Here is a 109,280-nt window from a genome sequence, read left to right as displayed (position 1 = left end):
TTAACCTCCTGTCTCAGGACACCTCCACATTTTCATCTTTGCTTCTCTATGATTGAAGGAACAACACCCAAAGGCATGGAAATACATTGAGCATTTGTTCCTTGAACTTTCTGAAAGTGCTTTTAAAAAATAAATCCTACCATAAAGGACTATGTTGGTTCAAGAGAACCATTGGCTAAGATCTTATATCAGTGTTTCTCAACCTTGGGGACTTTAAGATGGGTGGACTTCAACTCCCAGAATTCCCCACCCATCTTAAAGTTCCCAAGGTTGAGAAACACTGTCTTACATGAATGAAAAGAGAGACAGAATCATACCATGACCGTTGTCCAAGAAATCGGTAATGAAGCGACCGCTACATGGCGACCACATCTCATCAGGATTCACCGGAGACATGACGGAGGCCATCATGTGACGGGAGTTGCTGTGACGGTTAAGCTCTTTGCAATGTTTGTCATCATCATGCAACATGTTGAAGACGTGACCTGCAAGTGGAGGAAGATAACCTTAGTTCCACTTCCTCCAGATCCCTTCTTGATAGGACCGTGGTGAAGATTCCCTAGTTCTACATTTGCCCTGCCTGGGCTGAATCTGCCAACCAATGTGAAGCTTGGGATATCAAATCTCAACCATTTTTCTTTTCTGTTCTTCAACTCAAGTTTCCAGTCCCTTTAGCGGACCTTCCCTGAGCCTTTTGAATGGGTTGACAAAGATGAAATGTGAATAAACCCAGGAACCAAACTCGGAATGTCCTGTAAATATACTGGACAGACGATAGAGCTGGAATCTTTGCCGAGCAGAAACGTGTATGTGGAAATATTTGAATTATTATCCAAGCGTTGATTATAGCAGACATTCAGTAGCCCGTGCGTGTTCTCTCTCTTTCTCTCTCTGTCATTATGTCAAATTTATCCTGATTTTCTAGAGTATTGCCCAGAAAAAGGCCAGACTGATTTAACTTAGTTTATTCAGATAGAGGTATCTGTTGGAAGGACCAGATCCGATCCCACTTACCCAGTTCGTGGGCTGCGGTGAAGGCCGACTGGAGCCCGTCGTCCTCGACAATGGAACAACTACGGGCTGGGTCACAGACTGTGCCAACATCTGCCATGCCCAGGGTACCACAGCTGGAGCGCCCGCAGAGGTCCTACCAAGCAAAGAGAGAAGCATATGTTGTAAAGATCGTTCTCCCACCCCTCCAGGGATGAGGCTCAGTTCCTGACATGGTACACTGGGTTAGCAGGCTTCCGGTCAGCTCAAGCAAAAAACTGCATTTCATGAAAAAGAGTGATGTGGGAAGCCAACATTCTTTTCAAGCCCCAGCCACGTAACTTCTATTTCCAAAGGTGCCTTCTAGCATCTACACGAGCTTCGTAGGAATTCTAAGAAATTGAAACTGGCGGGCAGAGCATTTGGAAGTGTCCATTTTTATTTTTAAAAAGGCAGATAAATTGGTAGAGAATATCCTAGAGCAGGGTTTCTCACCTTGAAGATGGGTGGACATCAACTCCCACAATTCCCCAGCCAGCATGCTGGGAGTTGACGTCCACATGTCTTAAGGTTGCCAGAATAGTGTCCTAGTGGGAGCTTCGGGAAGCCGCCTGCCAATTTCCTTCTAGGAAATCAACCTTTGGTATCTGGCCACACCCACTGCTGGACCATTTTGTGAAAGTGCACGCCAGATGCTCTTAAAGTCCCAAACGTTTCCACTGGCCCCGAAAGACTGGGGCCAGTTTTACCCAACGAAGGTGGGATGGGTGTCTTGGAACAGCCCCCTCACCTGTCTGGTGAAGAGAATGGCCGTGTCGAAATGCTCCGGGTCTTTGTCGCTGGCTTTGTTGAGGCCCTTCTGCCAAGTGCAGAAGTTGCGCAGGGTCTCGGCGGCGTTGGAGGTGACCCGCAGCCCGTCCTTGGCTTCCCCAATCACCACCAGCCTGGTCACCACCAAGTTGATGGGATTCTTGAGGCTCGGGTGGCGGAAGAACTTGGCGGCAGCCGCCATGATGGTCAGCAGGTATGGTTTGAGGCCCGCCCCGTGAAACCGCATCATCTCTTCATCAGCCACCACCAGGGTTTCCACGTAGCGTGGGATGGAAGCAAACCGCTGTGGGAAGAAAGAAGGGCACCAAAAGTTGAGCGAGGCAAACGTTGCACGAGCGTATCAGCCAGTCCCAAAACCCCAAACCAGGATCTGCATCAGAAATGTTGGAAACCACCCTTTTTATTTTATGGGAAGCCTCTTTTGCCTATGACGCTGTAAAGAAAAAAGTCTCCCGGAATATCTGATTAAGCTCAGATATTATTATTTCCTTTCGGGCTTGAACAGACCGGGAAGAAGGAAAACAGAAAGGGAAGGAAGACCCCAGCTTTGGGCATCAGTTCTTAAAGCGGAAAACGGTGCTCGCAGGAACCAGATTAAAACAGCCAAAGTGGCTCGTCCTGTTGAAGCTGGCTTTTCGTCATCGTTGATGGGGAACCCCTGCTCCCTAAATCCCCTGGCTGTAGCCTAGTGAAATGGCTGCTTTGGGGGGGGCCTTCTGAGAGAAGACCCTGTAGTCATGCTTCTGACAAGCAATATCTGAATGAAGTTGTAGATCCCATCTCGGTGGTCTTTGGTTTCTCACAAGTGGTGGAAAAGCCTAGGGCTGTCTGAGACAGGTGAGTCCCTGTAAGTCGGAATAGGGCCAGTGATAAACATTTGGATTTGGGGATGTTGTCGAAAAGAGGTTTTTGCTTCAGGAAGAGCTGTTTCAAGAACTGGGAGACTGGTGATTTGGTGCCTCTTCCAAACCAACAGCTCAATCCCCTCGGATTCATCTACCGCTGTCTGTTCAGCCTGAGTGAGCTGCTGGTTAGCAACTTCTCTGGCTCCCCACCCTGAACATCTCCGAGCATCGCGAGAGTTAAATCTCTGCGCTTCTATGCAGCTAGATTTGGCTGCGGGCCGGGCGACTTTTCTGAGCCAAGACAGGGCGCGGGGCAGTCATGGTTGCTGGCACAAAGCCCCGAGTCCTGAAGGCTTTGGTACAGCAGGAGAACAGGCACGGGTTATGCTAAGGAGAAGGCTGGGTCCCCTTCTGCATGGGGCTGAGATCCCCACGGCACCGTGAGCTCGGCCACGGCTGCCCGTATGGAGTATTTCAAGGGGAGCCGACTGAATGTGTGAATGCCCCTCAATTTACTGGGCTAAGCATCCATCAAAACAGTCCACCATCTGGACTTCACCTACAGCTTTTGACCCAAAGCCCTCTCCCCAAGCTTAAACGCGCAGCCATCCATTATGGTGCGTCCTGTACACCCCCTGAAAGGCTGTTTTCTTGCCGCCTGCCTTCCCGTGCCGGAGTGGGTTGACCAGGCGCAGGAGGAAAAACGGAGAGAGGCTTTAAAAATGAGCTTTAAAAATGAGCTGGAGTCGGGCGTCGTGAAAGACCTCATTCCACCCTTTTTCTCAGATTGCCTCTGGCCCCCTGGGAGGAGAGACATTCTTTCTTCTGAGAAGTTTGCAGAGCTCGCTCTGGCTTAAGACCCTCGCATAGCTGGGGTGAGGGCCAGAATAGTCAGATCCAGGGCGACTGCAACGCAGCATTTAAAAACAAGAGGCCAGCTGTTACTGCCTCCATGCAAAATGAGAACAGGGGAGTTGTCCGGCATGCTACAAGACAGGTACAGCTGAATCTGCCTTTCCCAGCCTGACGCTCGGGGTGTCGGTTTATCCAGAGGGTATACTGAACCCCAGAATGGAGCAAAGGCTTAAAGCAGCTGAGTTTTAGGATCTGGGATGGGATGAACTTGGATGAATTACACAGCTGAGATCACACGCCGGTCTCGAAAACTGGGGCCCCTTTTGTGACATCTTTATATTAACAGCAGCCTGAATCTGAGGACCTTGTCCTTCATCCTCCGCTCTCAGCAAGCCGGGCTCCAACTTCCTAGGAAATCCATTTCCCCAGTGCTTTTCTAGTCATCAGTGACTCTGCCGAGCTTGCTTTGGGAAGGGCCGTCTGCTGCCCTGGCCCACCGCCCTTCTGGAAGCTCAAATAGGTCTGGGGAACGAGCCCTCTGACTTGGCTGCTTTCATGAGACGCGAGTTTTGCTGTCTATCTTTACGTTCAGCTACCTGGCTGATACCTTTCCCCAGGATCACGCTGGAACAGCTGTTCCAATGTGGAGGAGCTAACTGGGCATGCCAGCTGAACAGCTGAGTTGGGAGGGCCGTTTGCCTTCTTGGGTAGTGATTCAGAGGCTTGCCCAATCCTCACTGATGAGATCTTGCCACCCAAGTAAGAGCGGAATAGGAAAGAGGGGTTGTGGATGATGGTTGGGAGTGTGGAAAACCTGCCCCCGGCAGGGCCTATCCTTCCTTATATCCCCCTATTCTATTTCAGATGTATCTCGAGGAGAATTCACGTCTGAGCAATTAATGTAGATTTAGAAAACGGGATTATGAGCGAGTGAGTGAATGAATGAGGTTTATTTCTGTTTCTGTATGAAAAAGAGAGAGAGGTCAAAGAACGTGAGCGCAAATCGCATTTGGCACAGATCACAGAGGGAGCCCTTATAGCTCAGGGCAAAAGATGGGAGAGAAGTTAAAGGCGAATAAAAGAGGCCAGTGGGATCCAGGCAGCTTTGAGGTTCTAAGGCAGGGTTCCTGAACCTCGGCAACTTTAAGATGGGTGAATTTCAACTCCCAGAATTTCAACTCCCAGAATTTCAGCTCCCAGAATTCCCCAGCCAGCATGGCTGGCTGGGGAATTCTGGGAGTTGAAGTCCACCCATCTTAAAGTTGCCGAGGTTCAGGAACCCTGTTACAAGGGATGTGAGAGATTGATGTATGGACCTGGTTAGTTCTTGGGTGGGGGAATGAGCAGGAGATCCCAAGGCAATGGGCTGGAGAAAGAAATTGGGGGGAACTTCCCCAAAGAATAGCCCATTCTTTGTCACTGCCCAGAGGTCTGTGTAATCACCGGGAGTGAAGTCAGACATATCTTTACCTTTTACACATAGAGTCCCCCCAAAAGTAGCTCATGGTGGAGGACATTAGGACTAAGCATATGGCTTGTAGCTACCCCACTTTCAATCTCTGTCCTTCCTTGCATTGCTGCTTTTCCCCTTCCCAGGCCTTTATGGAGAAAGAGGAATAGCGTCACTCTTCCTTTCAGCCATACTGTGGTTCAGTCCTTTTAAGCTCTGGCCATCATAGTTTCCCATCTTCCCCTTAAGCCATAGTATGCCTTTCTGAATCGGCAGCAAACTGTGATAGGGCACTGCTCCTGTTGGATTTGAGGGCTAATCCTGGCACCCGACATGGGCCACCAGGTCTGAAGCTCTGCAGAGGGAATGCACGGGCAAGCTAGGACGTGGAGGGAAGGAGGAGACAAGGGGGGACTTGGTGCCAAAGAAAACGGTCTCCTGTAAGAATGAGGACATGTTCCTTTCACTCAGAAGATTCAACCAAGAACCCAACACATGTGAGAAATCTTGAGCATTAAGATCGTCACCAGCCACCCCTTAGTGGATATGGTGGACTTATCTCCCTACCTTTGTTCTCCTGGGGGATGGATCCATCTTCTCCCAAACCTTTCCTTCTTCACTCAGTATGCTGTCCGGCGCCTGCGCGCCGACCCCGCACATCGGCCCGTCCCCTTTGTCCAACATCTTCCTTCTCACCACGTGGGCCCCGGCTCCTCCTGTCGCGTTTGGGGTTCCTCCTTTCGCAGGCTGGATGTGGTATTCGGTACCCCAGTATTGCAGCACCCCTATCAAAGAGATTCCGTCAAAATTGATTGCCACGATCGATTCTGGATCCGAGTTGATTGTCCCGGTGTAGTAGTTGCCACGTTCGGTCGGACTGTCCATCACTTGCCCTAGTCTGCCCAAGTATTGTACGGTCAAGCCCTCTGCGAAGAAGCTTGGATCCTTCTCTAAGTTGAGGATCAGTTCTTCTCCAAACATCTGGAGTCGGAACGAGAGATGTTGCTCTGAGTCAATGCTGTAATCGAGGGAGTTCTCATTCTCAAGCGTGCCAGCCGGGTCTTGACCCGCAGAAAACCAAGTGACATTCAGTTTCTCGGGATAAACTATTTCTTCATCATATCTGCTAAAAGAACCCCTTTGGGTGGCTGACAAAGCCACGTTAGAACAGGCGAACAGCAAGAGAAGAAACATGGGGGAAACTATTTTTAAAAAGTCAACTTCAGAGAAAAATGGGGGTACCTCCCTAAATAGTGATCTTAAGGGAGAAAAGTAGGGATAAAGCGAATCCCCTACAATCAGCACGAAAGAACGCACCGGATAATATCAGCAAGGTTGCCCAAGTGAGAAATACAAAAAAATATTCTCTCTGCTGTTTGCAGCGCTTCAGTTGATCCAACCTGGGGTTTGATCCCCAAGAGGAAGAATCAAATCAAGTGTGAAGACACTCTGCTTGCTATTTTAGTTGCCGAGTGGAAATAACTGAAAAACAGTCTTTTGCAGGATTTTTTCCCCTCCTTTTTTCCGCTGCCGAACGTTCTCTCCCACTCCTCCAGCTGACTTGATCTTCTTTGCCCCGAGCCGAAGATAAAACCTTCTCCACGACCGCGGGACACCGGTTGGCGTGCCGGGTTCTGGCTGGCTGCTCCTGCTCCTCTTCCAGATCTTAAAAAGCAATAGAAAAACGCCTATTGTCATCCACTGACTTTGCTTCCCTTTTAAAACGAAGGGGTTTAGAATGAAAAACCAGTGGGGAAAAAAAGAAGAAGAAGAAATTCGCTCCCAGATAGTTTTCTCTTGCTTTATGTTTTAATCCTCAGGAAGTTTCTGAGTTTGAGAGAATGCGTTGATGTATGCATGTCCATAGATATATATATATATTAATCTCCCCTCCTCCTGGACTGAATTTCCCTGCATTAGCCCCACCTCCTTTTTTTAGCAATGGTCTGATTGGTTGCAGGGGCTCGGTGAAAAATGCTGATGCAGAAAGACGTAAGGCTTTTGATGAATAAGAGATTAGGGGGTTCCCCCCCTTTTTTTTCTTTCCCTCTTCGTTTAAGAAGAAAAGATGCTGTTGAGAAATGGATTGGCTGAAAGCTGATTTAAGGATGGAAATTGCAGATGAGTTGGCAGAGGTCTGACACGCACTTTTTTGCAGGGAGGTGTGTGTGTGTGTGTGTGTGTGTGTGTGTGTCAATGGGGATTTTCCTTTTCGTCGATTTCCCGCAGTTTTCTCTGGTCGGACAGTTACTGCTCCCCCCACCCCAGAGAAAAGAAATCTTGGCTGCCATCAACATTTTATGGATTCCTTATTATCAAAGTGGGGGCAGCATTTTGGAATTCGAGTCATCCGCGAGCTGCATCTGCTCCGGCGGAGAATGCTAAACTCCCACGTTTCTAAAGTTGCTAGTCCACAGGGTTTCAACCTGAAAGCTTTCGAAACATTTGAGGTTCTAAAGTTGGGGTGGAGGGAGCAAGGATGTCCGGGAGTGCCATGGATACCTTGACGCCTGGATACCCACCAAGCTCCCTTCCTCCCTGCCAAAGTCTTAAGCCTAAGATGCTTTTCATTTAAAAACCGGTACCTGGGGAATTGCACCCTGCCAAGCAAAGCACCACCTTGAGCTCTGTTATTTACACAGGCCTCGTTAGAAAATAAAACAACCTGGGGTCGAGGGCAACCTGGGGATTTATTGGGGAAAAAAAAAAACTGATGGGAAGAAGCATCCATGGAGCCCACTGGTAGGCTAAGAATAACCATTGCTGTTAGGCAGTGTATTCGGGGTGCCAGATCTGGGCTGTTATACTCCGGATGGCCACCAGGGGCAGCCCAGAGATCTGGACAGTTTGGGCTCTTGACTGCCCTCTAGTGGCTCCCTTGACTTTTGCAGTCCCAATCCGGTAGCCCTCAGATTTATGGCTGACCACCCTTGCAGCCATCTCGTGGACTCTCCTAAGCCATCTCCTCTGTGCAGAAGGTGGAGAGCCGTGGCATCTGATGACTCCTAGGATCACTTTGCTAGCCACGGTTGGGGTGGCAATCTTCTCACTTCCAGCCGTTTTTCGATCGTTCCTCCTTGCTCGGTCGGTGGTTTTCTTTTCACCACCTGGAGATGTTGGAACACAGATGTTGGCCGTCTGGAAGACCTTCTAAGGCAGGGTTCCTCAACCTTGGCAACTTTAAGACAGGTGGACTAAGGCAGGGTTCCTCAACCTTGGCAACTTTAAGACAGGTGGACTAAGGCAGGGTTCCTCAACCTTGGCAACTTTAAGACAGGTGGACTAAGGCAGGGTTCCTCAACCTTGGCAACTTTAAGACAGGTGGACTTCAACTCCCAGAAATCCCCAGCCAGCAAGGCTGGCTGGGGAATTCTGGGAGTTGAAGTCCACACATCATAAAGTTGCCAAGGTTGAGGAACCCCGTTCTAAGGCATTGTCTTACGGTCTCCCTTTATGGGAGAAAATTCTCTGTTTCAGAGTTAGAACCCTTTATTTTCCAACAGCCCCTTCCTCTCGGGGGGCAGTTGGGGGCGGCCACTTGCTTTTGGTGGATGGGATCGGGGCCACCTCATTTTCCTATCTGACACCCCTTTTTCCTCTCCTAAAACAAAGGGAAGTTAGCACTACTCAGAGTCCCTAAAACTCGCAAAGAACCTTTGAAATCAAGACATCCCACTTGGAGGTCCGCCCAGGATCTGAAGCCATTGCAGATCCAGAGAGAACATCTGGTCCTGGCCCTTCCTAGTCCAAGGAGATGCGTTGTGCTTTTCATTTAAATTACAGTAATTTCTCCCGCCCGGGTATCTCTGTCTATCAATTTAGCCTAGGCCAAGTTTGTGAACGTCTTTTTTGCAGAACGGCGGGCCATTTCCCTTTTTGTGCCTGCGCCTCAGTGGTTCTGAGGGACGTGACTCCCAGGTGGCCTCGGGAAAATCGGCTCTCGTCATATGTGACTTGGACCCATCCCAGACGGTTCTGGTCACTTTGTGACGATGGGCGAGACGCGTCTCTCTCTTCTCCCTGAGGACCAGATGCGGAGTCTCTTTACTCAACCAACTTTTCCTTACCTTTCCCAGGACCAGGGTGGATCTACTGGGAACAGAGTGTCCGACTTTCTCACAGTCCCCTGGGCTGCCTCAGGGGAAGCTGGGAGTGCAGCCAAGCTGAGAGTGTATCCCAAAGCAATTGCTTCCAGAGGTTAAGGTCCTTGGAAAGATGAGGAAAACCAGGCTGTTCTCCAGAGAAGGCTGGGTCTCAAGCTTTGGCAGCTGGCCCCTGCAATTTATGCTTGCCTCATCCTTTAGTGGTATGCTGAGCCTTTCTTTCTTTCTTTCTTTCTTTCTTTCTTTCTTTCTTTCTTTCTTTCTTTCTTTCTTTCTTTCTTTCTTTCTTTCTTTCTTTTTCTTTTCCTTCCTTTCTTCCTTCCATCCCATCCCTCTCTTCTCCTCCTGCTCCTGCTCCTGCTCCTGCTCCTGCTCCTGCTCCTGCTCCTGCTCCTGCTCCTCCCTTCTGTCCATCCATCCATCCATCCATCCATCCATCCATCCCATCCATCCTTCTCCTTCTCCTTCTCCTTCTCCTTCTCCTTCTCCTTCTCCTTCTCCTTCTCCTTCTCCTTCTCCTTCTACTTCTCCGTCTCCTTCTCCTTCTCCTTCTCCTTCTCCTTTTCCGTCCTTCCTCTTTCCCGTCCTCCCTCCCTCCCTCCCTCCCTCCCTCCCTCCCTCCCTCCCTCCTTTTTTCATTTCTCTCTCTCTCTCTCTCTCCTTCCCTTCCTCTTCCTCTTTCTTCTGCCTTCCTTCCTTCCTGGCAAAACTCCATTTGTAACATTATTTCCATCTTTAAAGGAACAGAAAAAAGACTTAAGAATCGGAATGGTTTATCTGCCTCTGAATTCATTTAGATGACTTTAATTTTATTATTAAAAAGATGGGAGAAAGAGAAAATCATTGTCCACACTAGGGCTAGTTCCCATCAGGGTCAGCCGGCTTTTGGCTAACGACAGAGAACAGGAGGAGCTGTAATTGAGAGGGTCCCCAGATCCCTAACCCCACTGAAGAAGGGGAGGGGAGGTATGTGCGTCCCCCCCCCCATTTCTCATAATTATAAAATGAAGGTCATCCAATTGTATAGAATTGGGAAACTCAGTAGAAAATACGCACGCACGCACGCCCCGCCATGCAGAGGACCTCACCGCTACACAGTGTGATAGCAACGATGGGGTCAAATGGTATAGCGATAACAGAGAAAGTGAGCCATGGCCACGTAGATCCTTCGGTGTTTGGAAGAGATCTACTTTTGTGCGATGGAGGCTTTCCTCCACCACCATTCCGAGATTCCGGCAACCAAACGGCGGAAAGAGCAGCCCTGCGTTCGCGTGGCCACTGGCCTGGCGCCGTGAGGTTCGGCTGACGTTTCAGGAATGAGTCACATATATATTGTCACGTTCTGTATAAGGTTCCCCTCACAATGGACCCATGCGGTGCGATTCTTCCGCGTCCGCCCGTCTCCCTCCTCTCTCCTTTGTTTCTCTTTGTCCTCCGCTGACCCCCGGCTCTCCCACTGTCTCTGCTTCGGCTCTGGTTCCGACAGTCAGGGTTGGGAGTGCCTCCCTTCCAGTGCTGTCCAAAAAAAGACTTGGGGTTGGACGAGCTTTTGGCCAACTGAACTGGGCCTTTTGTACAACTCCAAGCGGCCCCTGTTGGAAGCCTCAGCATCCCTCCCCACAAAAACGATGCAAAGCATCTTCGTAATTTTCTCATAAACGTCCAGACCTGTACTCTCTTCTTTGTACATGCCTGCCCTGTCCTCCTTCCCCTTCCCCTCGTCCTCCTCCTCCTCCGTCATCTCCTTTTCCTTCATCTCCTTCTCTTCCTCCTTACATCTCTTTCTCCATCTCCTCCTCCTCCACCACCTCCTCCTCTTCTACCTTCCTACTCCTCTTCTTCTCTTCCTCCTCCTCCCTCTTCTCTGCTCCTTTATTTTTACCCCCCACCCGATCTTTTAATCTATAGGCTAATGATTTCGCACGTGTTTCCCTCGGCTCCTCTCTGCCACCCGCCACATCTGCTCTCACGGCCCAGAGGTTCTCATCTTCTCCTCCCACTGCTTTTTATTTTCTTATTTTGCTCCGCTGGACCTACAGGAGTGACGAGAGAGGTCTTGCTCCAGACCGGAGCCTGAAGCATCTCTTCGAGTAGCTCATGAGCAAAATGATTCCCGGTGGAGAACTGCAATCCTTTGGCACACAGGTTGCCAATGTCATTAAGGCAATCTGTGCCTCCGTCTTGTTTCTTGGAAATTCCTGGCCTTCCTGCCGGCCCTTTTTTTTCCAGTTGAATTATATCCACTTTTGCATCAGGCAAATGGAGACCACTGAAGGAAAAGGATTTAGGAATAGATTTTCTTCACGCTGTGCTTTCTGAACCAAGCGTTCCATCTCCTGATATAAGTGCCATCTGAAGCCAAGCCAAAGATCGGGGCAAGAAAGTGAGGCATGATTTTTTTAAAATAGCTCTAGATATTCAGAAGCAAAGTGGAAAACTAAGTCCTGGGAACCTTAAAGGCTTTCCCCCCGCCCCAAGTCTCCACTCTCCTCCAGCTAAGAATCCCAGACTGGAATGAAACTCAATAAATAATTTATAATAGTTCCTGCGGGCAGAGTTTTAACACCTAGCCTGACAAAACCTGGAAATGCCACCATGTTATCAACCTTCAGTTGGTGCAGTAAATGTTGCCTCTGGATCAGTGATACCTTACGTAAGGTTGCATACATTGGTTAATGTTTGCATCATGCCTCTTGCTTTAGACCATTGTTTCTCAACCTTGGCCACTTGAAGGTAGATGGACTTCAACTCCCAGAATTCCCCAGCCAGCCATGTTGAAGTCCACTCACCTTCAAGTGGCCAAGGTTGAGAAACACTGCTTTAGACCCTTGGCAAACTTTGTAGCTTTTTCAGCAGCCATAGGGACTAGAAACTTGGGGAAGTGTTCCCTCAAGGAAACAGATTACCCAAAGCTAAACCGTTCGACCTCAGGCGCAGATAGATAGAGTTTGGTTTCTTAATCCAACTTACTTCCAGAAGATGCTCCCTTAAACCAGGTTAGCATGTTTGTCTGTTCTGACCAGCGTTATGACTGGTTCCTCTAGACTAGGTTAAAACAGGCCCGTGTCGTTTATAATTCAGCCTCTTGGTGGACCCCAGCCATTGTCTTAGCATGTCACGCAATTGAACCGAACCATCATGTCGTGCCTTTACGTGGTTTATTTGTTAAGACAGAGAATGTTAGATGAACAGAGTCTGGTTGGGGGGCTTGTAACCTGGGTTTAGCCAGCCTGAACCCAGCCTCTAAGTTGCGACCCGTTCCTCCTAATCGGAGAGCTTGGGAGATTTTGCTCCGCAAAGAATACTTTCCCCTCCGAATCGGTCATCGTTTCTCTTTTGCTTGTGGTGGAACGGCGTCATTTGCACGTTTGTGAACACTCAGTGGCCTCATTGCAGCTTTGCCAGCCTAACATTCGGCTGGCCGCTGGCACATCACCCCCAATGTTCAAGTCAATGCCAGTCGGGCATTCTGGATCATGTCAATTCAGTTCTTTGACATCTTTCATTATGCTATGCTTGTTCTTTTTCATCCCCCCGCCTTTCTGTTTTTTTAATTTTATTTTGAGTTATTTATTTATCGGAAGCGCAACCCAGAGATCTTAACTTCGCGAATAGCTGTTCAGCACTGAGCTGAACTTTCTAGCTGTTGGGATACACCACCTCTCTACCTATATATTGACCTATATTTGGAACAGAAGCCGGGTCAAGGAAACCGGATCTGGAAGAATCATTTAGATTCTCCTTTCCTCTGGGCCTTGCAAGGGAAGGAGAGGGAGGCGTGGGGGCCTGATTATTCAGACAGCTGCGAAAGGAAATGTTTTCCATCCGTTCCAGAACAAGACCTCACTTCCGCCGGCTCCCCCCGCGTCGCTCTCCCCATTTTTAAGGAAGACACGATTCAGAGGTTTTGGAAAACCGAACTCCCACAGGGAAAACCCCGCATCAAAGTGGCGCGGCATTGCGCGCTGCTCGGTAGGCTGGTGATGGGAAAGTCCCACCCCATATGTGGATTTCTTCATTGCGTTCCCTGTTGACATTGGAAGAGGACCGCCTTGTTAGTCTATGGGAGTTTTAAAAAATCAGGAGGAGCCAGATAGCCCCTTTTCCGACTAATATTTTTCATTCAAAGGCATCACCTTTTGTGAGCTGTGTCTGATTTTCTTCCCTCTCTTTGTTTCCAGCCTGTCGTAACTCTGAGCAGTCCTGAGTGGTCATTATTTGGGAATCCCCATTCACTTCATCTCCTTTTGGTCGTTTTGTGTGTCTACAGACTTTTGGACCATGTCAGTTTCACCACGATCCACGCCCCTCAGGCAATGACAGATTCCCAGAAGTCCTAAATTCCATACAGATGGGAATTAAGATAATTTGTGGGAAGTGGGGCTTAGAGGAGGGGTTTGGGGGGGGTCAACTTTCCAGCAGCAACCTAAGACAGCGATTCCCAGCATCCGGTGTGTCACCCAACTGTAGGAAGCCAACCCATCTTTTTGGATACCCAAATAGGTGAAGCATTCTTGACGGAAAGGAAATTGACGAATTTGTAACAGCAGGAAATTTTTCCAACTCTTCCTGTCCCAGCTAAAGCTTTTCCTTTTTGTCCTGGGCCGATATGATCAAGTGGAAATGGCTTATCAGGGGTGAGGCAGGAAAGGACAGAGCAGAGGGTTTTTTTTTGGGGGGGACAAGAGTCACTGTTTTCTCTAAAGGGAGGGCAAGGGAATGTTTCTAATGCATTGCTGAGGGCCTCCACATTGCAGTGATGATGCCAAGGGTGCATGGGGGGGGAGTGCATTTGCGAGGGAAAAGCTCCTGTTTGCATGGGACTGGGGTTGATTTTATGCTTGGAAGATTGCAGAAACGTTGAGCCAGGAAATTGACCCTCATTCCTTAAAACTAAAAAGAGGGGGGAGCACGTTTGTTGGAATTGGGGTAGCGAAGGTTCAGAGCTGACGGGGCATTTGGGCTCTAGATACAACTGCATACATTGGGAATTGTTTGGCTGATCTCCCTTACTGACCCCCATCTCCCCAGTATCCAGTTTCCACTGTGTTTCCCCCTCCAGCCTCTTCCTCCATTCCATCCTGCGTCTTTCTCAGACCATTGCCTTTGCTAAAATTCCTCCTATTTTCAATTGCTAGCCTGCTTTCGCCTGCTCAAGCAACCATGTTCTTTTCACGTCCACCCTAACCTCTCAATTCCTTCTCAAAAGGATCAAGTGGTCATTTCCTCCCATAGGGGTTAGAATGGGTGTGAAGATTCTGTGACCTCACAGCAACTCAGCCAATGGGCGTGAAGGGACGTCCCAACAGACCAGCTGCCCGATATGTTTGGATTGTTTGAGTGTCAATCAAAAAGAACCTCAGTCCATCTTACAAACAGAACTTATCCGCCTATTCCATATCAAGGAATGAATAAAATTGGTGTATAACTATGTAAACTCTATTAATCCAAGTTGGTCAATACTTTTTCAGAGCTGAGGGCTGGTGATGATCATTTTTAAGAGGCTGATCTCTCAAAGGGTTGAAGAAATATTTCAAACTCTTCAAAAATCAGGTGGCTACAACCAGATTTCTAAGCAGCCATCGTAAAGGTTTTTCACCCAGGAAGCAATGAACAGCAAAACTCACTAAACAGTCCATTGGAAAAATACAATATATGGAAGATCTCTTATATATGTAAAGAAGTTACTTATACAGATTGATAATTTATTTGCAGTTTTGCAGAGTGGAAGAGGGAGAGCTCCTGTATGATTTTATTTATCCCTTTTAATGAATACTTTGCCTTTCTAATTGAAGGACGTTCCAGGCAGGTCAGAGTAGAAAAAAATGTTAAAGCCCAGTTTTATTATTATTTAAAATAAGGAAAACTGCAGAGGATGAAGCAGGAGGCAGCATGAAACAGGGTGAGAATGGAAAAAGAAAGGACCCAGGTCTTTATTAGGAATGGCAGAGCAGGTATAAGGCTTGGATAGCCTTGAGGCCATTGATAGTAACCCTCATCATCCATTAAGAACCTCTTTTCTCAATTCCTCCCCCTTCCTGGCTGCAGAAGACAAAATGAGTCCTGGTGGTAGCTTGGGCAAAGGACGTACTTAGAGGAGACATCACTCGGCATGCAAGATCACATCCGTGAAAAAAGCCATCTTTGGTGCCAGCCGGGGATCAGTTAGCAAGGGAGACAAAGGTTCTCTCAGTACATTGTTGGCAGCGCGAACCAAGCTCTCTGCCCCAACCGAACAAGGCCAGTTGTACATTTTAGCCTTGCTTCCACTTGATACGGCATTGAATTAAGTGTTGGGCCAGCTGCTCAGCCTGGCCAAAGTTTGCAGGATCCAGCATCCTTCAACATTGTCCATCCTTGCCGGGCAGCTGTGACTTTTGGATGCCACCATTTCCCCACCACGTTTCCCCCTTTCTTCGGTTAGACTCCCGGCCGGTGGGGAGAAGAGGCAGAGGCTGCTGATGCTAAGGAAAAAGAACCACAACAGCCGAAACACGTGGGTATGTTACTGGATTTGAGCCTGGGCTTACGCCCGGTTGTCCAACCTTCATGGCACCATCGACCCTAAGCAAAATGACAGCCATTTGGCCTTCAGTTTCCTCATGGCAAGAAGAACACTTGGATGGGTTTCCAGTCAAAGGAAACGAAAATAAAATAAAAGCATTTGGAGTTATACCAACAACCACTTTTTAACCATCTCCATCAAAGGCCCTTGGAAAAAATGAAACCAAGGAGACCATTTCAACTTCTCTCTCTTTTTTCCTTCTTCTCTCTTCTTTTTTGCATGAAAGTAGGTTAGATAAATATCTGCCAGGGATGCTTTGGTGCACAGAGTTGGGTTTTGTTTTTTTGTTTTTCGGTATGTGTGTGTCGAAAGCCAGTGGTGCAGATCTCCTTATTTGGTGCTTCAGGAAATCAGCCCAGCATCCAGAGTAGGCAAATTCACCCTGGCGGGAGCTGGAGAAATCACACATGAACCATCTGTTGCTTGGATGAGGTTATCATGACTGCACCTTTTCCTCTCAAAAAGGAAGCGAAGTAGAGTCACGACTGCCCTGCAAGCGACCACATACGTCTGTAGTTCTTTCCAGAACAGAACATGGGGAAGATCAAACAGAACATGCTAGTCATTCGGTTCTACTCATCTGGAACGTTGCGCAATGCAGTCGGAAGGCCCAGGGTGAAATCCGCTTCCCTGGAGGACGTCAACAAGGGGATTAGGACAAGAAGGCAGAACCGGAATGGGGCTCCACCAAGGAGATCTCCAGGGTTGGTTCCAAAGTCAACAGGCGCAGATGGTTGAGAGACCCAGAGGAAGACGCTGGCTGGCTGGCTGGCTGGCGAATTCTGGGAGTTGAAGTCCACACATCTTAAAGTTGCCAAGTTTGAAAAACACTAGTGTAGAAGAAGCAGAATCAAGATACAGCTAGCTGTCCACACTGGACAGCGTGAAAAACCCTTTTTTGCAGGAGAAGACCACATCCCTTTGAAGATCATGGGCAAGCTTTGCAAGTTAATGTTGGGGTGGGGCCAGAGCCAAAAGTTGTGAGGGGATAATTGGGCATGGAAACACACAATAATGCTGTGGAATTCCCCACTGCAAGAGCTTCTCCTCCTCCTTTTCCTTCTCCTTCTCCTTCTCGGAAGCGTTAGGGAGATCTGTGGCAGATTATTGACAGCTACTTACCATGAAAGCTGATGGACACTCCTTCTGTAGAAGTGGTGTACCTCCATATCTCATGCCAGGATCAAACAGTGGAGCAGGTCAAGGAAGCCATCAACTTTATGTCCTCCTTCAGTTCAACCCAGAGAAGCTTTCCCCACATTGGAACCCTCTAGACATCTTGACCATGCCAGGCAGGGAACGGTGGGAACTAAAGACCAGGCCATATCAGGAGGCATCCAATTTGGGAGAGACTGCTGTTGGAATCCCTTGAGGTGATCAGAGAAAGCAGTTTGAATACTCATCTTTTACAGTCCATCTTATGCGAGGCATTTGGGAGCTAAATGTTCTCCTTTCCACCAGCCCTACAATTGGGCACCTTAAGATACAATCGGTGGCTTACTCAGGAGTGAGAAAGGGTCACTGCCTGTTCTGCGAGGAATTCTCTTTGGGGTTGGGTGTGATTCTAGAGACGTTTGGGGCACAACAGTAGCATCTTCAGGACCCGCGTGCCAGCTCATTCTCGTGGCGATGGGGCGGGAGTGGAAGAGAACCCCAGTCACCACTGCCAAGATTTCCGTGGCTCTGTTCCTCATTTCATTCTGGGTGCAGATCTGCAGACGTGGCAGAGGTCCACCTTCTGCCCGAACAGCGGCATGAATTAATTAGCTGCAGGCGACCTGAAAAACGATGACTTCGCTAAATTGGGGTAGGCGAAAATTGGCCAATTCTTCCCGTCACCCCCCACCGCTGTACCCCTTGGTAAGCATAATATGTATGTTTCCACTCACGTGGAAGTGGGAGAGAGAACTAGGGTTTCTTCCCCCCCACCTTGTTTTTCTTTTCTTTCCATTTCACAAAGTCCAAAAATTCCTCGTTTGCAAAAGTCGAGGGCAGGAAATTATCCAGCCGGCGCTGCTTTTCCACTCCCTCCAAAGAACCAAAGGCACTCTGAAAGCAGGAATGGTTTCAGCAGGGCATTTGCTGAGGATGGCATTTAAGCCATCAGCTAGTCACTGTAGGCGAGCAGAGAATGCTTGTAGGGGAGTGGGAAAGTTGGCAGCCTTGTCCAAAAAGAAGGAGAAGGAGAAGGAGAAGGAGAAGGAGAAGGAGAAGGAGAAGGAGAAGGAAGGAAGGAAGGAAGGAAGGAAGGAAGGAAGGAAGGAAGGAAGGAAGGAAGGAAGGAGAGAGAGAGAGAGAGAGAGAGAGAGAGAGAGAGAGAGAGGAATATGTTTCCGGGACAGAGAGGTCGAATTTAAAAGCACTAATTGATAACCAGAGTTGCCAATTCAGTAATAATTACATTATTTAAATAGCAATGAAATACGTCTCTGGTTGGGGAAGCGTGTGTTCCCCCCTGATTTTGATGGATTGCCATTTTGAGAGAAGAGACCCTCAAAACACTGGAGTGGGAGCCCCAGAAAACTTCTTTTCTCCAATAGGGAGGGATAAATTATCACTGAACAGACACAGCAGGAAAACCAAAGGCTCTCGCGCTTAGCCCAGTTTGTAAATCAAGAGCAAATATAAGCCCAGCCTGCTAAACTTGTCTTGGTCCTCCAGATTGGGGTTTTTTCCCCCCTTTTTCCCTTCGTCTCATCTGATGTCGTTGGAAAAGGCTGAAAAACGGAATAGAGAAACGATCGCGTTTCCTTCAAACTAAAGGGATTCTGCGTATGCTCAAGGGCACGGGGAGCGCTGGGATAGCTGCTGCAAAACCCTGGCGGTTGCTAAATCCACTTCAAGAGAGGAAGCTAGAAGCCAGGAGTTTGAAATATGTTTGGCCCGCTCATCTCCTCTCTCCCTCTCTTCCCCTTCTCCCCTTCCTTCTAATCCACTGCGTTCCAAGACTTTCGATGTAATGTTTCCAGCCTTGGCAGCTGCGTGGCCTAAGAAGGAATGTGCATTTCTTTCCCCTCGATCGGTTCTACCCCAAACGGTTTCTCCACCTGCTTGATTAAAAGAAAGCTGTTTGTGGTTCTGGGGAGAAAAAATAGGGTTCTCTTAAGGGCCCCAGGCTTAAAACATGAAAGAGCCCATTTGCTGCTTCCAATTAACTGCCAAGTTCACCAGAACGATTTGGTCTTCTGCCCCAACATCCAGGGGTAATGTGAGAATAGGAAGGTGGGGTCCCATGGAGACCCCCTGAAGCATAATCCCTCTATTGCTCTGCTGGTCCCTTATCAGCTTTGTCCAGCGGTACAAGATTCAGTGGCCGAAGACCATCTTCCAAAAAGCTTGCCTTCAAAAACCCCAAAGTCAGTTTCGGGCATTCACACCTGTTGGTCCAGGCCTATCTTAGCTCCTCTCGAGTGGGGCTGTAGACCTCTTCCCCAAAGTCCTCTCTTCTTGGCATGGTTGCGTGCCATCCCTCCCTTTAAATTTTCTTAGCTCTGGACATTTGCACCCTCATGGGTCATAGCTGTAAATTCATTGCTCCAAACCCCCAAAATGCTTGAAATTCGACTCTCAACATCATCCCTTTTGTCACCATTTTGTCACACGTGATCTGGGGTGGAGAGGACCAGGGAGCTGTAAACTGTGACCTGCAGGTCATCATTTGCCAATCTCTGGCTTAAATGAATTTGTTCTAAAACAGAGGCTTTATCTTTGGGTAAATAATTGGGAGCAGAGACTTATCCGACAATAACCTCAGTCTGGAAAGACCCTCTCAAGAACCAACAAGCTCGCTTTGTTTAATGACAATGATCTGAGGCTTAATTTGGAAATGGCCATCTGGAGCTGGTTAAAGATAGGATTCCTGACATGTCTCAACAGAGCTTCTGAAACCCCCACGCGGATGGAGAAGGGAGCAGGCGACAGCCACAGAAACGCATGAAACGATGCTCGTTGGTGTGCTGCAATCAAGCAAAACACCTTTTCTGCCCCACATCTCGCTAAAGGGCAGGGGTTTGCCCCTCAGACACTTTGTTGGGACTTTGCTCAGTTCTGCAATCTTGAACGCGGCCACAGATTTTGGATTCATAATGTCAAACGTCATCCATCCTCAACGGGTTATGCACGTTCTTGGTTCCGCAACCTGAATGCATTATGGATTTCGTGGATCTGCAACCTGAGTCCCTAATGCAAAAAAAAAGAGCATTTCATGTTATTTTGGATTCTGTGAGCTCCCTGGGTTAAGATGGATGGATGGATGGATGGATGGATGGATGGATGGATGGGAGGGAGGGAGGGAGGGAGGAAGGAAGGAAGGAAGGAAGGAAGGAAGGAAGGAAGGAAGGAAGGAAGGAAGGAAGGGGTGGATGGATGGATGGATGGATGGATGGATGGATGGATGGATGGATGGATGGATGATGGATGGATTGACTGATTTTCATTCTTTGATTATGTTGTGATCTTCTACCATAATAAATCACACCCTAACTTGCACTAGAAAGCCAGTAGAGGAAGCACTAGAAGATCCACATTGGGCCTGGAGGATCCCTGGATCCCTTTGGGCCAGTTATTCTGAGAATCAGCTTGGAAGTGGGGTGACTGCATCCCGAACAAAGGGTGAGATGTAAGTCAAGATACACAAGAAGTAACAGCACGGTTTGTTCTAGATCTGTTTATTCATCCCAGTGACTAGCAAAAGTTTGGCTTCTGCCGTCTTTGGCAGCTCCGGCGTGAGGAGAGTCTGACCATGGCCGATACGGCAGTTATGCGAAAGCACGGATGATGCATTCAGCAGACAAGCATTTGCGCTCCGGGATGAGCGGGAGGGCTCTAATTGGCTTGTCGCGGCGGTTTGAACTGCAGCTTAAGCCATTGGTGTGTGGCCCTTGAAAGCTCCGCTTGCACAGTGGCTGCTCGATTCATCTTTTTTAATGTGACAGAAGGGGGAAATTGTGAAATAAGTGTGGAGCCATTATAATTGAATTTAAGTAAAATCTTCATTAACTTTTGTCCTCTCCTTCTCTCCCCCCCCCCCGCCTCCTTATTTCGGCTGGCCCAACCTATTTTTGGACAGCAGGCCACAGAATGAGACCAGACCGTGCAGCTTTCAGCCGATGGTGGGTAGGGTGGGAATGGGCACAGCCTTGATTTGAAGGTACAACGGGCAGCGAGGCGGCTTCTCCCCTGTGTGATATTTGAGAGGAGGAGAAAGAGAATCAAGTAGCAGTCTTTGTGAGAAGGAGGGGGGTCTGTTTGTCAGGCAGAAGCAACTCTTCTGCAGCCTGTTCTTGTCATTCGCTGGCTGATAACAGATGTTTTCTTTATCGCCTTGATTTATGGCCCTTCTTTCTGTCTCTTTCCCCCTCTCCCCCTCCTGCTTGTCCTCCGCTTTGGCAACATCAACGCAGATTAAGGACCCATAGGTCAGAGCTAGACGGGATGGTGACGTCTCCCGAGGCCCAGCCAAAAGCACTACATGAGAGATTCTCGGAAGCCGGTTGTAAAGCACAGAGCACAGCCCTGGGAAGAGAGGGAGGAACTAATAGGGGAAAGGAGGGGAACCCACTTTCTATTTGGGTGCTAGGTTATTTGCATCAGTCCCACACACATCAGCCTTTCCCACATCCTCCAGATCCAACGTTCTCACATCCTGATCCAACGTTATGCCCCCCGGTTCCCCAGGAAGAAACCCAGCATCCTTCAGCGTCTTTCTGACTCATTCAGTTTGTTCTTCCAGTTCTGAGTGACCATGAAATTGACCAGCCGTTCCCCAAAGATCTGAGCCAAGGAGTTACAGTGGGAATGGGTGGTGTGATGCCTCCTGGATGTTCAGCTAATTTCAGGTTCCAAAGACCTGCGAACAAAGGCAGGATCTCTCTGCACTCTAATTGTGTAAAATTGGAGTTGTGATACTTGGGGTTCTTGGGGTTCTCTGAGCTTGGTTGTTTTCCTGCAGACGTCATTACCAGGCTAGGTAACATCATCAGGGGTTGGGGGAGTGAAGTTGGCTGGTTATTTAGATATAACAGCTTGCCCTGCCAGTCTTGGTTGGGGTGTGGGTTCTTCCTTGCTAATTCCTTGATCAGTGGTTTCTTCTCTGATTGTTTCCTGCTTATCTTGGTGTTGGAATTATCAAGGAAGAGACCACACTTGAACCAAGATTGGCAGGGCAAACTATTATATCTAAACCAGCCAATTTCACTCCCCCATGCCCTGATGATGTTACCTAGCCTAGTAATGGAATGTCTGCAGGAAATCAACCAAGCTCAGAGAACCCCAAGAACCCAACAGTTCACCCTGAACTACATCTGTTCCCTACTTGTGGTACATGCTGGCTGGGGAATTCTGGGAGTTGAAGTCCACACCTCTTCAAGTTGCCCAGGTTGAGAAACACTGATATATGTGCTTGAATAATATTTACACTAGATAAGCGTATATAGAATTGTAGCTTATAATGCTATATTCTACTTTGCTTTTTTTTCTGTTGTATTTTTTTTCACCTTTTTTATGCACCTTTTATTTCACTTTTTTTCTTTCTTTGAGAACATATGCCTCTGCATGATCATTGTTTCTGTGTTTTATTTCTGCTCTTTTTCTGGCGATTATTTTAAAAGCAATAAAATATATATATATCCCTCCCAGCTCTGTGATTCCATCGCTAACCGACCTGCTCAGTTTAACCCCGTTCTCTGCAGGCCAGCATGTTCAGTTTCCTACCGCCGGTGCCTTCGATCCTGATTCAAAGTCAGAAAAAGAGAGAGCGAATGGAATTATTTTCTGCACGCTCTCCGGGCCACCCTCTGCTGGCCACCGTGCCCACTCTCAAGTCAATTTCGCAAGCCGATCTGATCAGAAAATTCACTTTTTTTTTCCTGGGCCATTTCGAATTGCTGGTAGAAAAGTCCCCTGCTTGAAACACAATGACTAGCAGCACCCAGAAACCACCGTCCCGTGAAAGATTTGTCATTAAAGCAGGCAGGGAGGAAGAAAGTCGATCAAAGAAAAATGACATGAGGAGGACAGGTTGGCGCGCATGTCTTGTCTTCCGCGAAACGGTTATCACCCACCTAGATCCACCCACGTCCTCCACAGAGACTTGTCTGAGACGGATTCAGTTATTTTGACTTGGCTTCCCACCGAAATAAGATATATGCGTTTTGCCAGTCCGCTTGGGAGAGAATAAGGCGTTCGCTTTGATGACACGGCTTAGCTAGTCCACCCTTCCCTGTTTATTTACTAAACCTTTTTTTAATCCCATTCCTTATCCTTTTTGGATGCCAGGACACTACGCGGTGAACAGCCACCATGTGAAAAGAATCATTTGAAAAATGCAGAAACCCTCCTAAAAAAAATAATAATAATAGCGTAAGTGAGAGTAAATTCCCCGGATCAATAGTGACATCAGCCACGCTCAAAAGAACAAGGGATCAAAACAGTTGTCCGGAGGTTTTCCTGGAATCATAAAAAAGGGAAGAAACAAGGGAAGAAAAGGGGGAAAAAATCAAAACACAAATAAATTGCGCCATCAAGCCGATGCAGGTCTAAAGGGAAATCCCTTTGTTCAGCTGCGATATGGCATGAACCAAAGGATGCTTTCACTAAGCTTGAGAAATTCAGATTTTCCATCTTGAGTCCATATGTATTTTAAGCATTTTATCCGGAGTGAGAGTAGAGATGGCCTGGAAAAAACAAAAAAAGCTTTATTGTTGCTCTTATGCAATTTTTCACAATGTCTGTAAGAAGACTGCTATTAATTAACTGGCGCGCCACTGCCTGGAAAGCACAGTTTGACATTGGTGCCCAATGTGGGAATTTTCCACATCCGGCTACTACAACTTAACACTTGCAATTATTACTGGAACTGAATTCAGTGAGTCCACCTTAACATCAGTGAGAGGTCACCGGATACCACTTTGCCAAAGCAGCTTCCTGTGGGAAGATCATGGTTTCTTGGCAGTTGTTTCTCTGTATCACCCATCCCCTAGACAAGATTTGGTTCCAAAAATGTGGACAATACCCCTCTCCCCCTCCACCCCCCAACTTTCCTACCCTACGTTCAGCTCCTGGAAGTTAGATGATTGCAGCAATGGCTGAAAATGATTGCAACCTAGGAAGCTCCCGGTTCATTTTTTCTCCGTGCTTTTTCATCTTTGCAATGACTAATGAAGTAGTATGGGATACCGTAGTCCTCTGCTGAAGACTGAGGATGCAGGAGAAAATAAATAGTCCAATTTGATGATGGCAGAAGAAGGATTGAAGAGCTGCATCTCCTAGTGACTGATCTCCAAGGATGACTGGTCTTGGTAGAACATCAATGCTGAAGTTCAGTGCCCAGCAAAGTGTGAACATTTTATTTCATTTCTTTCTCCTTTTCCATGCCTGTCTCCTTACCCCATTCCCATTTTAAGCTGGAGGGAAGTTATCGATGCGGATCAAAGCTCTTAAATTTCTTATCTTCCCAGTTTCATTTGCCCTCAAAAAAAAAAACTTTCAAAAACAGAGTGTCCTAAATCAAGAATTCTGTAGGATCTTCTTCATAATAATTGCAGCTTTCCCCATCTGGGGCTCTCTCCAGGTACCTATGATTACAGCTCTCATCACTTCCCACCAGGCTGACCATGGTGGCTGGGGACGATGGGGTTTCATTCCAAGCCAACTGAAGGCGGTTGCTTTGGGGAAAGCCTGAATTATAGGGTTGCTCTTAGCTGCAGAATCCACCCTTTGAACTTTCAAATTCTTGTGGACTCAAAACCCCATTTTTATTGTGGCTATGAATGATCTCCAAGACAGTTTTTCCATTGTTTGTTTTGGCAAGAGATCCAGTCAGCAGCCACTAAGGGAAAAGTGACAATGCTTCGAGCAAGCAGTTAAATGCTATTCGAATCACCTTTTAGTTTAGAAATATGGAACTTCCAGAAATTATTTATTTCCCCCAGCCCCACGGGTGTTTCTGCTCAGAACTAAACATCTTCAGGAGATGTTCTTCAGGTTCCAATTCTGGAAAAGATTTGCTGGGCCAGAAGATCATACGTACCCCTGGGATTGCAAATCGCTTTTGAGACCGTGACCATCTTAATTTCTCTGGCAAGGATTGGAATCAAGCAAGGATTGGAACCTGGTTCCAAAGAATGAATTCCAGGGGATTCCTGCTGCACACCGCACCCACCAGATTTTGTAGCACCTCGAGGCTTCAGAATAATACATTTGTTATAAACTCTCGAGATGTGGTTGTGTAATTTTCAGGCTCTTGCAAAGATCCCGGTTCTAGAATCATCAAAACTGACCTTAGGGGATCAGAGTTTCTTGACCGAAGCAGGAAGATGTGAAGCCTCCCAGTGACATCCAAACGTCACTGTCATTCTCCGATCAGGGTTTTTCTGCGTTGGGCTATTCTCACAAGATCTTTCTAGCATTAGGTAGACCAGCTGAGTCCTGAAGGTGCAATAAATTGGTTTTTCTTTTCTTTTTTTACTTCTTACAGCAGCCATGCAGATCCTTGCCATTCCGAGATGGGAAACACCAAAAAAAGTGTAGCGTAAACCCCCTCTCCATTGGGAAATAATACTTGGCCTAAGCCATTTGAGTCCCCCCCCCCTTCATTAATTACCATCCACCGTTCTAGGGTACTATTTCAGCATTTTGCAAAGCTGCGTGGCAGACAGAAATTCATCAGGAGCTGGCGGAGGTGGCCTTAGAAGAAAACGATTCACAAAAATAGGGCAGGAAGCCCAGTGCTTACCCCAGCCACCTCGCGCCACTCTACGGATGCCAAGTTGCACATTAGAGAAATCAGATTTTTTTTTTTCCCGAGATCATAGCGAAGCCGCAAATCTTGGCGCTGGCTTTGAAAGCCCTTGAAAATTTCTCAGAAACCCAGTTCCTGCCTCCTTGCAATTTTGCACTCCGGCGGTTGACAGCTGGCAGAGTTAGACGTTGACCCTCTTTGAAGCTCAGCCCATCCTTGGACCATACCTACTCGCGGACAGAGGCTGTCAGGCAAACGTTGCCGAATTGCAAGCCGCCTTCTGCCACTTGAAGGAGACCTTTCCAGATTGGCAGAAGGAATTCCAAATCTTTATTAGGGGCTGCTTCCAAGCCTAAAAGAAGACTGAGTGCAGAATTGAGTTTCTCGAAAACCTCAGTTTTTTTTAAAAAATAATAACTTTCCAGTCCTTATGGTTACTACAAAGTAGTGCTCTGAGCAACTCCTGGTCAGATCCTCATCTAGGTGAAGTTTCTCGCTGTCCAGAAGGACGAGTCGGATTGCCCCAAAGCGAGAACCTTCCCAGGCTGGATTTCACAAAGCAGCAACATGATGCCAACGGGGTGTGATGTGCCAGAATTGTTCAGCTGTTGGCACATCCTGCAGGGTTGTACATGAGTGGGCAGTGAGAAGCCAAACAGAGCCGTGAAGAGCAGTCCCAACTGGTAACACCCTTTGCAAAGAGGAACAAGAAGCTGCTTGGTTTATGACAAGTATAAACCCTGTTTTCCTAGCTTGAGCTTGTCCGCAAGACTTGAAGCCATTTTTTCCCCCAGCCTTACCTCTTTAGGCATGATGGGAACTGCAGTCCAACACATCTAGAGGAGACCAGATTTGGAGGACGTGGGGACGGCTGATCTGGCCCAAAGAACAACCTTGAGGACTTGGAGAACCCCCATAAACTCGTGACCCCCTTTCCTCTGGGCCTTATGAAGTGTCACATCCCATGGGATGAAAACCTCGGTTAGCCAGCCACTGTACAGGCTGGATCATCTACCTCTGGGGGAGCCCATCCCTTGTGGGGTTATGAGTCATTATTAGGGTTTCTTGACTGGAAAACAGCCTTCTCAGAAGTAGTCTGTAGCCCATGACCCCTAGATAAAAGGCCTAGCTGGAGGTCTGCTGATGTATGCAGACCTGGTGACTCAACCTTTCACCCAAACATACAGAACGTTCTTGTAAGCTTCCTTGGTGCCCTGGGGGAGGATGGGGAGGGTGTCTGTTGGCGGGACAGCTCAGTCATTAGATAGATCCTTCAAGGGGGGTCCACAGAGGGCCTTTTGTTCCGCTCAAAGGGGGCTGGATTCTGGCTCACCAACCTCCCCCATGAGTCAAAGGATTTGGGTGGCGATCAAACCCTCTAGAGCTCCTACAGAAAAGGAAAAAGTCCCATGGTGGGGAAGCCATCGGATTTCATTCAACGTTGGTATTGTCTTTGAATGGATGCCTTTGTAAATAAGGGGGGGGTGAGCTGGGGGGGCTGGCCCTAGAAAACGAGCAGACAAGGGTACGGAAAAGGCCCAAGAAGCTGAATTATGGAATGGGAGGAACCGGGGCAGATTCCGCATCTCGAAGCTCAAAGGATTTGAGCCGACCCTGAATTAGCTCCAGAGATTCCCCCATATACAAAGCGTGTGTGTGTGTGTGTGCGTGTTGTGGAATGCATGATCAGCTGGGAAAGAGGTGTGGGGGGGGTCAGGATTAGCCCCCGCTGCATGGGGCTGGCTTTGAAGGATGTGGTGGGGGTGAGTTATCTCTCCTGCATTTGCAGATTGACAGAATAGTTCTGCAAGCCAAGCCCTGGAGCCGCTGTCAGAAAAAAAATAGGGGGAAAGGAAGCGCGTTTTCTTCTTTCGCTGTGTCAGGGAATCTTGGTGCGCCTCCCAGCCCCGTCCCGTCCCACGCTGCTTTCTTGGCGGCGGAGCTGAAAGTGGAAAGGGTCAGAGAGGACGAGGGGAGCAGGCTGACTGACCGACCCACCAGAAGAATTCAACTTGATTTTGTTTTTTGCTGTTTCGGGAGGCGGGGGGCAAGCAGAGCTCCTGGGTGGATGGTTGATTCTCTGAGGTTCTTCCCTTGCAGGACCGTGTCCTGGGGGCCTTTACATCGGTGTTTCTGACTCCTGGTCAAGTCCTGGCAGTTTTCTTGGCAAGGTTTCAGAAGTGCTTTGCTCTGGCCTCCTCCTTCCTAGGGCAGAGAGAGCGTGACTGGGCCAAGCTGGCTTCGTGGCTAAGGTGGGACTAGAACCCACGGTCTCCTGGTTTCTAGCCTGGTGCCTTCACCACTATCCCAAACTGGCTCTCAAGGTGGCCTAGACGCTTCCTTCTTCCTCATCACCATGACCTTGTGAGGTGGACCAAGCTAAGAGAGAAGTGGCTAGCTCTTAAATCCCCCCGGCTGACAAGGGACCACAACTTGGGTCTTCTTGCTGCTCACCCAGCATCTTCACTACTACCCTCTCCTGCCTGTCTTCCATGTAGAACTGTGTTTCTCAACCTTGGCAGCTTGAAGATGGGTGGACTTCATCTCCCAGAATTCTCCAGCCACCCATGCTGGCTGGGGAATTCTGGGAGATGAAGCCCACCCATCTTCAAGCTGCCAAGGTTGAGAAACACTCATGTAGATCCCAGTCTAATTCTCTCAGCTGGTTTGATGTCCTACAAGTTCCCTTTGGGTCACTCACAACTGCTCCACAAAGCAGATGTGAAGCCAAGGGCAGGGTCATTCAAAATCCATCCATGCAAAATTCACCCACGTTCCTTCCACTTCCCACAACGAAGTATTTACGGATTGCAAAAAGCTGACACAGCTTGGGAAGAATTCCACCACCCCCAGCCCCAGCCCTGAACAGTTTTCTTCTGTTTTCCTTTCCTTTTTCTCTTCCTTCTTTTGGAAGTTTTGCTTTCGGCTGAATCGTGCCTTCACGGTCCATAATATTTTCAGACGGGGCTACGACAGGCTGTCGTCCAATTCTCTAGTGCCCTTCGTATTCCTTGGCTTAAACGTGACGTCTGCAAGTGACCTTCACATCGTGTGCTTGTCCGCCTCGACAGCCCAGCACACTCGGGTGACTGGACACCGAAGTAGAAGTCACTGGGGGGTTAACTGTGGTTATTAAAAACAAGATGGATGGGAGAATTTGAAAAGATTTGACTGAACCAAGCAGAGGGCACCTTTGGAAGGGCTCCCAGAAGTCATAAACCTGACGGGAGGGAAAAGATGGGTTATCTATATTCCCTAAGGTTCTTGGCATGACCAAGTTGAAGAGCCACGCGCTAATCTTTTAAGCTGGCAAAAAATGTTATTGGCTTGAAATGTATTGCCCTCACTGGCAGTCCCTCCTCGACCAATGGCATGGTGCCAACAGATGGGACTGTCCTTATTGACAGGGCACAGACAGGGATTGGTGGAATGGTACAACTGCTTTGTCGGTGTAATGAGAAGAAGGAATGACCTTGAAGAACAGGAGGAAGAGCTGCTACCAAGACTATAGTCAGATAAAATAAACCTGAGTCCAGGCCAGAACTGTAACCTGAGAAAGCGTCTCTGATAGGATCCTCCCTAGTTCTCACAGAGACAAAGGAGGGAGAGAGGGAGGGCATTCAGACTTGCAAGACTTTGTTACCATAGCTTTACAATAAAAGTAGTCCTGACCTACTATAATGGTATGTGGAAAAGACGTTGGGAGATGGGGCCAAGCAACACTGCCAAGAGAACGATAGATAAGAGACTGCCAGATAAGAGACAGCTTAGCCCTCAGCTGCATAAGGGGTGGAGAAAAAGACTCAGAAGGGACCTTCCCTAGTTTCTCAGGGTGTAAAGGAGATGCGGGGGGAGAATTGTACTTTCAGACTTGCAAGATTGTGTTCATGTAGCCTTACAATAAAGTAGAATTAGCTCATCTGGTCATGTTTCCTGTCTGGTCCACCTGGTAAGGTTCACACCTACATGGCATTGGTTTCCTAGTCTGATCTACCATGAAGGGCTGACAGTCTGGTTTGGGCTGGACAGGGTTTATTGCTACTCCAGAACTCCTGATGAATAGCTGGTGTCAGCTGCTAACTGGGCTCCGTTGAACCTGATCGTGTAAAACTAGAATCAATCGCCAGGCTCTGGATGTGGGTTTAGTGCTCTTCTAGGAGAATGCTAAACCTCTCTCCAAATGCAGTCTGGACAACAGCTCATGCATTAGGAGAATTGCACCATGAAACAGCAGAGAAAGAAATGGCCTCTGCCACTGGTCAGCCGTTTGGAGATCCAAGGGGGAGGCCTGCTTGAAAAAAATTGGAGTCTTCTGCGGCCCAAAGCAGAAAAGGTTTAACACTGGAAGAGCTAAGGAGGCCTTTAAGTATCTTCAGGAATGGATTGGTGATCCAAGGAGCCATCATCTTGCCATTCAAGAAGGAAAGGTTGCCAAGCTGTATTCATGCTGCGGTTGGTTGCAAGCCTGGAAAATCTTTTGACCTTTCTACGGGAATTTGGGCTGGTTAGATACAAGGGGGAAAGGCCCTCGGTCATTTCTACGGGAAGCTTGGTGTGTCCTCCAGCTCATAGAGGGAATTCAAATCCCATTTCAGTCATAATAAAACCATGATGGGCCATTACCAGTCCAGTTTGTCTGTGTGTCTTTGGCTCATCCCTCACAGAGACTTGTCAAGCTGTTTGAGCCTGAACCAGAGCGTTGATTTACCTTCACCCTTCTGCCCGTTAGCTAAGGGGGGGCGAAGTCGCCGGCCTAGAAACCCAGAGAACGGCCTGAGTAGTAGCAAGCAGGCTTTGGTGGGGGGGATGCTTAGGACCCCATCCTCAGGAGGGTCCAATCGCGTCCTCTCTTGGCTGAGCATCCCCGTGCTTTCAGATGCCGAGGGAACACACCGGAGATCCTGCACGAGAGACGCGCTCGGCCGGTCGAGCGTTGGATCCGCGGGGATTGCCCTGGACGTCCATGGTGTTTCCTCCAGACACCCAGGACCAACGCCATTCCTGGGGGAGAAGCTAAGCTGAGACAGAGCAAACTTCTCGCTAAACTGAAGCCACCAATCCAGATCCAGGGCCCTTGACTTTTCACCGTCCAGCAATTGGGGAAGGGGTGCCCGGCAATGCCTCGGGGCGTTCCCCAAGTCTCGAGCTCACTCGTTCATCCCGAGATTTCAGCCTCCCCGTGCTTTCTATCTTCCTGCACCCTTCACAATTCCCCTTTTGTCTCTCTCCCTTCCCTTTGGGGGTCAGGCTTCATTTCCTCCCTATTGTTTTATGCTCCACTTTTCTCCCGCGCCAGATGAATTCTCCGTCTCTTTCCCTCACTCTTTTGCTGACACGAGTTTTGGGCCCGCTTGACATCTGGAAGCCATCACGGCTGTAAATAGAGCCGAGTTCCAACTTTTCCACCAAAACCATGTTGTGGCAGGCAAAGGGCTGCCCCCCCCGCCCCGGTCTTTGAGAAGGGAGTCTGGCTTTTGTTGTTGTCTGTCCTCCCTCCCACCATCGTCTCAATTGTTCCTGCAGAAATCAGCAGAAAGAGGTGGAAAAAAAAAAAAAGAAATCTGAAATCTTGCAACCCGTTCTCCCGCCTCCCCCCAGCCCAGCTCACTTCGCAGTGATTTAAGTCCCGAGAGACCGTGCCAAAGGAAGACATCTGCTGTACGTCACCCACAGCAGCTGAGACCGCGGCGAGAGTGGGCCTATCTCTGGTTGATTGCTGGTAATAGCATGTCCTCCAACCATCTCAGCTCCTTGGATTGCAGGACGGACCCAGAGAGATTGCTAAACCCTCAGGGGACCCTCCAGCTGGGACGGGAGGACAGCTGGGCGAGATCCGAGACGTGGAGAGAGTGAAACGCCGAGCCGAGGGAGGCGAGCAGAAATGAAGGAGCTGTGGACGGGGCTGGGCTGACTCCTGGCTGGTCTTCCCTGGTCTTGGGAACGTGCACGTTTTTCTGGGCCAAGGGCCACTGCCTTCGAAGGCTGTGTGGGGAACCGCATTCCAGAAGCTAGCAAATGGAGGCAGAGTGAAAAGTAACCGTTGATTTCCTTCCCTTTAAATATAACTGAAGTAGAGCTAGGCAGATCGGTCCCTACTCGTTGGTTTTCCTTGCTTTTGATGCCCGCTGTGAAAACGTACATGCTGGTGAGAACTGTTGGCTGTTTCGGAGGCCCATAGTCAAGGTTTCCAAGCGGCCGGGGGTTCTGGGCTAGAAATGATGGAACAAATTAAGAGAAAAGACCAAAGTGATTTAATGCTATAAAGTTCAGGTGGATGTCTAGAGCCCCACTCAGATGAATAAGCAGTGGGAACAGCTCTGCCAAGAGAAGAGAGGAGAGGAGAGGAGAGGAGAGGAGAGGAGAGGAGAGGAGAGGAGAGGAGAGGAGAGGAAGGAAGGAAGGAAGGAAGGAAGGAAGGAAGGAAGGAAGGAAGGAAGGAAGGAAGGAAGGAAGGAAGGAAGGAAGGAAGGAAGGAAGGGTGAATCTATAAAGTCATTCAGTCCATAGTTTAACTGATCTGCATCCCTGCGCATGGTGGACTATCTGTTTATCAGGCTATACACTCTTGTAGGAAATCTGCTGAGATGAGCAGAAGCCACCTTCAACCAAAATGAGATGGAAGCTCCATTTTGCTTGACATTCTCCTACAATCTCCGTTGTCATCCCAACCAACCGGTTGGGAGTTTTCCAAGCCTGCTTTTAGGCACCAGAGAAAATCACACCTGCCTTTGGGTAAATCTTTTCGGGGTTCTCTCCGGTCATCTTCAGCCGTGTCTTGAAGCTACAGAGGGAATTTCGGTAGGTGGGACAGTCCCCACGGTGGACTTCCTCTTCTGGGACGCAGGTCTCTTCTGGCCTGGTTTCCCGCCATGTGCTTCTGCTGTTCATCCTGACCTTTGGGGGGGTGTTGGAGTCAAATCAGGAGCGCTGTCAGAGAAACATCTTGCGAGTCCATAGCTCGTTGACGTGCAGTGGGGAATTTGTAGCACAAGAGGGCAGCCACACGCTTTCTAGCCATCCTTTCTGAAAAACCCACAGAGGGATCTTTGGTGGTGGCGGGCGTCGTATGATACAAGAGGCAGGCCTGGGCTCACAGGCACACAGAAATACTCCAATGTGAGCTGCAGTCTATGTCCACCACCCTTGATTAGCCTATTTATTCGCTTTCGTTCTTTTCTTTTAATTCGGCCTTGCTCCCAGGAAGCTGGGCGCCCGATCCTTAGCCGCTGCCTGAACGGAACATGATTTTTTTCCCAGGCACAAATCTCACTACGTTTGGTTCGGCAAGCTTGAGATGAAAAGCAGGAATGTTACAGAAGTTCCCCCCAGTGCACTATTTTCAATGGAGAACCAAGATTATCCAGGGGGTCCATTAAGGTAGCAACCCACTAGCAAGCTTTGAAAGATCTCTGGAGGCATACCCTCCGGCGGTGTTTTTCAACCTTGGTGATTTGAAGATGTGTGGATGTCAGCTCCCAGAATCCCCTAGTCAGCAGGGGAATTCTGGGAGTTGAAGTCCACACATCTTCAAGTCGCCAAGGTTGGAAAACACAGCCCTAAGTCTTTGGGAAGCCATTGATGGTCCTGGGGAGTCAGCTAAATAGACGGTTCTAGCTTGAGGGTTACCAAGCATGAATAGAAGAGCCAGATTGTCAAGGAAAACCGATCTCAGGACAATTTGCCACCTGACTGTGTCTAAGGACAAACAGCATTTTTCCTTCCCGCCCCCACCCAATACAAGCTTATTGGATTGTACCTTCTGTTGACCTTGGGAATGATGGTGTCAGACCCAAGAAGTTAACTTGGGCGTCTTCCTGCCAGTTGGAGGATTAAAGCCATTCGCCTCAACACCAGAAGTGGTCTCGGCCAAGAAGATTATTCTTGAGTTAAAGGTTAAGCGCAAGGAAGATCTCCGGGCTTGAGGAGAAACGTGAGCGAGATCTTCCCGCTTGGAGAAGCCTGCACGGCAGCGGGAAGGCTCAGGAGAAGGGAGGTATCAACCCTGAGCAAGGGCACCAGAAAAGGAACGAACGGAGCAGAACCAGCTTGGGATGACAATCCAGACACTGCCCAAACCGGTGTGGCCTTTTTGATTTTTGGTTTCTATCACAAGGCGCCTTCAAGGGTGACGTTTTATTTTATGACTTGTGGGGCTCTGCATTTTCAGCGGTCCTGGGGCTGAAGTGTGGGGGCGACGCCTGTGGAGCGAACCCCCGAAAGAAGTCCAGCGTGAGCATCCAGAAGGTTAAAACCTCGCCTTTCCCTTTCTGTTTTGCGGCTAACGGGCAGGAAGGGGAGAACATGGTGTTTCCTTTGGGGAAGGGAACTTGTGTTCAAGATTGGCCCGGATAATCTGGACGCCAGCCTGTTCTCCACCCAGCACAACGTGGACGTTTGAAAAGAAATATGCTATTTGGAGCGGTGGAATGTGCAAAATGTGAGAATTGCTGCATAGGATCACATAAGCCTCCGAATTAGCCAGAAGGCGGCTCAGAGTTTCCAAAAACTTCAGCTGCAGGAGGACCTTTGGAGTGAAATACAGTCGGAATACCTTTGGGTATTAGGTGACTGATTTTCGTGGTTTCCTAATATATCATCACACCCCCCGGACGGAGAATTGAGGCTGAGGGTATTTTTCCATTTTCTCATGCTCATGAAATACAGAGACTGGAACGGAACGGGGTTCATTACGCCCAGATCAAAACTGCTGGGGCTACAGTTGATTGGCTCCGGAGTCAGATATACTGCCTCAGACCAGAGAGGCTTAATTCCTAACTTTTTCCAGCCAACCCTGATTGCTGAGATGGAGCTAAAATGTCAGTCTTAGCTGAAACTCTGAGCAGGGGTGAACATTGCTTCTCTCTGGAGCCATCTTTTTAAAAAATCGTTGGTTTTGTTCTTATTATTGTCTGCAAAGGCAGGGCTGATTATAATCCTTGGCCTGGTGGGCTACCCCATTTGGGGGAAGAGGGTAGGAGCATCAAACCTAGATGCATTTTTTGAACTCCCTCCCCTCCAAGGAAATCATGCTGTCAAATATTGGCGTTTTTCTGCCAGATTTCAACAGTGCAACCTGGGACCTCTGATTTGAAGGGGCCGCTGGGGGCTGCAGAAGAGATAAAAATGGCAGTTTGCTTTTCTCTTGGCAGGAACAGCCTAATGGGCCTCTGCCTCCCTTCTCTAGGGGTAGATGAGGTCCCAACGGAAACCTATTTCAAGCTACACCCGGTCCATCTGTAGACCAAGTTGAGGCTCAGCTCTAATCCTTGGAGATTTTAAGGATTAGTGACAAAATCAGTTAGAATCTACTGGCCATTATCAACTTAACACAAGAAGTTATTTGATGAGAAAGCTTAAAATATTAGGAGAATTGGACATCACTCGGTGTGGGCGACTCAAGATTTTTCACGTTCAGATTGCAGGGAAGACAAACCCATGGGCTCTGCGAGGAAGAAAGAAAAGAAAAGAAGAAAAGAGGGAGGGAGGGAGGAAGGGGGGAGGAGGAGGAGGAGGAGGAGGAGAAGAAGAAGAAGAAGAAGAAGAAGAAGAAGAAGAAGAAGAAGAAGAAGAAGAAGAAGAAGAAGAAGAAATGATGATGATGATGATGATGATGATGATGATGATGATGATGATGATGATGATGAAGAAGAATGAGATCAGATATATTGCCAAATATAATCTGGAATCTGCTTTGTGCAAAACAGATAAATCATTAATGTGATTCCTTCTTGTAATGTGAGTGGTGCCAACACTGTACCTTAATTTTTTCTCATGGAAAATGCCTGAAGGGGTTGGGGCCGGGCAGACAGAGTCAAGGTCCGTCAAAGTGTAGCAGGTCCCACCTTTCTCTCCCCATCCCCTGTAAACCCCTCTCCCCTTTTTCCAACGCCCCACCCCCCCACCCCCATGCTCCCCCCCAACGGCACCAGCTGGGATCCCAATTAGTTCAAGCCGATTGCCCAGGTGTTCACGGGGAAACCGTCCCCCCCGTCCCCCCTGCCCCCATCCCTTTTGCAAATCCACTTAGTGCAAAGCTGCTTTTTCAGTGAAAAAGCACGGTTGCACTTTGGGGCAAGGCAGCAAACTGACATCCAAACAGAAGCCCCTTTGGGATGCAGAAACGCAGGGCCTGCATTGCTGTTGCTCGTAGAGGAGTTCTGTAGATCGTACAAATGTCCAGGGCTGTTCAACGGTACATCGTGTTATGCTTTTCAGAAGCTTTGGACCAGAACGGCCAAAAGTGGGGCGGAACCCTTGGCTTGCTCCTCTCCTGATTTATTGTTTGAACTGCTGGCTGATATGACCTAAAGCCCGCAGCAAAATATGGCCCAGCCTGTCTGTCCCCTCTTGAAAATATGTTAAAATCTGGAGGGTGTCATGTATGATGAATTCAGGGCAGGCTTGGGTGGAAGCCAGGATGAAGAAAACATTTTTTTCGCAAGGGACTCGGTGGTTGCTTGGAGCAAAAAAAAAATAATAGTCATAAAAAAAAGATGACAGAGTCCTTTAGAAAAGTTGCAGACTGGGACTTCTGCCGACTTTGAGACAGGAAGGAAGGAAGGAAGGAAGGAAGGAAGGAAGGAAGGAAGGAAGGAAGGAAGGAAGGAAGGAAGGAAGGAAGGAAGGAAGGAAGGAAGGAAGGAAGGAGCAGAGGAAGGAGCAGAGGAAGGAAGGCAAGCAAAGAGGGAGGAAGGAAGGAAGGAAGGAAGGAGGAGGAGGAGGAGGAGGAGGAGGAGGAGGAGGAGGAGGCGGCTGAAATGACTTGGAGGGCTCTGTCCTCCCCACTAGGTAGACCGGACCAGGAAAATGACTCCACAGGAAGGCTAAAACTATTTTTATTGGCTATAATTACAGGATCCTGCAAGTCTGATTGTGTTGGAGCTCCTCCCCCTTCTTATACTCCTGTGAATTAGGGAGGGGTCTGCCTGATCCTCCTCCAAATGTTATCTGCTCACTCTGGACTTAAAATGCTTCAGCCGCTTTTGCCTAGAAAATGGATCCTGTATATTTCAATCAAGGTCATCTTCCTTACTCTCTACAGACCCTTAGAAAGGGGGGGGGGGTAAAAACCTGCCCCAGATTTGACATATAGGGAACAGACCTCAGCTTGAACATGGGAAAAGGTGAGGATTGGGGTCAACAGCTGTACAACTCGAGTGCTCTTATTTATTTATTTGTGGGTGGGTTGTTCACAGAAGAGAGGAAGATAAAGGGGCCATTTACAAGAAAAAAGTTTGATTTCTTTTCCTCTCCATTTTTCAAGGCTGTTTTTCCCGTCAGCTGAGCTCCTGAACGGAAAAAAAGGATACATGCATTGAATAAAGGAAGAAATCTCGCTTTAGGAACGAGTTCAAATTTTAAGGAAGGGTCAGCTGGACCCATCCGTGCACGGAAAAGGGGGAGAACCAAAAATGCATGAACTGGATGTGACAGGATTGCTTCCAGAGCATGAAAACCAAGGTTGAAACCACAGCGGGGGTAGCAGTGATCCCTGCATTAATTATTCCAGGGACCCTCCAAATCTGAGTCACCCCCCTGGCCCCCCAGGACCATGGAAGGTGATCTTCCGCAGCCAATCTTCCCATCGTTGAAGAAGCTGTTGGAGCCTCAACATCCTTCTTGAGCTGTTTAAAACTCTCCCGCAGGCCGATTAAGCCCCCATTAATCCGGCTGCTAACTCCCACCGTTTCAGGAAGAGCTTTGGATTTAGACTAGAAGCCTCTTTCAACCACTGTTTGTAATCAGAGACTGAGGCCGCCAAATGTCTCCATGCACGGGTTTCGGAGTTCTCCGCCGTTGTCCGAAACAAGAACTTTTTGAACAAGGTAAGCTATGTTGGCCTTCAAACAGCCTTGTGTGCACGGCTGGGTATTTTATTTTATTTGGATTTTAAATAACCCCTGCTAGACTGGGATCAGGGAAACAAACTCTGGTTCCCATTCACTGCTACAGACTTTGAGATGGGGGAAGTGATCTCTTAGGTTAACTTCACTTCTGCGGGGATAAAAAAGGCCATCGAAGGCAGGATATAATCAATTCCCCCCTTCCCTTCCCCCATCAATCGTTAGTCCAAAAGGAGGGGAAAAATTACATAGCCTGCAAATGTTGCTCACTTATTATTCTATTTTTTTCCCTGATTTTATTAGCACTGCTATCCTATTGTATTTTATCGTATCTTCTGGTTGTTATATTTACCAATTATATATATATATGTATGTATGTATTTTTATTTTATATATATGTATTTTTATTTTTATATGTATATGTATATGTATTTTTATTATATATATATATATATATATATATATATATATAAAAAAAATAAAAATACTTAGCATATTTACACACACAGACACACACACACACACACATATAATATAAAAATACATAACCTGCCTCTGTACTTTCACACCATCGTTTGGTTTTGGGGAAATCTTCATGGGAAGCAATATTGTCCATTTCTGCACACTGACAGCTGGTCACGGGTATCGAAATCTGACAGCTGGTAGGGCTGGATGGTTTGGAATTATGATTCAAATCCTTTGCGCGCTTGTATTCAAAAGTAAGTCTCACTGAATCCAGAGCTCCATTACTATCAGAAAGGTCAGAAGCTGGACTCATTCCACTTTACAGTTGTTTAATTTTTAATTTTTTTTAAAAAAATTAATTTTTAAAAATTTTTAATTTTTTTTTAAATTTAAAAATTTAATTTAATTTAATTTATTATTTATGTATTTATTTATTTTGCATCCGCCCTGTCTCTTATCCTGGTGAGCAGCTTCGTTTAACAGAAGTCCAGCGGACGGATCTTTTTCTTTTCTGAAATCAACCCATTCTGAAACGAGATCTTGCAACCCAGCCGGAGAGAAACGGCAGGGGAGGGTCAAAGAGCTGAGAGTCAGCCAGGTCCATCCGTTAGATCAGGACGTTGCAGGCAGTATTTGATCCAGGTATCTCAATCGACAGCCCGCCACGTCTTCGTCAAGATTCTCTGGGGAACGGTGTGAGCCGCACACTGAACGGGGGTATAGCGCTGCGCAAGGACTAGCGTTGCACAGCAATTCAGATCTGGGAACAACGGAAAGTTGGACACGTATTGGATGAGAAACCGAGAACGGAGTTGTGGTAAGCTAATAAAAGCCAGGTGGTGCAACAGGGACCCCCCTGAAGGTTAGATCTAGGGACAGCCTTCCCCCTTCTGGCTGGGAATGATGGGAGCTGTGGTCTGACACTTTGGTCGAATTACTCTGTGAGAAGGTCCTTATTTATTTATTTATTTATCTATTTATTTATTTATTTATTTGATTTCTCCCCCACCCATCTCCCCCCAGTGGGGGACTCTGGGTGACTCATACAAAACATTAAAACCATAAATACATATAAAGACATAAAACATCAAAATGTAAAAAACATTAAAACCATAAATACATATAAAGACATAAAACATCAAAATGTAAAAAACATTACTAAAAAAGAGGATAAGGAGGGTCCAAGAAGATGATGAAGGACCTGGGGCTGAAGGCAGCGGGCCTCTTTGGGGCTAGCCATCCCCACGCTTGAAGTATTCCCTCCCCACCCCAGGCCACGTGGCAGAGCCAGGTTTTCAAAGCCCTCTGGAAGGCCAGGAGTGAGGGGGCCAATCGCCCCTCCTGGGGCAGAATATTCCAGAGAGCGGGGGCTACCACCAAGAAGGCCTACCCTCCGGACCCCGCTGATTGGAGCTCTTTTACTGCAGGGGTCCAATACATGCCCTCCCTGTGTGATTGGGTGGGACGGGTCGAAGTCATGGGGGAAAGGCAACCTGTAGGGCTAAAGGCTGTGTAGGGCTTTAAAGGTGGTACCCAACACCTTGAATTGGACCTGGAAACAAACTGGCACCCAATGGAGCATGTGGAGCAACAGTGTTACACGGGCCCTTCTTGGGGCTCCAAAAATAGCCCACGCAGCCGCATTCTGGACCAGCTGTAGCTTCCAGATACTCTTCAAGGGTAACCCCATGTAGAGCGCATTACAGTAGTCTATCTGGGAGATAACAAGGGCACAAATGACTGTTCGCAGGGCATCCCGATCCAGGAAAGGGCGTAACTGATGCACAACTCGAAGTTGTGCAAAGGCCCTCCTTGCCACGGCTGCCACCTGCTCTTCTGAATCTATCAGAAGATGCATGACTTCCATAACCCTATTTTTTTTGCGGGGGGGGGGGGAATCCTGTATCTTTACACAGTGCCTCCTGGTGGTCACTGTCAGTACCAGCTGTTGAAGTTAATCCAGGAAAATAGGTGCGGGGGGTTGACCCCCCATTTCTTAACCTCGTGCAGAGGTCATTCCAGCAGAGAATTGAGGGCAAGGGCTGCAACGACTCTCACACCCATGCTACACCAGGGACAGTCATGTTTCTGCGGTATTCATTTATTTATTTATCATATTTATATAGCCGCCCATCTCACGCAAGGTGACTCTGGGCGGTGTACAACAATTAAAAAATAAATACATCAAAACAGTTACACATAAAAAAACCTGTAAAAACGCACAAAACAGGAGGGGATAAAATTAATACATAAGTCATAACTTGCCAATTGTCCATCTTCACGATTGTCCATTGATTTTTTAGGATTGTTTTTATGTTGCCTTTTAATGAATTTTGATCTTGTTGTAAACCGCCCAGAGTCCTTTCCCAAGAAGGCCAGTGACAAATTTGAGAAATAAATAATAGTAAATAAATAAAAATGTCATTCTTTATCCTCGTTGTCGCCAGCCTTCCTCTATGCTCCCTTCCTTTCCCTTTGGTGGTTTTGCAAATTCTCTCTCTTTTTTGGCATAATTTTATGAAACTTTTTTTAAAAAAAGAAGATAAAACGAATGCAAACGTGTATAAAGTGTGAAAAAGAGAAGGCAAAAAGAAATCAAAGAAAAAGCTAAAAATGCAAAGGAAAAGAAAAACAGATAGATACAAAGAAGTGGCTTCTGATCTTCTTTACAGCAGTTATAAGCACAATTATAAATTTACTTCCTACTCTGTGGTTACAACATAACTCTCTTCTTTCTGTAATCTAGTCCAGTGTTTCTCAATCTTAGCAACTTTAAGATAGGTGGACTTCAACTCCCAGAATTCCCCAGCCAGCATGGCTGGCTGGGGAATTCTGGGAGTTGAAGTCCACCTATCTTAATGTTGCCAAGGTTGAGAAACACTGCTCTAGTCTATCTAACCCTCAAAACCATAAATTCATTTTTTTTCTGTTTCACACACAAAAAGTCCATCAAGGGCTTCCAGTCAGCAATAAACCTAGATATTGTCATTGTTTTACATATTCTCATTATTGCAGACCACTTTCTTCTGCCTCACTTGAACCATTTTGGTTTTCTTTGGCCCTCTCTTCTTCCTCCTTGACCTCCAGCCTCATCATCCCCAGACATGGCCCTGCTTTCCCCATCCCAGGTGGCCCTGATCTGCGAAGCCCTGCAGGACAGCGGGGCCTTCGAGCACCTTGCCCGTTTCCTGTGGTCCCTGTCGCCATCCTTCACCCTTGGCCATCTTCAACGCTTGAGATGTCCTCACACCAGGGACCATGAGCTGGAGATGTTGCGCCACCCGCTTCCCTCGGCCCCTCGGGTGATGCCCCTTGGTACCCTGACGGGCTCCCAGCCCTCAGCATATTTAGGAGCAATCCATCTTGGAGAACATCTCCTTGAACGTCCATCAAAGGGATCTCCTGCCCAGAAAAATGGCTCTCATCCGCCAGGGAGTTCTGCCCCATATGGCCAACGGAAGGCCAACAGTGTCAAGGTACGTGGTCTTCGGATTAAGACGCCTTTGAGACCTTTTGAAAGGATGCTGAAAGATATCCAGGTTTGTTTTCCCCATCCCAGGGTTTCTCAACCTCAGCAGCTTGAAGAGGGGTGGACTTCAACTCCCAGAACGCTGGCTGGGGAATGCTGGGAGTTGAAGTCCACACCTCTTCAAGTTGCTGAGGTTGAGAAACATTGAACTAGAGTCCAGATACCATGGAACGACTATTGTACGGAGGGGCTGAGAATCCAAACTCAAGTTTCCTAAGTCAGCATCATGATCTCTCAAACCCAGCTAAGATTTAAACCAGCTAAATTTTCCTTCAGCTAGAGCTTGTGTTGTATTCTTTTATGCTAAAATTAATTAATTCCTTTAATTGCTATTAAGGTCACCTTAGAGATGAAACCAATTTGCCAGCATGACTGCCTGCCTGCCTGCCTGCCTTCCTCTCTCCCTCCCTCCCTCCCTCCCTCCCATCTATCCTTCCTTCCTTCCTTCCTTCCTTCCTTCCTTCCTTCCTTCCTTCCTTCCTTCCTTCCTTCCTTCCTTCCTTCCTTCCTTCCTTCCTTCCTTCCTTCCTTCCTTCCTTCTCTAGCAGAGTTTGGCAAAAGAACCCCATATTTGTTTCTTGGGTTAATGGGCATCTTCTCCCCAGAGATATTTCCTTTTTGTAGAAGAGAGTCATGTTGGCCAAAGAGCCTTGGAATCGGGTTAATGGGTTCGATCTTGGCTCAGGGAAAAAAGGCAGATTTTTTGTGTACTGCATTTCTCCCAGGGAACTTAGTTGCCACTATCCTCCCTCTCCCATTTCCCAGGCAGAAATTTAGAGAGGCATGCACAATTCTGTTATCAGACCCTACAACGATAAAACCACATTTCCAGAATCCCCGCAGTGTGGGTTTTTTGACCCGGCCTACCTCGAAGGGCTGATGCTTTGTCCATTATTCATTTATCCCAGGAAAGGGTCCAAAAGCTGCTGAGAGAGTGGTACCTACAAGAGCCCTATCCAAACCGTTGCCAGAAAAGACATCTTGCCCAAACAACAGGACTCACCCCCACCCAGGTGGGGAACTGGTTCAAAAACCGTCGGCAGAGAGACCGCGCGGCGTCTGCCAAGCACAGCCGCTTTCGGACGAGGGACGAGGCGGGAATGGGAGGATCGCTCCAACCTTGAATGACCTCTTTAATATATGTGTGCGTGTGTGTATGTATAAATTATATATTTATACAGACACACTTATATAAACTAAATATAAGAAACAAAGAAAAAGAGAAATACACAAAATTATCAAAGAAAAAAAAACTGAAAAAGAGGAAGCGAAAACATGCAAAACGTACATTGGCAGACCTAGATATATCAATAAATTGAAGCCATGCTTTGTTACAGTCATCCGTGGTTGATTGATATTCATCAATTCTGCAAACTCCTCCATAGTTGGAGCCGTGTGTTTGCTGAACAATAAATCAGTCTTTGGACGACGTGCTCATTTTCTCTGTCCAAAAGTCAATCCCCGTGTGATTCAGATCCAACCTTGAATGCTCAATTAAACGTACTTAAGCAGCACTTAAAAAAAAAACAACACAGTTGGAATAAATCCGTCTTCTGTGACTTTCACTGAGAGAATTTGCTAGGAATTGTTTAAAAGCTTTTATTTTATTTCCAGTTCTTCGGCTCTGCTTTGTTAGGTGGAAAAAGGAACTTTCTAGCCAGCTTAGATTCTATTTCATTGGGGATCTAAAAAATAACCCCCAGTCTGTTGGGGATCGGCAGCACCCCCAGACTGTGAACATCAGAGAGCCAGAAAGAACGAATAAATGAGAAATACTCACTGTGTACAACGTGTGCAATAGATGCACGGTGCTTCCGAACCCCGTTCAACGTTTTTAAGGAAAAAATCCATTGTGGCTTCATTCTTGATGACTTTTTGCATTCAACTCACCCTTTCCATTTTTGATGTTGGTGGAGACGCCTATTCCTTTCCCCCAAAAGCATTTCTCAAGATCAGCAAGAGTTCCCTGCCAGAAGAAAAGGGGTTTCTTGCCCTGACCATTTGCCCTTCTAGGCCTATGTGAAATTTCTGGGAAATTCTTTGCATTTGCCTTCGATCAGAGCAAGCAGCTCGTCAGACGCCAGGAAGAGCAATTCCGCCTAGCAGGCCGTTCCTCGGGGAATGTTATTCGCACAAAGGGACCAGGCTGGACTTGAAAAGATGAAAAGGCCACGAAGGAGCTAGGAAGTGTTAAATCAGCAATTTGCAATAAGAGCATCAGCCAGGAGATATATAAAGGAGGGGCTTAGCCGATCAGAAAAGTTAGAAATCGAGCTTAATTATAATTTCCGTTCTGATCCCGTCTCATCTGCTGCATTATGTCCAAGGGATTCTCTCAGAAATCTAATCCTTTGCTAAAGCTTTTAGCATCAACCTATAATGTGCATTTTGTCCATCACAAGCCAATCACCTTTTAGAGAGGGGAACAGCCTGCCCGTTGTTCTGAGGGTCTGAGTGTTAATTATTCTGCAATTTCCTCCCCCCCCCCCCCACTATGGCTGAAATGTAAATCGTAAGCCCCCTGGGGACCGAGACTTTTTAAAAAGATTAAATTTATGTTCCTCTGCATGCCTTTCAGCCTGAATTAATAGCACCCTCGCCACATGCGAGGCGGCACCCGGCTGACCGTGGCTGATGTGGCAAAAGCTAAGCAGGGCCAGGCTGGGTGGGTCCTTGGATGGGCGACACTGGGAAATCCCAGGGAGTTGAAAAACACCCTGGAGGAAGTTCAGCTATTATTGCGGAGGAATGAAGCTGCGCTTTTGTGAAAGGACCACCCTAACAAAGGCCAGCTTGGTCCCCGGCCGCCTCTGCCTCCCTGTCGCTTTGCAACCATCACCATGGCAACCCCGGGAAGAGGGAGAAAGGATGCTCGGAAGCCTGCGGGGAGACACAGGATCACAGACCCAGCTCCCTGGTGGCCACCATCTGAAGAAAAACTACTTATTTCCAAATAACTGAGCCCATCTGTTCATTGCAGGCCAGTGTCCTCCGGCTGTTGTGAAGCTGGGGAAGAAGCACGTGATGAAGCCCCGTTTTTTTCCCCCTCCTATTATAATTCGGGGGTAGAGCATCGTGCATTGTTTAGAAACCCATATTCTGCAGTGAGGATCCATCTTCCAATGGCATGAATGCTCCTTTCTTTTTCGTACTCCTCTGGGACAGCATCCCCGTGTCCCCCTCTCCGTCATTATGACCGTGTATTTTAAGGGTGGTTGAAGCACTTTGGTGGAGTGTAATATTTGTTGGACAATAGCGGGGGGGGGGGGGAGGGAATCAGATTGAGACAGCAACCAGGATCACAAATAATGGGGCAAAGTTAGCGACTTAGCGTTCATTAGATACAAAGGATAACTTTCTGATGGTGAGATCTGTTGAGCAATGCAATTAGTCTATTGATGGAGCTTGCATTCCCCATTTCTGGAGGTGTAACAGTGTGTGGGAAAGACCTTGGGAGACGGGGCAAAGAGACGCTGCCTAGGGAAGTCAGATAAGAGCGGGCATAGCCCTCAGCTGCATAATGGGTGGAGAAAGAGGCTCAGAAGAGACCTTCCCCAGTTTTCTCAAGCTGTAAAGGAGACAACGGGAGATTTGTACTTTCAGACTTGCAAGATTCTGTTAACGTAGCTTTAAATAAAGTAGAATTAGTTCATCCGGTTGTGTTTCCTGTCTGGTTGACCTAGTAAGGCTGGCATCAATCTTGCAAGTCTGAAAGGACAATTCTCCTGTCTCCTTTACAGCCTGAACTAAACATCGTGTTCACAAACCCCAGTGGCTTTCATGCAGTGTCAGAACCCACCCAGTGCAGTTCACCCAAACCATGGTTAAGCCCAACGGTGGCTTAGCCCAAAGGATGAACCTAGCCTCTTGCTTAAATGTAGGAGCAGAAGTGTTGTCTATAGGTTAAACGCTCGTGTTGCAAAGCAGGATTCAGGAGTCTGCTAGCCTCTTTTCCAACTCAATTTGTATTAAAAAGGCATTGGTTTTCGTGAATTGCAGCTGAGTTCATCAATGCAGGGAGTAGCTAAACTGAAGTAGGATTTAAACTGGGCTGAGACCAGGGAAAGGGTGATGGTCTCACAGATGCAGGTAAAACTTCGTTTCTCTTCCCCCCCCATCCAAATTTAAATCCGACACACGACTCCATTCATCTGATGAAGTTCAATAAATTTTTTGAGTCGGAAAGCCTGTTAGCCACCTAATTTTTTGCTACCCTAGATCAGCATTTCTCAACCTTGGCAACTTTGAGATGTCTGCTCTTCAACTCCCACAATTCTCCAGCCAGCCTCATAAAGGCCCCCAAAGTAACCCACCTCTTCAAAAAGAGTCACTTATCCAATGAGATGGGCAGCGTGTATCAATTGGAAAAACAAAATATGAAACAGCCGAGCAAGGGACTTGAAATCCTTTTATTTCAACCACGGCGGGCTCCGCGTCTCCATTTGCGTCCTTCCGCTTTTCTTTGGGCGTTTGGTCCCCGAGGCAGTCTTTTTGAAACGATGCCCGAGTAACTTGGCGCAGGGGGAAGGAGAGAGTTGAACATCTCTTTCCTTTTCCTTGTTGAGTTGAGCCCCCAACCCCGGACGTGCTAAGAAATCCAATAGTAATTTGCACGACACCCAAGCTGGGTGGCATGAAGATGCAGGACCCACGTGGAAATTTTATTCCCCCTCCACAAGCACCTAGAAGGCATGGAAGCGAAGTTGAACACTGCTTCTCTCAAATCAAGTCCACTTCCACATGGCTGATGGACCAGAGGGGAAACCGTCAAGGATTGAAGAATGGGGTGGCCAAGATTTGGAGGAAGTTCTGCCCTTTCAGGGCAGAAGAGGGAAGAATTCTCATTTTCACTTAATATGGAGCTATTTGCAATCTGCCAGCAGTTTTCATGGGGGAAGTGGGGTGGGGTGGCGTGTTCCTGAGGTCCCAAGGGGGCAGGAATATAGCCTTGCCGTCGATTCACACGACCCACTTCTAAACCAGTTCCCACAACTGGGGTGGTGACCTAATCAACCTCTTCGCTGGCTTCGCACACGACATTGGAGAGATGGAGTTGGGCCCGACGGCGAAAAACGACACTGTTTTGTGAAGGCAGCTTCTTGGTCACTGATCGAGGGGCACGTAGTGGGAACACATGCCCTGACATCTTGACTTTCACTCTCGAGGTTTGGCACGAGTGATGAATGTTAAACCCCTCTTAGCCCTTATCTGGAAAATCATGGCTCCCTGTTCTGGGGAGGGAATAAATATTAAATCTTCTCCCAACGTCCCAGAATGATGGGAATTGTATCTCTAGGCTCCCAGTGGCAACTCCCCCCCCCAACCTGACCCCTGAGCCCACCTTCATATAAAACCCCATTAAAATGCTAACATTTTGCTGCAAGTAATTCAGCCCAGCTCTGCCAACTATTAAACAAAAAACAAAACAAAAAAACTACATTGTCAAAATTTGGCAAAGTCAACCTGAATCCACGGGTCAAAGATCAAGAGGATGCTGACCCCTGACGTGGTGGGTGAACCTTACTTCAGCTAGCAGATAGGAAGTGGCAAGACTATGGGGCACGTACAGGTTGTCCTCGTTCTGTGACGGCCTCGTACAGCAACCATTCGCAGTTACAACGGTGACGAAAAAGTAATTTTGCGACCAGTCCTCGCATTGATGACCTTTGCGGGTCTATCCAGCAAAGGAAAGCTGAAGGAAGACCGTAAAATTGTGAACTTTAGCGACCAGTTCACTTAACGACCAAGTTGCCGGGCCCCGGTCAGTAAACGAAGCTTCGCTATCCTTCGTCAGCCCTTTTCGCTCCCTCCCTGCTCTGCTTGGCATCCATGCATCGAAGTTGGCAATGATCATCCTTCAGCTGCTGGCTTGATCCCGAAGCAACGGGCAATTGGACCCGTTCCCTGCCTCTCTCTGTCTTACGGTTCAGCTCACTGATCCTGTACGGAAATTGTGTGTGTTTTTTTTAAACTGGGTATTTATGCCAGCCCAAATAAGCAGGACCACTTTGAAAGCGCAGATCCTGATTTGGAAGTGCAAAAACTGCATTGGTGGGGAGGAAACCCATCTTGACTTTGTCCAATATCTTTCTTGTGAATGGTTTGGAGAAAGCTTGGGGATGGTCAGCAACACCCCCCCCAGTCGCTTGTCCCTGGCAGTACCTGGTATTCAAGGTAGATTGCTCCTTGCCAGGGAGGTTCAATCTATTCATCCTTGTTCCTAACCGCTACCTATGCACTTCGGCCTCTATGAACCCGTGTTACTGGGGAGAGAAGCGGGGCTGGCATTTGGGACAAATTTTAATTTTTGATTCCTGCCTGTGCCAGGGATCCCGACAATCCCGCTGTTAAGTGTTGGTTCTCCCACTCAAGCTTCGAGGCGTGTTCTCCCCACTTCGTGCCCCCAGAGGCCAAAAGCAGGTGAGGTTCAACCCCTCCTCAGCATCCACCTGAAGTTCCAACGTCGGGCCCAGAATCCAACTTTCTGAGCACAGGTTTCGTTCTCGTGACTGCGTCAGGGCGAGCAGTGCTAAATGAAAAGTGCAGATGCTGTAAATTGTCAGGACTCCTGAGGGCCGGCAATGAAGGATTCCCTCCCGTAATGTTCCATTAGGCTGAGCAACTAATCTTTCCTTCCCCAGTGAAATGCCATTTCCTTTCTTTTCATCTTCCTGAGTACTTATGGGAAACTCTCACATTCTCTGGGATTTCCTTCCTTCCTTCCTTCCTTCCTTCCTTCCTTCCTTCCTTCCTTCCTTCCTTCCTTCCTTCCTTCCTTCCTCCCTCCCTCCCTCCCTCCCTCCTTCTTTCTCATTCCTTCCTTCCTTCCCTCCTTCTTCTTTCTTTCTCCTTCCTTCCTTCCTCCCTCCCTCTTCTTTCTCTCTCCTTCCTTCCTTCCTTCCTTCCTTCCTTCCTTCCTTCCTTCCTTCCTTCCTTCCTTCCTTCCTTCCTTCCTTCCTTCCTTCCTCCCCTTCTTTCTCATTCCTTCCTTCCTTCCCTCCTTCCTTCCTTCCTTCCTTCCTTCCTTCCTCCATCCTCCTTCCTCCTTCCTCCTTCCTCTCTTCCTTCCTTCCTTCCTTCCTTCATTCCTTCCTTCCTTCCTTCCTTCCTTCCTTCCTTCCTTCCTTCCTCCCTCCCTCCCTCCCTCCCCCCTTCCTTCCTTCCTTCCTTCCTTCCTTCCTTCCTTCCTTCCTTCCTTCCTTCCTTCCTTCCTTCCTTCCTTCCTTCCTTCTCTAGCAGAGTTTAGCAAAAGAACCCCATATCCGATTTGTGGGTTAATGGGCATCTTCTCCCCCCTTTTTGAAGAAGAGAGTCATGTTGGCCAAAGAGCCTTGGAACTGGGTTAATGGGTTTGATCCTGGCTCAGGGAAGGAAGCCAGAGGCTTTTGTGCACTGCATTTCTCCCGGGGAACTTAGTGTCCACTATCCCCCCCCTTTCACAGTGGGGTTCCTAACCCCCTTCCCGCGAGCCCCGGCCTGTGCCCATTGCGCTCACAGCCCTCCCCTCCATGGACAATCAGCACGGGAAAGTACAAGGCATCCTGGTAGCACGGGGGACTCTCCAGGGGCTCCGTCTCGATACTGCTCCCCACATGGCTTCCGCTCAGGCTGCGGAGGACTCCCCCACACCGCCGTGCACCACTCAGGGAGAAGCGGCTGCAGCTGAACGGGAGGCGGGCATAGAGAGCCCGGGTGCCCCGGGAGGGCAGGGAGTTGCTACTGACAGTCCGGCGACAGCGCTGGCAGCTGCGGAGGTATGCCGCGCCCGCCACCGTGGTGGAGTCCATTAACACTGCCTCGGAGTAGCTGGGCACCAGCTGCTGGTTGGAGCGGATGTGCCATTCCAGCTCGGTCATGTCCACGGTGTTGACGCGCGAGATTCGCCGCCCGTAGCCCCCCGCGGCATCCAGGGGGCTGGGCCCATCGTCTGCCCCAAAGAGTTTCTCCACGTGGTAGTGGACGTTGGCCGTACGGTATTCGGACAGGACCCGCAGCGGCCAGGAGAGCAGGAGAAACGATGCCACCCAGAAGACACAGCGGCGCGTGTACCAGGGCGGACGCCCTGGGTCTGGGAACACCAGCATGTGCTCCTTGAAGTCCACGTTTTTGAGGTGCATCCCCTCGCGGGCCTCCATGTAGTCATCCAACCCCTCGTTCTCCCCGAAGAACCGGGCCCTCTGAGTCAGATAGGCCGCTTCGGCCTCCCCAGTGGCGAAGCTGAAGCACTTGGTGAAGCGGAGTTTGGTGACCGGGTAATCCGAGAGGCCTAGCAGCTCCTTGGAAACGTCTTTCACCCCGTGGCCCGAATAGTCGAATTCCGTCTCGGACACGTGGGTATTGACCCGCTCGTGGTAAACTTGGGTAGTGGTGTAGGCGTCCCCGTTGCGATAGCGGGTGACTTGCCGTGTCCGGCGGATGTAGTGGTAGCTGACGGCCTTCCACCAAATGCAGGGCGTGGCCTGCTGCATGCGCTGGACCTTGTCGTAGACACTCGCCGTGTCCACGCGGTACTGCATCTGCCCCTTGGCGAACCGGTGCCAGCATTCCACCAGGTAGACCACGTAGAGCATGCCCAAGAAGGCCAGGGGAATGTAGATGTACCCATTGGAGCACGGGCTATCATGGTACACCATCGAGGCCCCCCGGTAGGAGCTGTCGTAATTCAGCCGGGTGACCGTGGAGAGGCGGCACCAGGCCATGACGCCGAAGCAGCCGAACATGAGGAGGGTGAGGACGAGACATTTCCAGTGTGACTCGCGGCACAGCGAGCTGCTGAGAGACTGCTTCAGAGGACGTTGCTGACGGCCGAGGGAGAGAAAGGCGGGGAGAAGGGAGGAAAGGATAAGAATGCGTTTACAGAGCCGATCCTTCTCACAAAGACTCGAGACCCCCGACCCGGCAGCTGTCCTTCCACGTGCAGAGGCCCCTGCGGATTTCTAACACAACCACCGAGGAGACCAAAAACCGCAGGCCGAATTGAGCCGTGGAAAGGGCGCCAACGCCTTCTGTCTTTCCGTATCCTGGCATCACAACAGGCGGGGGCTGACTTAACAACCGGCTCGGCGTTGAAATGTCAGACACCCTGCAATCACTCCTTCAGACAGATCACACAACCCAAATTTGGGGCGTTGAGTCCAGACGGTCATGGGGCCAGTTAAGCTAGACGAAATAAGGCCCACATCCTGTTTCCAACAGAAGCCGACCTGCAGGACCAGGAAGGATACCGTTCTCTGGTCTGCTCCCCGGCATCATGGTAGACTGCCTCTGTATAGGGAGGTCCCATTTCTCCAGGACCACCACCAACATAACCTATCTAGCCATAGATCTACAAGCTTGGGCGAAAAGGTTAGGGAACCCTGTGTTCAACTATTCGTCTTGCCACGGGATGCTGGTGGGAGAGTCCAAGCGAATTCCAGCGGTTCCAGCTGGACCAACTTCTCGGTGGATTGGGCCCTCTGTGGTGGGAGGCAGCTAGGAGGGAGTTGCATCACTTTCCCACCCACCCCCCTCGGCCATCCCACTCCTTTCATCTCTCCACAGACCGTACAAAGGCAACGATTTCTGGGAAGCTGCCAAAAGCAAATGGCTTTTAAGATGATGTGTGGGGGGGTGGATTTTAAAGAAAGCTTCAGGGGTAAATCTCACACCCTCCTCCATTTGCCTTAATGCACTCGGGGAGCAAGGCAAGACGGCCACATCTTAGCCAGAGATGCTGGGCTCCCTTGATTCATTTAAGCTGTCTTCCCCCCCCCCCCACTTTGACCTACCCATTTCTTTCTTTCACCCCCCTTTGTCTATGGAAATCTAGACTTCCTCAACCTTGGCAACTTTAAGCTGGTCTGGACAGTCAACTCCCCTCCCCAAATGCCCCTCCCCTCCCCCTCCCCCAATCTTGTTCTTCAAAAGCCATGGGGAACTACCCAGCCAAGATGCCCTTTGTCCCAGAACTCACTTTTCCTTTCCCCAACCTTGCGTGGTGGGCCAGAAGGGCTAGACCACAGCTTCCATCATCCCTTGCCCCCAAGGCGAGCCAGGCTGGAGAAGGGTGCCTTAGGATGCAAGGGAGGGGGGGAGAAATGGTCCCTTTTCCCTGAGGCAGTTGTGGGGGGGGGGGAGACTCAGCATCTGCTTTTCCTGTAGGGAAATGCAGCCTTTTAACCATTCCACTTGCTAGACTTGGGGGAGGGGGGAGAAACCGAGGCAGCCAGAATGATTCCCACCCCCCTTTCGCCCACTCCCCCGGCCCCCAATCCTGCTGGCTTTGTTCCTCCGCCGCCACCAAGCCCGCCCAAGGCTCCGTCGCCGAGAGGGCTCGTCCGCCGCAAGAGCATCCGAGCGGGGAGGCGAAGGACGCGGCCGGGCTGTGGTGCAATGCAGAACTTCACGGGAGCCCCCCCCCCGCAAACCGGTCGCCAAACGCGCCACACGCGCGCCGCTCTCCTGCAGATCCCTCGCCCCTTCCCCAAAGCGCACCCCGCCCGCCCCTCCCGCCTCGGCTCCCCTCCCCTTCCCCAACCCTGGGAAACCCGAGAAAAGCGGGGCGCTTTTACGCATCGCGGGCACCCTCGGGCAAGCCGCTTCAAGGGACAAGCGTTTGCCATCTGGGTCCCATAAAGTCTTGCTGGGGGGGCGGGGAGGATGCAAGGGGGCCCGAAGGGGAGGGGCCCCCAAAGCAATCTCGGCCCCTGCTGCCCCCCCCCGCAACAACCCAGGTTTATTTTTAACCCCCGTGGAGCTATTAATAATGCACAAAGGGGCACGTGCTCCTGCAGCAAAATCACTCGCTGCTGGCCCCCGCCGCACGCCCCGCCTCCCCCGCTGGGAAAAGGGGGGGAGGCCGAAAAGCGGAGGCCCGATCCCCAGGGCTCAGACCCCGAACGCCGCCGCCGCCGCCCCCGCCAGCCCGGATTTTCGAGGCGCACCGTGGACAGGGGGCCTTGTCTGCAACCGGTGCGCTTAGGGCGCAGCGCAAAACCGGCTTGGATTTTTTTTTCCTCCTCGCAGTCTTTCTTTCTTTCTTTCTTTCTTTCTTTCTTTCTTTCTTTCTTTCTTTCTTTCTTTCTTTCTTTCTTTCTTTCTTTCTTTCTTTCTTTCTCCTTCCCGTGCCCCCCAGCTCCCCACCCCCAGGCGGGCTGGACTTACCTCTTCCCGCGGGGGCCCCCCCGCGGGGGTGAGGGTGGGCAGCTCCCCCGCGCCCGGCTGCTGCGCCCCGTCTTCTCCCCCCGCGCCAGGCATGGTTCCCGCGTGGCGCCGCCGAGCAGCCGGCCCGGCCGCATCTTAGGGGCGGGCGAGGGGCTGGGCTGCCCCGCGGCTCCAGGTGTGCCGCCCCCCGCGGTCCCCGCAGCGGGGCATGGAGACAGCCGCCGGCGCGCCCGCCCGCCCTGGCGCCCACCTGCCCGGCGGACGGCGGCTCGCCTCTCCGCCCCTGCACTTGTGCGGCGGCCCCGCCCTCCGTCGCGGGGCTGGAAAGCCGCCCGCACAAAGCCCGCCGCCTCCGCCCCGCGCCCGGGCCCGGCCGGCCGCCCCCGACGGCCCGCAGCCGCAAGGCGGGCGCCCGGCTGCTTCTGGCGCTTCGCGGCAGGCTCCGTCCTCCGGCCGCGTCCGCGATTCCCCGGCTCGCCCGCTCTCTCGCTCGCTTTCTTTCGGGCCTGATGACTCGGCAGCCGAAGGAAGGCTGGTCCCCACGTGTCCCTCCCCTTGCACGAAAGCGGCGCGCCCGCACGTCGGCATGCGAACCTGGGTCAAAGAGAATCTCCTTTCTGACCCCCGGCCTGTTATTTCTAAGGCACCGAACTACCCCTTGAAGGTTGGTGTTAGGCTTGCAGGCAGAGGCAGATCCGAGTGCCAGCAGAAACCCAGTTTATTTGGGGGCTTGTAGTGGTACCCTCGGGGTCAGTTGGAAAGCGGTACCATCAAACCAAGGGTTGATCAATACCTCTGAATTCTGGGGGTGCAAAAATGGCTGTCTCTTGTTCCAAAGCATTTCATGACATCTTCAGAGACTTGGAACAGCCAGCCCTTCTGCAGATTTGTACCCTCGGTCCGGTCCGTGATAGCCGCCAACCTGAAACAGCCAGACACAGCCTGGCCCTGCTAACCAGGATCCGACCCAAGTCTAGCTAAACCACCTTTCCAACAGACTCGACAAACCTGCAGTGCTCCAAGCCCTGCCGGGAGGGGGCAAGCAAACTGGATGCAGCCGTCGGTTCGATTTCCCACAATGCCTCTGAGAGCGTCAGGAGCCTTGTGGGTAATTAAAAATAGGTGCTTGATTTGACCAGCTCGGTTGCCTGAAAGAGGGGCAGAAAATGATTAAAAATAAAAGATTAAAGGAGTCCAAGGGGTCTTGCCCCGACACTGGATTGTCTTGATATAGTATTGTGCAAGACGCACACACACCCATGGGTTAATTCAATAGGCCAGTGTTTCTCAACCACAGGAACTTTAAGATGTGTGGATTTCAACTCCCAGAATTCCCCACCCAGCATCCTTTCACCTCTATTACCTATGGAATTCTAGACTTAGAGCAGTGTTTCTCAACCTTGGCAACTTTAAGACGTGTGGACTGCAGCTCTCAGAATTTCCCAGCATGCTGGCTGCGGAACTCCCAGAATTCCCCAGCATGCTGGCTGGGGAATTCTGGGAGTTGAAGTCCAGACATCTTAAAAGTGCCTGAGGTTGAGAAACCTTGCCATAGAGAATCTAGGTGTGTTCTACAAACACCACTGATGGAATATGGATAGAAGTCCTCCTGTTTTTCAGTTCAGGATCATCCTGCGTGGACCTTCAGAGGATCAGTTCAGCTCCTACTATCTCTGGGCACATCTTCCATGTCAGGGACACTTAAGCCCCCAAAAACAGCCTCATAGAGGAAATATGCTCTAAAAATGCTGGTGGCCCTCTTCTCTTTCAGACAACGATCAAAGAAACGGGATCTGAATGAGATGGGCAGTGACTAAATTTGAAGCATTAAATAAAATCAATCAATCAATCAATCTTTTTTTTTCAATTTGCATCTGGCAGCAGGATTGGTTCTGACCTGCCTTATCAATTTAAGCAAGGTGTTCTCTGCGGGCCTCGGACTTGTGTTAATACCCAAGGAAGATTTTTAGGCGACAGGATAGCGATGATCCACAATATCCTGGATGGGATCTTGATAGCGCCAAATTCCTCCTGGTTTGAGAATCGGATCTCCAGCATTGCTCAACAGATGGCAACGTCGAGTTGCAGAAGGGTCCTAAATCTTGGATAAGGTTTGGAAATTCATGTGAATTTAGGAGGATGAGAGCTGGGTTAGTCTATGATAGCAAAAAAATCAGGATTCTGGGAGCACCTTTTCCGACTACGAGGCGTTAAAAAATGTTAGTTGGAAAAGAATTGACTCTATCTAATGTTAATGTTGGTATAAAGCAGCATTTCTCAACCTTGGCAGCTTGAAGAGGGGTGGACTTCAACTTCCAGAATTCCCCAGGCAGCCAGGCTGGCTGGGGAATTCTGGGAGTTGAAGTCCACCCCTCTTCAAGCCACCAAGGCTGAGAAACGCTGGTATAAAGGCATGAACCTTTTACAAAGAAAGCACTATCTTTTCAATCCATAATACCTGCTATTAAATACTATTATATATCTATGTTTGTCCATGCATCCTCCAACCTGGTGCCCTCCAGCTGGCTTGGACAATCCCCATAATTCCCAGATAGCATGCCAAAGAGGATGATGGGACCTGTCATCCATCCAACCCCTTTGGAGGGTTTGTCTCAATTCGGGAAGCCAAGATTCTCAATTTCTGGAAGGCAGCAGAACTGTTGGACTACAGTTCCCATCATCCTCTAGCTGCCAAATAAACCCAGAAAAATGGATCTGTGCATACTGCACATTGAGTTAAAAGAGCCCTGTGGGGGTAGAAGGTGTTGGCCATTCACCTAGAAAGGACCTTTTGCATAGATAAAGCACAATGAATGTGGACCAGCCCTTGCCCTGAGATGCTACTTTTCTATCTGCAGGGAGGACATTGTTTTCCCCCAGGTGACTGGGGGGAAAAGCACATCACTCACCTGTTTGATATTTAAAACCCTATTTTTTAATTTTTTTATCATTATTCATCATCTCTCATCACTCCGATTGTAATTGATTTTAAAATGTTATCGCATTCATTGTCATCCTATGTCTCCACAGCACTTAATAAGAAGCAGAGGATCAATAGAAGTACTATTGCGACTTGGGGAATCCTAAACCGATGTCATTCTGAACCGATCTGGTGCAAACAAGGACGGAAATGTTAGAGATCCGGGGCCATAGAATGAACGATACCATTTTCAGCTCCGATAAATACCGGATTTATTTTCAATACTTTCCCCTGTGTAAAAGCAAACCAAACCCCTTCCTTTCAGGTAGGAAGTATAGAAATAGGGCAGACCAGAACTTGCCTCTTTGACAGCCCTAATGATGTATTTGCAAAGATATTCCTTTTAAAAAAACGTGGAGCGTATATATATATATATATATATTTTAAAGCCCTGCCATTCAAATCTCTACATTTTGCTCTAGCAAAGAGCAAAGCAGGGTTGAAGCTCCAGAACGGATTGCCTGAGATAGAAGAAGGCTGTAGGGATAAAGGTGGTTATTAATTAGCCCTCGGTGTTTAACCAGAGGAAAAAAAATGAAGTTGGTTTGCAGCCAAGGTGAATAATTCCATTTTGAAAACTCATCAGGCAAAAATAGTATTGGAAAAAAAATATACACACACACAGCCCTGATGATGGTTTCTGAAATGGGAAGTTTCCACATTCTGTGCAATGTTGGGCTGATCCTAGGAATAAGGCTTGGGGAAAGGTGTCCCACGAGATGTCTCGTTGAACTACAACTCCCAGCACCGCTCAGAGTCGGCCATGTTTCCCGGAGTTGTGCTTCAGCCAATCAGAACGAGGCTCCCCAGCCCTGGTAATAAAACCACGGCTAGCTAATTGAACAAAAACGCCTTTGCATCCTGAAGCGGACCTGCCGCCTTTTCCCACCTGGCGCCCTCCCGGAGAGGGTAGACTGCAACTCCCATCATCCCCTGCCCGCCTTGACCGACGGTCGGCGGTCACCCCATCCCCCTGGAGAACCCAGCCGCCCCTTCTCCCTCCTGCGCGTGCGTCGACGGCTTAGAACCCCAGCGAGAAGCTCCGCCCCTTTGGAACGGCCGCGGGGGGAAATGGATACATTGGCCACCAATCAGCGCCCAGGGCCTGCGAAATGACACCGCGGCAGCCAATGGGAGAGGGCGCCTCGCCTCGCCGGAGCCTTTGAGGACGTGGCTTAGAACCGCACTCTTCTTTTGATCTCTTCGCAACTTTGCTTTTTTTTTTTTTTTTTGGAAGCCCTGCGTTCTTTTTATTTTGCCGCGCGGGGCGAGTGGATCGCGCCTTTGCGGGGCGCGGAAGGGAAGCGGGGCGGGCAAGCTAGCGCGGGGCGCCATGGCTTATCCCCCTGGCTATGGGGGGCCAGGTAGGAGAAAAAGGCCGGGGGGGTGGAGGAGAAGGGGAAGGGGGAGCAGGCCGGGCCGCCTGCTCGGGGGCAAAGCGCCGGGGGCCGGGGGGGAGCGGGGAGCGGGGTTGGGGGGCTCTTGAGGGGCCCGCATGGACTCCCCCACCCCGCCCCCTTCCCGCCTGTTGCTTTTGGAGAGGAGCCTTGAAGAATCGAGGCCCGCCGTACCGCGGGAGCAGCGATCCTGTGGATCCCCTTGCTCGGGATCCACGCGATCTTCTCCCTCGGGCCTTTGAAATCGGGGTCTGCTGCGATTAGGGCTGCGCCCAGGTTGGGGTAAGGCGGCGGCCTACCTGGCCGGGCGCTTTTGACTTAAATCACGCGCAGACCGCGCAGGGCGGTCGGCCTCCTGCCTCTGAAACCCGAGGGCGGCGTTCACACGACCCGTGGAGCTTAGCTGGGGAATGGCCTCCGCTTTTGGAGCTGGCACCCAACGTTGGGCAGGGCGGTGGGTGATGTGGGCCTCCCATTCCCTCGTTCTTGGTGTTTTCAAAATACTGGGGTTTTTTTTCTGTCCTTGATTCGTGTTTTCTGCTTGCCTTTATAGTTTTCAGACGTGGCTGGGTATTGCTGGGGTGAGCGAGGCAGCTTCAGTAGGCCCCGCACACGAAAAAACTCACCCGGGTTACATCTAGCCCTTTTTAAAATAAATTATAACTGGGATACATCGAAACACTTTTTAAAATAAATTATAGATCCCATGAGTTGCAATATACCTTGCAACGGTATATTGAGCATCTTCCATGCCAACAGTCAGGATGGCACCGATCCGTTTTTAAGCATTTTGGCCACAGATACCTCCCCGTTTGATTGGGAAGTGTGTGCTGGGCTTATTCTTGACCAAATGCGCTGAACGGTTTTCAGATTAGCCACCAAAAATGCAGAAAAGGCTGCATCGAAGAGAAAGTGTGTCCTGTAGAAGCGAGGGCTGAATTATAAATACAGCGAGCCGATTTTCTTGGGGGGAAAATAAAGGATCAGCCTGAAAAGAGGGGCAAATCTGAAAGAGATTCCTCAGGATTAAGTTTTGCACGTATAATTTTGGTTTACCAAGGAAAATCAAGAGCAAAACCAGAAAAGATATATTAATTAAATTGAATAAATCAGAAGGACAGCTTTCTGAAATAAAGGAGGTAGGGTGCCTAAGTATAAACCGTAAAAATCCATTGCGTGGAAGGGGGGATGAGGACTTAAGGAATTCGTGTGCAAAAGGGGAAGACATGGGATCATCGGGGAAGGGGGATTATGGGAACCCAGAAAAGTGGAAAAGATCTGGGCGAGACCTTTGGGGTGAGCGTGCTCTGCTGCCTTCCAGATGGGGAGTACAAATCCCATCATCCTCCCCTGCTAGCTGAGGAGGATGGGGAGCCAAGTGGCCAAGGTTGAGAAACACTGATATAAATGTTGTAAAGCAGCTTTATAAGACTTTATATGAATGTATCTCTCTGCTACAGGACATTCTGGGCTGTACAGAATGCGAATCTTGGTTATATCCGACTGTTTGATGCCCTTGATGGCTGGTGGCTACTAGCTACACCGTTCCCCTCTCCTCATTCCTGCGACTTATTTTTTCCCCCGCTTACAGGCTCCAAACACAGGGCCAGGATGCCTCCTGTGCCACAAGCCACAGATGCCCCCCAGCTCTTCGACGACACCAGCTCGGGCTACGGGCCACCCCAGGCGGGCTACGCCACTCCAGGGATCGACATGAGTTTCAACCAGATTTTTGCGGACCCGGTGGCTAACGTCGCCGTGGCTTACGGTACCACCATTGCCTCCCAGGGAAAAGACATCGTCCATAAAGAGGTAAAGGAAAAGAGTGGGAATCCTGTTTTTTAAATTTCGGAAGGAGAGGCGTGATGACAGGGACCGTCCGTCCTTTAGGACAGTCCTTGCTTTCCGAAAGCGGTCTTTAAAATTGATTTATTTTTCCAACATTCCCGTTTGTCCTTTATCTCCGTCGGGTCCCTTTGAGCGTGCAAAGGGTCTTTCGCGTTCCGGTGAAAAGTTGAATTGCCTTTTTCAAATCAATCAACCTCTGCGGTTTGATTTGAGGTCCATTTCTTTGAAGACATGTTTTTGTCAAGTTTTTTTCTCGGGTTTGCTCTGGAGTTTCCCTTTGGAAAGACATGTTAGACCCGTCCACAATGAAAGATTTCTGTCCTGGCGACCCACTTTCAGATTTGCCCCTTTTTCAGGTCGGTCCTTGATTTTTTCCCAAAAAAATGGGGTCCCCATGGGCAGGATTGAAAAAGTAAATCTGATCTCCAGCTCTGTAAAAATTTACCAAGGAGAGAGCAATGGCTAGTAGCCACCAGCCATCAAAGCCCATTCACCCATCTCCTTAAGAGGACGAAATGCCCCTTGACAAATAATCTGGAAGCTTCACGCTGACCGGACACTAGAAAAAACGAAATTCCAAACTATTTGTGGCTAAGGATAATGGGACTTGGGATCCATCACACCTCCGGGGCACCTGGTTGGGAGAGAAGCTTTCTTGCAAAATATAAACCTGGTCATTCTGCTCCTTCTAGCTTCTTGCGTGGTTAGATGTGACGGGCTTCAGCTCCTGGGATTCCTAACCAGCATTATCTCGGTTTCCTCCCAGATTCACAGATTTGTTTCTATCAACAAGCTGAAATACTTCTTCGCGGTGGACACCACCTATGTGATGAAGAAATTAGCTGTGCTACTGTTTCCCTACGTGCATCAGGTAAAGGAAAGGAGAATTTGGCCGCCGTGATCTTGGTTTGAATCGTGACGGTGGTCTCAGCGTGGTCTTCGGTTTGGGAGACGTTGCACACTGTTTTTGTAAAGTAGCTTGTCTGTAGGAGGCACGCCGGGAGTTAAAGCAACCTGTGCATTTATTTATTTAGCTCATTTAAAATGGATATTTATATTTTTACGGTTTTTAACGTTTGGGTTTTCGTTGTGAGCCACTCAGAATCACCCTCTGGGGGAGATGGGTGGTGTATAAATTTAATCAATAAATGAATGCATTGCAGAGCGTCAGCCAGCAAATATTTATTTATTCCCTTAGCTCGGTTCACCTGGGGAATTCACTGCCACTGGAAAAAAAAAATCAGGATAGCAAGCTCGTTGAGGAATCTGTTGAGAGCTAGTCGAAGGTCAGAAGAAAGTTTCCTTTTAGAGCAGACACGGAGGCTCTATCTGCCGCTGCAGAGTTAAACTAGAAACCCTTAAATTGGGTAAAATAAAGACGACAAGCTGGAGTTACAATTTGGGGAGCTGATGGGAGGTGCTTTAGAAAAGTATTTCCAATCAGGATTTGGGGGCAAGGTGATGGGTCAGTCTCCATAAATGATTATAATTCTATTACAGAATTGGGAAGTTCAATATCATCGTGATGTCCCTCTTACGCCCCGCCAGGACGTCAACGCGCCCGATCTCTATATTCCCAGTGAGTCATCTTTGTTTTATTTTTTGGAAGAGTATTTTCAGGGCCAAGTTCCCAGCTCGGGAGCCCAAACTTAAACCCTGAATGATAGCTAGAATAGTTTCCCTCTCTGGCCTGCTCCCGGTCTATTCCATCGACTCAGATATTCTGCCAAACACTCAAGGGTTGCGTTCACACAACCCCAGCGCTCAGTCCGTGAACGATCTGGGAGCACATTCTGCAAAGCTTGTTGACATCTAATGTAGGCATGTTGTGTGAATCTAAGCCATTTAGGGTTAGGGTTCGGTGTATTCTTTGAAACCAGAATACCGTTGAGTGAGAATCACTTTTTGGTGGTTATGTTATGTTATTTCTTTGCCATTTTATATTTTATGATTATTATAAGTGTTATTATTTAGTAGATTTTTATTAGACTTCTGTATTATGTATTTTAAGGTATATGGTCTGTTGTTTTCTGACATTTTTGGATTCTCGTTTGGTTTTTTTTTATGTTGACCGCTGCGTTGTTTGAGTTGGGTGGCCTGAGCAATCTCAAAAATAAATACATAAAATGGATTAGGTTAGTCATCAGATTAAATCTGTGGGCACTCACCTGCCAAAAGATGGATTGCTAGTTCAGAGTTCCTGGGGGAAAAAAGGGTTTTTTTTGTTTTAAATCTCAACTCTTGTCATTTGATGGGACAAAAAGGGAGTTTGACCTGGATTTTTTTTTCATTACCCAAAGTTTTTGGGCACTCAGACTAATAGAGAGAACAAGCTTCTGTTGGATTAAAAAAAAATCACCATATTGTAGTTGTTCTGATTTTTTTAAAAAAAGCCTTTCCAACTCCAACATCTGGGGCTTTTTTTAAAAAGAAAATGATTTTCTCCTTCACAGGCATGGCCTTCATTACTTACATTTTGCTTGCTGGCATGGCGCTTGGGCTGCAGAAAAGGTGAGTAGGGGATCCCTCCTGCTCCCCAAATCTACTTCTTATGGAAAACAGTTGAAGTCATGCTTCGCCTTTTCTGGCGGTGCTCTTTGCCCCCTGCTCAGGTTTTCTCCTGAGGTCCTCGGGATGTGCGCCAGCACGGCCTTCGTGTGGATGGTGATCGAGGTGCTCGCCCTTCTGCTGGGTTTGTACCTTGCTACAGTCCAAAGCGATCTGGGCACGTTCGACCTTCTGGCATACTGTGGCTACAAATACGTTGGGTGAGTTGGCCAGGGCCTCTGCACTTACTGAATTAGACTACATTTCCCAGCAGCCCCAACCGATGACGAGGGAGGCTCGGAGAGAGGCAGCAAATCCTTGATTCAACAGACTGATTAAGAGAGAGGGTGTTCGGCTCCCCCAAAGTCCGTGAAATCCCAAAGTACATATTTGCAAAAGGGTGTTATGGTGCAAAGAACTTAAATGGCGTTTCTTGCCTATTGATGTGGGAATGAGAGATGCGTGTAAATGTAAGCCCCTGGCCTGGACCGCTACTGATGCAATGGACTTGTCCGTTATTTCAGAGGGATCTCCAGATCCATTTTGTCCGTTGCATCAGAAGTCCGCTAAATGAAGGACTTCGTTTACTGTGATTCGGCAACATTGAGAGGGCTGCTCGTTCTTCACTTCTGGGTGTCAACACGAATCCCTGTCCAATTTGGAACGAGGCGCTTGGGCTGTTAGTGAAGAAAAACATCCCCGTTCTTTGTTTCTGTTCTCCAGGATGATCCTCACTGTGGTCGGTGGCTTGATTTTTGGGGTCAACGGCTACTACATCACTCTGGCCTGGGCCTCCTGTTCTCTTATGTATTTCATGGTGAGTACTGCAGGGTTCAGGGAGGTGCAAATTGGCCAGCTGGGGCTCTTGAATTCCCAGGATTCCCTGGGGCAGAAAGGTCTGGAAAAACAGGCTAGATTTTCTAGGCTGGTGCTAGAGACCACAGATTCACCCACCATCCGTGTCCTGCCACCCTCCACCCATGCCAGCTGAGGTTTCCAGGACCTGAAATCCAGCCAGCGTAAAATACCTCAAGTTGCAGAACAGATTTTTTACTTTTCTTTTCCCCATTCCTTGGAGCATCCAGAACACCCATCATGGATGGAGAAGGCGCGTAGCTTCCTTTCCTCATTTCTTACTCTGGACCCAAAGGTCCGGCTTCATGCTGGCGAAGTCCCCAGCTGGGTCCTCTTTGACGTTTTCTAACCTCGTTCTCAAACCATCAGCATCTCGGGCTGAGAATCCCAGCGGCCAGTTACGGGCCGTTGGTCTGGTGGCCCCCACGGATCCCCTTCCTTGACTATTATATCGTTTTTTGTTCTAATTTGCAAATATCGGAGAGAGACCTCAGCTCTTCCAGTGGTGACCGTGCCAGCTGGGCATGATGGAAATGAGAATTCAAGATTCAGGCCGGCTAGGGAGGGTGGTCGTGGGGGGGAGATTGAGACAAGAAACGAGGGACCCATCTGAACGTGCTTCTGACGTGCCCTTCTCTTTCCTGCCCGTGCAGGTTCGCTCCTTACGGATGAAGATCCTCACTTCGGTGGTCCAAGAGGGACTGAACCGGACAAGCGGACGGGCCCAGATGTACGTCACCCTGGGCGCGGCTGCCTTCCAGCCCTTAATTTTATACTGGTTGACAGCCCAGTTGGTACATTAAACGGAGCAGGAGGAGACAAGACCAAGCTGGGACGTTGGGGCCCTCTCTCCTTTTTTGGTTCCCCCCCTTCACCAACCCCAGCTCTGTCTCTTCCTCCCCCCTCCCCAAAATAAGGCTTTGGGCTCCGCAAAGGAGGACAAGCAGGGTTCGATCCCCTTGAAGAATGAAGCGAAAGGCCGCGGGCCATTCACCCATGCAGCTTAATCCAGGAGCAGAGGAGAGAGGCCAAGGGTCCGAGCTCATTCAGACTCTTTAAGTTGTAGAGACAGTTCTGTGCAGAGTTTAACCGGTCCTCTGGGTGGGGTGGGGTGGGGTTTGGTCCTTTCTCAAGGAAAAATGGCTTTTCTGTTCCTGCTTCCTCCATTGGCAGTCTTCGTCCCCCGGGTCGGCAAGACCTTGCCCCTGGAACAAACTCCGTTTTGCCCTACATTGGTGGGAGTAGTGATTCTTCACAGTCCATGACCCTTCCTTGCCAAGGTCCAAGGATGGCTAGATGGGGAGGGGAAAAAAGATCTTTTAACATCTGAACTGTTAAGAGTTTGGCTCTGCCCTCCTGGGGGGGGGGGGGGAGGAACAGAACCTGTTTTCGATTTTGTACTGTTGCTTCCTTGGCGGATTTTTTTTCCTTGCACGCATGGTGAAACTTTATAAAACTCTGTGGTGGCCAGAACCAAGTTCTTGAATGTGTGTTTCTGGGTGTTTTGTTTTTAAGAAGTCTCCTGGGCATCTGCTGAATTTTCCCCACCGTAAGTAGGATTCCTGTTTTCCCAAAGTTGATAGCCAAGAGGGGTGTTTTGTCTGAGATGCAAATCTCAGGAGCAACTGGAGACCAACATCTTCCAGGCCAACATCTGCCTGTTTCAGAAGGAAAGTTAAATAGTCCTTCAGATGTTTGAGGACCACAGCTCTCATCAACCCCTCCCATGGAGCTGATGGGAACTGGAGTCCAAAAGAGGTAGGAAGACGAGACGGTTGGTCTCTGAATCCCTTGCTCGTTGGCAGCAGAGGGCAGTAGCTGTTACCGAGGAAAACCCTGGTTGAATTTGGAGGTCAAGACTTTGCTGTGTCTTTCTGATTTTCCTAAAGGGAAAAAAAGCCTTTTCTTCGCTGTTCTTAATTGCAAAAGAACCCCACCAACCCACAGGGTTACCTCCTGTTTTCAGGGAAAATGGTGCTGCCTGATCACCCCAGGGGGAGGAAAAAAAAGGTTGAAAAATCAGATTTCTTGTTTCTCGAGCTAGGTGAAACAGCAAAAACAGAGGGGATGTATGCTGGTGTCAGGTAACACAAAGAAAAACCTTACGTCTCTTGGAACTGGATTTGGGAAACGGCGTGTCTCAGCAGGTGCCCCCCCCATAATTTTCAATAGCCCTCCTTTTTTTTCCCTCCCAGTTCCAGATATAATCTTAACATCTGGTTCTTTGGAGCCAAGTCAGCGTTCCCAGCCTCGCGTCCTCCAAAGGAGCTGGAGATCGCAAATTGAGAGAAGGCTCCTTCAAGGAATGATTTTATTATTATTTTTTTCTTCCAGTGGGTTCCTCCCAGCGCCTCTTGGCTGGCACATCCGTGGCATAAGGGTGCTTTGTGTCTTTTCAAGGCCTCGATCCCATTCTTTGTGCCCGCGGATCTGGCTTAAAATATCCTTTGCTCAAAGAATAACCCGCTTACGGTCACGTTTGCAGCTCGATTGCTGGAAGAGACAAACGATCCGCCTTTTTTTGCAAAGAGGGTGCGCGTACCCCACGAATGCTGATTTGGGGGTATACACAACACACTTGCAATCGATTACTGTGGTTAGCGGACCTTGTTTTCTCAACTTGCGACCCGTGCCAAGTCTAAACCGACCGTGCCGTTGTTTAAAATGCGGCGCTGCGGCCGGATTCACACAGCGCACTTCACACAGTTGAAACTATGCAGGTTTCACCCAAGATGGAGCTAGGGAAGGGTCAGCCCCCTCCACTGCTCCCCCCAAAATAAAACGACCGAGGTGAAGTGCAAAGCCAAAATGTGTAGTTTAACCCAGAAAAATGGCTTAGTTCAGCAAACAGGTTCTGTGAACCCAGTTTGCAAGTTAAGCCTTGCCAGCCTTCATCTTTTCAACCGGGCTCATTTCAAGGGTTAAGCGTGTCCCGTTGCATCTGGAATTAGATGTTGCACAAAATTATTATTTTCGATGCATCCGTCACCCAGAGCATCACCCGCCCAGAGTCCCTTGGTTGAGATAAATTGAAATAACTAACTAAATAAGGATTCCCTTGATTTTTTTCCCCTGCATGCTGGAAAACACAGGTATTACCACCCGATTTGAACTGGGGCTCCCAGCCCTGCAACTCCCTTTCCAGAGATTGGAATGTGTGAAAGAGGCTGTCGATGGAAATTATTTCTACCTACCCGCTTTTCAGCTCAAGCCTTTTTCACCTGGCAGAGTTTTGAGCGTGGCAGCCTCGTTTTTCACTCCGGGAAGGTATATTTAAATATTTGCAAGCCTGCATCTTTTGCCTCTCTCTTTTTCAAACGGGAGCAGTTTCAAAGGGCCAGGGTGAGGATTTATACCTGATCCGCCACGCTGGGGAGGGCTAGCCGCGTTTCAGGTCTTTCTGCAAGAGCGAGGCTTTAGCCTCTGAAATGAGCGCCCGGCTTTGCGGAAGGGGACGATGGGAAAGGGTGTACAGAAATGCCTGTTTCTCCCTGGCCGTGCTTTGCCTCCAGATGACACCTTGCAAATGCAAGATGGTTGGAAAAAGGGGCCCATTTTTGCCTTAGATGCCCCTAACAAGCCACCTTCCCGTTACCCACTTCCAACTCCCTTGTATCTTTCGCGTCGGAAGCATCAGCTGCCCGAGGCGGAAATCCAGGCGCATTCAAATAATTTTAATTGTTCCAGTGGTGGATCTTCAGGGCCCGGGCACAGTGCAGGGCCCCGATTCCCCCAGCGGCCCCGGTGTGTTTGGGGTGTCCCTAATGCAGGCAGGGGGGCGCATGAGAGGAGGAAATGACTTGGGGCAAGGCTGAAAAAACGACACAAGACAAAAAACCCGAAGGCAACGAAAACTAGCCAAGAACTAGCTATGTTTAGGCTTGGGAACAGAAGGAGGGGTATGTGCGCGCATGAGGAGGGTTGCACGGCATCGCTGACAGCTTTTCAAAGCACATCAAGGCAGGGTGAGACAGCTCAGCGCTGCGGGGGCGGCCGATTGCCGGCAAGCCGTCTGTGTTCCTTCCGTCTCTGATGCAGACGCCGCTCTTCCTGCACTCTTCCTGCGTGTGCACACGCAACACTTTCGCCCACACGCACCTTCCTCCCCGTCTGCAGCGGCTGAGCCCCACGGCTCTGATTTGGGGGGGGGGAGGAAGAAAAAGCCGAGCCATCAGGTTCGGGGAAGGGCCCACCTTGCACGCCCCTCTTCTCCCCAAGGTGTGTTTCTGCCACCCTCTCTGGCTTGGAAGCGCAATGATGCTTCCTGGAGGCGCCTGGCAACTGCCTTTGCGCCTTTGTTCCTCCGGAAAAATGTTCTCCTGGCGGGATGAGGGCGGTTGGAAAGGCGTTTCTCTGCCGTGTTAACACGGGGAGGAAAGAAGGGAAGGGAGCGTGAAGGGGACGGTGCGCGATGCACCCGTCCCACCGATTGGGTTGCGGGGCTTGGAAAGATGGGGGGATTGCGCTGGCAATGGCAAAGCGCCGGTTCCTGGCGAGTTGTGAGCAGAGCCACGGGGGTGCCCCATCACTGCCGCCTTTTGGGGGGGTGGTTAGAGGCGTAGGAGACCTGGGGGGGAAAAAACCCCCATCAATTGTGCCAAGATTGCCCAGTGTGGCAGAAGGCGTCAAGAACCCCTCCATCCCAAGCTGGCATCCCCGGAGGAAAAACTCGGCCGCCTTCTCTTCGCTCACACAAGACAGCGGAACTCACGGTCACAGTCAAATCATAGTTTTTATTTCCAACAGAACTTTTTTTATACAGCGGCCCCCAGGAGGGGTAGAAATGGGGTCCGGCGGTCTTCCCCCCCCCCCCCGATCCAGAATTCCCTGCTCCGTTTGGGTTTCTTCCACCAGCTGCCCCGTGGCACGCTTGGCACTTGGCCTAACCCGCCACCACGCATGCAGAAGTGGGAGGGACGGAAAAGAAAAGCGGGGGGTCGGCTGGCGTGGCCGTGGATTGAAAAACCAATAAATCATAGGGCGGGCAACCTCCTTGCTGATTCGGGCTGTTTCGGTTTGCGAGGCCCTGCCGGGCACATCTCTCAGCGATGCTCCTCGGCACCGCGATGGGTGAAATTCAAATGGCTGTTAAAAACGTGGGTCAAATTCTGCTGTTTTCGTTGCCCGGGGAAGAGGGGCAGTTCAGCTGGGACCTTGAGATTCAAGGCTTCATTCCCAAGGGAAATCCTCTCTTTTTCCACCATTGGGTGGGATCACCTTCCTAACCGATGCTAGATTAGCCCAAATGGGTTAACTCTCTCGCCAGGTGGGCATTTCAGCCTCTCGGCAGCTCGAAATGGCATGTTGCAAAATGCCAGGCCGCCTTCATCTTAAATCCTAACAAAACTCCTGTTTTTAATTTTCCGGGCATGCCAACGGGGCGGCTGGCTTTGCCTTTAATTTTATTGTGTTAATGTAAAGAATCTGAAAAGCAGAAGAAAGTCACCAAGATGGGCGGCTGCAGGCACGGATGCCAAGCTGGATCGTTCCTCTGCTCCGCTTCCCATCGGCAACAAACATCTATTTTAAAAGGGTTTCGTATTCGCCGTGCATGCTCCCGAAAGGCTAAAACACAGGAATAAATCAATCAAAACCCAGGTAGGATGGTGACCCTGTGCTTGGGAGTTTGACTAAGAGAATTAAACCATTCTCCCTGGCTGGCAAAATCGGGCTTTTTGAAAAAGGCCGAGGAACCCGTTCGCTGCATCGGGAGAGCGGAGCCTCCACGGGACAGAGCAGTCTAGCAGGATTAAGGCTCTGCTTTTGAGACGGACAGCTGTTTTCGGAAACCTGGGGCTGGGGTCCGGAGGATTCCCCCAGCTAAGACCCTTTGGGGAAGCATCTTGAGGATTGCAGAAAATGGGAAAATGCCCCCCCCCTTAAGACAGAAGCCGGCTCTCCTGAACAGAAAAAGACGCTCGTAGTTTGAGCAAAACGGGATGAAAAGGGGAAGAATACGCGAAAAGGAAAAAGCTGGGGGGGGGGGATAGGCTGATCTATCACCATAGCAACAGATGCCCGTCTCAGCATCACTTTGCCATCCAGGAAGGCAAAAAGGATGGAAACAGCACGTTCTCCTCACCCCACCCCCAAACCCCATCGACCACAAAGCTTTTCCAGGGAGGAGAAAAAGAGGGGAGGAGGCCCCCCTTCCCAAAATCTCCCCCCCCCCGAGCAAATATCATTCTCCATAAAATGGCTGCCAATTTATCTTGATTTTCCTCGTGGCTGTTTTTCATTCTTTTTTTTTTTTTTGAGAAATGGATTTCCCCCCCCAAACTACCCAAAAAAAAAAAGGGGGGGTGAGGCAGGAATTAGTCCAACCCAGGGGCGAAGAGGGAGGGGGGAAAGGGGTCTCTCCCCATGTTCAATGGGAGGCAGGGATGACGCCCACCGTAAAGCTAGCCCGGTTTGCTTTCGCCCCCCCAGGCCCCTTCTGCACCCCAAATCCACTTGCAGGCTTCCCGAAAAGTTTAAGGGGGCCGCGATGGGAAGCGTCCAGCCGCGGGGAGGGTGCTGGCGTTTGTTCTCCAAATGCATAAACCGGGGACGTTTTCTGGAGCGCAGGAGGGGAAAGCAGAAACATGGCTTGAAGACGGTGCAACCTTCTGGCTTGATCAGCTCCAGGCGCGGGGGGGTCCATCTCGGCCTCTCGTTTCAGGCTCCGGGAGGAAGGGGATCCGGGTCCATCCCAGAGGAACCCAAGGGGACCGTCTGGAGGGTCCTGCCCCTTCGGTTGGCTCGATTAGAAACTCACCAGCGTATAAACCATACTGAAGGGCGAGAGGCAGAAAGGAGAAACGGGAAGGGGAGTGAAGACGAGGTGTCCCTGGTCCGGGTTTGCAAAAAGCAGTCGGGTTTGGAAAGCCGGGCTGCCTCCCAAATCCGGCTCCCCGGATCCATTCACCAAATTCATTCCAAGCCACCCAATCAATCAATCCATCCATCCATCTGGTCCGTCAATCAATTTCATTCAATCCATCGATCGATTCGATCAATCCATCCATCCATCCATCCATCCATCCATCCATCCATCCATCCATCCATCCATCCATCCAACCAAATCCATAAATCAACGCCATTCAGCCCAACCAATTCAATAATTCCATTCTCCATCAATTCAAAGCTCTAAATCGAATCAGTTAAAAGCAATTGCGGAATGGGGGAGCTGGAAGGGACTCCCGAGGATCGTCCGATCCAACTCTCCATCGTAGGTTGCCATGTCGCGCCCAACGCACGTTTTTCTCGACTGCCAACGGCCCTTTAATCCTTCAATTGCCCTCCGATTCACTCTTTCCTCATTGACCTGTCACGGTTGCATCGAACGGCTTCCCAATTAAAGGCCTAAGATCCGGAAGAAATTGTTTTCTCTGGCTGAGGAGTAAGCCCACAGCCGTGGTTTATTCAAGAGACCCCCAATTGATTTACTGGCGTATTTACGAGTCACAGCGGCTCCATTTACAGCCATTTGCCGAGCTAAGAGCAAACCAGCTAATTTACAGCTTAGCACGATACGTTTCTCTGCCTAGCAGGAGCTGCGGAAAAAGGCAGAAACGGTTCACTGCAACTTAATGTAAAATTCTCCCTTCTGCATTCCAAGCCAGGATTGGTGGCTGGTTTCTGGTTGGCTTGTTTGGGAGCAACAGACAAGGATCTTTGATTCAGACGCGAAGCACAGCAGGCACCCCGGCACAGCTAAAGGTAAGGACTTCCATAGGATGAAAACCTGATATGAAAGTTAATTTGGATTTGGCTCATATTTTTTTTCTTTTAGATTTTTTTATCCCGCCTTTAATATTTTTTTATAAATAACTCAAGGCAGCAAACAGACCTAATCCTCCTTCCTCCTCCTATTTTCCCCACAACAACAACTCTGTGAGGTGGGCTGGGCTGAGAGAGAGGGAATGGCCCAAAGTCACCCAACTGGCTTTCCTGCCTACGGCGGGAATTGAACTCGCCAGCTCCTGCTTTCTAGCCTGGGGCCTTCATCCTGCTTCGCTTCACTCTTTTGAACGTGCATTTGACCATATTTGTAGCAATGTCTGTAGCTACTTTGGGTACCGATGACAGAAAGGTGGGGTAAAATTAAACAACTGTGGAGGCCTGTAAAAGTCAGGACTCACCTGTACAGGTAATAGAAGAAAGACAACAGATAAAAAGCCAGTTTGCACCATGATTCTTTCTGGCAATAATTTAAGATGTCAGCATTCATGATGGAAACGGCATCGTACATCACTTCTGAACCATCTGCTGGGCGGTGAAAGTACCTGGGAGGAAGAAAGGCAGGCTGTTCATCAGAGCGAGAAAAAAAGAATAGGAGGCTTGGAAAAAGTCCAATTTGACCTCAAAACGATCAATTTTGAGGGTTCCGATTCAAAAGAAAGCCCAGGATTCTGGAGTGTGTTGCTCCATGTTGGAACAAAACAGCCCAGGCGTTATTGTGATGGAACCCCACCAACTCAACCTGACGTGATGGAACACAACCAACTCAACATTCAGACAGGGTCTTGCATCTGGTGGAACCACCAACTCATCAACAGGTGATGGAACCCAACTAACTCAACATTCAGACAGCATCTTTCTTGTGGTGGAACCTCACCAACTCAACATTTGGATAGTGTCTTTCGTGTGGTGGAATCCCACCCACTCAACCTTCAGATAGCATCTTTCACATGGTGGAACATCACCAACTCGACATTACATGATGGGACCCAATCAATTCAACATCACGCGAAGGAACCCCACCAACGCAACATTCAGACAGTGTCTTGCATCTGGTGGAACCCCACCAACTCAACATCAGGTGATGGAACCCAACTAACTCAACATTGGAACAGCATCTTTTACATGGCTTTCGTTTCCCTTCTCGCTCATTACCCTGTCATAAAGCCTGCTGCTTCCCTCTGATGATGGAGGCACTTGGGTCTGACCTTAACCTACTACTGGAGGTGGGGGGGGGATCCCTAGCTGGAGGCCTCCCCACCTGGGTTTTTTCCTCTCCCCTGGAACCCTCTTGAACAACCTGACAGCCCCATTTCCTGCAGGGAAAACCTGAAAACAAGACCCCAAAAACAGAGGGACAGCAGACAGGGGCTGCATTCCTGAGAATAGAGTCGAAGGCATGGATCACCCCATGCCCACCCCAAGATCACCCCAAATCTGGCAGAGGTTGAGTTCTCATTGGCTCTCCTCCATGTCCTGCCAAATCTCCAAGTGGCCCCCATTCCCAGGACAGTAACTTCAAACCGTCAGAACGTGACCAAAATAGCCTAGAATTTAACTCTCCTTCGAAGCTGGCCCCAACGCAGAATATAAATGACATCTTCTCAACATATTTATTTGCGGGTTCTTTTTTCGGGTTTTCTCTAGCTCCTACTCAAGAGGGCCAAAAAAAACCCCACCAAAAAACCCTGTTGATTTTTAGGCACGCTTTTTAAATTTATGATTAATTGGATTCCTGCGACTTTTTTTCTTTTAATAATGTCATCCAAGCTTCTGTTCCGCACCCAGAAATCTGATTCCAAAAAAGAATCAGAAGGATGTCCCATCTGTCCTTTTTTAGAAGCAAAGCTAGCTATTTTGATATATAGATGAATATATAGGCGTATTTACACCACTACGTAACATCTATTTTTTGCATACTGAAACAAACAAGCACGCTACGTTGTCTAACGACGTATAAACAACCAAATAACATCTGTTAAGAAACATTTCTGACTTTTGCTCATTTTCAATCAACGGGGGCTAGGCTACGGAAAAAAAGTTTCTGCTTCTGTGTCGGCCTTCCCGTTTTGTACTGTCTTCCCAGGCTCTCTTCTGCGACTGAGAGATTTCTTCTGCTACGCTCTTGAATAACGATGCGTTCCTGGGAGGATCTGGGGTTTGACCAAAACCAGCAAAAAGAAATAAATCAACCCCCCCCCCCACCGCCCCAAAAAAGAGTTTTGTCCTTAGCGAGATGCACGCCTAAAAATTTAGAGATTTCCTTTCCAAGCCCAGCTTTCACGCCCTGCCACTTTCTCAATCGGGGAGTGCAAGCGTGCAGCGGGATTTTGCTTAAACGCCTCTTGCGAAGAAGAGTTTATCATTTTTAATGCTTAGCTCAAATGGGTCAAGTCTTCCCCTGGGGCGCGAGAGGGCCCTAAGATATCAAAAGCACACTCTGGATGAGAAGACAGCGGGACAAGCCTTGTTCTTAATTTGGAAATTGGTTAAGCTAGGGCTAAAGCAGAGAATTGCCCAAAGCGATACAGGAAAGGTCTCTTCCGTGCAAGACGGGGTGGGTTATGGCCCAAAACTGGTCTGTTGATTTGGGGCACCAGGGCACGGAAGACCTCCATCCCTTGAGAGCAAGAAGAGGAAAAAAAAATACAGGAATGAAAAATGAAAATGTGGCGTCCTTGGTGCTCTCTGAGCTTGGTGGTTTGATTGGAGACGTTTCATGACCCGACTAGGTCACATCATCAGGGCTGGGGAGTGTGGGGTTTCCTCCCTGTTTGCAAGCTCCTGTATGCAAGCAGAGAGAAAACCCCACCCTCCCCAGCCCTGATGATGTGACCTAGTTGGATCATGAAACGTCTCCAATCAAACCACCAAGCTCAGAGAGCTCCAAGGACTCCCCAGTTCCACCCTGAGCTCCAGAGATTCTCTTCCATTGAAAAATGAAAATGCTAATCATCGGATGCCTTTCTGGGGTACTCCAAGATGCTGCCTCTCTTTATAACACAACTCCCTGTCTTTTTAAAGAAGCAGCTACATTCTAATACTGTGCGTACATGTGTACTAATTGTGTGTCCACACGTCTCTCTCTGGCCCACAAATGTATGATCCACACTCATACTGGCAAAAATATATACAGTGGTACCTCTACTTACAAACGCCCCTACTTACGAAATTTTCGAGATACAACCAGCTCCGGCCCCAAAAATTTACCTCTACTTACGAACTTGCCTCTACTTACGAACCGGATCCGCGGCCATTTTCCCTGCTGCCACGCGGTCGCGGCTTCCTGTGGGCGAGATCGCGGTAGCAAGGAGACGTTCGGTGAGGGTTGTGGTGTGTTTTGTGGCGTTTGGAAGGTTTTTGTGGCGTTTGGAAGGTTTTTGAGGTTTAAAAATAAAATGCATATGTTTCAGAACTGTTTAGCCGTATTTACATTGAACCTTATGGGGAAATTTGCCTCGGGGTGCGACCAAATTCGGAGGATGGAACGGATTAACTGTATTTACATTGAACCTTATGGGAAAATTTACCTCGACTTGAGACCAACTCGAGTTGCAACCAGAGTCACGGAACGGATTAAGTTCGTAACTAGAGGTACCACTGTATATCTTTGGCCCTACAAGAGGGCTAGAAACCATTTGAACAAACAGACCACGTGAGTTTTATTGGTCTTAATTCCACCCCCGACGCCATGGGAAGGAAAATGCTTCTTTAAAAGCAACAAGAAAAAAAAATATTTTGCATTTGCAACCGGGGCTGGTGAGTGGCAAACCGATTCTTGCCATTCATTCATTTCGTTTGTGGTTGTATGATGGAAAATGCCAACTAGAGCCAGGATAAGGGGTCGGGGGGGGGGTTCTCTTACCTCCACAAATGGTAAAACAACAGGGGAATATTCAGTCCCAACGTCACCCATTCAGCTGCGCAGAGAAACATCAGACAGAAAAGGCCGTGGATGGAGTATTCGGGGACCACGAGCTGTTGGAGAAGTTCAAATCCACCATCAGATCCAAGCAGATGACCTTTTTTCTCTATTTTCATGGTTTGCAACCGCTTAGAAGCCCAACAATGACAGAGCGATAACCAAACAATACAGCTTCTTTCTCCAGCACAGAATCCTTCTCCTAATAAATGGATTTATTCGATGCGCTCTTCTAACGATTCTCATCGGAACAACCCTGCCACCGTTATCCAAGGGACTTTGCAGAGAAGCCACGGATTTTTCTTTTCATTTTACGCTTACGGAATGAACAAGGCAACCTTTCATCTTAAAGAAAAAATTCAAAAACGCAGACTAAAAATGCAAACTAAGAACGAAGAGGAGAGAGAGAGAAAATCGACCTTATATTTCATACTGATCGATAGACGCTGGTTGACTCATGAATTCACGACTATCGTACGAAGAGTGCAGAATTTTATGGTAAGGGATCACAACATCTCTGCCCTAAACCTCGCGTTTATCGGACCTGAGATGGTGACGCTGTCAAATATCACTTGATCAGAAATCGCAAGTCAAATTAGCTAACATTTGGTTTCTAGCCCTGATCTGCTTTTGCAAGAATCAATCATAATGCAATCATAATGCACTATAATAATGCATTATAATAAAGCGAGGATGAGGATGATGAGATCAGCCATTTCGACATATAAGGAGGGGCAAATTAAGGGGTAAAATTTGGTTTTTCTTACACCAGGCGGAACTATGCATTACCCAACCCCTTTCGGGCAATTTTGTCCAAACCGAGCCACCGCGTCGAAGCAGGCATGTGAACCTTCCCCATTTCTGACCCCAAAGCGATAACCGGTTCGTTCATTCGTTTCAGTTTAATGTAGACTGACAGAAACAAGCTGCGATGGACTTGAAAGAGGAACAGACTTCACTTTGTAGCGTGTGCGAACGTATATTTATATATATATACACACAGCCACGCAAGAATAACCCTTGGCGGTGGCCGCCCCCATTACCCCAGGGGTTCACAGCTCATTCTAGCAAAACAGATCTTTGTTAGGAACAAGAGTGTTGTGACAGATTTTATTTATATATAACTGGTTCCATTTCATATCTAAATTTGAAATATAAATAAATAAATAAATATTGATGAGAGAGAGAGAAGGAGGAAGATAGATAGATGGATGGGTAGGTGGATGGATAGAGAGATACAGAAGATGATGGATGGATGGATGGATGGATGGATGGATGGATGGATGGATGGATTGTAGATAGAGGTAGAAGATAAAAGATGGATGGATAGACAGAGAAGACAAGAGGAGGAGGAGGAGGAGGAGGAGGAGGAGGACGGATAGAGAAGATGGATGGATGGATGGATGGATGGATGGATGGATGGATGGATGGATGGATTGTAGATAGAGGTAGAAGGTGGATGGATAGACATAGAAGACAGAAGAGAAGACAGACAGTCAGATGATAGATAGATAGATAGATAGATAGATAGATAGATAGAGATAGATAGATAGATAGATAGATAGATAGATAGATAGATAGATAGATAGATAGATAGATAGATAGATACTAAAAGCAACTGGTTTAATGGGTTTTAGTTCCTCCTTGGATTCACCCAAAATTCCAAACCTTCCACCAGCCTACCCCAACCCTCGTCCCTTGAGAGGCACTGGACCCCAATTCTCATTACTGTACCCTGCCGAGACTGATGGGAGCGGTAGTCCAACATATCCAGAAGGGAAGAAAAAGCTAGGACAAATATGAAAAGCTAGGACAAATAACCAGGCTCAAATGATCATATTTTGGACCCATTATGCAAAGACTTAGACCTCCAGAGAAGTCTGTAATGCTGGGAAGGGTAGAAGAAAAGAGAAGAAGAGGACGACCAGCAGCAAGGTGGAGGGACTCAGTTTACAGCAGCAATGGATGCACTCTTGGAAGACCTGGTTGGGGACAGATCTTCCTGGAGAAAAATTCATCTATGTGGTCACTAGGAGTTGACCCTAACTTGACGGCCCTTCTTCTCCTACTCCTGCTCCTGCTCCTCCTCCTCCCTAACTCATTCACATAGTTTTGGGTTCAGGGGGTCCAAATGACAATTCTTCCATTATGTCCCACCCACATTCCCCCTGGGTATTTTTTTCCCCTTGCCATGCTAAGACGAGAAAGACGAAATCGCTCCATGTTGGGGGACTTCATTTAATTTGCACTCACCCAACCACCAAAGCCAATTTTTCTCTTGGTCCCATCGCCTTTCTCGTCCTGAATCTGCCAACTCGTGCCCAGACAGCCAAGCACGGCCCTTGACTTGAACCAAGTTTCCTTCTCTGCTTCACAAGGGCTTACCCCAAGCCCTAGATTAAGCTACAATAAGAATGTGGGGTTCCCAACGGTCGGGTGAATCAGATCATCCGATTAAACCAAAATATGATTTATATGCTGGGCATTGCCCATCATGAGAATCCAGTGACTGTATTTTATTTATCCAAGATTTCGGAGTGTGAATGCAGTAAGAATCTGGTCTCCTTTTCTGCTTTTAATTCATCTTTTGACTCCCCTTCCCTCAACCCCTATCAAGCACTCCAGGACTCCTAACGTTGCCGTGACCTTGCATTATTTTACAGAAATCTTCAAGCAAGATCACTGGTCTAACTCTCCTGCATTTCTCCCTTCCTTCAACCCCCTTTGCTTCCCGATTCCCCGCTACAAAAGACCCATGGGGAGACTGCAACATGCCTTTTCGAGACGTCCCTTGGCATCCTAGCTACAGTAACCCTATTTTCTTGGAAAAAATAAAGGGCCGATCTGAAAACGGGGCAAATCGAAAGGTTCAGAACTCCAAAAAAACGTTTTTGCTCCGCAAAGGAAAATTCAAGAGCAAGAACAAAAAAACAGGAGAAGAGTTACTTGGCTCTACAAAGGAAAATTCAGGAGGGGAACCCAGAAAATAAAAAATTTAATTAAATCAATCAAGCGGTAGCTATAGGGAACCCTTTCTTGAAATGCACCAGGGAGAAAGGGATGGGCAAGGATTGTACGGGGGCAGAATTTGATTTATTTTTCTTTTTTCCTCTCTCATCTGATGCATCGCTACGGATGAACTGGAAATGCTCTTTCAACTCGCAGATGACCAGTGAATATTGAAATTTTTTTCCCTTCGTGTCTTAAATTAGCCTGAACCTCAGTGGAGAAGACACAGTGACAAGACACTTAATCCATCTTCCCCCAGGAGCGCCGCGGCGAAACTTACCAAGAAACCTGCGCTTATAATAAAGCAATCTTTAGAAAAGGAGAAGGTTAAATGAGGAGGAGAAGATTCTTAGAAAAAGAAAGGCTACTCACCTTTCGCAAAAGGCAACAGATGCGCTCGATATTTTTCAACCTTTCTCTCTGCGGGGAAATATAAAATATAATGAAACCATGGCTTACGGCAGGGAATAGGGACAATGGAGAGAGGAGGGAGGAGAGGGGTTGGGTGACTTTAATTGGGGGCTTGGAAAAGACTTTTTTCCCAGCTTTGCCAAGCCACTGAAAACGTCCTCCATCTATCCGGCTGTCCCCCAAGCTTGATGATTTTTTTATTCTTCAAGAGTAACTCCAACACATTGGAGGGTGCCCCAGGGAGAAGAGCTGGCCTCTGCAACCACAGAACGACATCTGGGTTATAACCGCTGGGAAATCTAGAGAACTGCCCCACCTTCGATCCCCGCCAAGCCCATTTTACAGATGCAGAAGACTGAGCCGAGCGATCTGTGCAAGAACAGGCATGGTAAGGTTTCTGTGCTGCAAATCGGGGGCCCGGAGTGCTTGGCTTCCGGACGGAGCTGAATTATCCCCTTATCTTGAGTTTGGATCTCCCCGCGTAATTTCTGTGCTCAGATGCAAACTTTCTCAAGGTTATTTTGAGACTGTACGTCTTGCAAAGATGGTGGAAAGGTGTGGCGAGAGCCTTAATTTTCCACCTGCACAGGCCGGCGCCTGCAAATTTACAGTGATCCGGGGCACCAACCTCAGCTGCGCTGTGCTTTCCGGCCCCGTCGGGACAGAAGAAAAATTGAGGTCAGACAGCACTATTTATACCTTCAGGATGAGATGGGCCAGCTGAGAGACATCTCACTTTCTTGGCAGAGTGCCAGTGACAATTTGGAGGCAATTGATCTTTGCAAAGATCTGGGACATTCCAGAATATAACCTACATTTTCCTCTCCTGCTCTGCAACGTGTCCCACGTTATCCTTGCAATGTTCTTGTTTTTCTCACAGGGGCTTCCTTGCCTGCTGGAAACTGTTTACGCAGGTCCTGCTTGAACAACCAACTGGATTCTTTTAAAAGGCCTCTGCCTTTTCCCAGAAACATAAGACGCCTTTCCATTTAAAAGCTCATGAAAACAGCTGCTTTTCTCCTGCATCAAACTCCCAGCCATCATACAGTTTATGGAAAATTGCAAAAAAAAAAAACCCAACGCATCAAATTTTTTATTTAGGCTGTAAGATGCACACATCCTCAGCCCATGGAGAAACAGAGGAATCGATGGATCAGCTATGGATAAACTTTGCTGAAGATGTTTCCTTACATGGTTTAAGCCTGGCCTCTACTTTGGATCTGGGGAAATAACCAAGCAAGGGACTTTAATGAAGGCTGAAGACCAATTAATGATTAATTTGGATGCTTGGAGAGAGGAGAACCTAAGACTCCATTCCCCAAACTCAAAATCTTTGAGCGACACCAGACTAAAATTCCCATGCTCCTCAGCTGCATGACAAGAAGTTGTGCTTAAAATACACGGAGAGCACTGAGAGCTACAGCTCTCTTAGCCTTTGTGGCAGCTTCCAGGCCCCTGGGATTCCAACTCCCAACATCCCCAGCCAGGGAAAGCAGCGCAGTCATCCAAGACAAAGGAGAGGAGCTCCAGCGACAAGACAGGGAGTATCATTTTTATGAGACCTTTCTGCTCTGCTGGGAAAAAAATTATTTTCTTCTCTCCCGTGACACCTTAACCATCTTTTAATAGAAAAGTTTTCCCCCCTATTTCATCCAAACCTCCCTCTCCCTCTTCTCCTCGGTTCTGGAAAAGACTTATTTTGCCAGACAAATCGAAAGGGATTTCATTAAAAAAAAAAATGCATTTGGTAGTAAAAAATGCCCCTCCAGGTAGTAAAAGATCAAGCTTTTTTCGGTCCCTAAGCTAAGCAGAACGTGCAAGATTTCAGAGCAATGAATAAAGCAGGAGGAGTTAAAACATCTTTTTCAGTGCACAAAACCAACGTTTGGCTATTTTTACGGCCTATATTCGTTCACCTACAGGAACTTTCCTGGAATTTGTTCTCCTCCCAATTCAGCAACCCGAAATCAGACTGGAAGAATAGAGTGGTCTAGTATGAACATCAAATGAGGGAGAGAGATTAATTTCCTCCTGTCCAAATCTTGCCCCATTACACACACACATGCCTAGACACACTTATTTACAACAGCCTCCCCCCGCTTGACAGCCCCTCCAAATTTCCATGCAATGGGGTTGGGGGGGATTACAAATCCTGCATGCACGCCATCTGAGCTGACATCAATTTTACTTCAATGGTATGAAATTAAATTTAAATGATATTCAACAATAGTTTGGTCTCAGCCACCCCTCCCTTGTCTGGGGGAGGGAGGTCTGAACAACCACCCCAAGTTGATTCATCTTGATCAAATGGAACAGACTTAAAACAAGTGGCGACGGTGCAGATTCAGCTAGGACCTTTTGCACCCTGTGGGCGCATGGTCCCTTCGCTCTTCGCCAGCGTCTTCTGTGCTGGGCCTTATCACGGGCGGGCGCTTGGTTAGTCCCTACTTTTAACTCGATTATCGTGGCCAGAAGGGAACAAAAACCTGGAAGGGAAGCAGGGAGGACGGGGAGAAGACAAACAAATGGAGACAGACACACCTCAGACACGATATGTTTAGACTTACTGCCCTGGCTGGATTGCCCTGGTCGATGGGGTTCTTAAAGTCTATGTGCAGTTCGTCAAAGGCGATTATCTAAACGAGGAAAGAGAAAGAAGAGAGACGGGTTGAGAAGCCGCCTTGGGGGAGAGCTGCCCCCGTCCGAGGGAACAAGCACCCAGCAGGCCGGGCCGTTGCAGCAGCCCCCGTTAGCCCTGAACGTCGTGAACCCCCGCGGATGTCCCGGAAGGAAAAAAAGGGCGGAGAAGATCAGGGTGCGGAATTTGCACCCGGACCGGCGTTCGCCCTAAAAAGGCACAGTCCGCACAGCAGACAGACGCGTCTCAGTTTTATCCACACCCTTAAACTGAGAAGGACAGGTATCGGATGTCGAAGTTGCCCCTGGAGCGGTCCTGTAGATGTTGCTGAACTACAACTTCCATCAGCCCCTGCCAGGAATGATGAAGGATGCTGGAGTTAGGGCCGGCCACACCTGGAGATCTGCAGATGCCTAGACTGAGTGCGAGCTCATGTACAAATAAAACAATTAATCTATGTGCCTGTGTATGTCTGTGTGTGTCTGTATATGTGTGTGTCTGTGTATATATATATGTGTGTCTGTGTACATGTGTGTTTATATATGTGTGTGTCTGTGTGCATGTATGTGTATATATGTGTGTGTACATATGTGTGTGTATGCATGTGTGTGTATGCATGTGTGTATATGTGTCTGTGTCTGTGTGCATGTACGTCTGTGCGTGTATATGTGTGTGTGCATATATGCATGTACGTCTGTGCGTGTATATGTGTGTGTGCATATATGCATGTATGTCTATGTGTGTGTGTGTGTATGTGTACATGTGTGCGTATATGTGTCTGTATGTGTGCATATATGCATGTATGTCTGTCCATGTATGTGTGTGTACATATGTGTGTATGTCTGCATGTGTGCATATATGCATGTCTATGCGTGTGTGTGTACATGTGTGTGTATGTGTGTCTGTATGTGTGCATATATGCATGTATGTCTGTGCGTGTATGTGTGTGTCTGTGTACATATGCCTGTGTGTATATGTGTGTCTGTGTATGTGTGCATATATGCATGTATGTCTGTGTGTGTATATATGCGTGTATATGTGTGTGTCTGTTTTAGCTTCCTAAGGATTAATTCCGTAATCGTGTATTGAACAATGGAATAATCTAATATTCTCCAATTCTTTTTTGGGGGGAAGGGTGCATTAGTCTGTAGGACTTTTTTTATTTTAAAAAAGCATGATAAACCTTCTCTTTGAAAAGATGATAACAATTCCCATTTATTCCCCATGCTGATTCATCTTTTTTTAAAAAAAAAACAGGGAAAAGGTTTTTAAAAGTTCGTAAAGAACAATATTGGAAGAGAACCTAATTCGCTTGTTCTCCTTGGCACGGGCCCGGTGCAAAAAACCAGCGTCCGGGCATCTCTTGTGGGTCGAGTCACTTCTTTCGAAGGAAAAGGTTATCTCAGAAAGATTTTATTCATTTTAAAAGGTAACACATCCGCACACACGCCTTTCCCTGGACTGCGTTCACGTGTAACTCTGAGCTAAGGTATTTTATCTCAGTGCTGAGTGAAACTTTAACAGCTCCTGTTGTACGTGCTGAAGAAAAGATTGCAGGAGGACTATGACTTAGCCACTAGATATCACCCTGGCTTTCAAAAAAAGTCAAATTCACGGGAAGGACAGCAGACCTACGGACAGCTACGGGGCATGACAATTCATGGAACCTCCATGCTCAAGAATAGTGTACCATTTCTAGACCAGCTCCTGGAAAGCAGATACATTAATACGCTCATGCGTGATTCGGATGGATTCTCAGTTTGATCTCGCAAGGACGGGGGTGGTCTTGGGATTGCTCCTCCAAGCTGGGGGTGGGGGGGTGGCCGTTACACAATAGATTTAATTTGGTTACTGAAGGAACCCATGTTCTGGATAGAGGCAGGACGCTAAAGCCTGAACGTGGCTCGATTCCCAAGAACGACGACAAAGCCTAACTAGGATTACTGTTCTCTAAGCCGCATGAATGCAGCTGCTGAGTTTTTCTGAAGGATTTTTAAATAAACCAGCATTCAGGGAGCAGGGCTGGGCGGAAGAAAGGGATGTGATTCCACTGTACCGTCAATCACAGGAATTTGACAAAACCGAGGTTAGGCTGGTGATCAGCGTCCTCTGCCCACCAGGGTCTTCCATCCTGGGGAATTTCCTGACCACCCTCCCCTCCTTGCTCTCTCCTGCTCTCTCTCTCTGTTCAACCCCTTTATATTGATTTATTCATTCAATTTAGAGGCTGCCCGACTTCCAACCCTGCTGGGCGGTTTGCTCTCGAAAGGCAAGAAACGTCAGAGCAAAGATATAGATCCTACACGTCCGGAACGACGTCCGTGCATCACAAACACGTCCTGGGGGCTCAACAATCGCCCCACCCCAAGGCTTGGGAGAACAGGCAAGGTTCAGAGGCTTTCTGAACGGCATTGGGGGAGCAGGGGGGCAGCCGTACAGACCCCCGGAGAACCGCCACAGAGAAAGCCACCTTTCTTAGGGGCCAATAAATGACTTTGTTTCATCGAAAGGACCAGGAAGTGCACCCACGTGGCCTGATCTTACTGGATGGGCCAAAATTATTGGAAATCAGCAGCCCTTCCAAGAACCTGATGCCGTGAACAGCTTTCTAGATCACAACCAACATCTTCCATTGCAAAAGGTATGATTTGGGGGTCACCTGGGCATTCTGGATTCCCCCCGCTTCTCCGGGGAGAAGGTGGCCAAATTCATTGGGCATATTCTTTCTTTTGCTGCCTTTCTCCTCCATTACCCCCCAGGTCATGCACGCACGCACACACGCATGCACACACACACAGGGCCGATCCTCAGCCCCATCTGCCATTTTCCACGGCGGCATCTTCTCGGGAACAAGGCGGCCCGCGAAATCCTGCCAAGTTGGGTGAGTCAAACAGGAGAGTTTCCCAGCGACATGTCTCTGGAGCAGAGAAGAGGCTTTATTTTATGGGGGGGGGGGAGGCTGTTGGAAGCCCGCGCGCCGCTGGCACCGTTGCCAGAACCACCCACGGCTCCCCTCTCCTCTGCTGGCGGAGAAGCTGAACCCTTGCTACCTCCCCGGCACGGCAAAAAACACCCTTTATTTCAAGGAAAGGGATGTTTCCCCTCCAGCCCATAATATGCGCTTCCCTTCCCACGCATCGTGAAGACGAGAGACTTGCGAGGGGCAAGCGAAGGGCGACGGGGATGATTCATGAGTCCGAGCCGCTCTCCTGGGAGGAAAGGAGACCACAGGGGGGTCTTTTTGCTCGGGGTGAAGGCAGGAAAAGGGCCGAGAAGGGAGGGTGTAAAACCACACCTGGGGGGCAGCCAAAAACGTGTTTCTCCTTCTTTCACAGAGCTAGGACTTTGGGTCGCTTGCTGAAGTGGAAGGTGGGGAAATCCAGAGGTGATCAAAGGAGGGACTTTCTAGCATGGGGTGGGGTGAAACTATGGAACTCCCTGCCTCTAGATGGAGGGGCGGAACAACCCCAAAACCCCACTCGATCACTGTCCGATCCAAAATACTGGACTAAGTGAGTCTCAGTCTGGTTAAACTAAGTTCTCCTTACGTTCTTCCCCGATTAGGGCTCAGCGACATCCGACAGGGCCTCGCAAGGGTCTTTGGAATCTTGAGTTTCAAGCAGCAAGCTTCTAGTCCTCATGAACCCGATTTTTTCCCCTTCTTCTTTAAATAAGGAAACCCACCCTTGCTGCTCTTCTCTGCAGTTTAACGGCCAACGTGTCTCCGTTCTGGCCCGCAGCTTTCACCTCCAAACGACCAGGGGCTAATTTCCTTTGGAAATCCATTCCCCGTTTTTTTGACCCAGTGACAGTCGAGGCAGAAATTGCATCCATTACCTGTCAAAACCATGCTGAGTGCCAAAGAAGCCTGGGAAAAGTGCCTAGCAACGCTGACACGCGCACTTCCGTGTACCCAGCCAGAGTGATTTCACACCACAGGCGTCCTTCTCCTGCCTGAATCCGCCTTCACTTTCTTTCTTCCTCCTTCCCCGTCTACCGAGGACCAAATTTTTGTCAAAAAATGATGATGGTGTTTTTTAAAAAATGAACTCCTTCTACAGGATGGTTCCCAAAGGTTCAGTGCAAAGGCTGCAATTAAAAAGGAACATGTGGGTGGCATGAAAATCAACCTCTCTGATCTGTACAGTGTGGCTTATCTACAAACAGAAAAATAGAAAAGATTCATCCATGGCCTGGTTCATGCCACCAGGTAAGTATTAACCCTGGTTTAAGGAGATACCAGGGTTGCACTCACATGAATATGCTATGCACCCCCCCAATGAAACAGATTCTGCCTTCAGATGATGATTAACTTCACCCACTTTGCTAAAACACTGGATGGACGTCTTCAACGCCCCGAATGCACGCTCCCCAACCTCGCTTCTTTCAAAGAGGAATTGCACACACACATTGCACGAACGCAGAGCATGCTCTGCATCCCCGCAGCTCTCAGTGTGCAAATTCCAGAACTTTCACCCTGGAAAGCTAAGCGAATTGGACACCCCTGAGCAGCGTCTTCACACTTCTGCAGGTGTGCCAATGCATGTAAGAACCGACGGGAGCCATCCATACAAGGTGCAGGGAAGAAAAATCGATATCGAGAAGGAGAGAGTTGGGACGCCAGTCAAGAGAATGATCGTGATTCCTCTGGAGCTGGAAGGGGAAGAATAAAGATATTTTTCTTGGATAATCCCCGTAAAAGAAAAAAAGTTGGCTTCATAGACATGATTTCTTTAATGCTTCTTTTTAAATAAGCCTCCCATTTTTCAATGACAGTTGCTTCCTTACAATGCAGTGGTTTCTATTTCATTTGACCACGATTTTAACGAAGACTTTTACGAGACGAAGCTGTTCGGGAAAGGGGAGGGCAGCCGAAACCCAGTTTAAATCTCAGCTAGGCTGCAAATCTCCTCCTCACCAGGTTGTGGTTAGAAAAACGTGGGGAATTTGCAGGAAAAGCAGGACTTCGCTCTGGGGGCAGTCGAATTAGCGGCCCCAATCTTTGGAGGCCCGTGTCCAGATGAGATAGTTCCTTTTTGCAAAAAGCACGCTCACCCTGCTGAAAACATCTGATCTTTTGCAGATCTTTGGGGGCACAGGATCTGGGCTCCCCAGAGGCAGTTGGAAAAGATGAGTTAGCCACGCAATCTTGGAAGGGAATCCCCAAGGATTTCTCTCTTAGATAAAGGTCCAGTGGATCGCCGCACAGGAATTGCCAAGGGGCAGGTGGTCATTTTGAGGACATTCTATTTTTCTTTTCCTTTTTTAAAGCTGTACAAAGTCGAGGAGAAGGAATGAAACATCTGGGCCCCCTTCGTATGACCGCTTTCCGACGACGGGCCCTCTCATTGCCTCTCTCCTTTCCGATTCGAGGGAAAAATATCAACAGCTCTGAGTTATCAAATCGAGTCTTGTTGCATCCAAAGTGGATTCAGGACTATGGATAGCTCCATTAAAGAGAAAAGAGGGGAACGTTGACGTAGGATCCAAGTATTTGAAGGATAACCAAACGGGGGAACATCGTTCCAGATGCCTAAAGCCATCTGGGAGGGTTGCAATATCCGATCCTCACAAAATGCCCTTTCTAGAACCGTCTGCCAGAAACAAGGATTTCCAACAGGCCAACCATCTTTCTCTTCCCGCCCGGACGAGACGCTCCTGTTGCGATTTCGTGGATATATCTAAAATCATACATTCCTACATTTTTCAATCTCAGAACTGGGAGAGGGGCCATGGTCCAGCAAATTTTGAATTTGGAGCGCAGCCTAACCCGAAATTCGTTGGGAGAATTTCTTAGGGGAAGGATTGTAGCTTGCACGATGGAAGAAAAAAGACCGGGATGGACGTCTGCCAAGACGATGCCCACCCGCCCACCCCCAAATCCTGCTCCAACCTAGAACTTTCTAGGAGTTTGGACGTAAAAAGAGCCAGATTGTGCAAACATTCCAAGACCAGCCTATGGCGGTGTAAAAACACACCGTATGACTCACATTTTAAAGAACCGTGTAAATTATTCAGGGATTTTCAGAGCTGGCAAATTTCTATATTCCACTCTGGTTTGCTCCTTGGATGCCAAGATAGGATCCATTCCGGTATCAGGACAAACAATTCAGAAAAATTGTTTCTGCTCTGTCTTCAAAATGGCAGCTTCCATTGTCAGCCCTGATAGCCGTGAAACCCGGATTCTGCCAAGTTGTTTGAGCATTTTTGAAAAGGCTATTTTAAGCTTAAGACCCTCACTGTTTCCAGCGGGAACTAGTTCCCCGAGCCAATAAAATTAATATTGCCTCTTATCATCCCAAACTTTGGGGTCTGCAAACGTCGAACTTAGACAAGCACTGCATCAGCTCGATTTTTATGTTAGCATTTTATTTATTTTATTTTAGCATTTTATTTCATTTCAATTGATTGCCAGGTTTACAAGGTTTCAGGTCAGGTCTGAATTTGAAACAGCCTACCTAGAAGCAAAGATTTGTTACAAAGATGGGGTCTTTCCTGTCTCTTAACCTTAACAAAAATGTGGATTAATCTTGGAATCCAATCAGCAGGAATCCAATCTTATTTCTACATGGCTGTTACAGACATTCATCTCTTCTGTATTAAAAGTCAGAAAACTTCCATCCCAAGGATTAATCTGGGGGAAAACCCTGAATCTGTTATTCTGTTTCTTGCATTTCCAGGCTAGGTTTAAAAAAAAATAAAATAAAATGGTCACATTCGTTCAGGAAAGAAAATTCTGAAAATTGCCTCATCTATTAAGAGCTACCAAGGTCATGCAAAAAAATCAAAGTGTTTGAATTGACCAAATCCTTGATCAGGGAAATGTTCTCAGTTTCCACTTTACATCCTGGGGGAAGACCAACAATTCAGCCATTTAAAGTGATTTCATGGCAATTTTGCTGAATTTTTAGTCGTTTCTCCACGGTGCCCCTCAATGAGACGCAACCTGGAAATATTTCGCCCGAAAGAAATGGATGTAAGGAAACAGGACCCTCTTCCGTGGCAAAATTTGTTAATTTTAATTTTAAAGGGTAATTTTTTTAAAAAATTTTAAAGGGTCATTTTAAGGGGTACAAAAAATAAAAATAAAAAGTAGGTAACTCGGCCAGCGCTGGAAGGAATGGACACTTTTCAAACTCGAGTTCGTTTGCCGTTCTCTATCCTAGGTTTCTTTTCTTTTCTTTCAAATAGCTTTATTAGATTTTAAGAGAAGAAAAAGAAAAAGTAACCTTAAAGAGAGGGAGGAAAGGAGGGCAGAAAAACGAAAAAGAAGAGAGAGAACGAAGTCAGAAGTGCAGGAAGAAAGAAAGGAAAGGAAGGAAAAAATACAAAAAAAGAGTGATTCCGACTTTCCTCGCCCACAGATATAAGTATCAATTTACACTTAATTCTTACTCTAAGTTCCCAACAGAACTTTCATTATTTCTATGCTCTGCTGTTATTTCTAGGCAGCAAATCCAGGCAGCCTCATTTCATTTTATCCTAATTTCTTTTGGGCGCTTCTTTTCCACCCCGTCCCCTGAATCTCCCGGCTTTCGGTTAGCCGGCGGGCTGTAATTTTTCTCCAGCCTTTTTTTCTCTGCAAAATGCTTTGCTTTTACACACTTTGGCTCCGTTTTGGCTTCTGGGCCGTGCCACCCGCGAGCCGTGCCAGGGAAGGGGGGGCGGTGTTTGATTTTCACGCCAGCCGTTTCCCCCCCAGGTTTGGAAACGTGGCTGCTGGGATGATGCCAGCCATCCCCATATCCTGGGGGCTCACAGGGGGGCCTGAGAACGGGGCGGCCCCACGGAAAAGCGGGGGAAGAGCGCGAGAGATCTCACATCCAGCCGTGGAAGATGTTTTTATTCTCGTTTTCACCTTGATGGGAAAGGCCTGAAGGTACCGTCGGTTGCTAGGGCAACCACAGCTGTCAATTTTTTGGGGGGGGGACATGTTAAAATTGCACCCAGCAGACAAAGGGGGGTCTGGAATCCATTGAGAGTCTCTGTCTCCTCCATGGTAACCCACAAGTTATTTCTTCAATGCCTTTTCGCACAGCTGGCCCCCATGCAACCCTCATCCAGATGTGTTGGACCCCCCAGTCCAGCATCCTTAGCCAACGTGCCAGGCAGCCCCAGACTACATCTCCCATCGCTCGCTTCCAGCCAGGTCCTCTCTGCCAGTGGGATCTGCAACTTGCCACATCTGCAAGGACGGGTAAGAAATCCGTCCGGTCCAAAGGACAAACAAATGAAAACCAAGGGGCTAGTCCCTGGCGCCAGCCCAACCCAGCTTACTGAAAAACCAAGATTAAACAAGCTTTCCTTAGCCGAAATGAATCCGACCTTCTCTTTCCCTTCCGTTCTCCAGTGAGGGATGCCTTTAAAAAGCAAATACTGTAGCCCCTTGAAGAGAAAAAATAAAAGTTCCTTGATGGCTTTTCTTAGAACACGCGCTCCAATACCTCAGGTCAGGCATCTGGACCTCCCCGCTGCTGGTAGAGGGTATTTTGGATTATTAAATATCTCTTTTAATAGCCACTTCCAGCCGCAGTCAGCCGCTGTGAAGGGAGGCCTCCTCCATCAGAAGCAACATATAAATCTTAAAAAGGACAATTAATTCTTCAAAAGGTTAGGCGTAGAAACAGAAAACCGGGTGCCTCAAGCTTGTTGAGCCCGTCTCAAAGACCTAGCAGGCCTTACAAACTCCGGTGCTACTTTGGGGAAGGCTGGCTGCAAAGCTCAACGTGCTGCCCTTCCCTTCTCTTCATGAGGACTAGAAACCCAGGACCCGCTTTGTGCCTAGAGCAGGTGGCAAGACACTGCAGCGGGCCAAGGAGGAGGAGAAAACCTTCGTGACCTAAAACTGCACACCCATTTATGATTGCGCATGCATGGAGCGCTGTGGGCCGAGTCTCCTTGAGGTCATCTTCGTGCTGCAGCGTCTTAACCCCGGTCATGACAAATGCAGGGGTTAAACCTGGCTTGTTTTCTCGCCTATCGTATTTTGGAGCCCATGCACAGAGAGAAGACAGGCGAGGTCAAGAACGAGGCTCAGCCCCCCCCTCTGGCCCTGGTTTTCGGGGGCAAAAGTCAAAACCACCTTTCGCCCCGCAAGATTTAAGACCGAGAATGAGCGTGCTTGTCCTGGCTCTTGGCAAAACCTCGAGGCTCCCAGCTTTTGAGCCACGCGCTTCGCTTCGTGCCACGAACGCAGGGAGGCGCGTCGTGTGTGCCCGAGCCTCGCCACGGCCTTTTGCTTCTGGCCGCCGATCGGCACGCCACCCTCATCTGCTTTTGCAAATGAAAAAGAAACATTTTCAACCCTGGCTCGCTGGATGCCCTTCTCGCTAGCCCCAGGTAGGGAGCGTGAGAGAAAGCGGTTCAACCAGCTGCCCGCCTCGCCAAGCGTGCTGGGGGCCTCGTTCCAAGGGGCCCCTTGCAAAGGGGGCCCTGTGGGGTGGCCAAACGCGCTTCCTCTGCACGAAGGGAAGGGCCTGTCAGGAGGCTTAATTTATGGCCTCCTGAATAAAGCTCCAGCCTTTGCCTTCTCGTTCTGCAAAAGCAAACGGTCTGGCGTGCATCAGACGGGGGAATTAACCACCCGCATCTGGAGGGCAGAGAAACTACAACTCCCAAGAGCACCCCCGGAGCCACTGGCAAGGGACCCTGGGAGTGGTAGTTCCACAGCACCTGGAAATCCACAGGTCCCCCTCGGCTATTTCAATGGGGGGGCGTTTTGAAGCTACGGCCGTGCGTCCCCAAATCATCTCATCTACTGAGAAACAGGACATTGCACAAGGACCCGTCCACCTTGCAATGGAGGCACGCCTCGGATGTGTGTAAAGTTACCAAAAAAACAACTTTATAATTACCCTCCTGTCTCAAACTATTAAAAATAACTCTAGGATATTAAAACGATCAGATGTGCAGGGAATATATTCCCACATTCCAAAGGTTACCGAGGAGAGTCCTTCAAATGAAGACACTATGCATGAAACCTCGGATAATATTCCTGAATATTTGACACACAGTTAAGTCAGGGGGACCCAACCAGCTTACCAACAACCCTAAATCAAGGGCAGCATTTAATAGGATGGAAGTCTGCTTCAAAATCATTCCAGAGGTTGCCAAACAGGAGAAAGAGAAGAGAAACAGATGTTCTAATCCTACGTTGGGTTTCCCCCCCCCCCATTATTTTGGTCATACCTTGGATGTTTTAGCATCCCTGGATCTTTCTTCACCCAGCTGTGGGTCAAATCAAATCTGATGCCAACCCAATTCCATTTTTTTTTTTTAAGAAGTAGCAATTCCAAGCATCCTTGGATGGAATCCGGGCTTCCGGACTGCATTTCGCTCAGATCCTGGCACCGCCACCCAAACCGAATCGAGGAGCTGCGGCGAAGGAGTTAAAAGATGCCAGCATCCCATTTATTAGAAAGGGAGTATCTTTTGTAAACATATGTAGTTCCCATGGCAACCGGAGCCAGGTTCCTTGGTTACAGATGGAGGGGGAGGGAGGCAAGGCAAAATTGGGGGGGGGAGATGGCAGAAAATGGAGGAACAGAAGGAGATTTTTTTTTTTTAATTGTTTCCTGGGATTCCTGAGAACGTCACCAGAAGGAAAGAAGCAAGCGGGGGGGGGGGGAGAGGAAAAAAAACTCTGAAGCTTATCGACATCCTTGAAGGAGAAACAGCCCCCCCTTTCCTATGTTCTGAGATCAAAGCAGGAATTGCAAGAAAGTTGCAAGGGAGGGGGGCCAGGTGAGTCTTGCAGGAGAAAGGTGGTGACTTTTTCCAAATGGGGAGCCCCCCCCCGCAGCCCCCCTTCTAGGGGACTATTTTCTATAGCTGTATTGATGAGTCCACGTATCAAGAAACGTGAGCCCAAATCAGGTGTCTTCTCACCCCTTCCTTCCAGTAGCAATTGCTGCCCCCCTCCAAGAAAAAATCCTTCTCTCCAGGCCAGAAATAAAGACCGTGTTTGCACCCCCAGACCCAAAGGTCCCTCTGGTAGGACAGAACGCGTCTCCGCTTGACCCTTGGGTGGCTCTGAGGGCCCCCCCGGGATTTCTGCCTTCCCATATCGCTCAGCCCTCCCCCCTGCCAAAAGACCCCCCCCTCCCAACCGAGGCCAAAGGCTCACATGCCCAGAGCAGAGACAAGATGCCGGGAGCCAGAGCAGAAAGCCCACCCCCCGGCCGGGGACCCCGGACCCCTGCCTTCAGGGCCCCCCCCGCCCACGTCCAGGGCTGTCCTGGCCCTTCGGGGGAGGTCTGGCGCTGCTCCCCATCCTGGGGAAGCGCTGGCCAAGCTGCCCTCGGGCTGCTGGCGGACCCCGGACCCCTCCCCGTAAGCCCCCGGCCCCCTCCCCGCCCGGATCGAGGCTGGCAAGGCCCGCCGGCCCCCTCCCCATAAGCACCCCCTGGCTTCCCCTCCCGCATTTCATCTCCATCACTCCCCGGCCGGCCGGCCGGCCGGCCGGCGACCCCCAGGCGGCCCCCTTCGCCCCCCTCCCGCCCCGGCCCCAGGCGCCGGATCGCTGCCCCCCGCGGGACCCTGCCCCAGCCCCCCGGGGCCCATGGCGGGCCCCGCCGCTCACTCACATGCCAGATGACGAAGAAGATCAGCGAGGCGCAGAGGACCAGCGTGAGCATGTAGCAGAAGGCGGCGAAGGTGAAGGCCATGGCGGGGGGCGAGCAGGTGCGCGGCCGGCCGGCGGAGGGGCGGCGGGCGGGCGGGCAGCCCGGGCGACCTCCTCCTCTCCGCCCGCGGCTACTCGGCCATGGGCGGCGCCGGGCGGGGGCGCACAGCCGCGGCAGCTAGGAGCGCGGCGGGAGCAGCCGCGACGCCCCCCGCATCCTCCCGGCTCCGCCGCCGTCTGCCGCCGCCGGCCGCCGCGGAGAAGGGCGGGGGAGGAGCCGGGGGCGGGGCCTGGGCGGGGCCACGGCGGGGCGGGCCGCGCCGGCCAGGTGAGCCGGCGGGCGGGGCGGGGCGCGGCGAGGGAGGGGCGGGCGCTGGGCCGGCCGCTGGGGCTCCCAGGGCGCACGGGCCAGGAGGGGGCGTGGGGGCCCTGCTCTCCCGGACCCCCTTCCCATCCTTCCCCGTCGGGAGAAAGAGCTGGGGGCCCACTTGGGGACCCCCAGCAGAACTCAGCCAGCGATCTCCCAGGATCTGCGCCTTGGACTACAATCCCCATCGCCCCCAGCAGGCTCCAGGCGCCCCACACGTGCCTTGGATCCACAGCGCAGCTCCGCTGTGGGCTCCCGGGCTGTGAGCCAAGCCGCAACCGTGTTGCCCTGGGCTGGGGTTCGCCTGCGTGTGAGCGGCTCCCTTGGAGGACTCGCTTGAGCGGACTGCGAATCGTGGCTTAGCGCAGCTGGGTCTGCTTGGGAGAAGGCAGCTCCCAGAATCCCCGGGGAGCGTGGCTTAGAATTCTGGGAATGGAAGTCCAACGCCTGGGGGAGGCTGGTGGAAGTTGCGTGAAGGCAACCCCCAAGTTCTTCTCTCGGGGATGGCTAAATCTTTCATTTCGTGGCCCAGTTTGGGGACGGGGTGCTCCAAGGCGAGAATTAATTTCAATTTCTCAATTTCGTTCTAATTAGGATTCCTCACTGCTTCTTGGGGTCGGAAGCGCCCCCATCATCCTCAAACCCGAATTGAACGAAAGTGCAGCTTAAAAGTCGATACCCGCCCGTTTCAGCCTGCCGAAAAAGTCCAAATCTGCTTTTGCAGTGGAAGCCAAGAATTAGCCATCTTTTTTTTTAAAGCAGGGGGTCGCCAGGGACACCAACCCCAGCTCCCATCACTGCTCATGATGGCTGTGGCAGATGGAAGCGGGAGTCCGTCCACATCGGAGGCTATCGCGGGCTTCCCTCTGCTCTAAAGCTGGAGCTTTCACACGTTCGTTTAATGCGTACTCCGGTTCCCTGAAAATGTTGGTTTTTTAAAGGAAAAAAATGGACCTGATCACCAATAAAGGGTTTTTTTAAAAAAGATGGGTGAGATCAGTGAGTGGAAAAATAGGAAAAGACGACACTGGGCATTAAGACTGGGGGGAAGAACCCAACCATAATTCTCTTTTTTTGAGTGTTTTTGAGGATCCTGTTGTCCATTCGCATTCTTTAGTGTCTTCAAAAAAAAAAAAAAGGATGGGAATTTAAGGAAGTTTGTAGAAATGTCTTTATGTAAATATCAATTGTTTTTAAACGAGAAAGTGTGGATGCCAACGTAAATAAAGAGTTTAGGCGGCATAAGATTGGATTTATTTTTTTACTAGTTTTTTTGGAATGGATGAATGTGGGGTCTTGGGCTAGGTAGGGGTTGGACTAGATGAATGGACCAGTTTTATATTTCATACTTGTGTGAATCCAGTTCTGGCCCTGGGGAAACTCAGCCGGGGCGATGTAGCGGATGAACTAAGAGCGGAGAGACCCGGGTTGGGAAGTTTCTTGGTGACTTTGGGCCAGCCCAACCTACCTCACAGGGTTGTTGTGCGGGAAAAGCAGGAGGAGGGGGCCCTCTGTACAGAAAAACTGGGATAAAAATCTAATAAAGATTCTCCTTTCTCCCGGTGGGGTATCAACAGAACTTTGGTATGACGTTGCTGCGTTCACACAGCACACTAGCTTAAACTACGGCTAGCTATTTTTGGGGTTGCCCCCAAATTGCAGTTCTTGCTGTCTCCTAAATAATAAATCCACGGTTTCGGGCTGTGATGACTGAATGTGTAGTTTTCTGCTTTGGCACAAAACAGCGAACCACGAAGTCGCAAACCGGCTGAGCTAGAACTCCCCCAACCTAATCCTGGTTAAATCCAAGCTAGCTTGGCATGTTGTGCGAAGGCAGCTGCAAGATCTTCCAGAAGAAACCGGTTAAGGGAACGAAGCACCTCCAAAGCACGTTTCCAGTGGATCGAACCCACTGGGTTCCTTTAGAGAAGGGCCCCCAAACCTGCTTGCAAAACTCAAATGAACAGCCAAGTCGCTCAAAAAATTCAGTTTTCCAGCCACCTTGTGAGAAACTGGAGATTTACAGCCCAAACCTGCTTTGATTTGATTCAACCCCAAAGCTCACCAAAATCAGGGAGCGCTTTGCGGCTCCCACTACCTCGATTCGTCCAATTCTTCCCGCTACTCTGGGCGCCAGGTTGCAGACCCAGCGGAGCCCCGGGCATTTGTAGGGAAAGAGCGCCCTCTGCTGGCTGCGTTGCAGACATTTCTGCTCGGCGGAGCGGCGGAAAGGCTCCCTCTGCCGGCGGCGTCCGAGGCGTCCGAAAGGCTAGATGTGAATGGGCGAAAGGACGTTCTGCGGGACTTGCCAGATCCCCCCTCCACGGCCAGCCTGAATCAGCGGCGGGGACGTCGTCGGGATCCTTTTAAGGCAGCTTGGTCGCTTCTCTCTCCAGCTCCACCAGGGGGCAGTCTTCTCCTTCGCGTTTTTCCATGCACAATTTCCAGCTCCAGCCACCAGAGGGCAGGCGATGCCGCCTTTCCTTTCACCTCTCCAAGTGCAGTGGCCGATCTCAGCCGCTAGGGGGCGGTTTGTTTTCAACGGTCCAGCTCTTGCCTTTAATCCCTAGATATGCTTGGCCTGCCCTAGTGCAGCGGCCAGCCCAAGTCCTGGGGCGGGGAGGGGGGGGGAGAATCCATTTAAATATTTACCTTTTGCCTTTTTTCCCTGTCCAGGTACCACCCTGAACCACTAGAGGGCAGACTTTTTAGCATCCTACGGAGTCCCCTTTCCTCCTTCCTTGTTCAAGTGCAATTACGCCTTGAAGTCACCAGGGGGCGCTATCCATCACGTCCTGTTTAGTAGCTGGGCTCTTCGAATGCAATTGCTAAACCGAGCCACCAGGGGGCAGGAGCATCCCTTTCCCGGGGAAAGTTCAGTAGCAATTGCCAGCCTCATTTCTATTCGCTTTGGTTGCAGTTCCCACCCGAGCCACCAGATGGCAGTATGTCATCCTCCAGTAGCTTCTCGCGGGTGCAATGCCCACGTGGAGCCGCTAGAGGGCAGCATTTTTATTATCCTCAAATAGCCCTTCCTTCCCAGGGACGATGTGGAAGTGCCGTGCTACTTTCTGGTAGCAAAACATGAACTTTATTAAAAGGCATCTCTTTTTGTAAGCTGCCCTCGCTCCATCGGATGCCGCCTGCGGCCCACAAAAGCTTTCCAGAGAAAACTAGCCCTGTAAGTCATCCGAGGGCAGTTTTTACTTTGGAGATTTCTAGGGCGACGTGGAAGGAAAAATCCCGAACTCCAATTTCCGGTCCTTTTGAAAAGGATCTACGGAGAAAATCCTGCCTCTGATTTGCTCAACGGCCATTTCCCTTCCAAGTCGTGAAAGGAGCAATGCTCCCGAGCGGTGGGGCTTCGCGGCGTTTCATTACCGGTCGGCAAAATGGGTGCGTTTCTTTGACGGACCTCCCTGGCTTCTTCACGAGGAGACACGTCTTGCGAACTTTTTCGCAAAATGGTGGGGAAGCTTCTGTTCCCCCGGACAAATTCCCAAGAAATCGCCCACCCCATTCTCTGTGGGTGAATTTCCAAAGGCCGTCCGACTTCAGGCACAACGGGGAGCGAAGGAGGACGGGAAGAGCCGTCCATGCGCTTCAGTGAGATCTTTCCTGTGACACCCCGCTGGTTTCTCTCTCTCCCGGGGAAATAACTGGGAAAAATGGATGGTGGAAACAAACACGTGGAGTCTGACGCGAGAACGTCGGCTGTGCCCGGCTGCGTTGGACCCGCGGCTCAACCAGTCCAGCAGGCTGTTCTCCTAATGGCCAACCAGCTGCCCAAGGAAGCCCATCGGTCTCGCGGCAGATGGCCTTCAAGCAGCCGTCCGCGGCCATCAAGGCTAACTTCCAAAAGGTTAATTAATTACACGTCGTGTAAAGAACGAAATAGGAACCCTTTCCGCTCTCTCCTGGTTCGTTCAGGATTCAGTTCTCTGCTGGAGGCCGAGAGAGGTCCGATGCAGCCGACTCCCACGTTCGAAAGCCTCCAGGGTTTGTGAGCTAAGCCATCTTGTTCCCCGGAAGCCGAAGATGGCCTAGCTCGTCCCCGGGTGCCTTGTACAACTGGGTTTCCTGAGTAAGCCACGTTTGGTTTAAAGGGCTGGTGGTGGCCTCTGTTGTACTGCGGCAAGGAAATCAAAAGGATATGCACAAGCCTATCGTTCAACCATCTGCGCTACCGGGATGTCTCAATTTACTCTAGCAGAGTGTTTTTCATTCTTGGCCACTTGGAAGACACGTGGACTTTAACTCCCAGAATTCCCCAGGTGACTGGGGAATTCTGGGAGTTGAAGTCCACACGTCTTCAAGTGGCCACGGTTGAAAAACACTGTTCTAGTGGATTCTCGATCTTAGCTGAGTTAAACTTAGATGAACTAAACAAACCATAATGCAGTTGAGGCTAAAGGCGGCCTGTGAATGCAACCCCTGCTTCTCCCCGCCTCTCCATCCTTCGAAAGCAGGGCGAAAAAAACCACACCCAACCAAGCCTGGAAAACCCTCATTTTGCAGAGGCCGGTTATGTTTTATTCTCTTTTTTTCCCCCTCTTTTCTCTTTTCCTCTCATTTGCGTTTTGCCATTTCGCTTGTGGAAAACAAAACAAAAATGAACGAATAAAGAACCGACGAAACTTTCCACCCACAGCAGGGTCCCTGACGTTCCTTAAATAAAGCGGAGTCGGGCGAGGGAGGGGATGAGCGAGCGAGTGGGGACGAGACGGGCAACGGGGCCACCGGGATAGAAGAGAGGTTCCCCGGGGAGAAAACGACTTCCTGCTGCTAAAAGGGAAGGAGCCCAGTTTTGGCAGGAGCTGGGCCCAGCAGCATGGGGACAGGCAGCAGGGCTGTTTGGTCGTTAATATACAGAGGGGGGAAAGGGGGGATCCAGCAGGGCAGCGCTGCAGGATCGGGAAGGAAATAAGAGGAAAAGGGGAACCCGAGGGGTACGTGGGACCGTGACAAAACCGCTCACAAGCTCAGAGGAAGCCCAGCAGAGATACATTCATCAACTGTGGAATGCAGAAGCTGGGGAAGACCACCCCACCTCCCCCCCAAATCTCCCTTTCTCCCCATTTTGAGGAAGAGTGAAAGAGCTCAATCAGTTCATTCTGGCCACCCCGCGGGAGGAGACATTCCAGCGGCTAGCGGAGGAATGAGTATCCGTTCGTACAGCAGGCTGGGGGGCAGAGGGTCACTGGGGGCGGCGAAGGGTGGGGGGGATTGAAAGACGTTGCCCTGGCCCTGGGGATGGGGGGAGCCCCTGAGAGGAAGAAGCAGTTCAGCGGTGGCAAGGAAGGATGTCGCGCTAGGAAAAAGCCGGTAGGAATCCGGGTGGAAAAAGGAAATGCCTCGCGTCCATCAGCAAAAGGACGCGAGGAGGAGGAGGGGTGGGCCTCCCAAATTGCAGCCTTGATTGGGGGGGCGCTCCTGCCGAACAGGCACCCAACTAAGCAGGGAGACTGAGGGCAAAGATGGGAATGCTCTGCTTTGGGTTAGAAAAATAACAGGGGTGAATAGGAATGGAGAGAGACTGGGGGAGTAGGGGGGCAAGACAACATCAGTAAAGAAAAGGGCTGCCCAGATCCTGCCTAAGGGAGTGGGAGCCCCCTGCCCCCCAGCAAACAGATACAGATGTGTTCCCCCCCGCAACCAGTGACAGGGAAGGCGTGGCCTCTCAAGAGCCAGCTCCTCCCCGTCCAGAGTTAAAAGGGGGGGGGACAAACAGCCAAAGACACTCAACAGCACTCGGAGCAGTTGAGCTGGAAGGGAGGAAGGCCCCGTCCCCTCCACGGAGGTATCATCCGGGAAAACCACCTTCAGAAAATGAAAAAAAGAGGAGGAGGAGGGGGCCGGACGGTGGGAGGGGGCTGGACCCCGCTCCCCAGCCTGTCCCAGGCCCCCCCGCGCCCCCCCAAGCAACCATGTCCCTCCTTTTCAGCAACAGCCGCCGCCTCCTTGTTTAACCGGAGTGCTGTCAATTTTCAGGTTGGGTCTGTCTCCGCCGGCCGTGGCCCCGGGCCCCATCCGCTTCTTGATCTCGGCCGCCATGGTCATGAAGGACTGCTCCACGTTGGTGGCGTTCTTGGCGCTGGTCTCCAAGAAGGGGATGCTCAGCGAGTCGGCAAACTCCTGTCCGGGGGGCCGAGGAAGAGAGGGGACGGTGAGCAGAAAGCGCTTCAGCCGGGAGAGACAAGGTCGGGACCGTGGCCCCAGAAAAGGCCCAGGAAGGGTTTCTAAGATCATCCTTGGGAAGAGTTTCCCAGGGGGACGAAGAAGCAACGGGTGAAGCGGAGTTTGGAAAATTAAGAGAAACAGGTGAGAAGTTCCCCGCTGCTTTAAAGATCACCAGGACAGCCCAGCTACCGGGTTCTGTCCTCAACGGGCAGGGAACGCTCCCTTCCCAGCTGATTCTGGATGTCAGCAGCAGCCGAAATGTTCAGCTGTGCTGATAACAGTCACATAAGGTGGCGAAATGCTTGAAGTGGTAGCCAAGACCCAAGGGTGAGAGGAGCCGGCTGACGCGTTCTTCCCCCCCCCAAATATTATGGGCCACTAGCTTTGTTGCATTTGACTTATGAGATTTGGCTCCCGAGGAAATAAATAAATAAAAACACGGGGAGTGGAGGGGGGGGGCATGCACTTCCTACAGCAGGAGGCTCACCTTGGCGGTTGTGTAATCCACCACCTTCTTTGTGGTCAGGTCACACTTGTTGCCCACGAGCAGCTTGTTGACGTTCTCACTGGCGTAGCGCTCAATCTCTTGCAGCCACTGCTTGACGTTGTTGTACGACTCCTGGGCAGGAGGGGACGATGGGGGGAGAGGCAAGGTGAGGCTGAAAGGCGGCCCAGGGGCTACCACAAGCCCCCCACCCAAAAGGCTAGGGCTGGGGTTCCCAACCATGATTTCCAGGTGGGTGGACTTCAACTCCCAGGATTCCTCAGCCAGCATGGGTGGACTTCAACTCCCAGAATTCCACAGCCAACATGGCCAAAGACAAGAATTCTGGGAGTTGAAGTCCACATCTGTGGCACAAAGTCCAACTTTCTGATTTAAATCCTCTCCAAGTTCCACTTATAAGAGAGGCACGTTCTGCTACGCCAAAGAAAAGCACCTTTCCCACAGCGATGCCCCAACTTCAGAATACCCTCCCACAGACTGTGGGGCTGGCCCTCAATACGGCCTTTTCTTGCAATCGGGCCCAACTTTTCCTGCAGCTGTTTTGCTGAGGCAAGTATTTCAACTTAAGGGCGATGCCCTTTAACTGGCAGGACAGCCTGTTTATCCTTCTCATTGTCACTATGGTTATGTCCCTTTTTAATTTCGGGGGGACCTATCCAATTATGGGATTTCACACTGGGCGAAAAGACAGTTGTTTTTTTTTTAAATGAGCCAGCATTCTGGAAACGCATGCTAACGAGAGACTGCTTTCTGGTTTCGCTGCTTTCAGTTGATCTTGGCAGATTTTTGTATCCGCCCCAGAACCGGGTCGTGTCCAAGGTCCCTAAGCCTCCGTGGTCCAGCTCCCCGGCTGCTCTGACCATCACGTGGTCGTTTCGGTACCTGATCCGTTACGTCGTATACCACAATGATGCCATGGGCCCCTCGGTAGTAGCTGGACGTGATGGTTCGGAACCGTTCCTGCCCGGCTGTGTCCCACTGGAGAAAGTCGAAAGAGAGGAGCTGAGGTTAGCACCCTCCCAGACAGGATGAAAGGGCGGATCGTGAGAATCCTGCCCAGTGCTGCAGGATTAATTGTGGATTATTTTCTACTTATTTATTAAATACATGTCTGCCTGACTCCCGGGGACTCTGGGCAGTTCTCAAGTAAAGAAATAAAATTAATTGACAGGCAGAAATAAATAAGTAAGTAAAAACAAGGAAGAGAACATGGCAAGAACTGGGTAGAACAAAACACACCCACTCCTCAGGAGGGGCTACACCCATCCTAGTCAAAGGACCGGACAATTAGATCCATCGAGGATGGATCTAGAACAGTGGTTTTCAAACTCGGCAACTTGAAGATGTATGGACGTCAACTCCCAGAATTCCCCAGCCAGCATCCTAGATCTAGATCAGTGTGTCTCAACCTTGGCCACTTTAAGCTGCATGGACTTCAACTCCCAGAACTCCCCAGCCGGCTGGGGAATTCTGGGAGTTGAAGTCCACACAGCTTAAAGTGGCCAAGGTTGAGACACAGTGATCTAGAAGCTTCATTCAAGGATTAACTTGGTCAATAGTTTCGAAAAGAGGAAAGGAACTTTTGAGTCTATTTTGATCAGAGGCACCATCTGGCTCCATGTCTGGAAGATAAAACCCAGCACAGACCGAGGGACCAGGTACCCAAATCCTTGATACGCTGCTCCACCCTTTGGAAGGCAATATATTGATCCCTCCAAGAAAGTTCTTAGTCTCTGCATTAGAAAGCCCACTTTGGCATACTTCATCGGCAATGCTAGAGACAATTTGGTAAGACACACTAACACCGCCTGCATTTAGCAGAAGGGAGGCCATGGTAAACCTGGTTCGACCCAATGCCATCTACTTAATCCAGGGCAAAAGTAGCATCTGAATGGGGTTTTTCCCTGGTTTGCGGCTCAGATTCTTCCTTGCTGTTCTATACCTATTTCTGAAAAGCGCTCCGCTCCCTTGATCCAGCTATGAACTGCCAGAAGCAGCAACTCCGCTTTCATCATTAATCCAGATACACGTCCTACTAAATTACTAGCTGCTGCATTATGCGACTAAGATTAGCACCCCAGTTTGTTCTTCTTCACCTCCCTCTCAGCCTCTTTTGGGCCAATCCAAGCCTGAGTGACAGAGCAAACGTCTTTAACTAGGCAGAAAGACGACTCATGTTCCTTCTCTATCCTGCTCCGGGAGGCTCCCGTTGCTAAAATAGCTTTCAGCGGCTAATTGCAGAATTTCAGGACCTACGTGGAGCCCTGGGGAGGCCGGCCACCCACCCACCCACCCACCCAGACAGCCAGCCCAAAACTTACGATTTGCAGCTTAATAGTTTTGCCATCCAGCTCGATGGTACGGATTTTGAAGTCTACCCCGATGGTGCTGATGTAACTTTCTGTATACGTGTCATCCTAGCGCAGAGACCAGGGGAAAAAGTCACCGCCAAGAAAAGGAGTCACTCTGTCAGTCCCATCCTTGATCCGCGTTCATTAACCCTACCCTTAATTCTAACATTCAAACTCTCCAAACCGAGGCAAAAAAACAAATCATGCGTTTTAAATCCACGCGCCTCACTTGGAATTAGAATTTAGGAATCTAATCCGGGGGCAACAGGAAAAGAAGTTCACCGAAAATCTGTTTTTCAATAAAGGGGATTGAAGATGGGGGCGGGGGGGCAGGTAAGAAATTCCAGAAGCGTAATCCCTGGTTTTATGTCTCTCTTCTTGGCCTCAAAACACTCCTAAATGTGCAGCCGCTCAGAAGGGCTGCGTGCATTGGAAAGACAAATGGTTAGTGAGAAAAACACTCACTGCAAATCGTAGCAAGAGACACGACTTCCCCACACCAGAATCGCCGATCAGAAGCAACTTGAACAGGTAATCACTGGAAAAAAAGAACACACGGGTCAAAAGGGGGGAGGAAGTTTGAATGGACGCAAAATACGGTTCTTACTCTCCGGGGAGGGGGGAGAATTTATTTCTTGCATGGATATTGTCCGGGGAAACGGGGGGGTGGGGGTGGGATTCAAGTTTATTAACACCTGGCCACTGTTCTCCTGTCCCAAAACACATGTTTGGTCTTCCCCATCTTCACAAATGCCAAATGTGTTGGGAACACATTTCCCAGAGTTTCCTGCCTACTTTTTATTCCAGACTAAAGTTTGCACCTCCTGGATGTACAGATTAAACCTGACTGCCTAAAATCAGGCCTTTCCCTCACAGAAATCTGACTGCATAGGCAAACAGTCCCAAAAACGAAAAAAGAGCCACGCTTCCTACAGATGGCTGATTGCAACCTATCAGCTTCCACAATCTACTTTTAATGTCATTCGGTACCTGACAAGCCTTGGGCTCTGTTTGGAGAGGTCTGGAAAGGAACTCAGATGGGCACTCGCCAAACAAGTGAGTTAGGGACTGTTTCCAGCCAAATGAACCACCGCACTTAAAAGCAGATTATTTCTGCACCTCCTGGAACACGGACAGACAGGACTGGGCTTATGGTAGAATTACTGACTGTGCAGAAGTCTAGATATTTTGGCTGATTTGCTAGAGAATTCTCGCTATCCTTCCAGCTGGGGACACACCTCCAACGTCCCAATGAGCTTCTGAAGTCCAGAACACTTCTGTTCTTCCTTGGCTGATCTTTGAGGAAGCTCAAAACCTGCCAGAAACCACCGTTCCCAGAATCTGAGGCTCATCAGAAGAGGACCTCACCCTGCTCAGATTCCACAGATGGGCAGGGATATGAAGGGGCCAGCAACTTACACATCTTGCACCCTGCCTGAAATTGCCCGGGAATCGGTCAACAGCTTTCCCGAGCAGGTGCCCTCTGGATAGGCTTAAGAACATTTCCCATCATCCAGAGTGGAGATGACCACTGACCCTGAAGATCAAGCATATATTTTCTCAAATCAGTCGACCTCGCTGAGGTTTTCTGAAGATTAAGTGAGCACACCTTGAGCTCCCCAGGGGGAGAGAGGCCATGAATGTGGTAACAAGGTCAGTAAAATAGAGGAAGGCCCGGAAAAACCTGACATTCTCAAACTTTTATTTATGATTAGACGACAGAGTGAGCCAAGGACATCTGCAATTCCTTCCATCCCACCTGGCCTTCATTTTTCAGAGCTGATCTCATCCAACAGTACCCACCAGACCTTTTGAATGGGACCAGTGATGATTTTAACTGCAGCTGATACACTCGGTTATCTCTCTTACTGCTCTGTGTAACTTAGGAATGGAAGGGTAGGATATACACCAAAATAATAAACAAGCAAACTAACCAGGATACATTTTCTCCTGTGTTGGAAGATCCAGTTCAGAACTATTACCTGAAGCTCAACAGAGGCCTTAAAATTTTACCAGTGGGGCACAGAGAGGTGATCTCTAAAAGCATGCTATTCCACTTTGCCCAATCTTGAGTCGCCAAGGATGAGTTCTTTGATTTGTTTCAAGAATTTACGTGGCCACCCAACTTGAACGCTGTGCCTCCAGGCGGCATACAATAGATCAGAAAAACCCAAAACCATTTCAGTTAAAATCCAAAAGGTTAATAGGCGACCAGGAAAACACATTCATAGACCTTTCTAGATGGAACAGTCTAATCCTTCTGGGTATGAAGGATGAAGCTGCTGAGTCAACCATAGATGTCCCAGGGAGACCCATACTCAAGTTCTCAATCCTAGGACACCTTCTCTTAACCACGTGAGACTTCTCATTCCAAGGCACTCTGGAGATGCTTCTCCCATCCTATAATACACCTGTCAGGGCACAGCTCTCACGGCGAGAGTTAGGCAATGCTTAATGGCCACATCAGACCAGCTCACTCAACTTTCTCATCCAGGTGTTTTTATAGATGGGCTGGACTTCAATTCCCAGAAACCCCAGGCAGTATGACCTTTGGCCCTGGATTGCAGAACCTCTACCCCTGCTGGGGTAGATCTGGGCCAGCAGCCTACAGCAAGCAGCTGTTTGACTCAGCTCTTCCCTCCCAAATACTGAACGGCGAGTAAAGCCAATTGTCACAAGAAGGAAGTTTCTTAACAGAGCCTTTGAGTGGCAGGCAGAGAGGTGACAGGAAGCCGGCGAGTCACGAGATGGTGTGTTGGCACTTTTCCCTACTGAAAAGCAGAAGGGAGGGACTCTCCCTAATCTTCTGGACGGGGAAGTGGGGAGGTTACGCCACTGGCCAGGTGGAAACTGATGCTGACGTGAACCTGGATTCAGTCTCCAGGCCAAAGCAGGAACGCGGTGAAGTGGCTTCTAGTCCTGGGGGTGGGTCAAGCTATATCCAACCCCAGTTTTTGTACCTTCAGCTCACGACAGCGAGGCTGCCAGCTTACAATCTGATGTTTGCCAGGTTGCAACAGCAGCGTAGAATAAAGGGCAGGAGAGGTTTCCAGGGCAAGCATATTGTTCCTGAAACCAGCAGTTAGGAGCTACAAGGACAATCCAGAAAGTCCAGTTGTGAAGCTGAAGGTGCCCAGGAAAATTAAGGGCAACAAGTTTGATGAAGAGGTTCCCCAAGTAAATTGCTATGCGTACCCTGTGCACTTCCACACCACCAGTTTTTCGGGAGCAACTTGAGGACACAACCATCCAGAACCACAAGATGACACTTCCTAACACCAACCACAATTCTCTTTCAGCCCCACTCCTATTTTAAGACCGTATTCTCTTTCCTTGGGGGCACCAGAGCTAAGAAAAATGCTTTCAGGCTAGAAACATCTTCCAAATATTTAAGATCCAGGCCTGTACAAAGCTAAGAGGAACGCTGCAGTTCTTAGGGCATGATAGCTATAAGAATACTAAGAAGAGACCCAAGGTTGGCCAATAGACCCAACAAATGTTCGGTTTCTTGCAATTCTCTGCAACATACAAAGTGTTTCACAGTTTTTTTTCTCCAGCAATGCATGCATCACCCCTGGAAGGTAGATAAGTGCTACAATTCTACCACCACTACCACCCCAGAACCACAAGCACATTGCAGTTGGGAGTATAGGAAATGAGTTGTCCAAGTTAATGGAACAGGCAACCGCTGAATTAGACACTTCCTGGTGACACAGCTCAACCTCTTGCTCAATATGAGCAAGGCAGCCTTGACTCCACCAAAACTTGACATCTATCAGAGACTTTGAACACCATCTATGCTGCTGGTGGCCGTAAATGGTAAGTAACAAGTCTCCTTCTCAAATTTAGAGGTGCTGCGGGCTACTCTGTGGGTAGGAAACCTGGAGCCTGCAGACAGTTTGATCATCAACTGCCATCTCCTTCCACCATCATGAGAAGGAATTGGAGGAGTTATAGGCCAGAAGTTCTGGAGAACATCAGGTAGCCTATTCCATGCTGGCCTGTCCGCTCACCTATCATACAATCCTAGTGGAAAAAAAACCACACTTTGAACAACCACTAATGGACTTCTGGAGAAGGGCATTTCATAGAAGAAACACTGGATCTTCTACTCCCCAAGACAACAGCAAAGACCATCCTATGAGTCAGAGCTTGGCACAGATGACAGGGGAAACATGGCAGAACCAGCCTGAAATCACACTACTTCATTTTGATGTGTGACTCCAAGTTCTCAGAAGCTCCTCTTAAATTCATAAGCTTGTGTTATGAGGCCTGAGTCCTCCCCCACCCACCCCAAATTACCCTAGATGGAGGTGTGCCTCTGAGCTTCTGCAGAGTACTTGTCTCTTCCACTCAGTGACCAAAGTCCAACCTCCTGTCACCTGGAATTAAGCAACTATGATTATGAGTCAGACTACCGGCCCTTGATTAAATTTGCAGCATCAGAATAACCTTCACAGATCCGGCTAAAGGCTTTATCTGATTGAGCAACTGAGTTTCTACAGTGACTGACCAGATACCCCTAGGAACGTACACAACCAAAGTTGCCTCTTCTACGTTCCAGCCACTAGTACTGCCCCGATATCGAGAGGTAAAATATAATATTATAAATAATAATTATCTATTCTACAGCTGTTCCTGTTTGTTTTACAGCTTGTGCACCCGCTTTCTAGCTGGAAGCTGAAGCTAAGAAATAGACCCCCAACTTAAAAAGTTTTGGACCTGCACAAAAATCACTTATTCAACAATTTCACTTTCATTCTTAACCCTCTTCTATCATTCTCAGAATTAAAACAAAGACTGCAGAGTTCAGAAGAGCCTTGTGCTCACATTTATACGAAAAGGGGCCACGTTCTTTCCTTGCAAACACGTTCCTACCCAATACACAGTGATTTATACGAATGAAGTATTACAAGGAATACCTCTGGATAATCCCATCCGGTGGCACGAAATGTGATTTTTAAAAAGAAACAGAGATCGGATTGTTTGATTTTGGTTGGGCCTGTTTGGCAGATCCAGTCACTGTGGTTTGCAAATATTAACCTTATGGCTTAAAGTGATGGGTCAACACAACCAGTGCCTACCACAGAAGCAAATTAAGTCCCACAGAAGATGACTTTCAAAGACGGGACTATGTTATTTTGTCACAACCAACCCAGGGCATTCTGTGGCACCTGAAATGAACTTTGTAGCACATCCTTTCGTAAACCAGAATCCAGGAGGACCAAATATGTTAAGGACAAGCAAATGGTGTGAAAAACCTCTAACAGCAGATTGTTCAATAACTATTTATTTCACCAGCTGAGTTTTTTCCCTCCTTCAAAAGCCACATTAATGGGAGCCCTTGCTGTGAGTGGCAAGCTAAAAAGAGGGGGAAAGTTTACATGAAATGCGAGAGATTTCATAGAAAGCGCAGCAGGAGCAAGAATTCCACAATCTGGTTTTCTGCATCTCAGGATCAGTGCAACTTCAGGTTGAAATGGTGATTGATTCCTGATTTCTGTGGCTTGGTAAACTCGGGGTGGGAGTGGGGACACACAAAAGAGAACTTAGGAGCTCAACCGATGTGTAGACAAGTTTGAAGAGGTTGGGGAGATTAAAGACATAATGGAGGAAAGGGATTTTTGTGGGGGGGAGAATAGCAACTGGAAAATTGGAAGATGACAGGTAAGGAAGGAAGGAAGACGTGAAAATGGCTTAGCTGGAGTACCTAAATGGGCAAGGGGTTTTGCTGCGTTCTCCCTTCCTACACTATTTCATTTTCCCCCGTGAAAGGCGAGGGGAGAGAAATTCAAGAACCTCTAAGCTGGAACAGACCAAAGGCCTATCTGGTCTTGCTTTCTCTTCCCATAAGATGCCACTGTTCATGGGGACCGAATGGGGGGGGGGGATGCAGCCCCATGCCTTAAGAGCCACAATCCTCTTGAGCCCCCCCCCCCTTTTCAAACTGGACTTTGATTCAGCAACGAGCCCAACTTCACCCTTCAAGCTACTGTGGAGCTGTGTGGGCCAGGCACACACCGTGAGCCCCAACCATGCCATCCGGTTACAACGGGGAGGGCTGTATGAAGGCAGGAACATGGCTTGCGGAAACCCTGGTTCAGTTAATCCAGCGTGTCGGGGGAAGACGGCCCCCAGCAGGCCTTGGGTGGAAGGATTTTGTGCGGAGGAAAAAAACCTTATTTGCTTCTCACGTTGTTCATGGTCTCAAAAACTTCTATCTTACCCCCTTGCCCATTTTTTGCCCTCACCAAGGAGGACCCAAAGGTTGGAGACTCGACCAGCTTCTTGGCTAGAGTGGCGGATTTTTCTCTTCTCCAGCAGGATTTATAATGAGTAGAAATACGTACAATATTCCAGGACGGGTAATAAGTCGTTTATACCCCACGGCTGAACTGGACTATAAATCCCTAAGGCTGTGTCAGCTGGGAATTATGGGGTTTTCTTTTTAAAAGCCTAACACGCATTCTTTGGGGGGAAGCAAAAGGGAGCAATCTTGGAGAACAAATTGGCCCTGCTGTGGATGATGGGGCTGCAGTCCCATCTACCCACCCAGCAGGAATGAGATTTGGGGGAAAGATGTGGATGATGGGGCTGCAATCTACTCTCCAGGCAGGAACCACCCTTGGGGGAAAATTGGCCCTGCTGTGGATGATGGGGCTACAATCCCACCCATCTGAAGGGGGAACGAGCCACGGGGGGAGTTTGCCCAGTTGTGGATGATGGGGTTATAATTCCACAATTTGAAAGGGGGAAAGATTATTTTATTATTATTGATTTAAATTTATTGGCCGCCCAGCTCCAGTGGACTGTGGAGAATCGGCACAGTTGTGGATGATGGGGCTATAACCCCATTCTCCCAGCAGGAACCACCCTGGGGGAAAATTGGGTCTGCTGTGGATGATGGGGCCGCAACCCCACAGCACAGTAGGAACCAGCCATGGGGGAAGTTTGTCCAGTTGTGGATGATGGGTGACAATTCCACGACCCAGAAGGAACTAGCTTTGGGGAAAGATGGCCCTGTTGTGGATGATGGGGCCGCAACCCCACCTACCCCCAGCAGAGGATGGGGGTACAAGGGCACCCCCCGGAAGAACACCAGCCTGGGGATGATGGGAAGCGTGGTCCCACCCACCCAGGGGCACCGGGTTCCAAAGTCTTCCGGGCCGGAGGAAAGGGGGCCGACTAGCCTCTCGGGGGCTGATGGGGCTTGTAGTCCGACCTCTCGGGAGATCACAGCCCCGCGGGGCGAAGACACCCCGTGCGGGGCCGATGGGACTAGTAGTCCGGGCAGTGCGCCGGGCTGTCAGCCAGGCCGGGCGGGGCAGGCCGGGCCGGCGTCCTTCTCCGGCCTCGCCGCGGGCGGCGGAGACGCGCCCGGCCGCCGCGGAGGCAGCCCCTTCCCGCCCCGGCGCCCGGCAGCGGAGGACACTCACTACTCGGGGTTCATGGCGGCGGCGGCGGCGGCGGCGGCTCCTCCGCGGCGGGTCGGCGGCGGCGGCGGCGGCGGCGGCGGCGGCGGCGTCTGGCGGGCGGGCGGCTCCTTCCTCCTTCCTTCCTGCCTTCCTGCCTCCCTCGGTCCTTCCTGCCTGGCGGGTCGGGTCGCTCCTCGCACAAGATGGCGGCGGCTCCCCAGCCCCCACCCCGCAGGTGCGACTTTATCACTGCGCACGCGCACCCCGCGCGGAGCACGCCGGGGAGCGTAGTCTTTCCGCAGGGCTTTTCCTCCCGCCCCTCCCTTTTTCCTTTCTAGGCGGAGCCTTGGCCAGGTGCGGCTCTCCCGGCCGCGCGACTTCACGGGAGATGGAGTTCCCGGCTTCCTCGTCTGACGTAAACCCCGGCCCCACCCCTCGGAGTTGCCTTTCTCGTCCGCAAGACCGATTCGCAGCTGCCGAGGGGGACCCTGGGAAATTGAGTTCGCTCCGCAATAGTCGCCGCGTTATGATGATATTGTCCCATTATGCAGCTCTTAAGCCAGTTCTCTAAATACTTCGTATATGTAAACTGGGTCTACGTAGTCGTATCTATATCATTTATGTATATAAAATTATATGTAGTATTTATTTGTAGTATTTATTATAATATTATAAAGTATCATATGTACATGTATCTGGTTTTGCCTATTTATATATAGACAGACATTATATATCCATATATCCATACACACAGACACAAATATATATACGTCTGTGTATGAATTTCAGCATTGGTACAGATCTCTACGCTTCAAAAGTAGCCAACTTCTTAAAAATAACTGCATGCAAGGCATACATAGACGCCAGCTGTCTTTATTGTTAACACTTTACAAAACAGACATTTCAAACCCACACCTGTAATTTCATATATCGATCGCCAAGCACCCTAATGTTAGATATGACCCCTGCCGAGTACACACAGGACTCTGGCCTCACGGATGTGGTTGTTCAAGGCAGGAGTTATTTCCACACTGGCGGAGAACAAACACAGCCGTTGCCAAAGGAAGAAGTTACTCCGGTTCTCGTAAGCTAGTTAGTCCATCTCAAGCAGGTTTGTGGCAACTCGCAACAAATGCCTCCCCCGTTCTCTATA

At 49.3% G+C, this 109,280-nt stretch overlaps 5 protein-coding genes across 5 annotated transcripts in view; 1 reads left to right on the top strand and 4 right to left on the bottom strand.

The window, feature by feature from the left end:
- Positions 1 to 6,821, bottom strand: part of ADAMTS4 (ADAM metallopeptidase with thrombospondin type 1 motif 4) — a 13,010-nt gene extending 6,189 nt beyond the window's left edge. Inside the window, exons 1-4 of the mRNA XM_007426126.3 lie at positions 5,539 to 6,821; positions 1,781 to 2,104; positions 1,015 to 1,147; positions 318 to 485 (exon numbers count right to left, since the gene is read on the bottom strand). Coding sequence (XP_007426188.1) covers positions 318 to 485; positions 1,015 to 1,147; positions 1,781 to 2,104; positions 5,539 to 6,165 — 1,252 coding nt within the window. The 5' untranslated portion in view covers positions 6,166 to 6,821. The remainder of the gene's footprint in view (positions 1 to 317; positions 486 to 1,014; positions 1,148 to 1,780; positions 2,105 to 5,538) is intronic.
- Positions 6,822 to 48,441: 41,620 nt separating this feature from the next.
- On the bottom strand, positions 48,442 to 52,707 carry TMEM151A (transmembrane protein 151A). Its single transcript, XM_088137530.1, has 2 exons — positions 52,358 to 52,707; positions 48,442 to 50,013 (listed from the first exon to the last, which is right to left on the bottom strand). Exons 1-2 carry the CDS (start codon positions 52,448 to 52,450, stop codon positions 48,652 to 48,654), a joined length of 1,455 nt encoding a protein of 484 aa, XP_087993656.1. The 5' UTR covers positions 52,451 to 52,707; the 3' UTR covers positions 48,442 to 48,651.
- Positions 52,708 to 56,490: 3,783 nt separating this feature from the next.
- YIF1A (Yip1 interacting factor homolog A, membrane trafficking protein) lies at positions 56,491 to 63,457 on the top strand. Its single transcript, XM_088137315.1, has 8 exons — positions 56,491 to 56,701; positions 58,326 to 58,546; positions 59,349 to 59,453; positions 60,083 to 60,161; positions 61,036 to 61,093; positions 61,195 to 61,350; positions 61,853 to 61,946; positions 62,638 to 63,457. Exons 1-8 carry the CDS (start codon positions 56,671 to 56,673, stop codon positions 62,785 to 62,787), a joined length of 894 nt encoding a protein of 297 aa, XP_087993441.1. The 5' UTR covers positions 56,491 to 56,670; the 3' UTR covers positions 62,788 to 63,457.
- Positions 63,458 to 66,708: 3,251 nt separating this feature from the next.
- CNIH2 (cornichon family AMPA receptor auxiliary protein 2) lies at positions 66,709 to 91,527 on the bottom strand. The gene is made up of 6 exons (XM_088137529.1): positions 91,272 to 91,527; positions 79,616 to 79,684; positions 77,010 to 77,057; positions 73,572 to 73,684; positions 70,108 to 70,251; positions 66,709 to 68,757 (listed from the first exon to the last, which is right to left on the bottom strand). Exons 1-6 carry the CDS (start codon positions 91,350 to 91,352, stop codon positions 68,730 to 68,732), a joined length of 483 nt encoding a protein of 160 aa, XP_087993655.1. The 5' UTR covers positions 91,353 to 91,527; the 3' UTR covers positions 66,709 to 68,729.
- Positions 91,528 to 96,171: 4,644 nt separating this feature from the next.
- LOC103065553 (ras-related protein Rab-1B) lies at positions 96,172 to 108,360 on the bottom strand. Its single transcript, XM_088137314.1, has 6 exons — positions 108,149 to 108,360; positions 101,178 to 101,250; positions 100,683 to 100,778; positions 99,244 to 99,339; positions 98,344 to 98,475; positions 96,172 to 97,811 (listed from the first exon to the last, which is right to left on the bottom strand). The coding sequence occupies exons 1-6, from the start codon at positions 108,160 to 108,162 to the stop codon at positions 97,617 to 97,619; spliced, it is 606 nt and encodes a 201-aa protein (XP_087993440.1). The 5' UTR covers positions 108,163 to 108,360; the 3' UTR covers positions 96,172 to 97,616.
- Positions 108,361 to 109,280: the final 920 nt, after the last annotated feature.

This window comes from Python bivittatus, unplaced genomic scaffold (genome assembly GCF_059951505.1).
Source record: "Python bivittatus isolate LINGU-HERP-01145 unplaced genomic scaffold, Pbiv_v1 ctg000180_np1212, whole genome shotgun sequence".
NCBI classification, from domain to species: domain Eukaryota; kingdom Metazoa; phylum Chordata; class Lepidosauria; order Squamata; family Pythonidae; genus Python; species Python bivittatus.
Note: the sequence above shows the minus strand (reverse complement) of the source record. Positions and strands in the feature narration are given on the sequence as shown.

Bases quoted from the DNA above. Each gene is read 5' to 3' on its own strand.
- TMEM151A (XM_088137530.1), bottom strand. From the start codon at position 52,450: ATGCCTGGCGCGGGGGGAGAAGACGGGGCGCAGCAGCCGGGCGCGGGG. The intron at 50,014-52,357 runs GTAAGTCCAGCC...CTCGGCCGTCAG, and splicing joins GGGGGCCCCCGCGGGAAGAG to CAACGTCCTCTGAAGCAGTC.
- YIF1A (XM_088137315.1), top strand. From the start codon at position 56,671: ATGGCTTATCCCCCTGGCTATGGGGGGCCAG. The intron at 58,547-59,348 runs GTAAAGGAAAAG...GTTTCCTCCCAG, and splicing joins AAGACATCGTCCATAAAGAG to ATTCACAGATTTGTTTCTAT. The intron at 60,162-61,035 runs GTGAGTCATCTT...TCTCCTTCACAG, and splicing joins GCCCGATCTCTATATTCCCA to GCATGGCCTTCATTACTTAC.
- CNIH2 (XM_088137529.1), bottom strand. From the start codon at position 91,352: ATGGCCTTCACCTTCGCCGCCTTCTGCTACATGCTCACGCTGGTCCTC. The intron at 77,058-79,615 runs GTAAGTCTAAAC...ATTTCCCCGCAG, and splicing joins AGGGCAATCCAGCCAGGGCA to AGAGAAAGGTTGAAAAATAT. The intron at 70,252-73,571 runs GTAAGAGAACCC...TCTTCCTCCCAG, and splicing joins TTGTTTTACCATTTGTGGAG to GTACTTTCACCGCCCAGCAG.
- LOC103065553 (XM_088137314.1), bottom strand. The intron at 100,779-101,177 runs GTGAGTGTTTTT...TCTCTGCGCTAG, and splicing joins GTCTCTTGCTACGATTTGCA to GATGACACGTATACAGAAAG. The intron at 99,340-100,682 runs GTAAGTTTTGGG...GACTTTCTCCAG, and splicing joins AAACTATTAAGCTGCAAATC to TGGGACACAGCCGGGCAGGA.